We start from the raw sequence: 144,179 nt of genomic DNA, 5'->3' as shown, positions 1-144,179 counted from the left end.
TGCAGTCATGAACATGTTAGCTTACGCGTAATGTTTTTGTGGTGAAAATGAATAAATAAAGAGGTTACTCATTTGTAGTATTGTCGCTGTGCAGTTTTTGCACCAGATGTACAATGCACAACGTTTCTGCAATAACAAAGTTGTGGTTGTCTGATTTACTATGGCCACGCTAGATGGCGCCACCTATTCAGCTGGTTGGGGGGCTGGCATATGCTTTTTAGTTTCTATGTTCCAGGCTATTCTAGCTTTGGAAATCTGGCTGAAACCGTGTAATCGCTATAAATGCTCGCACTTTGGCTTATTTTAACTCGACGTCTAGAGTATCCGCAGTGCGGATACCGTGAGTTCTTGCGAAGGTGGACCGCGCGGACGCATGGCCCCATCGCCCCAGCGATCCTGCGACGCATCTGTTTGTGGTTTCGCGCATGCGCAATTCCGCCGCCCCAACGTCCTGCGTACGCAAGCCGCTTGGGTACCCAGCACTAAAACTCCCTAATAAAGTGTTGCGACTTTGAGCAGTATCGTGTTCTCGTCACGGCGACGGTTAACGCGTGCCCTGCGGCTCGCTAAGACCGGACCCACGCTGGTGGCCGTACTCCTTCGGGATAAGTGTACACCACAAGTAGTAAGCCAGTATTTTGGGAGAAGCTCATCTCATGGCAATACTGTCCTTGTAGTTTTGACAGCATGAGTAAGTCAGGTGCTTTCTCTCTATCTATTCTCGCGTAGACTGCATAGAAGCACATATGATGGGCGAGGGGTGATGTCACAGTACGTTTCTAACCAAGTGTGTGCTGCAAACCCTAGATACCTCTTTGTAATCCACGCAGTTTCACCTGACCGAATAAGTTACACGGAGTTATTTCTCACAGTGAAAACCAGAGATGTATTAATAGGTGGTAATTAACATATATTTACGTTATTGCTGCAATTTTTCGCTCATAACCAGCGCAAATAAACTCTATGATTCACACAAAAAACCGCTAGAAATTAATTTATGCGATCAGACATCACACACATGCACACAAACGAGAAGAAAAGTATAGACAAAAGCCACGCTGCTGAAATGACACTCTCGATAGTCGAAAAGAGCTCATCACGGCCTGTTTCGTGTGGGCGTCCATCTCAAGTTGCGTTAAGTTGCATCCAGAACAGAGAGCTTACGTAGGGCAAAGTCCTGTGACTAATCTGACCGTACGCGACCGTACCGTACGTGACTAGAGAACCACTAATCGAGGTGCCGTTGTCAGATAAAAAGGAGACGCGGCGCCGAAGCGCTTTGTCCCAGAGTTACACTTAACTCATCAACCCATCATCATCCTACGTCTGTCCCGGCACTGCTTCCCCCCCCCCCCCCAGGGTCGTGTGGGCGGGACGTTTTGTTTCGGGCAGACGGCCATGCCCTGGCAAGCAACGTTTCTAGACTAGGTAAGTTGAAAAACTCCCCGCGTAAGACTTCTCGTCACACGGTGCCGGGATAGCTTCCGGTTTGGTGGAACTGGCGGCGCAACAAGCTTCCGCTAGCAGACGAAAACGCGTAGTCGTCGTGGGGGCTGTTCTGAACTTTGCCAACAGTATATTATCGAGATTTTTTGTGCTGCCGCAGAAACCTTATACTGCGCAATATTTAGCGGTGTAAGGCAAATACAAAATAATTATGATTCTTTGAACTGCCCACAATAAACAATGCTTGATATATAGCATAACATGCGAGTCTGTCAGTTAGTTGCTAGTTGGTGTACGTTCCCAACAGATTTTTAGACGCGAAAACGCAATTACAATGTCTTCAATCCTTTTTTGTGGCTGTGTTTTTCGTGCTTGAAAATAAATTACAACTATGTGACGCAATCTCGTGGCTTTTGTCTGGTTATGTAGTCAGCCTTTTTTTTTCATGTCAGTCACATTCTTTAGCAACTTATACCGTCGAAAAGCTACGCGTGCGGCCATTTTCTTGAGCATGTCTTTCCTCTGCTTTTTCTGGAGTTCCTCTAATGAAACCTGTTAACACAGCTGCAACCAAAGCTACAAGCAGAGACCGCACTTTGGGGTATCGGTGAGCACTACGTAGTCATTTTCTCACGAGTCTGCCTGCTGACGCAATGGGACAACATGAACACACTTTCAGCTTTTCTATGTCCTCTAGAAGTTCCGCATATCGGTAGATGGTATCTGCCTTGCCGGGTTACTTGGCCAAGCGATGGTGACGGCTGCTAATGGTGAATGCCATGTCTTCTGCGACTACGACGCCTTTATCCACAAATGGCGCTTTTTTTTTGAGCCCTACAAACACCACCAGACGTCTTGTCTCGCCGTTCTCAACAACTTTCCGTCAGCATGCAAACAAACGTTTTCTATGTCTTGAAGCGAAATGACGCCGCTAGTTGACGGCATGTCGGGACTTATTTCACTGTCTTCGAGCTCAGTGCTCAGAGATAGTCTATTCTTTTTCGCCGATAATATTCTGGAAAGTACCCCACTCCTATAGGGCAGCTTTCGCTTATTTATCGAGGGCCCCGCGACAAAGGTAAGCGGGCAACTTCGGGAATATTCGTGGAACGCATCCATCGACGAGGTCCCACTTTTCTCTTGCGATTTGTACCTTCTTACCATAAGACGTGCGTGAAAGTCTTCAGGATGTACTTCTCACGAAAGTGCATATCACACACACGCGAGTTGTTGGACAGTTTCTTATCCGCACGAGGAATAGCGTGGTGCCATACCTCTCGCTGCTCAGGTACACGTGGGCACAAAAGAAATGCCATGGTTTCTCTCATTTCCTGTAGCTACTCTACAGCCGAGAACGCAACATATGGGCATGATGGAAACACGCAACGAATACAAAGCAGAACAGGGCACGCTGAAGCACAAAACTGTTCACGCAGAAAGAAGCCTCCACAGATATCGACGTACTGCAACATGCACAGGCGACGGATGTTACGGCAGTGACACGAGCGAGCATGCAGTGAGTGAATCCGGATGCGACAGCAACGCCCCATTTGTCGCTGGCAGCGGCAGCGCCGCGCCACATCGCTCAGTTTTGCAACTTACCTAGTTCTAGAAACGTTGCTGGCAAGGGGGCCACCGTTCGGCGCCAGGCGCCAAACAGACGCGGCCTACCTCCCGGCGTACAAACCAGGGAGGCCCGACAAAGGGACTATTCACCTTTTCTTAAACGCCTCCCTGGGCACCGCCATAGCCTTCCTTGGGCTGCGCAAATCGGCGCGTCCCCCCGAAAATGCACTGGCAACACTGCGCCCTTAGCCTTTGTGCTCCCGCGCACCGCCCGTCATGGCGGTGTTTCTTTCCTTCACGTGAAAAGGTGTATACTAATCGAGGTTAGACTCAATTCATTACATTCGTCACTAAAGCCGACACACTGACTCTGTTTGCTCATTTTCATTTTCAGTTTCTTTTTTTTTTGACCGCGTGCTTGCGCCATCTATTGGCTCACAACGTATGATCGCGTCTGAAAACCATGAAAGCGCAATATTGCTATGTTAAAATTAGATTTCTTGCACGCGTACACGTTTACTATAACATTATTTGTTAAAAGATATGATTTAAATGAATTGATAAAAGAAAAAACCTTAAGGTTTATGTATATACTTTGGCTTATTTGACAAAATATTGCTTTCATTGTAAAAGAGTACTGGTCCTCCTGGCACGGCCTTTGTAAGTGAGGTGTCTAACCGCGCTCATTGTCAGTCATTGCTCAGGCCTCACCTCAGGTTTTGCGAATTAATCTTTCGCCTTTTACTATAGATTTCCGTGGGTTGGGGCACTCCAATGAGCCTATAGGCCAATTTTTGGGAGGCCTTGCCCGTTTGGGCAGGGCCTAATGTGGAAATCGAAAATCAGATGCTGAAGCAGGCGGTTCTCGCATAGCTTATGTGTTGTTGCGGCTGGAAGTTCTTGTTTGATATGCCTGGCACTAGTGCTGGTGCCAACGTTTTCGTGTTCTGGGCTGTCACTTATCGATCAATGGAGAAATCAGCAAAAAAGCTCTATATTTGCACGTTCTTTGATAGATTGATATGTGGGGTTTAACGTCCCAACACCACTATATGATTATGAGAGACGCCGTAGTGGAGGGCTCCGGAAATTTCGACCACCTGGGGTTCTTTAACGTGCACCCAAATCTGAGCACACGGGCCTACAGCATTTCCGCCTCCATCGGAAATGCAGCCGGGATTCGAACCCGCGACCTGCAGGTCAGAAGCCGAGTACCTTAGCCACTAGACCACCGCGGCGTGGGCACGTTCATTTTAATTATAACCTTTAGTTAAGTATCCGGAGATGTAGAGCTCCTGCTGATTGTGACCAGGCCTCGTTGTGACACTTTTCTGTTCTCGGCCAGCATTGTTTCTTTTTTTTTTTCTTGAGCCTTGTGCTTCATGCTATGGTCTCTAGAATGTGTGGCAGCTTGGGCTAGTTGGTATGGCATGACGATAGTTATAGCGCGAGAACAAAACGACGACACAGAGACAAGAAGGACACGAAAGACACGAGCGCTCGTGTCTTTCGTGTCCTTCTTGTCTCTGTGTCGTCGTTTTGTTCTCGCGCTATAACTATCGTCATGCTCTAGAATGTATTCTAAGGACTATGTGATGCTTGTGCGTACATTTTTCTTCTTCCATGGTAAGCTTTCTCAAAATAACTGTGCTGCTTACTTGACTGCTAAAAACAGCCAAATTGAGTAACTTCCGTGTTGTCCGGCAGTTAACTCTTCGCTAGAAAATTTTCGCTTGTTACATAAAAGTTTCGCATCTAAATGCTCAATGTAATCGATATACGCGCGTAATATTTGATCTAATTGAGCAATCTTTGTATACCTTAGCCCATTTTGCGATAATGAAGTTCCTGCAGCCCTGTATATTTGTACATGGGAGGCGCAAATGTACGCCTACACGACTTTACTACGTCTCCCACTTTTGCATAAAAGTATTTGTGTAGTATTGCGTCGGTGGTTCAGTGGTAGAATACTCGCCTGCCACGCGGGTGGCCCGGGTTCGATTCCCGGCCGACGCAGTTTTTTTTCTTTTATATTTTGTTTTTATTTTATTGATTTGTTTTGTTTGCCAAGGTAATGCTATAACATTTTTTTTCTTCGCGATCACAATTGGATATTTAGGATTTCAGGACAGCTAGTCCGATGAATCGTACGTCCTGTTCATGACCATTAGACAGATACAAATTACCACTGCAGTGGCGCCTCCGGCGGTGTACAGAATGTTCTCGCTGGTTCTGCGAATGCTGGAGTGATACCCGCTCAAATTTCAAGCCTTTATCAATATTTGTGTGAGCGAAAAGCAATTTGATATAACAGGATTGTGTGAATTTGCGGACTGGGTGTCCTCAATGCGATGGCTTCACATATTCATATTAAAAAAGAGGAGAAACCTTACGCCATCTTCCACAAGTCCCATGCGCTTCCTAGCGGGTCGCTATCAGTGGGTACCGAGTTCAAAACGTTTCAACGGCATACTTACCTGGTGCCGGGGTAACCGTGATAAACTAGGCGGTGCCCCCAGGGAGAGGCGCGGGCATTGCACTGCGCTCGTGCTGACCCCTGCCACTACCCCAAACTGGGGCAGATGGGGCATGCAATTTTTGGTAGTGGGGGACTGCGTTCGCGCTATCCCCCTAATATTGTATCGAAAGAAAGATTCCGAGTACTTAATACCGCAGAAACCCTACCAGTTTAGAGAATGGAAACTGTGCCTGTGGTCTGTTGTATCACAATATCATGCAAATACGTAGCGGCGGCGTACGGAACTGCCATACCGCGAGGCTAGATGGCACGGGTAGTACTATCATAATCAATAAACGGACGCGTTTTGTTTTTTGCAGGTGGGGTGGTTCGCACTGCTCGCTTCCTCTGGTATTTTCTTTTTCGTTGCTAAATCGCGCTTCGCGTCTGTAATTATCGCCAGGTGACCTAGTTGGCTTCGACTGGCAAAAAACAACGTCAATCAAGTAAGCTTTGCATCGTTTATTGCGAGTGTCCAAGCCGGTACAACCAATGTAAACGGTCGGGTCCGAACAAAACAAGTCACTCATACATATTGAAAGCTTTCAATCCATGTGTAAAGACTCTTGGAAAGCTAACAAGCATATGCATATTACTGAACATCGAGATCGCTGAATGAGCGTCGGTTTCATCGTGTTGCGGCGTTCGAGTTTAATAGCGTGGCTTCAAGACAAGGGTCGGATTCTGCCGTCAGATGCGGCGCTTGCCCTGTAGTGTTGATCTTCAAGTGAAGTGAATGCATGATGCGGAACCGGAAAGGAAACTTGGACATTGCCGATAAATAGCTCGAAAATTGAGAGCAATGTAGTTTTGCTAAATTTGTTAAATAAGCGATTGCGGATGCGTGCATTTCTGAATCTTTCTCGCTCTGCAATGCTACATTGAGTACTTCACAATTCTGCAATGTCGTGTCGTGTCGAGAGCGTAGGCACTAGTTTAATACTCAGTCGTGAGCCCATATCATAGGTATTATATATTTAGGGGATGGGCCAAAAATATTTCAGGCTTGCTACATTTATTGTTAGAGTTAAGTTACAAAGTTACCACAGCTAGAATTTCTCGTCGCAGGTAATGACCAGTCTGCTAAGTATACAGCGAACATGTATGCTAAAGGGACATTTATGAGGTGTGTGCTTACAGATCGAAAAAGCCCAATTCTAAGAAAATAAGCTTCAGGTATGCATTGTACAACTTTGTTATCTGTACATCTTTGTTGGTACTCTTACAACACACTATCTGCTCAGCCTTGAGCACAATCTCTTTTTTTTTTTGCATAGACATATCCATAGAACTTCAGTACTCTCTTACAAGCAAGCACTCCTCAAATCAATTGGTGGTACATGATGTGTATCTGTCCGAATACTGGATCAATAAAGGTCACATTTATTACACACTTGTTATTGTATTTATTTTTCAGTATACTTGTGGTTGAAAATGAAGTTGTTTTCTCCCTGCTACTTTTAGAGGTTAGGACTTGAAATACGTACTATCTTGCAGTGTGGCTGTATAGACAAGCGAAGATCATGTATGTTTCAACTACCTGTCCAATTTCCTAGATTTTGTTTTTTGCATGACCGTAGTGCACAGAATTTCACTTCGTAGTGGTAGACACTATAGTTATGACAACTTAAATTAAACAGAAGCAGATGTGCACAAAGAAATCTGGAACGTTTTTCTGCAAAAAAAAAAAACCCAGTACCACATGCAATGAACACAATCTTGCTCCTCATGACAGCATTCATGTCTTTGAGGAAGCTGTGCTGCAACTGCTCATCACCTTTATGATTTATTATTTTAGGAGCCCATTGAACATATGTGCAAAGCTAAAGCAATTGAGTGCAGTCTTACGAGCTTTGGTGCATCATTTTGTAAACTTGTATGAGCTAAACACAGTTAATTAAAACAGAACAGTTCTGGGTGTTGTTGGTAAACTGTCACAAGGCACAACTAAATGTCGGAAAGCCCGTTAATGCCCATCACTGTGGGTGTGTTCGTTATGTAGTGCAAATAATAATTTCCGACGATTCACATGCCAACTATGAAGTGATCGTGAGTCGTACAGTAGTGGGCAAATTAGGTTGATTCTGACTTCCAGGGGTTCAAACAAATGGCAATGTAGGCTCACGGGAGACGAGACTGCTTGTCGAAACATTTGCTTTGACCTCTTATGTTAACACATTTTTCATATTTTCCAGCTTCCATCTTTTAAGGGTCAGTTTAGTTCACCTGCACCAATCCGAACTGGTTCACAGCTGTGCACGAGAAGTTCAGAACTTGTGCTGCAGAAGTTGTGCGGTGCGGCATCACAAGTGAATGACAAGGTGCCGACAAGGTGGAATCGTTATTTTTGTTCGCTTAATTTAATGAGGTGCAAACATCTTGGCAAAACACGCCGGATTTATAGGGGTGGGTACAGCACCTACGTCTAATGCTATGTTGTTTGTTTAGCTGTCCGAGCGGCTGCACCAAACCAGCGCCGTCAGAGCAGAAGGTACCGGAAAGTCATGAAATAGTTTTGGTGCTGTACCTCTCCTGCGCTTTTTGAAATGAATGGCAAGATTTCGAAGATGCCATTGCTGCGCCACTGAAACGAATGGCGAGGTGCAGCACTTTGTAAAATGGATCATGTGGTGCAGGCGAATCGAACAAACCCTTAAGCACACAAGCGTCTTAGCGTTTCACCCCCATCTAAATATGGCTACAGTGGCTGGGATCAAACAGTGTGTTGTTGAGCTCAGCAGCGCCACACAATCTACCTAATAGTGTTACAGTTTCAACATTATTGAAGTGTAGATTCCATACCACGGTAGGTAGGCAATGCTTGTAGCCAATCTAAAGCACCTCTCCACGATATACGCGGTAAAACATTCACAAATACAGCGTTACATGTGTGAGGTTAGAGATGACCTGTTGTAGTGGACATTCAGATGTTTCAACGTGCTTGCAGAGCGGACATTCGGGGGTAGTCATCCTGTCATTGCATGGCAGTCTGGAAAAACAAGTAACATCACCAGATATCAATGCATGAAATCAATGCATAATCAATGCATGAAATTTTCCAAAGTAAACAAATAAAGTCAGTTAATTAGTAAACAGCAGCATTTTATGCATATATGTAGTGGTACCTCATAACACGTACATCACTCAGGGCTGCTTCTTCTCAAGGCATGTCACGTAGCAGGTTCCTTGCCCATTGTACACATTTGCTTCCATGTCAGGTGGGCCAGGAGGCTGTGGCAGAAAAAGAAGTATTTCTCATTTATGTGACGCTTCCTTTGTCACACTATAGGAAAACCAGACCCATAATTATGTGATGTTTCTCAAACGCGACTGCAGTAAATTATTAACTAGTGTTAACGTCCTCTATTCCGCTTTTGGTAAAATTTAGGGTGTCGCCAGTATGGCCGTAAAAAGGAGAAAATTGATAGAAGACACAACACACGACTCACGCACTGTTAAGAAAATGTAAACAAAAGTAGGCTGTATTTAATTAAAAAAACTAGGTTACAATTATTACTCGCGCATCCGTTCAATTCCGCACATCGCACAACGCAAAACCGCTCAAGTCGCTCGCAATTCGCAAACTCTTGTTCGCTCGCCGTTCTCGCTGCGTCTCTCGCTCTTCCCGCGCTTTCTCGCTCTCCTCTGTCGACCACAGATCCGAGTACACATACGCGCACGCTGACACAAACGCGCACGCACCACACACACACACACGCACGTGCACGTGCACAAATTGTTCCACGAAGTCAGTGGGGAAAGTCTGTCGCTTAGCCATTCGGGGAAACAGTGTCGAACGTCCCACAGGCCACGGATGCACAAAGCGGAACGTTTCCCTCTTCTTGCACCCGAACTCGCAAGGTGCAGTAAAGCGGGCCGCCGCCTTTGTGCTGACCCGGCGCCCGCAGGTCTGGGAGGCTCGCCGATCACTGCTGCCCGTAAACAAGGAGGACGGCCCCCTCGAGTGACCAACGGACACTCGCACGGCACAACACACGCAAAAAGAAAGAAATAAAACAAAACTTGGAAGATTTGAGGCAGTCGCGTACACTCGGTCGTCCTGACAGTCATTAACGTCCTCGTTAATGGAAAAAAAATCATAAACAAACCCACACGCCAACACACAAACAGAATTGTTTCCTTCGTCGAAGAAGACAAGAAATAAAAAAAGGCAACTGTTTAAGTACGCACAGTTCACTCGGTAAATCCCGGCACGCACTGAAGTTCTCAACAGACGCCAACGCAACTATGGCGCACTCGCATAGGGATGGGTCTTGGCGCAGCTACGGGCCGAACGTCTCAGTCGCTGCACCTCACATTCGGGGGCGTCCGACTCCTCCGCAGACTCTCCGTCGTCATCAAGGTGTGAATGCGGATTGGTCGTTGTCCAGCACTTCAACTGCGACACGTGCGCAGTTGTCGCGAAGCGGCTCGCCCTTGTTTGGTCAAGGTCGGCAACTCGATACGTGTCAGCTGGCAACACTGCCGTGATTACAAGGGGGCCCCTATATTTTGGCTGGGCTTTGGCAGGCTTTCCCGTCTGTTCTGGAGCCCTCTTCATGAAGACCACGTCACCGACACCGTACATTTTAGCCGGGAAGTGGCGCTTGTCGTAAGCGACCTTCATCTTCTGCTCGCTCATGAGGCGCTGCTGTACACGTTCGCGCAGCCCGCCGGACTCCTCCCACTCTGACGCTTTCGATTCAACCAAGCGCTTCAGTGCCACGCTGTGAAACTCCAGTCGATAACCGTGTAACATCTCGAAGGGAGTCTTCCCGGTCGCCTTGTTTACAGCGTTGTTCACGCTGCACTCTTCCTCACTGAGCTTTTCGTCCCAATCTCGCTGCTCTGTATCGACCATCGATGTAGTAATGACTGGGCTCGCATACTCGGAATGTGTCTCAGTTCCGATTCCCTCTCTTTTCCGCTCTCCGACGATGTCATGTATAGCCTCTCGCTTTGCTGCATTCGTGCGGTAGGGCCGAACAGCCACGGGTGCGCTACCAGGTATCTCCTGTATGTCCATCGAAAGGGCAGGTGTGCAGCCAAGTTCGCTGAGATTGGCGGCGAAACAATCCCGGTACTCATTTAGGAGGCACGCGAGCTCACGACGCTGCTCCTCTGTTACGGAGGGGCCCATTTTAATTTCCTCGCACCCGATCGGCCGTCGCGCCTCCGTAACCAGAATTTGTTCTGGCTTCGCCGTGCTGCACTTCTCTCTGCACTCATTTATTTCCTTCATCTCGCAACCCGGGATGTCCACCTCTGTCGCGTGGCCAAGTCTTTGTCCTTTACGTAGAACTACGTCATCATTTCCGCTCGTAAACACCGGCACAGTAACCTCTCCGTCCTCCATGTATACAAGAATTTCGCACCCACAGTTGTTGAATAGCACTGCACCAGTGACGTTAGACTGCGATGACAGTCTCACCCAATTTATAACATTGGCCTGCAGTGGGGTCTCTTCAGCAGTTTTCAAACGTAATTTCGGACATGAAACGAAGGGTTCGAGATGTGAGAATGGGCACTCGTCTCTATGCCAGAATTGCAAGCTGTCGCCCAGCTTAGCGTAGGTCACATATGGCAGCTCGGTAAACGTGCGACCGACAAGCAAATCGACCGACAGGACCTCGTCGGGTACAACAAGTATCTGTATGTTCTTGCCAACGACGCCATCTATCAGCAAGTCGGCCCGGCACCTGCCAATCGCACGAGAAGCTGGAACTCCTTGACTGCCGAAACCATACAGAGCTGTCGCATCTTCCAGCACTTCCGCTCCGCACCGCACCGCCGCTGATTCGCGCAGTAAGCAACCGGAACTGCCTGTGTCTATCATGCCAATCAAAGTCTCATTGCCATTCCATTTAACGTGCTTCAAAAGCACGCCAGGGTCAATTTTCTCTCCAGACACAGCGTTCGTCTCATTTTTGGGGCCTTTTGCTTGGCAGTGTTTTTGGGTATGCCCAGTCCTCCCACATTTTAGACATTTTTCTATTCGTCTTTCCTCTGGGCAATCCCGCGAAATGTGTCCGAATTTAAGACAATTATAACATTTTCGCTCACCGTTCTGATTTGTGATAGGTGGTCGCTGGTCCCGCTTGTCGTACCCGGACGCACCCTGCAGCGGTGCCTTGGGTGCAGGTTGCATACGAGGTGCATCGCTTGTCGCTCTTCGCTCAGCCGCTGGCCCGAAGCGTTCCCGTCGCTCACGGTCGATCCTCTCAAATTCCTGAATGTCGTGCAACAGGTCATCCGCGTCTTCGTGCGACCTTCCAAGAAGCATTGTGCATAACTCCCGTGATCGCAGACCGGTCAGCACCTGCTCCCTCGTATCACAGAAATCTTAATGTGCCTCTCTGCAAAGGCGCACCTTCTCGTGGAAGTATGCAGCCGTGTTCTCATTTCGCTGCTGCATTCGCTCTTGCATACGCCTCCATCGCTCCGCCGCCCGTGTCTGGCTGTAGAAAGTCCGCCCGAACATCCGCTCGAAATCGTCCCACGATGAAATTTCGGCAGCTCTCGAACGGTACCAATCTTTTGCGGCGCCGACCAGGTGACACTTGGCAGTTTCGAGCAGGAATGGCGTTGGCCACCGGTGAAGCGTAGCCGTCTGGCGCAAACTTTCCATCCATTCCCGGGCTGCTGACGCGCAACCATCACCGGAAAAGTCTGCAATATTTCTGCTCAAATCGGGCATCACCTGAAACGTGTTGATGGCCGCCTGGTGTGGAGCCCCCGACGACTCCGGCTGAGGCAGCTGCCGCAGCAGGTCCGCCAACAAGCGGTCTTTCTCGCGCAAAGCGTCGAAAAGTTCCCGCTTGGTGAGCCCAGCACAGTCGTCGTCATCACGGTGACCACTCTCCTCCGGCGATGATCCGTCCAGCATGGCTGATGTTAGATCTCTGGAAGTGCCCGCTCACTGGAAGTCCACCATTGCTTTGTTCTCGCACTGACGCAATCGCACTCCTCGCTAAGGTTTTTCAAACTCGTTCCGAACGTTTTCTAAAATCGGTCAAATCCCACTTCTGATGTATGTTAGCGTCCTCTATTCCGCTTTGGTAAAATTTAGGGTGTCGCCAGTATGGCCATAAAAAGGAGAAAATTGATAGAAGACACAACACACGACTCACGCACTGTTAAGAAAATGTAAACAAAAGAAGGCTGTATTTAATTAAAAAAACTAGGTTACAATTATTACTCGCGCATCCGTTCAATTCCGCACATCGCACAACGCACAACCGCTCAAGTCGCTCGCAATTCGCAGACGCTTGTTCGCTCGCCGTTCTCGCTGCGTCTCTCGCTCTTCCCGCGCTTTCTCGCTCTCCTCTGTCGACCACAGATACGAGTACACATACGCGCACGCTGACACAAACGCGCACGCACCACACACACACACACACACACGTGCACGTGCACAAATTGTTCCACGAAGTCAGTGGGGAAAGTCCGTCGCTTAGCCATTCGGGGAAACAGTGTCGAACGTCCCACAGGCCACGGATGCACAAAGCGGAACGTTTCCCTCTTCTTGCACCCGAACTCGCAAGGTGCAGTAAAGCGGGCCGCCGCCTTTGTGCTGACCCGGCGCCCGCACGTCTGGGAGGCTCGCCGATCACTGCTGCCCGTAAACAAGGAGGACGGCCCCCTCGAGTGACCAACGGACACTCGCACGGCACAACACACGCAAAAAGAAAGAAATAAAACAAAACTTGGAAGATTTGAGGCAGTCGCGTACACTAGTAGGTTTTTAGCACTAATATATGGGCTAGCTAAGAAGACACATTCGGGGCGACAGTGATTTATTTGCCTTCTTTTATCGCAACGGCCTGGTTGGTGTTACCTGGTGATAGAATTTCAGAATTAACTATTGAGTTAGCGACTCGTTCCACAGCGAAGCCATGCACGCCGCATGTAACGCACGTTTTTCCGGTTGAGACGTTAAAACTTTTAAAATTTAATATTACAATGCGCTGCAACCGTGGGACGCGTACGTAGTCATAGGATAAAAAAATACATATGTTGAAATGAACCAACTAGCCCCGCAAGCAACCATCCTTAAAAAACTGAAGTGGTTTCTACTCACCGGCCCGGGCTTGCAACGGGTGTTCATCCGATGAAAGCTTCGACGGTCGCTTCGTTCCCCGAAAGTCACTTGAATTCCCTTCGCGAAAGCATTTGAACGAGTCAAATAAACAGAATGCGAAAGAATGTGCCGGTCGGCAGAGGCTCGAAATATTTACAGCGAAACGAAACAGTCCGAGACACATCCGAACGTACCGCCAGCCGTTACCTGCCATCGCAACCGTTGCAGGCCCCGGAAACTCTCAAGTTCAAGTGCTCACCTGTAGGGGGCAAAAAAATGAACCGCGGCGTGTTTCTGCTTTAAACACCCAGAGTGCATCTACTAACCTCTCCCGCCACTCGCGCTATTGCACTTTCTTGTAGAAGCGCCTTCGTCGAGGCCAAAATTTATTTTAAAATGAACAAACACTACATGTTTGCGTACCGCTACACTAAAAAAACAATTTTTTCTTTGAGCAAGTAGTTTTTCTTAAACATGTGCTGCGTCATCAACTTTTTTTAATAGTTTTTGCTCCAGCTGACTCCATGTCAGTAGCAGCCTATCGACATCATTATCCTCATTTCAAAGTTTGCGGCGGCCACGGAGGAAGGAAAAGGTAAGGAGAGGCCCTGACGTCACTCGTTGTGAAGCCGCGATGAAGCCGGAAGTCGGCCATATTGAGTAGGCAAAGTCTCCTCTCTTGTTTACATATGAATGCGAAGCAGAAGGCGCGACTCCCTCTCCGGCTCGGAAAGCACGTGGGCTGCGCAGCGCGTGTGTCGTGATGATCCGAAATTAATGGAACTGGGCTCATCACTCAGAGCCAGCGGGACATTCAGCGAAATCGCTTCGTCCGAGTAATAACAAAGAGTAACAGTTCGCCGACAACGAAGCAACTACGAAAGAACGCGCGCTAGATGCACTGACAACGGCGAGTGCTTTCACGTCATTAATTCAGCAACTGTACAGACAACACGATCGGTCGTGCGCCTTCTACGGTTGCATTCCGCCACGCGACTGACGCAGCGTCCTGCCACTGTGTCCGTGTTCCGCGTGAAACTCACCTGCGTCAGCATTCTGCGACCGTGGTGACTTTGAGCACGGTGCTAGTGACAGTTGAACGTGGGGACTGTTACGTTGAGATTACATGCAATGCTGGTGGAGAGTGTACCAAGCGGAACAGAAAATGAGTTTTAATACGCACATGCAAGTTGTTACTGTACACACACAACACGAAACTATGTATGTGCACATGGTCCTCACGGCGTCTTGCTGGGCTCAACAGCGTCGTCCGTTGTCACAAGCAGGAGCACTGCTCAACCGTCACTGACCTACAAGGCGTTCGTCGTCATTCAGCTTCGTCATGGTGCCCAACGCCATTTCGCTGAACACTAACTGCTTCATCCGCGTCATCCGCCGCACGACACATGGATATGCGCTTGTTCTACGTACTGTTGAAACCCCGTGATGGACAAAGAGATTTGTAAACGTTGCTAAGAGTAATGTAACAGCCAGACGAACACTGCGTAACCAATAACGCGGCGCAGAGCACAGATATTGTCCGCCACGGCTCAGCACGAGACCTGGAAGGCACACATTCCGCCGCCAGCCGCGGCCGCTCACTGCTAGACCAGCTTCACTGCGCAACACGTAACCATAACAACGCCGCCATTGTGCCTACTGAATATGGCCGCCATGATGTCATTTCCGCCACATTTTTTACGCCCTGCGCCGGCTGGGCATGCCCTCTCCTTACCTTTTTCCTTCCTCCGTGGCGGCAGCCAACGGTTGTGATGGCAGGTAACGGCTGGGGCATTGGGTAAATTGTGTCCCCCTGCCTTACAACCTTCTTGATTGGTATTCTGTTGCTTTCTTTATAAAGCAGTGTGGTAGCAGTTGATCCCCTGTAGATTTCTTCCAGGATGTTTATATATACTTCATCGACGCCCTGATTCCGCAGTGTCTGCAGGACGGCTGATATTTCTACTGAATCAAGCGCCTTCTCGTAATCGATGAAGGCTATGTATAGTGGTTCGTTATATTTTAAGCATTTCTCCATTACCTGATTGATAGTGTGAATGTGGTCGATTGTTGAGTAGCCTGTTCGAAATCCTGCTTGTTCCTTTCGTTGATAGAATTCTAATGTTTTCTTTACTCTGTTAGCAATTACCTTTGTAAATTGCTTGTATACTACAGAGAGCAAGCTGATCGGCCTGTAATTCTTCTAGTCCTTGTCATCTCATTTCATATGTATTGAGATGATGTTAGCGTTCTTCCGAGACTCTGGTACTCTTCCCGTCAAGAGACACCTCGTAAACAGGGTGGCTAGTTTTTTTAACACAATCTGTCCTCCATCTTTCAGCAGATCTGATGTTACTTGATCCTCACCAGCAGTATTGCCTCTTTGCATGCTCTCCAAAGCTTGTCTGACTTCTTCTATCATCTGGGTTACCGCTGGTTCTTATAGTATTAAATTCGTGGTTGTCCCGGCTACAGTACAGATCTCTCTAAAACTCCTCCGCTATTTTAACTATCCTATCCATATTGGTAGTTATTTTGCCTTCTTTTTCCCATAGTGCATACATCCGATTTTCGCCTATCCCAAGTTTCCTCTTCACTGCTCTGACGCTTCCTCCGTTTTGCAGAGCGTGTTCGATTCTCTCCATGTTATACCTCCTTACATCGGATACCTTACGCCTATTAATCAACTTCGAAAGCTCTGCCAGTTCTGTTTTGTCTGTTGTATTTGAGACTTTCATGATTTGACGCTTCTTAATGAGATTCTTCGATTCCTCGGAAAGCTTGCCATGTGTCCTGTCTAACTACCCTGCCTCCAACTTCTACTGCACACTACGTAACGATACTCGTCAGATTATCATTCATTGCACCTACGCTAAGGTTGGTTTCCTCATTAAGTGCCGAGGACCTGTTCTGAAGCGAGACTCTGAATCCCTGTAATTTCCCTGTCAGTGCTAGCTCATTGATTGGCTTCTTGCGTATCAGTTTCTGTCGTTCCTTCCTCAAGTCTTGGTGAATTCGAGACCGTACCATTCACTGCATCGTACCTTGCCAACCACTTCCACAACCTGCACGATGCCTGGGTGTGCACTCATTATAAATTATATTTCGTTCTTATTTTCGCCATTAGGGCTCCTCCATGTCCACTTGCGGTTTTCTCGTTTTCGGTAGAAGGTATTCAAAATCCGTAAATTATTGCGTTCTGCAAATTTTACTAGTAGCTCTCCTCTGGCGTTTCTAGTACCGATGCCATAATCTTTTACTGCCTGGTCTCCAGCCTGCTTATTCCCTACCTTTGCATTAAAGACTCTCATCAGTATAGTATACTCTGCATAGTATAGTACCATCAGCATAGTATAGTATACCTTACTCATTGCCGATTCCACGGCTTCATAGAAACTTTCAACTGAAGCGTCATCATGGCTGGATGTAGGCGCGTAAGCCGAGTACTGCTCTCATCTTGTATCTTTTATTCAGTTTAATTACGATTCCTACCACCCTTTCATTAATGCTATAGTATTCCTCTATGTTGCCAGCTGTGTTTCTTTGAATTAGGAACCCCACTCCCAGTTCTCTTCTGTCAGCCAAGCCCCTATAGCAAAGGACGTGACCATTCTGTAGCACCGTATAGGCCTCATCTGTTCTCCTAACCTCACTGAGCCCTATTATATCCCATTTAACACCCTCTAGCTCCTCGAGTAGTACAGCTAGACTTCCCTCACTAGATAAGGTTCTAGCGTTAAACGTTGCCAAGTTCAGGTTTCAATGGCGGCCCGTCCGGATCCAGAGATTCTTAGCACTCTCTGCTGCGTTGCAGATCTGACCGCCGCCGTGGTCAGTTGCTTCGCAGCTGCTGGGGACTGAGGGCCGTGAGTTATTTGACGTATGCATGTGGGAGGTAGTGGCGAGATACTGCACCAGGGTGGCCAATCTTTCTCTGGTGAGGGAGTGCGTTCCCGGCGGTGGTTGCCGGAGAGGCCGCACCGCAGGCCTCTTAATGCAGTTCCATCAACACGCGGATGTCTTTTTTATCTGGTTGGGAACTGCGTGGCACCGGGATTTGAACCATGGACCTTTGGCATGCGAGGCGGATGCTCTAACCACTACGCTTATCGCTGCATCGCGCATCGCGGTATTTGTGTGCGATGGCTGCACACAAATACGGCACAATGAAACAACATAACGGAAGGTTGGGCAAAAAACGGCTCAACTTTAGCATCACACTGAGGCACACGCGTGTGCACCAGGCAGCCGGAAGTAGTGTCATTTCCGCATTGCTTGCGTGCTGTGCGGATAGCAAATACATAGGCTGCGGGAGTACAGGGTTGCTCGGAGGTGTACGCCACACCGGCAAGCGTTTCTCGATCGCATTCTTCTGCAAAGCTCTCCGTAAGCTGCTTCAACAACCCATTGTAGAAAACACGTACTTTCGCTTTCATTACGCGCCGCAACACGGGTTATAAGCATTACCTAATACTTGAATGGTCATTTGATTTATTTGTGCTGAAAGGTTGCTTTGATCCGAGATGGTCTGGCGTAAGGCCCCTCCATTGCGTCTACAGCCGGCGGAAAAACGCATGGAGGGGTTTGGTCTGGCACAGATAAGCGGCGCAAGCACAGGCGTGAAAACAATTTCAGGGTGGGGGGTGGGGTGGAAACACGGGCCCGGTGTGGCACTCGCTGACTACGCCCTTCATCACAGCGTAAGTCGGCGATGTGTTCGGTAACGCGGTGGGGTGCCGATTGAGTGGACTTTTTACAGGTCTCTGATTTTCACCGCTAGTGTAATCGACGTTCCTGGTAAACCCACGATGCGTATGCCTACACCCATTACAATTAAACAAACACGTCGATCCACCTCGTGATTCTTGAAGAAAAAAAAAAGGGGGGGGGGAGGTCAGCATAGATAATTGCTCGTCGACTGCTTCGGATGAAAACGATTCCCAACAGGCGCGGTATATGTTGAATTTCTCTCACTAAATTCAACAACTTCCATATGCTGGCATAAAAGAAAGTATCGGAAACATCGCTTTTCTTTCTCTGTAACAGCGTTCATCGATCTCCTCTCTCTCCTCAAAAAAAAAAAAAACACAGCATATCCACGAGGTGAATGATGACGAGAGGGCGGACGGACGTACGGAAGAATGCACGAAAGCATGCACGTAAGCATGGACGGACTGATGAACGCTTCGCCCCACTCATCATCATTCACTCCATGGATATGCTGTAACACCGTTTTTATTGACATGCAATGCGATGCAACTGGCTACTACGACGACTACGGCGACACGGGACATACGACCCATGACGTAAGGAGCTTTGCCAGTAAAAAAAAGGAAAAAAAAGGAAATTTTTGATTATGGGTGCATTTCTATTTGTAACGATGCTTCTTCATGCTGAAGCTTGTGCTGCGTTGTATTGTCCAGAGGTCTTTCATTATATAAGCCTCTGTGTGAGATGTACCCGTAATATTCAATTTTTCCTGCTTTCTTTTGTAACGTTTGTTTCTATCGGCCCGAGTCAGTCCGTTCGTTCTTTTTATGCTCTTCTGTTTTATGTGCATGCAATTTTTGCCTTGGTACATGTTCATTTGTTTCTTCTCGTCCCTCTGTTTCTTTCTCGATCTATCTTTATTTTGCTATCTTGTCCGTTGTTTTCTCTCCTTGTATTTTTCGCTTTTTTTCTATCGTTCTGGCTCTCTTCTATTGTTTTTCTTTTTTTCTGTCTCTTGTTTGCTTTCTTTCTCTTTTTCTTTGTAAGCTATCTCAAATTCGTTACATTTTCTGTTAACATTCAGAAATTTCAATGGCCTGAAAGTAATTTAACGCAAAAACACCCATTGAAGTGATATCCATTCTTTGCCCAATATTACAAGAGAAAATATGAATTGAACACTTTCTCAAAATTTTCGGAAGCGTGAGTGGGAGATTTCAAACAAGCGATTGATGGATTTGTGGGGTTTAACGTCCCAAAACTACCATTTGATTATGAGAGCTAGACGCCGTAGTGGAGGGCTCCGGAAATTTTGACCACCTGAAGTTCTTTAACGTGCACCCAAATCTGAGTACACGGGCCTACAACATTTCCGCCTCCATAGGAAATGCAGCCGCCGCAGCTGGGAATCGAACCCGCGACCTGCGGGTCAGCAGCCGAGTACCTTAGCCACTAGACCACGGCGGCAGCGCAATTTCAAACAAGCGTATTCGCAAATTTCATATTGACGAACGATACTTTCAAAAGAAGTTTGACGACAAGCATATCAGACAACATTCTGGGAGACTCAGCAGGCTCCCACATGACCAACCTATTATGAAGACGATCGTTTTTCTTGTGGAGCTTCGACGTCAAAATTTTGGTCTGTCTGTCTGTCTGTCTGTCTGTCTGTCTGTTTGTCCACCCTAACGATACTTAAAACGGCACCAAACGGCCAACCACATCCGCACCGCCAACCAATATTGCTCAAGGTTTAGCGTTCATAGTTGTGCGATTGTCAATTAAAAAAGCAAATGTTGCGCATAGCTGAGGCGCCATAACAACATGTCTATGTTTTATAAGTCTGCCTTTATACTAGAAGAGGCACACACAAGTAATTCTAAGGACTGTAGCGTTTAACGCGCTGCGCTGACAGTGCAACGCGATGCTCAAGAAGGTGTTTCCAACGCTTTGCTAAGACGGCACGAAGGTGGAACCTGCCCGTCGCTTTGCATTCTACACCTTATCACCTCCGTGACTGACGCGCATCTTTTTCCGCGGTCGCGCACGCCTTCGTTTTCGAAGATAACTGCCAGATGGCGCTGGCGTCTAACGTGCCTAGATGCGCTTGTTTGCCTCCGTTACTAACGCAGTGCCTTCAAAATACCATTCACCGATTTTCTTGCACAGAACATCAAATAAACGTTTTGTTCACTCGCTCCGGACACAAGACGTTCGTCTTTCGACGACATTTACAGTGTACCATGTAGATTCAGGCCAATTTTTTCAATCCAAAAAGTCATAGTGTAGAGAAACCTCCGAACACTAAAAATGGTCGAACTATGATGTGCCTTCTAGTGGGTCTAACCAAAAAAGGACGCCGCTCGCGCTGAGAGTCCCTGCTTGGCTGTGACTGTCACCAATGTGTACGCTCGCTGGTTGCCGGATAATAAGCCTTAACAAATTGGTGGAGGTGCTGCGATCCCCTTCGATGCCCTTAGAGCTACGATCAAGTACCCTGCCATCAACCATGTCCCACGACGCCTCTCAGCAAACGCCTCCTTCCATGCCACCCCATTGTCCCGGTGTCCCGAGCATCCGCGATCCGCCCATCTTCACTGGCGCTGATGGCACTGACGTGGAGGACTGGCTCACCATTTACGAGCGCGTGAGCGTCCCCGACAAATCGGACGAGGACGGCAAGCTGACCAACTTGGTGGTCTACCTTACGGGTGTTGCCAGTTTGTGGTACAACAACCACGCGTCCGATTTTGCAACCTGGTCCGATTTTAAGACCGCTATCATCAACGTTTTCAGCCGCCCTGCTGTTCACAAGCTGCAAGCCGAGCAGAGCTTACGTGAACGCGCTCAGGAGGCTGGTGAGTCGTTCACCAGCTATATTGAAGATGTCCTGGACTTACGCAACAAATGTAATCACATCATGTCCGAGTCTGACAAGATTTGAAACATCATGAAAGGCATAGACGATGATGCCTTCACGATACTGCTCTCCAAAAACCCCGGCACAGTGACGGAGGTCATCACACTGTGCCAGAGCTACGAGGAGCTCCGCCGGCAGCGTTCGATGACCCGTCGCTCCCCACCACGAGCTGCAATGCTTGCTGGCTTGGAGGCCAGTTGTCACCAAGTGGCGTTGATGGCAGACCTAAAGTCCCTCATTCGTGAGGAAATCGCGCGTATATTCTATCTCCTGCCCTTTGCCCTCCAACCAGCTGTTCGCCAATCGAATGCTACCCTTCTCCCTCCTATCCGTCGAGCGATTGAGCAGGAAATAGCGGTGGTAATGCCTGCGTACCACCCCCAACAGCCTCCAGCTCCTGCGCCCCTGAGTTACGCACAAGTGGTTGCCAGGCCACCTCAAGTCGTTCCAGCACCCGCCCCTCTGACGTACGCCGAAGCTGCCGCTCGACCTCGGTCCTCTGCAGTGTTTATGCCCACTACGCATGTTGACGTAACCCTTCCGTCTCAGCTTGAGCCCACCCTCAGCCACCGTTCCGTCCATCGGCTCTTGCGACATGGGTGAGACCTACCCCGGTGAACAGATGTCGCACACCCGATAACCGGTCCATCTGCTTTGCCTGCGGTTACGCCGGTCACGTAGCCCGTTATTGCCATCGCGTACAGCCGGCTCCGATTTCTTCGCCTGTTTATGGTCAGCTCATCCGTCCCTATCTTGAAGAACCGCCGTCTCGCCGACGTCCATCTCCTCGAAGGTCACCGTCTCCACGACGTCGTTCCCTGTCCCCCATGCGGCCAAGTCCAGCTGCTCACGAGCGGAAAAACTAGTCGTCGCAGTCCCCGAGGCAAGGACGTCGACGCTATCGCATTGTGAAAGCCCTCAGAGCCGCCCATCTAATGTCAATGACGTGCTTGTTGACCGTGTTCATGCATCTGCTCTTATTGAAACTGGAGCTGCAGTATAAGTTATGGACGAAAACCTTTGCCGCTTGCTTCGACAAGTGACGACGCTGATTTCTGGGTTGTGCCTTCGTACTGCTTGTTCACATCGTATCCATCCTACGGCAGGGTGCACAGCTCGCGTTGTGGTTCAGGACGTTCTGTATGTCGCCTAATTTATCATCATTCCAGCATGCTCTCATGACGTCATCCTGTGATAGGATTTTCTCTCCCACAACGACACCGTCATCAATTGTGCCGCCGCCGAAATTTAACTCTCATTTTTCTCGCATTTGACGCCAGAAGACAGTCCCTCGAAAGTGAGCGAGATTCTCGTGAAAGACGATACCATAATTCCTCCAAGCTCGACAACGGGTGTATCGGTCTACTGCGCTGTCTCTCCGACACAATTGCACTCCTTTCGCCATCCGACCGTGCTTGCAGAAGGAAAGGGTTTTCTAGTACCTTTTGCGACCGTGCAAATCACCCAGGCCAACGCCACTATTTTCGTGACAAACCCATCCCCGTACACTGTTACCTTGGTTGGAGGGGAATGTCTCGGCAGAGTGCAACCAGTTGATGACTGTCACAAAACGAGCGCTCAAAAAAAGGGCGCGCCGCCAAATTCTTGCGACCAAGCGCCGAGAGGTCAATGATGAAAAAAAGAAAACAAGCATCCAAAGACTCCCAGATTGCGCGTCCCTCTCCCCTCTCGGAAGCGTAGGTTCGCCGACGAACCTCCTCACCCCACATCGGTGGAAGAGCAAGCCCTGGAAATTTCTCGATGGAAAAGGGCGTGGTGATGCAGGGTTGCGTCATCTGTCGCGGACGGCCCTCGTACCGTCTCGCCCTTTCCCCAGCCTTCGCTCCGTATTGCGCCGACGAAATGATGAGAACTTTCTGGAATCTCGCGCGGAAGGTATTTAATGGAGCAGCCGAGATGGGAGATCAGGAGAAGATGGAAGTTAGCGCTAGAGCGCGTAGGATATTCCACCGTCTAGTCGGTGAAAGTTTTGTCCGTAGTGACAAAGCAGGAGAAGAAGAAAGTATGCGCCAGAGTGCGTAGGGGTGTTCCGCCTTGCGGGCGAAGCCTTTTGTCTTCCGTGACAAAGGAGGAGAAGAAGAGGATTTCCACCTGAGGGGTGAAGACTCGAGCTACAGGCAAGAGTGTGTGTCTAGCGCTAGCGAGTGAAGACGCGTGGCAACAGCTGCGTGTGGGAAGCCGACGTGTTTCCGGCGAAGAAGGTTGAAGCTTGGAGAGTGGCCAATTGAAGACGCGAGGTTTCCTGGAAGAGAAAATTCGGGGGCAGTGGAACGACAACAACGTTGGACTTTGAGTGAGTGATTCTCAGGAGAATATCATCCAGACTTTTGTTCCAAGAACTTTGGACTGAATAAGTTTTCTAACTCTTTAGTCTTTAAGTGTCGTGGTTGTTCGATGCATGCGACTGCATTGTAGTACGCATTGTTGTCTGTGTCCGTTGTTTCGAGTGTGGCTGATTGTACTGTGTAGTACGTTGTTTGATTGGACACATATTGTATTCAACTATTGTGGAGTGTGCATATTTGTGTATTGTTTTTGATCTGCCATTATTGAGAATATCATTTTGTTTTGTTTATCAACTCTCGGCTCTGACTTGTTCTTTGGGCCACAGCTGGCGTCCGCTGGCGCGCCAAAAAGGACCACTTCTGAATTGTCCACGCTTTCGTGGTGCGGTTCGGGGCACCGATACTTCGGCCCTTGGAATTATTCCGGCGATCGCCTCGCGAATTAACGGGACCCGTGACAATTAATCTGGTGTCCGCGACAAGGACCTTCTGGTGCACAGTGTGTCCAAAGAAGTGAGAAAGAGCCTGGAGTTGTTGATACTGCTGTCGGAACGATTTTGTGTGTTGTTCAGTGTCCTCGTTAACGAGTGCAGGGGAGTGTTCCAATAGACTGATTTAGGCAGATACTTTTTACACGCGGCAAGACTTTATTTTCGAGAGACCATGGATCTCGAAAAGTTAGTTGCTCTTCGGGAGAAGATGGGTCTTTCTGGCGCCGAACTACAGAAGTGGGTAAGCCAGAAGGAGAAAGAGGCAGTGGAGAGAGAGAGGTTGGCAGCTGAGAGAGCCAAGGAAGAAAAAGCAACTGAGTTGGAACGAGAGAGGTTGGCAGCTCAGAGGGCCAAGGAAGAAAAAGCAGCTGAGTTGGAGAGAAAAAGGCTGGCCACTGAAATGGCGAAAAAAGAAAGAGAGGCAAAGGAGCGACAGCTGAAAGAAGAAAGAGAGCAGCAATTGAAGTTGGAGCTGGAGAGAGAAAAGTTGGCAGCCGAAAGGGCGAGAGAAGAAAGAGAAGCGGAGATGGCTGAAAGGGAACGGCAGCGGCAACACGAAATAGAACTCGAGTGGCTCCGTTTGCAACAGCGAAGTGAAACTCCCGTCCAAGCTAGAGTTGAAAGCAGCGAACGGGAAGATCATGGCTTCCGCTTGAACCCAAGCAAGCTGCTCGTAGCGTTTGATGAAAGGAAGGGCGACCTTGACGCGTACCTTCACAGATTTGAGACGATTGCAAGGAGCCAGAATTGGCCGGAACATCAATGGGCAACTGCTTTGAGTACTTGCTTGAGTGGTGAAGCGGTCAGTGTGTACGGTAGGCTGACGCCGACCGACGCAGCCAACTATGCAAAGGTGAAATCTGCTTTACTGAAGCGATTTAGATTTACTGTGAAAGGATTCCGGGACAGATTTCGGTTAGGAAAGCCAGCTGATGGTTAGACGGCTACGTAGTATGCCGCCCGACTTTGCCATTATTTCGACAGATGGATTTAACTTTCAAGGACAGCGCAGGAGTACGGTGAACTTAGAGAGCTCCTAATTAGAGAGCGATTTCTTACTAGTTGCCACCCAAGACTGTCGCTGTACTTGAAAGAGAGGACAGCTAAGTCACTTGAAGACATGCTTGAATTAGCGGATTAATTCTTGGAAGAGCAAGGTGGCACTAATTTGGCCAAGGTCAAGAAGGAGTGTCCTGAAGATTTGAAAAATTCGGCACCCGAACAAAATAAGCGTGCACCGGAGAGTGTTCCGCGATGTTTTCTGTGTAACCGAGAGGGTCATCGCGCGAACAACTGTCGTACTAACTTTACGAGCCCTACGGTGGTAAAATGTTTCAAGTGTGGTCAGAGTGGGCACAAAGCAGACACTTGTCGGAACGGAGTGAGTTAAACTCACCAGGTGTATTGTGTGCTAGCAGCACCGAAATCCGATAGTGATGCCGTCAATGACGGATTCGTAGAGTTGAAAAATGGGGAGAAACTTCCTATTGTGGGTGCTGTAATGACAAAACAGCCAACCGGTGTTACGAAGGGAATGCCAACGCTGCCTGGAAATGTTGCGGGCATGAAGGTTACGGTGTTAAGAGATACCGGCAGCTCCACTGTTATCGTGCGGAGAAATTTGGTACGAGAAAGGGAGTTAACATGCAAAACGAAACCAGTTTCCCTAATTGACAGTACGGTTCGGATGCTTCCCGAAGCAGAGATCGAGGTTGAAACCCCGTACTTCAGCGGGAAGGTTACCGCTCTATGTATGACGACCCCCCTGTACGACCTCGTCATCGGAAACATCGACGGGGCGCGAAAGCCGAACGAACCAGAACGTTTGGGGGAAGACCCGAAGATGGAGCACCGCCGACACCGGGGCCGCGAGATACAGCGGAGAAAAATCCCGTGACGGATCTCACTCGAGCCCAAGGTGAAGCCGCGGTGCAAGAGACAGTGAATGAGAAGATGATCGTGTTGAATGAGTTCACGTGCTGGGCAGCTGGACCTCCGTCGGCACGACCTCACCCGACTGACAGTGTAAAGGTGACGGAGTCGGCCAGCCAGGCCAAATGTCATGACATGAACAAGCGGGTGAATAACCGGGCATGATCAGTTGAGCGTCATGACCCGTTAACAATGTCGGAAGTGACAACGATGGCTGAGACGCCGCCTCAGATACCGTCGTGGGAAGGGGCTCGCCGGAACAAAACGAGGAAAAACAATAAGAAGAGATCCAGAGAGCACCGCAAGAAAGGGCGCAAGCGCCGCTCGAAATGCACAGGATAGGTGTCGAGGTCGATTCGGAATGTGTTTTACAGTGCTATATGTTAAGTTAATGTGGTTGTTATCCTGTGTCACAACTGTATGTCGAGTGAGTCAAAATGTTTGTTACGGTGATGTGATTGTACAATTATTGTTAAGACAGAACTTTGTACATTTGTATTCTTGGGAATATGGGAAGGAGTGTTGTACTCATGTACCTGTGGCTAAATTCATGTGTTGTGTGATTGAATTACAATGTACAACTGTATTGAGTGATCTATTGTGAATGTGAGGTGTCATGAGCAACGAACTATGTTACAGTCTTTGAGAGTGTGGGGACTGTTCGCGCTCGTTGGTGTGGTTTTGAATATTGTAGCGATGCTGACGCCGACAGGTTAAAAAAACAAGCGTCTTTATTAGGGCGAACTTGTGCCCACGATTCTAAAAACTATGGTCGTCAAGTTCGAGTAGCCGAGTGGCACAGATCTGACTAACTTCCTCTTCCTCGTTGTTGAACGTCCGAACGCGTGGCGCATGCCAGCCGAGCTGGGTCTTGCTGGTGCTGGTGACGATGATTGTGGCGGGCTACTTGAATGTGGCGAACCTGTCGCAGCATTGCCCCCCTCCTCAGACGCATCGTCCCGATGCTTAAGACAGTGAAAAGATACACGCGCACTCTCACTCGTTTTTCGACGATCTGTCATGATAGGGCTTCATGCAGACTACGTGGACCACTTCCGTGGGATTGCGGCGTCTTGAACTCACGTGTCCAGCGGACCTAACTTCATAAGTGACGTTGCTGATACGGTTGAGTACTTCATAAGGGCCGAAGTATCGGCAAAGAAGCTTTTCAGAGAGTCCGCGGCGGCGCACTGGTATCCATATCCACACTTTGTCACCGGGATGATAAAGTGTGTCACTGCGTCGCTTGTTGTAGCGACTAGAATCGACGTGCTGTTGGTGGCGTATTCGGTATCTTGCCATTTGCCGTGCTTCTTCGGCTCTTTGCAAGAAGTCATCTAAGTCAGGTGGATAGCTGCTTTCGTCCTGTAGTGGTAACATGGCATCCAGCGGGGTGGTCACTCTTCGGCCGAATACTAGTTCGAAAGGGGCAACGTGGGTTGTTTGTTGAACGGCTGTATTATATGCGAATGTTACGTAGGGTAATATTTCGTCCCACTGTTTATGTTCAACATCAACATACATTGATAGCATGTCGGTCAGAGTTCTGTTGAGGCGTTCGGTTAAGCCATTTGACTGAGGGTGATACGCCGTGGTTCTTCTGTGATCGGTATTTGTCATGCGCATCAGGCATTGCATTAGGTCTGCAGTAAATGCGGTGCCCCGATCCGTAATAACGACGATTGGCGCACCATGTCTGAGCACTATGTTGTTCACAAAGAACTTGGCGACTTCGGCAGCTGTCGCACTGTATAGAGAGTCAGTTTCAGCATAACGGGTGAGATAGTCTGTGGCTACGACTATCCATTTCTTGCCTGCACGCGATGTCGGCAAAGGTCCTAGGAAGTCCATGCCGACTTGTTGGAATGGGGCATCTGGAGGGTCTATTGGCTGGAGAAGGCCGGCTGGTTTTACGGGTGGAGTTTTGCGCCGTTGACATTGACGACAAGTTTTCACGTAGCGCTGCACTGATGCGAGCAACGTAGGCCAATAGTATTTCAGGCGAATCCTGGCGAATGTTCGGCTCACACCCATGTGTCCAGATGTTGGCTCGTCGTGGCATGCGTGCAGAATTTCCTCTCGCATGGCTGTGGGCACGACTAGTAAAAACGTTTCCCCATTAGGTTCGAAGTTCCTCCTGTAAAGGACACTTCCTCGAAGGCAGAACGCGGAGAGCCCTCTGGAGAATATGCGAGGGACTTGAACGTCGAGACCCTGCAGGTGTTGTATAAGTGCCAGCAAATCCGGGTCATTTCGTTGTAGTTGAGCGATTTTGGATGTGTCGACAACGCCTAGAAATGGGAAGTCGTCCTCTTCAGGTACACTTGGATCGACGGGAGAGCGTGACAGGCAGTCGGCATCGCCGTGTTTCCTTCCCGATTTGTACACGACCGTAATATCATACTCCTGCAGCCTAAGGCTCCATCTTGCTAGTCGACCTGACGGGTCCTTGAGATTTGCCAGCCAGCATAGAGCATGGTGGTCACTGACAGCTCTGAACGGTCTACCATAAAGGTAGGGTCGAAACTTGTTTATGGCCCAGATGACTGCGAGGCACTCTTTTTCAGTTGCAGAGTAGTTTGCCTCAGCTTTTGATAGTTTGCGGCTGGCATAGGCTAACACTTTCTCTTGACCATTTTGCCACTGGACAAGGATGGCGCCGAGGCCGACATTGCTGGCATCGGTATGGACTTCTGTGTCGGCTGTCTCATCAAAATGGGCAAGTATTGGTGAACTTTGTAGTCGTTTCCTTAATTCGTCAAAAGCTTTCTGTTGTTCGCTTTCCCACGTGAAGGGCACGTCGTCTTTTGTCAGTTTTGTAAGAGGTTCTTTGAGAAGTTTTCCACAAATCGTCTATAATAGGCACATAAACCCAAAACTCTACGCACTGACTTTTTGTCTCTGGGTGTAGGGAACCTCTGAACAGCGGCTGTCTTTTCGGGATCGGGACGAACACCCTCGGAACTAATGACATGTCCAAGGAATCGCAGCTCTTCGAAGCCGAAGTGGCATTTTTCGGGTTGATCGTCAATTTCGCTGACCGGATGGCTTCCAATACTGTGCGTAGTCGCTCTAGATGTTTGTCGAACGTTGAAGAGAATACCACCACGTCATCCAAATACACTAGGCATGGCTGCCATTTCAATCCGGCGAGGACAGCGTCCATCATTCGCTGGAACGTCGCTGGTGCGGAACAGAGGCCGAATGGAAGCGCTTTGAATTCGTAGAGGCCATCTGGTGTTACGAATGCCGTTTTTTCACGGTCCCGCTCGTCGACCTCTATTTGCCAATATCCGCTTTTCAGATCTAAGGAGGAGAAAAACTTTGCGGATCGCAACCGATCTAGTGTATCGTCGATACGTGGCAAGGGGTAGACATCTCGTTTAGTTACACTGTTCAGTTTTCTGTAGTCGACGCAGAATCTAAGTGTGTTGTCTTTCTTCTTAACGAGCACTACGGGAGACGCCCATGGACTATTCGAAGGCTGGATGACATCATCAGAAAGCATCTCCTCCACTTGCTTCTTGATAATTTCCCGTTCTTTCTGTGACACCCGATATGGATGCTGGCATATAGGCCTCGTGTCGTCTTGCGTTATAATTCTGTGTTTCGTGATTGACGTGCGCTGGACCTTCGAGGTACTTGAAAAGCAATCAGAGAATTCTTTTACCAAGGCGTAAATCTGTTTCTTCTGACTGTCCGGAAGGCTCTGATTGACGGTCACGGATGTGTCGATGTTGCAGGCCACTGGTCGAGTGGTTGATGTCGTTAAGCTGCATAGTTCGGTCGCCATACAGAAGTCGTGTAAATAGGCGATAGCCGTGCCTTGAGCGATGTGTTGAAGCTCATTGGAGAAATTTGTGAGTAGGACATCTGCACGGCCATTCGTCAAGTGAACAAGACCCCTAGCTACGCAGACACCTTTGTTCAAAAACAGTCCTACATTTGTATCCGCTATGCCTTCGCGGTTGTACAATGCATCATTTTCTACGAGCACCATTATACTGCAGCGTGGCGGCACAGTTACGTCATCATGAACAACGCTACGCTCTACAATGCATGCGACTGCATTGTAGAGCGTATCGTTGTCTGTGTCTGTTGTTTCGAGTGTGGCTGATTGTACTGTGTAGTACGTTGTTTGATTGGTGACATATTGTATTGAACTATTGTGGAGTGTGCATATTTGTGTATTGTTTTTGATCTGTCATTATTGAGAATATAATTTTGTTTTGTTTATCAACTCTCGGCTCTGACATGTTCTTTGGGCCACAGCCAGCATCCGCTGGCGCGCCAAAAAGGACCACTCCTAAATTGTCCACGCTTTCGGTGTGCGGTTCGGGGGGCCGATACTTCGGCCCTTGGAATTAGCCCGGCGATCGCCTCCCGAATTAACGGGACCCGTGACAATGACGCCGAAGTCTTGGACGTACCCGATGACTAACGTTGTCCTCATTCACGTACTATCGGTGCTATTTCCACTTCTGATTCATCATCTCCTGATGTATTTGGCCCCTACGTTGATGACAACGTCAGTACAGCATTCCCTGCTTCTGGACTTGTTACAAGAATACCCTTGTTCTTTCGATGTCGGGCGAGGTTCCCTCGGTCGCGCGCCCACTGATACACATCGTATCGACACTGGTGTCCATCCACCATTACGGCAACATTCTTACCGCGTGTCGCCTGCTGAACATCGGGAAATCAACGAGCAGGTTGACGATATTCTCCGACGCGACGTTATTCGGCCCCCGGACAGTCCATGGGCGTCTCCTGTTGTTCTTGTTGCGAAGAAAGACGGTTCTGTGCGGTTCTGTGTGGACTACAGACGACTCAATAAGATCACTCGCGAGGATGTTTATCCACTGCCACACATCGATGACGCAATTGACAGCCTTCACGGAGCCGAATTTTAGGGGTGAAGCTCCTTATGGCGTGGCTTGTGCGTCCCTCGTAGTACGGAACCACTAGTGGCACATACCCGAAATAGCGGTCCTTACGATTTTGACCTCCAAGGTGGTTGCATTGAGAGATTTCTTCTGTGCGATGTTGAACAATAAAAGATAGTGCTCAACGCACATGTTAACGGCTGCTAAGGGGGAATGAGAGACAGGAGCATTCGGCCTTTAGATAATGCGCACGCTGCGATCCCCATTAGCAGCTATTGGCATGTACATTGAGCACGATCTGACAAGAAAGGGTTGCTACGTTATACTCACTGGGTGTAACCTCCTTGGTTTTAGAAAGGTTTAGCGAGCGTTGGGCCGCATAGCCATGAATACAGTGAACTAGTATATACCATGAACTCGAGGTGGTTAAAGGTGGGAAGTAAACCCGAAGCTAAAGCCGTAAGAAAGTGTGCATGTGCTACCTCCCGTTTAGTCCTTGAAATGTCCACTGGATGGCGATGCTTATATATGGAGAATATATGATGAAAAGATGCGAGATGGTGGTACTTGGAGTGCTGAATAGATGGACGAACGGACACAAAGACAGATGCATGGATGGACGCATGAACGGACGCAGGCGCGGATGCATGGACGAACGCAGGGACGGACGCACGAACAGACGCACGCACGGACAGGTGGAAGGACGCATGGACGGTTACACAGACGTACGCAGGAACGAACGAAAGCAAGAACGAATGGACGCACGAATGCTTCACCCCACTCCACATCATTCACTCCGTGGATATGCTGCCATTTTTTTTCTTCTCTCCATCTGCGCTCGGGTTACTGGCAAGTAACCATGGCTGATGACGCTCGACCGGAGACTGCGTTCATCACACCCGACGGCTTGTGCGAATTCAACGTCATGCCATTTGGTCTATGTATGCACCTGCGACCTCTGATCACATGATGGCCACCGTTCTGCGCATTTCACGTGCTTGTGTTACCTCAATGACATTGCTGTCTTCGCTCCAGATTTCTCCACGCATCAACAACGTCTGAAAGAAGTTTTCGCACGGGTGAGCAATGCCAGCTCGCAAATAAATCTGATGAAGTGTCGCTTTGTAGCACAGAAATTCACCATCCTAGGGTACGTCGTGTCCAAGGATGGCATTCTTCCTGACCCAGCCAAGCTTCTCCGGGGCGGAATTCCCCAAACCTGCGTCCGTCAAAGAACTGCGTAAATTAGTGGGCCTGTGCTCATACTTCCGACGCTTCATACGAAACTTTGCCACGATCATATCACCGCTTACGAAGCTCCTTAGAAGTAACGGACCTCTCAAATCGTGGACGTCCGAGTGCGACGACGCCTTCGCGAAGCTCCGCCTTTTGTTGACGTCTCCTCCCATTCTACGCCACTGCGACCCCACGGCCCAACAGAGGTGCACACGAACGCCAGCGCTGTAGGCTTCGGCGCTGTCCTGGCTCAGCGCAAACCCGAATTTTCTGAATATGTCGTAGAATATGCAAGCCATACGCTCACGAGAGCCGAGACAAAGTACACCGTCACGGAGAAAGAGTGCCTGGTGATTGTCCGGGCCCTTAAAAGTTTCGACCTTATTTGTATGGTCACCCATTCGATGTCGTCACCGATCATCATGCACTATGCTGGCTTTCATTATTGAAGGATCCCCCAGGCCGTCTCACCCGTTGGGCTCTTCGCTTACAAGACTACGACCTCCGCGTGCTGTACCGCAACGGACGCCAGCATGCTGACGCCAACGCCCTCTCGCGCTCCCTTCTACCTGAACATGACGTGCTCTGCTCAGTATCCTCGGTTGCTGTTTCTGTCATTGATGTGTCCATCATCGCTACCGAACAGCGAAAGGAGAATTGGATCGCCCCACTGATCGAATTGCTCTCTGATCCGTCCGCAACGCCATCCACGCGTGCCTTGCGTCGTCCAGCTCACCATTTCGCCATTCGTGACGGCCACCAACACCGAAGCAATTACGACGCCGATGATCGGCAGTGGTTACTCATGATACATCGCATTCTGCGGTCGGAGATATCAGAATCTTTCCATTCTGATCCGCAATGCGCGCACTCTGGGGTATTCAAAACCTACCATCGCATTCGACAACGCTACATCTGGCGCGGGATGTACCACTACGTGCAACAGTTCGTTCACTCCTGCCTCACTTGCCAACGCCGCAAATTGTCAGCACACATGTCGCAGCCGGTCTGCAACCGTTACCTTGCCCTGAGCGTCCGTCTGGGCGCATAGGTATCGATTTGTATGGACCACTTCCTCTGACGTCAGCTGGTAACCGCTGGGCCATCGTCGCTGTAGGTGATTTAACGCGATACGCCGAAACCGCCGCTCTCCCTTCGGCTACACCGCGTGATGTTGCGTCCTTCCTACTGCATCGATTCATACTGCGCCACGGTTCACCCCAGGAGCTTCTCAGTGATCGAGGCCATGTATTCTTGTCAGAAGTCGTCGAAGCCATTCTCACGGAGTGCCGTTCTGTCCACCGCAAAACTACTGCTTACCACCCGCCGACGAATGGTCTCCCCGAACGCTTTAACCACATCCTCGGCGACATGCTTTCGATGTACGTCGCCGCCAACCACACGAATTCGGATATTGTACTGCCCTTCGTCACCTACGCCTACAACACCGCCCCTCAGAGCACAACCGGTTTTTCACCTTTCTTCTTGCTGTACGGAAGGCACCCGTCACACACCATCGACACGATACCGCCGTACACGCCGGATCCATCTGAGTGTGCACCTATTTCTGAGACAGCCAGCTTTGCTGAAGAGTATCGCGAGCTTGCCAAGACTTTTACGACGCATGACCAAGAGCGGCAGAAGAGTATCTGTGATGGCTCCGCCACTTCTGAGCCCACGTTCCTTCCTGGTTCTCTTGTATGGCTCTCATTCCCGACCTCTGTAGCTGGCCTTTCTTCCAAATTACTCCCGAAATACGAAGGCCCCTATACCGTGTTATCGAGCGCACATCTCCGGTCAACTATCTTATCGAACCAATTGAACAATCTTCGGACATGCGCTGTCGCGGGTGCGACATAGTCAACGTGGAGCGCCTGCAGGCTTACTATGACCCGCTCATAGTGACAAGCTGTTAGGTCACCAGGCGTTTCCCTCTTCGACCCCGGGGTAATTGTAGAGAAGGCTCCGAACACTGAAATCGGTCGAACTCTCAAGTGCTTTCAAAAAAGGACGCCGCTCGCGCTGAGAGTCCGTGCTTGGCCGTGGCTGTCGCCCTTGTGTATGCTCGCTGGTTTCCGGCTAGTAAACGCCTGATTGCATTTGAAATAGTCGCCGAAATGGCTGATATGTTTCGTATGAAACGACCAAATCAGAAGCCTTTATCGTAAGTCAAAAGAGAGTTCTGACGACGATTTTTCAGCATATATTCATTTTTGCGAAAAAACCACGATCACACAAACAAAGCAAACACAGTCAGGAGGACGCCTGCTGCACCCGCAGGTACTCTTGTCATCCACTCTCTCAGAGACCTCGGGTTTCTCCAGCAGGCTCAGCAACCTCAGGGAGGCCACCAGTCCATCGCTCTGCCGTCCCCAGTGTCCCGGAGGACGAGCCAGATGCCGAGGGGTCTTTCCAGCAGGTATGATCGGAGGCTGCACTCCGGCATGCCAAAAGACTGGCTGCTGCTGGCTGCCAGTCAGCCCTGCGGTCGTGTAGACGGCGCTCTACCGGTCCTCAGCTCTCGGGGGCTCCTCACGCGGCATCCCCCGCCTGAGCTTTGTTCAGGCACTGTCGTCGCACCGCGGAGTCGCTGAAATCAGGGTGAACCATCGCCAGAACATCGTGGCGGTGGACGCGACCACCAGGAAAGGCCTGGAAGAGCTCCTGGCCATCTCGGAGCTGCAAAGCATACCGGTCACTGCCAAGGAGCCGGCAGACCTTCGGACAAGCACCGGCTACCAGCATGGTGCTGACAGAGGCCCGGAGGTGGGGTCCCTGCTGCCTGGCCTCCTGTCCACGATGATTGTGCTGTCGGACACCAGGGAGGGGCACACAGTCACCCTGCTGTTCGGAGTTCCGTACCCACAGAGCAGGTGACGCTGTTTCACATGCGCTTCCCTGTACGACCGGCCAGGCCCCGACCACTCCAGTGCGGGCAGCGTGGCCAATTTGTCCACGTCAAGAAATGCTGCACCTGGCCTGAAGGCTGCATCTGCTGTGGTCTGATCGACCCTGGGGTGCAAGACTGCCCGCACACATGGCCGTGGTGTGTGTGTGCCTCTCCTGCCCCGCCTGCTGCAGGCGCTGCCTTATCCATGTCTTCCCTAGATACCTCACCGACCTCACTACTTTCGGCATTACATGGGGGCATCAAAAACACACGACACTTTTCCTTCTTCAAATACTTCTACACTTTCGAACTCCTTGTCCCAAAATTTAAGTCACCTGACGTCAATATTTTTAGTAAGCCAGTATTCTCTGTATTCTAGTATGTGGGAATTGAGGCTAGCCCGCTGCCTTTGCGCGGGCTTTGCCGCCTTTTCTGCCATTCTCATGTCCCGACATGTCTGCCCTCCTTTGCTGTCAGCCGTGGTGGGAGAGCAGAGTGACGTTTAACTCCCTCACCCGGAAGCGGATGTTGACAGTGGCGCCGCGCGTGGGGACTCCCGAGAGGTTTTCGCGCGCTGCGTCGGGAGCGGGCGGACAGTACTCTCCGGGACAGCAAACGGTGAGGCACGCTATCTTTTCCGTCCGTCGACTCCCGTCGCTCGGGGGCTCGTCGGACTTCGCTGACGGCGCCTCGCGCCTGAGGCGAACGCTCACCTTTTGTTGCCCCGCTGCGTACGCATGGCCGAGGGCGGTACGGTGTCCTAATGCGTGGCCTAGCTACGCCGACCCGTCTCCCTCCGAAGCCAACGCGAGCGCCTTTGCCTTCGCTCGAGCAACCGGGCCTTTGTCCCGGTGTCTCCGTGGATTACCTTTACCGCGGAGACGTGCTCGTGGCACCCTGTGTAGTACTTTGCGCCCGTGGCGTGGATACGCCTATTTGCTTTCCCGGAGCGCCTTTTTGCAACGGGCTGTACTGCGTTTGGTGTTGCCACAATAGGGAGTTTTAGTGCTGGGTACGCATTCTCTTGGGGCTTTGCGGGCTTGGGAGCGCGCGGCGTTGCGTGCCCAACCCATACCCAACCGGAATGCCTTTTATTTGGCGCCACGGTGGCACGCACGCAAACGCAAGCCGCACGAAGTTCACACGCGCTCGCAGAGCCATTGCGTGTTGTCTCGTAAGTATTATTTAAGTCTTTTTATGATTTAAACTGTTCAAATAAACATACATAGTGATCAGGACACTTTTTTTATTGTGTACAGTAATCTGGTATACGCAAAGAAGTGAAATACAAGGTTATTGTAACGACAGTGTCGACATCTTGTGACACTTCGTGCAACTGCAGTCATGAACATGTTAGCTTACGCGTAATGTTTTTGAAGTGAAAATGAATAAATAAAGAGGTTACTCATTTGTAGTATTGTCGCTGCGCAGTTTTTGCACCAGAAGTACAATGCACAATGTTTCTGCAATAACAAAGTTGTGGTTGTCTGATTCACTATGGCCACGCTAGATGGCGCCACCTATTCAGCTGGTCGGGGGGCTGGCATATGTTTTTTAGTTTCTATGTTCCAGGCTATTCTAGCTTTGGAAATCTGGCTGAAACCGTGTAATCGCTATAAGTGCTCGCACTTTGGCTTATTTTAACTCGACGGCTAGAGTATCCGCAGTGCGGATACCGTGAGTTCTTGCGAAGGTGGACCGCGCGGACGAATGGCCCCATCGCCCAAGCGATCCTGCGACGCATCTGTTTGGGGTGACGCGCATGCGCAATACCGCCGCCCCAACGTCCTGCGTACGCAAGCCGCTTGGGCACCCAGCACTAAAACTCCCTAATAAAGTGTTGCGACTTTGAGCAGTATCGTGTTCTCGTCACGGCGACGGTTAACGCGTGCCCTGCGGCTCGCTAAGACCGGACCCACGCTGGTGGCCGTACTCCTTCGGGATAAGTGTACACCACAAGTAGTAAGCCAGTATTTTGTGAGAAGCTCATCTCATGGCAATACTGTCTTTGTAGTTTTGACAGCATGAGTAAGTCGGGTGCTTTCTCTCTATCTATTCTCGCGTAGACTGCATAGAAGCACATATGATGGGCGAGGGGTGATGTCACAGTACGTTTCTAACCAAGTGTGTGCTGCAAACCCTAGATACCTCTTTGTAATCCACGCAGTTTCACCTGACCGAATAAGTTACATGGAGTTATTTCTCACAGTGAAAACCAGAGATGTATTAATGGGTGGTAATTAACATATATTTACGTTATTGCTGCAATTTTTCGCTCATAACCTGCGCAAATAAACTCTATGATTCACACAAAAAACCGCTAGAAATTAATTTATGCGATCAGACATCACACACATGCACACAAACGAGAAGAAAAGTATAGACAAAAGCCACGCTGCTGAAATGACACTCTCGATAGTCGAAAAGAGCTCATATGAAACGCCTGTTTCGTGTGGGCGTCCATCTCAAGTTGCGTTAAGTTGCATCCAGAACAGAGAGCTTACGTAGGGCAAAGTCCTGTGACTAATCTGAGCGTACGCGACCGTACCGTACGTGACTAGAGAACCACTAATCGAGGTGCCGTTGTCAGATAAAAAGGAGACGCGGCGCCGAAGCGCTTTGTCCCAGAGTTACACTTAACTCATCAACCCATCATCATCCTACGTCTGTCCCGGCACTGCTTCCCCCCCCCCCCCCCCAGGGTCGTGTGGGCGGGACGTTTTGTTTCGGGCAGACGGCCATGCCCTGGAAAGCAACGTTTCTAGACTAGGTAAGTTGAAAAACTCCCCGCGTAAGACTTCTCGTCACACGGTGCCGGGATGAATTCCGGTTTGGTGGAACTGGCGGCGCAACAAGCTTCCGCTAGCAGACGAAAACGCGTAGTCGTCGTGGCGGCCGTTCTGAACTTTGCCAACAGTATATTATCGATATTTGTTGTGATGCCGCAGAAACTTAATACTGCGCAATATTTAGCGGTGTAAGGCAAATACAAAATAATTATGATTCTTTGAACTGCCCATAATAAACAATGCTTGATATATAGCATAACATGCGAGTCTGTCAGTTAGTTGCTAGTTGGTGTACGTTCCCGATAGATTTTTAGACACGAAAACCCAATTACAATGTCTTCAATCCTTTTTTGTGGCTGTGTTTTTCGTGCTTGAAAATAAATTACAACTATGTGACGCACTCTTGTGGCTTTTGTCTGATTATGTAGTCAGCCTTTTTTTTTCATGTCAGTCACATTCTTTAGCAACTTATACCGTCGAAAAGCTACGCGTGCGGCCATTTTCTTGAGCATGTCTTCCCTCTGCTTCTTCTGGAGTTTCTCTAATGAAACCTGTTAACACAGCTGCAACCAAAGCTTCAAGCAGAGACCGCACTTTGGGGTATCGGTGAGCACTTCGTAGTCATTTTCTCATGAGTCTGCCTGCTGACGCACTGGGACAACATGAACACACTTTCAGCTTTTCTATGTCCTCCAGAAGTTCCGCCAATCGGAAGATGGTATCTGCCTTGCCGGGTTACTTGGCCGAGCGATGGTGATGGCTGCTAATGGTGACTGTCATGTCTTCTGCGACTACAACGCCTTTATTCTCAAATGGCGCTTTTTTTTTGAGCCCTAGAAACACCACAAGACGTCTTGTCTCGCCATTCTCAACAACTTTCCGTCAGCATGCAAACAAACGTTTTCTATGTCTTGAAGCGAAATGACGCCGCTAGTTGACGGCATGTCGGGACTTATTTCACTGTCTTCGAGCTCAGTGCTCAGAGATAGTCTATTCTTTTTCGCCGATAATATTCTGGAAAGTACCCCACTCCTATAGGGCAGCTTTCGCTTATTTATCGAGGGCCCCGCGACAAAGGTAAGCGGGCAAATTCGGGAATATTAGTGGAACGCATCCTTCGACGAGGTCCCACTTTCCTCTTGTGATTTGTACCTTCTTACCATATGACGTGCGTGAAAGGCTTCAGGATGTCCTTCTCACGAAAGTGCATATCACACACACGTGAGTTGCTGGGCAGTTTCTTATCCGCACGAGGAATAGCGTGGTCCCATACCTCTCGCTGCTCAAGTACACGTGGGCACAAAAGAAATGCCACGGTGTCTCTCATTTCCTGTAGCTACTCTACAGCCGAGAACGCAACATATGAACATGATGGAAACACGCAACCCATTCAAAGCAGAACCGCCATAGCCCTCCTTGGGCTGCGCAAATTGGCGCGTCCCCTCGAAAATGCCCTGGATACGCTGCGCTCTTAGCCTTTGTGCTCCCGCGCACAGCCCATCATGGCGGTGTTTTTTTCCTTCCTGTGAAAAGGTGTATACTAATCGAGGTTAGACTCAATTCATTACATTCGTCACTAACGCCGACACACTGGCTCTGTTTGCTCATTTTCAGTTTCTTTTTTTTTTTTGACTGCGTGCTTGCGCCATCTATTGGCTCACAACGTATGATCGCGTCTGAAAACGATGGTAGCGCAATATTGCTATCCTAAAATTAAATTCTTTGCACGCATACACGTTTACCATAACATTATTTGTTAAAAGATATGATTTAAATGAATTGATAAAAGAAAAAACCTTAAGGTTTATGTACATACTTTGGCTTATTTGACAAAATATTGCTTTCATTGTAAAAGAGTACTGGTCCTCCTGGCACGGCCTTTGTAAGTGAGGTGTCTAACCGCGCTCATTGTCAGTCATTGCTCAGGCCTCACCTCAGGGTACCTACATGTAGCGTTTGGACTTGTGTGTCTATTCTTACGGGACGGCTTTAAGCTCTCCCATAGTAGAGTACCCTGTACTCTAAATCGTTACCCCCTTTTTCTAATCCCCCCCCCCTAATCTTTCGCCTTTTACTAAAGATTACCGTGGGTTGGGGCACTCCAATGAGCCTATAGGCCAATTTTTGGGAGGCCTTGCCCGTTTGGGCAGGGCCTAATGTGGAAATCGAAAATCAGATGCTCAAGCAGGTGGTTCTCGCATAACTTATGTGTTGATGCGGTGGGAAGTTCTTGCTTGATATGCCTGGCACGAGTGCTGGTGCCAACGTTTTCGTGTTCTGGGTTATCACTTATCGATCAATGGAGAAATCAGCAAAAAAGCTCTATATATGCACGTTCTTTGATTGATATGTGGGGTTTAACAACACCAGTATATGATTATGAGAGACGCCGTAGTGGAGGGCTCCGGAAATTTCGACCACCTGGGGTTCGTTAACGTGCACCCAAATCTGAGCACACGGGCCTACAACATTTCCGCCTCCATCGGAAATGCAGCCGCCGCAGCCGGGATTCAAACCCGCGACCTGCAGGTCAGAAGCCGAGTACCTTAGCCACTAGACCACCGCGGCGGGGGCACGTTCATTTCAATTATAACCTTTAGTTAAGTATCCGGAGATGTACAGCTCCTGCTGATTGTGACCAGGCCCCGTTGTGACACTTTTCTGTTCTCGGCCAGCATTGTTTCTTTTTTTTTCTTGAGCCTTGTGCTTCATGCTATTGTCTCTATAATGTGTGGCAGCTTGGGCTAGTTGGTATGGCATGACGATAGTTATAGCGCGAGAACAAAACGACGACACAGAGACAAGAAGGACACGAAAGACACGAGCGCTCGTGTCTTTCGTGTCCTTCTTGTCTCTGTGTCGTCGTTTTGTTCTCGCGCTATAACTATCGTCATGCTCTAGAATGTATTCTAAGGACTATGTGATGCTTGTGCGTACATTTTTCTTCTTCCATGGTACGTTTTCTCAAAATAACTGTGCTGCTTACTTGACTGCTAAAAACAGCCAAATTGAGTAACTTCCGTGTTGTCCGGCAGTTAACTCTTCGCTAGAAAATTTTCGCTTGTTACATAAAAGTTTCGCATCTGAATGCTCAATGTAATCGATATACGCGCGTAATATTTAATCTAATTGAGCAATCTTTGTATACCTTATCTTATTTTGCAATAATGAAGTTCCTGCAGCCCTGTACATTTGTACATGTGAGGCGCAAATGTACGCCTACACGACTTTACTACGTCTCCCACTTTAGTGATTGTTGCGTAAAACGTAAGTGTATTGTTGCGTCGGCGGTTCAGTGGTGGAATACTCGCCCGCCACGCGGGTGGCCCGGGTTCGATTCCCGACCGACGCAGTTTTATTCTTTTTTTATATTTCGTTTACATTTTACTGATTTATTTTGTTTGCCAACGTAATGCCATACATTTTTTTTTCTTCGCGATCACAATTGGATATTTAGGATTTCAGGACAGCTAGTCCGATGAATCGTACGTCCTGTTCATGACCATTAGATACATATTACCACTGCAGTGGCGCCTCTGGCGGCGTACAGAACGTTCTCGCTGGTTCTGCGAATGCTGGAGTGATACCCGCTCAAATTTCAAGCCTTTATCAATATTTGTGCGAGCGAAAAGCAATTTGATATAACAGGACTATGTGAATTTGTGTATTGGGTGTCCTCAATGCGATGGCTTCACATATTCAAATTAAAAAAGAGGAGAAACCTTACGCCATCTTCCACAACTCTCATGCGCTTCCTAGGGGGTCGCTATCAGTGGGTACCGAGTTCAAAACGTTTCAACGGCATACTTACCTGGTGCCGGGGTAACCGTGATCAACTAGGCGGTGCCCCCAGGGAGAGGCTCGGGCATTGCACTGCGCTCGTGCTGACCCCTGCCACTACCCCAAACTGGGGCAGATGGGGCATGCAATTTTTGGTAGTGGGGGACTGCGTTCGCGCTATCGCCCTAATATTGTATCGAAAGAAAGATTCCGGATACTTAATACTGCAAAATACCTACCAGTTTTAGAGAATGGAAATTGTACCTGTGGTCTGTTCAATAACATGCAACTACGTTGCGGCGGCGTACTGAACTGCTATACCGCGAGGCCAGATGGCGTGGGTAGTACTATCATAATCAATAAACGGACGCGTTTTTTTTTTTTCGCAGGTGGGGTGGTTGGCGCTGCTCGCTTCCTCTGGTATTTTCTTTTTCGTTGCTAAATCGCGCTTCGCGTCTGTAATTATCGCTAGGTGACCTAGTTGGCCTCGACTGGCAAAAAAAAAAAACGTCAATCAAGTAAGGTTTGCATCGTTTATTGCGAGTGTCCAAGCCGGTACAACCAATGTATACGGTCGGGTCCGAACAAAACAAGTCACTCATACATATTGAAAGCTTTCAACCCATGTGTAAAGACTCTTGGAAAGCTAACAAGCATATGCATATAACTGAACATCGAGATCGCTGAATGAGCGCCGGTCTCATTGTGTTGCGGCGTTCGAGTTTAATAGCGTGGCTTCAAGACAAGGGTCGGATTCTGCCGTCAGATGCGGGCGGCGCTTGCCCTGTAGTGTTGATCTTCAAGTGAAGTGAATGCATGATGCGGAATCGGAAAGGAAACTTGGACATTGCCGATAAATAGCTCGAAAATTGAGAGCAATGTAGTTTTGCTAAATTTGTTAAATAAGCAATTGTGGATGCGTGCATTTCTGAATTTTTCTCGCTCTGCAATGCTACATTGAGTACTTCACAGAGAGAGAGAGAGAGAGAGAGAGAGAGAAATAACGTTTATTGCACCCGTCTAGAATGACGGGGTAGGAGGCTTCGGCCTCTGCCCCCTATCATCCCCCTAGCCATCGGCCGGAATCCCTTGGGACTCAGCGGCGGTCAGAGCGAGACCGACTACTTGACGCTGTTCTTCGGCGTCACGGCTGTGTAATAAGGCCTCCCAGGATTCTACGTTTCTACTTGGATCATTGTAGGATGGGCAGCTGCAGTCCATACCATATGCACAAAACCCGCAGTGCTGTTGCAGTGCGCACATCTGGAGTTGAACACTTCCGGGTGCCATTTACTGTACATGTGAGGGTTTGGAAACACCCCGGTTTGCGATTTTCGCCACATAATTTCCTCCTTTTTGCTCAGCTTTTTAGCTGCCTCTGGATAAATCTTACGGTGGAGTTTATAGTGTGCGGTGATTTCCTGAAACGTTCGTAGTTCGTCTCTTGTGGAGAGGGGCTGCTCGCGCGAAGGCGGCGGGTCCGCGTCGATCGACCGGAAAGTGAGCCCTCGGGCGATCGCGTGCGCCTTTTCATTCCCCTTCAGACCTTGATGGGCCGGGGACCATACTAGTAAGATTAGCTCTGCGGGTACTGGTCCTTGTCTTAGAATTTTGGCGGCTGTAGCAGAGATCCTGCCCATATCGTAGTTTTTAATGGCTGACTTACAATCACTCGTGTGCCTTTTTGAGCTATAGCCAAAGCAATTGCAAGTTCTTCTGCCTCTGTGGTGGTTGTGTTCTTAGAGGTGCAGCACGAGACCAGGTCCCCGTTCTCGCGAACCACTACCGCTGTGTGTGCTCCCTTTCTTTCGTATTCTGCAGCGTCCGTGTAAATTACGCCAGATCGACCTTCAAGTTTCGCCTGCAGGGCTACAGCTCTAGCTTTGCGTCTGCCTTCATGAAACGCCGGATGCGTGTTTTTCGGCAGCGGTATAATTTTCAGTCTTGCCCTAATTGATTTAGGTATGCTAGCGGTCTGCTTGGAACACTACGTGGGCTCGAACCCCAAGCGCTCCATGATTTTCCTCCCTGTTCTACTTCTCAGAAGTCTTTGGTGCTGTGACATCATGGCGGCTGCTATTAGTTCATCTAAAGTGTTGGAGACACCCAGCCCAAGAAGTTTAACCATAGAGGTGTTCGGGGGAAGCCCTAGCGCAGTCTTGATGCCTTTCCTTATAATGGCTTCAATTTTATCTTTTTCTGCCCTATTTAATTTAAGGTAAGGGGCAACGTATAGTACACGGCTTATCACGAAAGCTTGAACTAATCTTAAAAGATTGGCTTCCTTCATCCCCGCATTATTGTTAGAAATGCGCTTAAGCAGGCGGCACGTCTGGTTCGCACTAGCTTCGAGTCTCCGGATAGTTTCAGTGTTTTTTCCATTTGCTTGAATGCGCATCCCTAGAATTGTAATACTGTCTACGGTTGGAATAGCATTACTATTCACTCGTAAAGCGATGTCACAACCCCTTCCGAGGGGATTGTGTGTTTTTCTTTTTTGCGATGGTAGAAAAAGAGCCTGTGATTTTTCTGCCGAGCATTTTAACCCTAGTGGTTCGAGATATTGTTCGATGGTATCTATAGCCGCCTGAAGTTCGCTTTCAATATGTCCGTCACTACCCCTGTTTATCCACAGCGTCACACCGTCTGCGTATATTGTGATATGCAGATTTTCGATTCCTTCCAACTTCTCAGGAAGTCCAATCATCGCTATATTAAAAAGAGTCGGAGAGGGTACAGACCCTTGTGGCGTACCTTTGTTCCCATATATAATGTTTTTGAGCGACTGCCCTCCCATGCTGATAGTGGCTGTACGATTTGAGAGAAAGCCCCTCACGTAGTTGTATGTCTTGACGCCTACGTTTAGCGCACTAAGGTTCTTCAGTAAGGCTTCATGTTTGACATTGTCAAACGCCTTGGAGACGTCCAGACGCACAATTACTTTGGCGACAACAGCCTTTTTGTCTATTATCTCCTTCTTTAGCTATAGCATAATATCGCACGTCGATAGGTGGGATCTGAAGCCTATCATAGTATCAGGGTACAGGTTTTCATCTTCCATGAACCTAGTCAGTCTTGTTTGGATGACGTGCTCCATCAATTTTCCTACGCAAGATGTGATGGAAATGTGTCTTAGATGTTCAAGACTGAGCTTTTTCCCTGGCTTAGGAATGAAGACTACATTGGCCGTTTTCCAAGCTTGCGGTATTTCTCCCTTGTCCCAGCATTCTTGCATATAAGCAGCAAGTTGACGAATGGAGCCGTCGTCGAGATTCCTGAGCATTCTGTTTTTGATTTTGTCCGGACCGCAGCCGTTTTTGTTTTAAGTCGGTTAATTTCAGCCCTGAGTACTTCACAATTCTGCAATGTCGCATCGTGTCGAGAGCGTAGGCACTAGTTTAATACTCAGCCGTGAGCCCATATCATAGGTGTTATATATTTAGGGGATGGGCGTAAAATATTTCAGGCATGCTACATTTATTGTTAGACTTAAGTTACAAAGTTACCACAGCTAGAATTTCTCGTCGCAGGTAATGACCAGTCTGCTGAGTATGCAGCGAACATGTATGCTAAAGGGACATTTATGAGGTGTGTGCTTACACATCGAAAAGGCCCAATTCTAAGAAAATAAGCTTCAGGTATGCATTGTACAATTTTGTTGTCTGTACATCTTTGTTGTTACTCTTACATCACACTATCTGCTGAGCACAATCTCTTTTTTTTTGCATAGACATATCCATAGAACTTCAGTACTCTCTTACAAGCAAGCACTCCTCAAATCAATTGGTGGTACATGATGTGTATCTGTCCGAATACTGGATCAATAAAGGTCACATTTATTACACACTTGTTATTGTATTTATTTTTCAGTATACTTGTGGTTGAAAATGAAGTTGTTTTCTCCCTGCTACTTTTAGAGGTTAGGACTTGAAATACGTACTATCTTGCAGTGTGGCTGTATAGACAAGCGAAGATCATGTATGTTTCAACTACCTGTGCAATTTCCTAGATTTTTTTTTTGCATGACCGTAGTGCACAGAATTACACTTCGTAGTGGTAGACACTATAGTTATGACAACTTAATTTAAACAGAAGCAGATGTGCACAAAGAAATCTGGAACGTTTTTCTGCAAAAAAAAAAAAAACCCAGTACCACATGCAATGAACACAATCTTGCTCCTCATGACAGCATTCACGTCTTTGAGGAAGCTGTGCTGCAACTGCTCATCACCTTTATGATTTATTATTTTAGGAGCCCATTGAACATATGTGCAAAGCTAAAGCAATTGAGTGCAGTCTTACGAGCTTTGGTGCATCATTTTGTAAACTTGTATGAGCTAAACACAGTTAATTACAACAGAACAGTTCTGGGTGTTGTTGGTAAACTGTCACAAGGCACAACTAAATGTCGGAAAGCCCGTTAATGCCCATCACTGCTGGTGTGTTCGTTATGTAGTGCAATTAATAATTTCCGACGATTCACATGCCAACTATGAAGTGATCGTGAGTCGTACAGTAGTAGGCAAATTAGGTTGATTCTGACTTCCAGGGGTTCAAACAAATGGCAATGTAGGCTCACGGGAAACGAGACTGCTTGTCGAAGCATTTGCTTTGACCTCTTATGTTAACACATTTTTCATATTTTCCAGCTTCCATCTTTTAAGGGTCAGTTTAGTTCACCTGCACCAATCCGAACTGGGTCACAGCTGTACACGAGAAGTTCAGAACTTGTGCTGCAGAAGTTGTGCGGTGCGGCAGCACAAGTGAATGACAAGGTGCTGACAAGGTGGAATCGTTATTTTTGTTCGCTTAATTTAATGAGGTGCCAACATCTTGGCAAAACACGCCGGATTTATAGGGGTGGGTACATCACCTACGTCTAATGCTATGTTGTTTGTTTAGCTGTCCGAGCGGCTGCACCAAACCAGCGCCGTCAGAGCAGAAGGTACCGGAAAGTCATGAAATAGTTTTGGTGCTGTACCTCTCCTGCGCTTTTTGAAATGAATGGCAAGATTTCGAAGATGCCATTGCTGCGCCACTGAAACGAATGGCGAGGTGCAGCACTTTGTAAAATGGATCATGTGGTGCAGGCGAATCGAACAAACCCTTAAGCACACAAGTGTCTTAGCGTTTCACCCCCATCGAAATATGGCTACAGTGGCTGGGATCAAACAGTGTGTTGTTGAGCTCAGCAGCACCACACAATCTAACTAATAGTGTTACAGTTTCAACATTATTGTAGTGTAGATTCCATACCACGGTAGGTAGGAAATGCTTGTAGCCAATCTAAAGCACCTCTCCACGATATGCGCGGTAAAACATTCACAAATACAGCATTACATGTGTGAGGTTAGAGATGACCTGTTATAGTGGACATTCAGATGTTTCAACGTGCTTGCAGAGCGGACATTCGGGGGTAGTCATCCTGTCATTGCATGGCAGTCTGGAAAAACAAGTAACATCACCAGGTATCAATGCATGAAATCAATGCATATTCATTGCATGAAATTTTCCAAAGTAAACAAATAAAGTCAGTTAATTAGTAAACAGCAGCATTTTATGCATATATGTAGTGGTACCTCATAACACGTATATCACTCAGGGCTGCTTCTTCTCAAGGCATGTCACGTAGCAGGTTCCTTGCCCATTGTACACATTTGCTTCCACGTCAGGTGGGCCAGGAGGCTGTGGCAGAAAAAGAAGTATTTCTCATTTATGTGACGCTTCCTTTGTCACACTATAGGAAAACCAGACCCATAATTATGTGATGTTTCTCAAACGCGACTGCAGTAAATTATTAACTAGTAGGTTTTTTTCACTAATATATGGGCTAGCTAAGAAGACACATTCGAGGCGACAGTGATTTATTTGCCTTCTTTTATCGCAACGGCCTGGTTGGTGTTACCTGGTGATAGAATTTCAGAATGAACTATTGAGTTAGCGACTCGTTCCACCGCGAAGCCATGCACGCCGCATGTAACGCACGTTTTTCCGGTTGAGACGTTAAAACTTTTAAAATTTAATATTGCAATGCGCTGCCACCGTGGGACGGCTACGTAGTCATAGGATAAAAAAATACATATGTTGAAATGAACCAACTAGCCCCGCAAGCAACCATCCTTAAAAAACCGAAGTGGTTTCTACTCACCGGCCCGGGCTTGCAACGGGTGTTCATCCGATGAAAGCTTCGACGGTGGCTTCGTTCCCCGAAAGTCACTTGAATTCCCTTCGCGAAAGCATTTGAACGAGTCAAATAAACAGAATGCGAAAGAATGTGCCGGTCGGCAGAGGCTCGAAATATTTACAGCGAAACGAAACAGTCCGAGACACATCCGAACGTACCGCCAGCCGTTACCTGCCATCGCAACCGTTGCAGGCCCCGGAAACTCTCAAGTTCAAGTGCTCACCTGTAGGGGGCAAAGAAATGAACCGCGGCGTGTTTCTGCTTTAAACACCCAGAGTGCATCTACTAACCTCTCCCGCCACTCGCGCTATTGCACTTTCTTGTAGAAGCGCCTTCGTCGAGGCCAAAATTTATTTTAAAATGAACAAACACGACATGTTTGCGTACCGCTACACATAAAAAACATTTTTTTGTTTGAGCAAGTAGTTTTTCTTAAACATGTGCTGCGTCATCAACTTTTTTTAATAGTTTTTACTCCAGCTGACTCAATGTCAGTAGCAGCCTATCGACACCATTATCCTCATTTCAAAGTTTGCGGCGGCGGCGGCAGCCAACGGTTGTGATGGCAGGTAACGGCTGGGGCATTGGGTAAATTGTGTCCCCCTGCCTTACAACCTTCTTGATTGGTATTCTGTTGCTTTCTTTATAAAGCAGTGTGGTAGCAGTTGATCCCCTGTAGATTTCTTCCAGGATGTTTATATATACTTCATCGACGCCCTGATTCCGCAGTGTCTGCATGACGGCTGATATTTCTACTGAATCAAACGCCTTCTCGTAATCGATGAAGGCTATGTATAGTGGTTCGTTATATTTTGAGCATTTCTCCATTACCTGATTGATAGTATGAATGTGGTCGATTGTTGAGTAGCCTGTTCGAAATCCTGCTTGTTCCTTTGGTTGACAGAATTCTAATGTTTTCTTTACTCTGTTAGCAATTACCTTTGTAAATTGCTTGTATACTACAGAGAGCAAGCTGATCGGCCTGTAATTCTTCTAGTCCTTGTCATCTCATTTCTTATGTATTGAGATGATGTTGGCGTTCTTCCGAGACTCTGGTACTCTTCCCGTCAAGAGACACCTCGTAAACAGGGTGGCTAGTTTTTTTAACACAATCTGTCCTCCATCTTTCAGCAGATCTGATGTTACTTGATCCTCACCAGCAGTATTGCCTCTTCGCATGCTCTCCAAAGCTTGTCTGACTTCTTCTATCATCTGGGTTACCGCTGGTTCTTATAGTATTAAATTCGTGGTTGTCCCGGCTACTGTACAGATCTCTGTAAAACTCCTCCGCTATTTTAACTATCCTATCCATATTGGTAGTTATTTCGCCTTCTTTTTCCCATAGTGCATACATCCGATTTTTGCCTATCCCAAGTTTCCTCTTCACTGCTTTGACGCTTCCTCCGTTTTGCAGAGCGTGTTCGATTCTCTCCATTTTATACCTCCTTACATCGGATACCTTACGCCTATTAATCAACTTCGAAAGCTCTGCCAGTTCTGTTTTGTCTGTTGTATTTGAGACTTTCATGATTTGACGCTTCTTAATGAGATTCTTCGTTTCCTCGGAAAGCTTGCCATGTGTCCTGTCTAACTACCCTGCCTCCAACTTCTACTGCACACTACGTAATGATACTCGTCAGATTATCATTCATTGTACCTACGCTAAGGTTGGTTTCCTCATTAAGTGCCGAGGACCTGTTCTGAAGCGAGACTGAATTCCTGTAATTTCCCTGTCAGTGCTAGCTCATTGATTGGCTTCTTGCGTATCAGTTTCTGTCGTTCCTTCCTCAAGTCTTGGTGAATTCGAGACCGTACCATTCACTGCATCGTGCCTTGCCAACCACTTCCACAACCTGCACGATGCCTGGGTGTGCACTCATTATAAATTATATTTCGTTCTTATTTTCGCCATTAGGGCTCCTCCATGTCCACTTGCGGTTTTCTCGTTTTCGGTAAAGGTATTCAAAATCCGTAAATTATTGCGTTCTGCAAATTCTACTAGTAGCTCTCCTCTGGCGTTTCTAGTACCGATGCCATAATCTTTTACTGCCTGGTCTCCAGCCTGCTTATTCCCTACCTTTGCATTAAAGACTCTCATCAGCATAGTATACTCTGCATAGTATAGTACCATCAGCATAGTATAGTATACCTTACTCATTGCCGATTCCACGGCTTCATAGAAGCTTTCAACTGAAGCGTCATCATGGCTGGATGTAGGCGCGTAAGCCGAGTACTGCTCTCATCTTGTATCTTTTATTCAGTTTAATTACGATTCCTACCACCATTTCATTAATGCTATAGTATTCCTCTATGTTGCCAGCTATGTTTCTTTGAATTAGGAACCCCACTCCCAGTTCTCTTCTCTCAGCCAAGCCCCTATAGCAAAGGACGTGACCATTCTGTAGCACCGTATAGGCCTCATCTGTTCTCCTAACCTCACTGAGCCCTATTATATCCCATTTAACACCCTCTAGCTCCTCGAGTAGTACAGCTAGACTTCCCTCACTAGATAAGGTTCTAGCGTTAAACGTTGCCAAGTTCAGGTTCCAATAGGGGCCTGTCCGGAACCAGAGATTCTTAGCACCCTCTGCTGCGTTGCAGATCTGACCGCCGCCGTGGTCAGTTGCTTCGCAGCTGCTGGGGACTGAGGGCCGTGAGTTATTTGACGTATGCATGTGGGAGGTAGTGGCGAGATACTGCACCAGGGTGGCCAATCTTTCTCTGGTGAGGGAGTGCGTTCCCGGCGGTGGTTGCCGGAGAGGCCGCACCCCAGGCCTCTTAATGCAGTTCCATCACCACGCGGATGTCTTTTTTATCCGGTTGGGAACTGCGTGGCACCGGGATTTGAACCATGGACCTTTGGCATGCGAGGCGGATGCTCTAACCACTACGCTTATCGCTGCATCGCGCATCGCGGTATTTGTGTGCGATGGCTGCACACAAATACGGCACAATGAAACAACATAACGGAAGGTTGGACAAAAAACGGCTCAACTTTAGCATCACACTGAGGCACACGCGTGTGCACCAGGCAGCCGGAAGTAGTGTCATTTCCGCATTGCTTGCGTGCTGTGCGGATAGCCAATACATAGGCTGCGGGAGTACAGGTTTGCTCGGAGGTGTACGCCACACCGGCAAGTGTTTCTCGATCGCATTCTTTTGCAAAGCTCTCCGTAAGCTGCTTACAAAACCCACTGTAGAAAACACGTATTTTCACTTTCATTACGCGCCACAACACGGGTTATCGGCATTACCTAATACTTGAATGGTCATTTGATTTATTTGTGCTGAAAGGTTGCTTTGATCCGAGATGGTCTGGCGTAAGGTTCCTTCATTGCGTCTACAGCCAGCGGAAAAACGCATGGAGGGGTTTGGTCTGGCGCAGATATGCGGCGCAAGCACAGGCGTGAAAACAATTTCAGGGTGGGGGGTGGAGTGGAAACACGGGCCCGGTGTGGCACTCGCTGACTACGCGCTTCAGCACAGCGTAAGTCGGCGATGCGTTCGGTAACGCGGTGGGGCGCCGATTGAGTGGACTTTTGACAGGTCTCTGATTTTCACCGCTAGTGTAATCGACGTTCCTGGTAAATCCACGATGCGTATGCCCACACCCAATACAATTAAACAAACACGTCGATCCACCTCGTGATTCTTGAAGAAAAAAAAAAGGGGGGGGGCAGCATAGATAATTGCTCGTCGACTGCTTCGGATAAAAACGATTCCCAAAAGGCGCGGTATATGTCGAATTTCTCTCACTAAATTCAACAACTTCCATATGCTGGCATAAAAGATAGTATCGGAAGCATCGCTTTTCTTTCTCTGTAACAGCGTTCATCGATCTCCTCTCCCTCCTCAAAAAAAACAGCATATCCACGAGGTGAATGATGACGAGAGGGCGGACGGACGTACGGAAGGATGCACGAAAGCATGCACGTAGGCATGGACGGACAGATGAACGCTTCGCCCCACTCATCATCATTCACTCCATGAATATGCTGTGACATCGTTTTCATTGACATGCAATGCGATGCAACTGGCTACTACGAGGACTACGGCGACACGGGACATACGACCCATGACGAAGGAGCTTCGCCACTAAAAAAAAAAAAAAACGAAATTTTTGATTATGGGTGCATTTCTATTTGTAACGATGCTACTTCATGCTGAAGCTTGTGCTGCCTTGTATTTTCCAGAGGTCTTTCATTATATAAGCCTCTGTGTGAGATGTACCCGTAATATTCAATTTTTCCTGCTTTCTTTTGTAATGTTTGTTTCTATCGGCCCGAGTCAGTCCGTTCATTCTTTTTTGCTCTTCTGTTTTATATGCATGCATTTTTTGCCTCGGTACGTACATGTTCATTTGTTTCTTCTCGTCACTCTGTTTCTTTCTCGATCTATCTTTATTTTGCTATCTTGTCCGTTGTTTTCTCTCCTTGTATTTCTCGCTTTTTTTCTATCGTTCTGGCTCTCTTCTATTGTTCTTTTTTTTCTGTCTCTCGTTTGCTTTCTTTCTCCTTTTCTTTGTAAGCTATCTCAAATTCGTTACATTTTCTGTTAACATTCAGAAATTTCAATGGCCTGAAAGTATTTTAACGCAAAAACACCCATCGAAGTGATATACGTTTATTGCCCAATGATAAAAGAGAAAATATGAATTGAACACTTTCTCAAAATTTTCGGAGGCGTGAGTGGGAGATTTCAAACAAGCGATTGATGGATTTATGGGGTTTAACGTCCCAAAAGTATCATTTGATTATGAGAGACGCCGTAGCGGAGGGCTCCGGAAATTTTGACCACCTGGGGTTCTTTAACGTGCACCCAAATCTGAGTACACGGGCCTACAACATTTCCGCCTCCATCGGAAATGCAGCCGCCGCAGCCGGGAATCGAACCCGCTGCCTGCGGGTCAGCAGCCGAGTACATTAGCCACTAGACCTCGGCGGCGGGGCATTTTCAAACAAGCGTATTCGCAAATTTCATATTGTCGAACGATACTTTGAAAAGAAGTTTGACGACAAGCATATCAGACGACATTCTGGGAGACTCAGCAGGCTCCCACATGACCAACCTATCTTCAAGACGATCGTCTTTCTTGGGGACCATCGACGTTAAAATTTCGGTCTGTCTGTCTGTCTGCTTGTCCGCCCTAACGATACTTCAAACGACACCAAACGGCCAACCCCATCCGCACCGCCAACAGATATTGCTCAAGGTTTAGCGTTCATAGTTGTGCGATTGTCAATTAAAAAAACAAATATTGCGCATAGCTGAGGCGCCATAACAACATGTCTATGTTTTGTAAGTCTGCCTTTATACTAGAAGAGGCACACACAAGTAATTCTAAGGACTGTAGCGTTTAACGCACTGCGCTGACAGTGCAACGCGATGCTCAAGAAGGTGTTTCCAACGCTTTGCTAAGACGGCACGAAGGTGGAACCTGCCCGTCGCTTTGCATTCTACACTTTATCACCTCCGTGACTGACGCGCATCTTTTTCCGCGGTCGCGCACGCCTTCGTTTTCGAAGATAACTGCCAGATGGCCCTGGCGTCTAAAGTGCCTAGATGCGCTTGTTCGCCTCCGTTACTAACGCAGTGCCTTCAAAATACCATTCACCGATTTTCTTGCGCAGAACATCAAATAAACGTTTTGTTCACTCGCTCCAGACGCAAGATTATCGTCTTTCGACGACATTGTCAGTGTACCATGTAGATTCAGGCCAATTTTTTTATCCAAAAAGTGATAGTGTAGAGAAACCTCCGAACACTGAAATTGGTCAAACTATCAAGTGCCTTGTAGTGGGTCTACCCAAAACAGTATGCCGCTCGCGCTGAGAGTCCGTGCTTGGTTGTGACTGTCGCCAGTGTGTACGCTCGCTGGTTGCCGGATAATAAGCTTTAACAAATTGGTGGAGGTGCTGTGATCCCCTTCGATGCCCTTAGAGCTACGATCACGTACCCTGCCATCAACCATGTCCCACGACGCCTCTCAGCAAACGCCTCCTTCCATGCCACCCCATTGTCCCGGTGTCCCGAGCATCCGCGATCCGCCCATCTTCACTGGCGCTGATGGCACTGACGTGGAGTACTGGCTCACCATTTACGAGTGCGTGAGCGTCCCCTACAAATGAGACGAGGACGGCAAGCTGACCAACTTGGTGTTCTGCCTTGCGGGTGTTGCCAGTTTGTGGTACAACAACCACGCGTCCGCTTTTGCAACCTGGTCCGATTTTAAGACCGCTATCATCAACGTTTTCAGCCGCCCTGCTGTTCACAAGTTGCAAGCTGAGCAGCGCTTACGTGAACGCGCTCAGGAGGCTGGTGAGTCATTCACCAGCTATATTGAAGATGTTCTGGAATTACGCAACAAATGTAATCACATCATGTCCGAGTCTGACAAGATTTGAAACATCATGAAAGGCATAGACGATGATGCCTTCACGATGCTGCTCGCAAAAACCCCGGCACAGTGGCGGAGGTCATTACACTGTGCCAGAGCTACGAGGAGTTCCGCCGGCAGCGTTCGATGACCCGTCGCCACCCACCCCGAGCTGCAATGCTTGCTGGCTTGGAGGCCAGTTGTCACCAAGTGGCGTTGATGGCAGACCTAAAGTCCTTCATCCGTGAGGAAATCGCGCGTCAATTCTATCTCCTGCCCTTTGCCCACCAACCAGCTGTTCACCAATCCGATGCTACCCTTCTCCCTCCTATCCGTCGAGCGATTGAGCAGGAAATAGCGGTAATAATGCCTGCGTACCACCCCCAAAAGCTTCCAGCTCCTGCGCCCCTGAGTTACGCGCAAGTGGTTGCCAGGCCGCCTCAAGTCGTTCCAGCACCCGCCCCTCTGACGTACGCTGAAGCTGCCGCTCGACCTCCGTCCTCTGCAGTGGGTATGTCCACTACGCATGTTGACGTAACCCTTCCGCCTCAGCTTGAGCCCACCATGCAGCCACCGTTCCGTCCATCGGCTCTTGCGACATGGGTGAGACCTGCCCCGGTGAACAGATGTCGCACACCCGATAACCGGTCCATCTGCTTTGCCTGCGGTTACGCCGGTCACGTAGCCCGTTATTGCCATCGCGTACAGCCGGCTGCGATTTCTTCGCCTGTTTATGGTCAGCTCATCCGTCCCTATCTTGAAGAACCGCCGTCTATGCCACCGCCGTCTCACCAACGTCCATCTCCTCGGTCATCGTCTCCACGACGTCGTTTCCTGTCCCCCATGCGGCCAAGTTCAGCTGCTCACGAGCGGAAGAAATAGTCGTCGGAGGCTTCGAGGCAAGGACTGCGACGCTATGGCATTGTGAAAGCCCTCAGAGCCGCCCATGTAATGTCATTGACGTGCTTGTTGACGGTGTTCATGCATCTGCTCTTATTGACACTGGAGCTGCAGTATCAGTTATGGACGAAAACCTTTGCCGCTTGCTTCGACAAGTGACGACGCCGATTTCTGTGTTGTCCCTTCGTACTGCTAGTTCACATCGTATCCATCCTACAGCAGGGTGCAAGGCTCGCGTAGTCGTTCAGGACGTTCTGTATGTCGCCCAATTTCATTCCAGCATGCTCTCATGACGTCATCCTGTGATGGGATTTTCTCTCCCGCAACGACACCGTCATCCATTGGTCTGCCACCGAAATCGAACTCTCATTTTTCTCGCATTTGACGCCAGAAGACAGTCCCTCGAAAGTGAGCAAGATTCTCGTGAAAGACGATACCATAGTGCCTCCAAGCTTGACGACGGGTGTATCGATCTACTACGCTGTCTCTCCGACACAATTGCACCCCTTTCGCCATCCGACCGTGCTTGCAGAAGGAAAGTGTTGCTAGTACCTTTTGCGACCGTGCAAATCACCCAGGCCAACGCCACTATTTTCGTGACAAACCCATCCCTGTACACTGTTACCTTGGTTGGAGGGGAATGTCTCGGCAGAGTGCAACCAGTTGATGACTGTCACAAAACGAGCGCTCAAAAATAAGGGCGCGCCGCCAAATTCTTGCGACGAAGCGCCGAGAGGTCAATGATAAAAAAAAGAAAACAAGCATCCAAAGACTCCCTGGGCGCGCGTCCCTCTCCCCTCTCGGTAGCCTAGGTTCGCCGACGAACCTCCTCACCCCACATCGGCGGCCGAGCAAGCCCTGGAAATTTCTCGATGGAAAGGGGCGTGGTGATGCAGGGTTGCGTCATCCGTCGTGGACGGCCCTCGTACCGTCTCGCCCTTTACCCAGCCTTCGCTGCGTATCGCACCGACGAAATGATGAGAACTTTCTGGAATCTCGCGCGGAAGGTATTTAATGGAGCAGCCGAGATGGGAAATCAGGAGAAGACGGAAGTTAGCGCTAGAGCGCGTAGGGTATTCCGCCGTGTAGTCGGCGAAGGTTTTGTCCGTAGTGACAAAGCAGTAGAAGAGGAAAGTATGGGCCAGAGTGCGTAGGGTGTTCCGCCTTGTGGGCGAAGCCTTTTGTCTTCCGTGACAAAGGAGGAGAAGAAGAGGATTTCCACCTGAGGGGTGAAGACTCGAGCTACAGGCAAGAGTGTTAGTCTAGCGCTAGCGAGTGAAGACGCGTGGCAAACGCTGCGTGTGGGAAGCCGACGTGTTTCCGGCGAAGAAGGTTGAAGCTTGTAGAGTGGCCAATTGAAGACGTGAGGTTTCCTGGAAGAGAAACTTCGTGGGCAGCGGAACGACAACGTTGGACTTTGAGTGAGTGATGCTCACGAGAGTATCATCCAGACTTTTGTTCCAAGAACTTTGGACTGACTAAGTTTTCTAACTCTTTAGTCTTTAAGTGTCTTGGTTGTTCGATGCATGCGACTGCATTGTAGTACGTATTGTTGTCTGTGTCCATTGTTTCGAGTGTGGCTGATTGTACTGTGTTGTACGTTGTTTTATTGGTGACATATTGTATTCAACTATTCTGGAGTGTGCATATTTGTGTATTGTTTTTGATCTGCCATTATTGAGAATATAATTTTGTTTTGTTTATCAACTCTCGGCTCTATCTTGTTCTTTGGGCCACAGCTGGCATCCGCTGGCGCGCCAAAAAGGACCACTTCTAAATTGTCCACGCTTTGGTGGTGGGGTTCGGGGGGCCAATTCTTCGGCCCCTGGAATCAGCCCGGCGATCGCCTCCCGAATTAACGGGACCCGTGACAATGACGCACAAGTCCTGGGTGTACCCGATGACTCACGTTGTCCCCATTCACGTACCATCGGTGCTGCTTCCACTTCTGATCCATCATCTCCTGATGTATTTTGCCCCTACATTGATTTGGCCCCTACGCTTATGGCGTGGCTTGTGCATCCCTCGTAGTACGTAACCACCATGGGAAAATACCCGAAATAGCGGTCTTTACGATTTTGACCTCCAAGGTGGTTCCGGTGAGAGATTTCTTTTGTGCGTTGCTGAACAATAAAAGATAGTGCTCAATGCACATGTTAATGGCTGTTAAGGGGGAATGAGAGACAGGAGCATTCGGCCTTTAGGTAACGCGCACGCTGCGATGATACCCATTAGCAGCTATTGGCTTGTACATTGAGCACAATCTGACAAGAAAGGGTTGCTACGTTAGACTTGCAGGGTGCAACCTCCTTGGTTTTAGAAAGGTTTAGCGAGAGTTGGGCCGCATAGGCATGAATACAGTGAACTAGTATATACCATGAACTCGAGGTGGTTAAAGGTGGGAAGTAAACCCGAAGCTAAAGCCGTAAGAAAGTGTGCATGTGCCACCTCCCGTTTAGTCCTTGAAATGTCCGCTGGATGGCGGTGCTTCTATATTGAGAATATATGATGAAAAAATGCAAAATGGTGGTACTTGAAGTGCTGAATAGATGGACGAACGGACACACAGACAGATGCATGGATGGACGCATGAACGGACGCAGGCGTGGATGCATGGACGAACGCAGGGACGGACGCACGAACAGACGCACGCACGGACAGGTGGAAGGACGCATGGACGGTTACACAGACGTACGCAGGAACGGACGGAAGCAAGAACGAATGGACGGACGAATGCTTCGCCCCACTCCCCATCATTCACTCCGTGGATATGCTGCCATTTTTTTTCTTCTCTCCATCTGTGCTCGAGTTACTGGCAAGTTGCCATGGCTGATGACGCTCGACCGAAAACTGCGTTCATCTCACCCGACGGCCTGTGCGAATTCAACGTCATGCCATTTGGTCTATGTATGCACCTGCGACCTTTGAGCACATGATGGCCAGAGTTCTGCGCATTTCACGTGTTTGTGTTACCTCAATGACGTTGTCGTCTTCGCTCCAGATTTCTCCACGCATCTCCAACGTCTGAAAGGAGTTTTCGCACGGGTGAGCAATGCTGGCTCGCAAATAAATCTGATGAAGTGCCGCTTTGTAGCACAGAAACTCACCATCCTAGGGTACGTCGTGTCCAAGGATGGTATTCTTCCTGACCCAGCCAAGCTTCTCCGGGGCCGAATTCCCCAAACCTGGGTCCGTCAAAGAACTGCGCAAATTCGTGGGCCTATGCTCATACTTCTGACGCTTCATACGAAACTTTGCCACGATCATATCGCCGCTTACGAAGCTCCTTAGAAGTAACGGACCTCTCAAATCGTGGTCGTCCGAGTGCGACGACGCCTTCGTGAAGCTCCGCCTTTTGTTGACGTCTCCTCCCATTCTACGCCACTGCGACCCTACGGCCCAACAGAGGTGCACACGGACGTCAGCGCTGTAGGCTTCGGCGCTGTCCTGGCGCAGCGCAAACCCGGATTTTCTCAATATGTCGTAGCATATCCAAGCCATACACTCACGAGAGCCAAGACAAAGTACACCGTCACGGAGAAAGATTGCCTGGTCATCGTCCGGGCCCTTAAAAGTTTCGACCTTATTTGTATGGTCGCCCATTAGATGTCGTTACCGATCATCATGCACTTCTGGCTTTCATTATTGAAGGATCCCTCAGGCCGCCTCACCCGTTGGGCTCTTCGCTTACAAGACTACGACCTCCACGTGCTGTACCGCAACAGACGCCAGCATGCTGACGCCAACGCCCTCTCGCGCTCCCTTCTACCTGAACATGACGTGCTCTGCTCATTATCTTCGGTTGCTGTTTCTGTCATTGATGTGTACATCATCGCTACCGAACAGCGAAATGAGAATTGTATCGCCCCACTGATCGAATTGCTCTCTGATCCGTCCGCAACGCCATCCACGCGTGCCTTGCGTCGTCTAGCTCACCATTTCGCCATTCGTGACGGCCACCAACGCCGAAGCAATTACGACGCCGATGACCGGCAGTGGTTACTCATGATACATCGCATTCTGCGGTCGGAGATATCAGAATCTTTCCATTCTGATCCGCAATGCGCGCACTCTGGGGTATTCAAAACCTACCATCGCATTCGACAACGCTACATCTGGCGCGGGATGTACCACTACGTGCAACAGTTCGTTCGCTCCTGCCTCGCTTGCCAACGCCGCAAATTGTCAGCACACATCTCGCCAGCCGGTCTGCAACCGTTACCTTGCCCTGAGCGTCCGTTTGGGCGCATAGGTATCGATTTGTATGGACCACTTCCTCTGACGTCGGCTGGTAACCACTGGGCCATCGTCGCTGTAGGTGATTTAACGCGATACGCCGAAACCGCTGCTCTCCCTTCGGCTACAGCGCGTGATGTTGCGTCCTTCCTACTGCATCGATTCATACTGCGCCACGGTTCACCCCAGGAGCTTCTCAGTGATCGAGGCCATGTATTCTTGTCAGAAGTCGTCAAAGCCATTCTCACGGAGTGCCGTTCTGTCCACCGCAAAACTACTGCTTACCACCCGCCGACGAATGGTCTCCCCGAACGCTTTAACCACACCCTCGGCGACATGCTTTCGATGTACGTCGCCGCCAACCACACGAATTGGGATACTATACTGCCCTTCGTCACCTACACCTACAACACCGCCCCTCAGAGCACAACCGGTTTTTCACCTTTCTTCTTGCTGTACGGAAGGCACCCGTCACACACCATCGACACGATACCGCCGTACACGCCGGATCCATCTGAGTGTGCACCTATTTCTGAGACAGCCAGCTTTGCTGAAGAGTATCGCGAGCTTGCCAAGACTTTTACGACGCATGAGCAAGAGCGGCAGAAGAGTATCCGTGATGGCTCCGCCACTTCTGAGCCCACGCTCCTTCCTGGTTCTCTTGTATGGCTCTCATTCCCGACCTCTGTAGCTGGCCTTTCTTCCAAACTACTCCCAAAATACGAAAGCCCCTATACCGTGTCATCGACCGCACATCTCCGGTCAACTATCTTATCGAACCAATTGAACAATCTTCGGACATGCGCTGTCGCGGGTGCGACATAGTCAACGTGGAGCTCCTGAAGGCATACTATGACCCGCTCATAATGACAAGCTGTTAGGTCACTAGGCGTCTCCCTCTTCGACCCCGGGGTAATTGTAGAGAAGCCTCCGAACAGTGAAATTGGTCGAACTCTCAAGTGCCTTCTAGTGGGTCTACCCAAAAAAGGACGCCGCTCGCGCTGAGAGTCCGTGCATGGCCGTGACTGTCGCCCTTGTGTATGCTCGCTGGTTTCCGGCTAGTAAACGCCTGATTGCTTTTGAAATAGTCGCCGAAATGGCGGATGTGTTTCGTATGAAATGACCAAATTAGAAGCTTTTATCGTAAGTCAAAAGAGAGTTCTGACGACGATCTTTCAGCATATAGTCATTTTTGCGAAAAAACCACGATCACACAAACAAAGCAAACACAGTCAGGAGGACGCCTGCTGCACCCGCGGGTACTCCTGTCATCCACTCTCTCAGGGACATCGGGCTTCTCCAGCAGGCTCAGCAACCTCAGGGAGGCCACCAGTCCATCGCTCTGCCGTCCCCAGTGTCCCGGAGGACGAGCCAGATGCCGACGGGTCTTTCCAGCAGGTATGATCGGAGGCTGCACTCCGGCATGCCAAAAGACTGGCTGCTGCTGGCTGCCAGTCAGCCTTGCGGTCGTGTAGACGGCGCTCTACCGGCCCTCAGCTCTCGGGGGCTCCTCACGCGGCATCCCCCGCCTGAGCTTTGTTCAGGCACTGTCGTCGCACTGCGGAGTCGCTGAAGTCAGGGTGAACCATCGCCAGAACATCGTGGCGGTGGACGCGACCACCAGGAAAGGCCTGGAAGAGCTCCTGGCCATCTCGGAGCTGGAAAGCATACCGGTCACTGCCAAGGAGCCGGCAGACCTTCGGACAAGCACCGGCTACCTGCATGGTGCTGACAGAGGCCCGGAGGTGGGGTCCCTGCTGCCTGGCCTCCTGTCCACGATGATTGTGCTGTCGGACACCAGAGAGGGGCACACAGTCACCCTGCTGTTCGGAGTTCCGTTCCCACAGAGCAGGTGACGCTGTATCACATGCGCTTCCCTGTACGACCGGCCAGGCCCCGACCACTCCAGTGCGGGCAGCGTGGCCAATGTGTCCATGTCAAGAAATGCTGCACCTGGCCTGAAGGCTGCATCTGCTGTGGTCGGATCCACACTGGGGTGCAAGACTGCCCACACACATGGCCGTGGTGTGTCTGCTCCTCTCCTGCCCCGCCTGCTGCAGACGCTGCCTTATCCATGTCTTCCCTAGATACCTCACCGACCTCACTACTTTCGGCATTACATGGGAGCATCAAAAACAAACGACACTTTTCCTTCTTCAAATACTTCTACACTTTCGAACTCCTTGTCCCAAACTTTAAGTCACCTGATATCAATATTTTTAGTAAGCCAGTATTCTCTGTATTCTAGTATGTGGGAATTGAGGGTAGCCCGCTGCCTTTGCGCGGGCTTTGCCGCCTTTTCTGCCATTCTCATGTCCCGACACGTCTGCCCTTCTTTGCTGTCAGCCGTGGTGAGAGAGCAGAGTGACGTTTAACTCCCTCACCCGGAAGCGGATGTTGACTGTGGCGCCGCGCGTGGGGACTCCCGAGAGGTTTTCGCGCGCTGCGTCGGGAGCGGGCGGACAGTACTCTCCGGGACAGCAAACGGTGAGCCACGCTATCTTTTCCGTCCGTCGACTCCCGTCGCTCGGGGGCTCGTCGGACTTCGCTGACGGCGCCTCGCGCCTGAGGCGAACGCTCACCTTTTGTTTCCCCGCTGCGTACGCATGGCCGAGGGCGGTACGGTGTCCTAGTGCGTGGCCTAGCTAAGCCGACCCGTCTCCCTCCGAAGCCAACGCGAGCGCCTTTGCCCTCGCTCGAGCAACCGGGCCTTTGTCCCGGTGTCTCCGTGGATTACCTTTACCGCGGAGACGTGCTCATGGCACCCTGTGTAGTACTTTGCGCCCGTGGCGTGGATAAGCCTATTTGCTTTCCCGCAGCGACTTTTTGCAACGGGCTGTACTGCGTTTGGTGTTGCCACAATAGGGAGTTTTAGTGCTGGGTACGCATTCTCTTGGGGCTTTGCTGGCTTGGGAGGGCGCGGCGTTGCGTGCCCAACCCATACCCAACCGGAATGCCTTTTAGTTGGCGCCACGGTGGCACGCACGCAAACGCAAGCCGCACGAACTTCACACGCGCTCGCAGAGCCATAGCGTCTTGTCTCGTAAGTATTATTTAAATCTTTTTATGATTTAAACTGTTCAATTAAACATACATAGTGACCAGGACACTTTTTTTTATTGTGTACAGTAATCTGGTATACGCAAAGAAGTGAAATACAAGGTTATTGTAACGACAGTGTCGACATCTTGTGACACTTCGTGCAACTGCAGTCATGAACATGTTAGCTTACGCGTAATGTTTTTGTGGTGAAAATGAATAAATAAAGAGGTTACTCATTTGTAGTATTGTCAATGTGCAGTTTTTGCACCAGATGTACAATGCACAACGTTTCTGCAATAACAAAGTTGTGGTTGTCTGATTCACTATGGCCACGCTAGATGGCGCCACCTATTCAGCTGGTTGGGGGGCTGGCATATGCTTTTTAGCTTCTATGTTCCAGGCTATTCTAGCTTTGGAAATCTGGCTGAAACCGTGTAATCGCTATAAATGCTCGCACTTTGGATTATTTTAACTCGACGGCTAGAGTATCCGCAGTGCGGATACCGTGAGTTCTTGCGAAGGTGGACCGCGCGGACGCATGGCCCCATCGCCCCAGCGATCCTGCGACGCATCTGTTTGTGGTTTCGCGCATGCGCAATACCGCCGCCCCGACGTCCTGCGTACGCAAGCCGCTTGGGTACCCAGCACTAAAACTCCCTAATAAAGTGTTGCGACTTTGAGCAGTATCGTGTTCTCGTCACGGCGACGGTTAACGCGTGCCCTGCGGCTCGCTAAGACCGGACCCACGCTGGTGGCCGTACTCCTTCGGGATAAGTGTACACCACAAGTAGTAAGCCAGTATTTTGGGAGAAGCTCATCTCATGGCAATACTGTCCTTGTAGTTTTGACAGCATGAGTAAGTCAGGTGCTTTCTCTCTATCTATTCTCGCGTAGACTGCATAGAAGCACATATGATGGGCGAGGGGTGATGTCACAGTACGTTTCTAACCAAGTGTGTGCTGCAAACCCTAGATACCTCTTTGTAATCCACGCAGTTTCACCTGACCGAATAAGTTACACGGAGTTATTTCTCACAGTGAAAACCAGAGATGTATTAATGGGTGGTAATTAACATATATTTACGTTATTGCTGCAATTTTTCGCTCATAACCAGCGCAAATAAACTCTATGATTCACACAAAAAACCGCTAGAAATTAATTTATGCGATCAGACATCACACACATACACACAAACGGAAGAAAAGTATAGACAAAAGCCACGCTGCTGAAATGACACTCTCGATAGTCGAAAAGAGCTCATCAGGGCCTGTTTCGTGTGGGCGTCCATCTCAAGTTGCGTTAAGTTGCATCCAGAACAGAGAGGTTACGTAGGGCAAAGTCCTGTGACTAATCTGACCGTACGCGACCGTACCGTACGTGACTAGAGAACCACTAATCGAGGTGCCGTTGTCAGATAAAAAGGAGACGCGGCGCCGAAGCGCTTTGTCCCAGAGTTACACTTAACTCATCAACCCATCATCATCCTACGTCTGTCCCGGCACTGCTTCCCCCCCCCGCCCCCCCCCCCAGGGTCGTGTGGGCGGGACGTTTTGTTTCGGGCAGACGGCCATGCCCTGGCAAGCAACGTTTCTAGACTAGGTAAGTTGAAAAACTCCCCGCGTAAGACTTCTCGTCACACGGTGCCGGGATAGCTTCCGGTTTGGTGGAACTGGCGGCGCAACAAGCTTCCGCTAGCAGACGAAAACGCGTAGTCGTCGTGGCGGCCGTTCTGAACTTTGCAAACAGTATATTATCGATATTTGTTGTGCTGCCGCAGAAACCTAATACTGCGCAATAATTAGCAGTGTAAGGCAAATACAAAATAATTATGCTTCTCTGAACAGTCCACAATAAACAATGCTTGATATATAGCATAACATGCGAGTCTGTCAGTTAGTTGCTAGTTGGTGTACGTTCCCAATAGATTTTTAGACGCGAAAACGCAATTACAATGTCTTCAATCCTTTTTTGTGGCTGTGTTTTTCGTGCTTGAAAATAAATTACAACTATGTGACGCAATCTCGTGGCTTTTGTCTGGTTATGTAGTAAACCTTTTTTTTTTTCCATGTCAGTCACATTCTTTAGCAACTTATACCGTCGAAAAGCTACGCGTGCGGCCATTTTCTTGAGCATGTCTTTCCTCTGCTTTTTCTGGAGTTCCTCTAATGAAACCTGTTAACACAGCTGCAACCAAAGCTACAAGCAGAGACCGCACTTTGGGGTATCGGTGAGCACTACGTAGTCATTTTCTCACGAGTCTGCCTGCTGACGCAATGGGACAACATGAACACACTTTCAGCTTTTCTATGTCCTCTAGAAGTTCCGCATATCGGTAGATGGTATCTGCCTTGCCGGGTTACTTGGCCAAGCGATGGTGACGGCTGCTAATGGTGAATGCCATGTCTTCTGCGACTACGACGCCTTTATCCACAAATGGCGCTTTTTTTTAGCCCTACAAACACCACAAGACGTCTTGTCTCGCCGTTCTCAACAACTTTCCGTCAGCATGCAAACAAACGTTTTCTATGTCTTGAAACGAAATGACGCCGCTAGTTGACGGCATGTCGGGACTTATTTCACTGTCTTCGAGCTCAGTGCTCAAAGATAGTCTATTCTTTTTCGCCGATAATATTCTGGAAAATACCCCACTCCTAAGCGCAGCTTTCGCTTATTTATCGAGAGCCCCGCGACAAAGGTAAGCGGGCAACTTCGGGAATATTCGTGGAACGCATCCATCGACGAGGTCCCACTTTTCTCTTGCGATTTGTACCTTCTTACCATATGACGTGCGTGAAAGTCTTCAGGATGTCCTTCTCACGAAAGTGCATATCACACACACGCGAGTTGTTGGACAGTTTCTTATCCGCACGAGGAATAGCGTGGTGCCATACCTCTCGCTGCTCAGGTACACGTGGGCACAAAAGAAATGCCATGGTTTCTCTCATTTCCTGTAGCTACTCTACAGCCGAGAACGCAACATATTGTTGCGAATGTATTTACTACTTTAGAGTAGAAAAGTACTCCAGCAGTCAAGATGGCAGCCGTTGTGTATTTCGAACAGCCCAAAAACGTCGTCGTCTTCTTCTTCGCACCGCCCGCATAGCTGCATAGCCGCGAACCCGCAACATCGACCTCCGGCGGCGAAAAGCGCCGACCCGGCGCTTGTTAGCAGGTGTTGGACGAGATGTACGGCTTGAGGCGAGCGACGTGGACGATGTCGGAAGATGTGGAAGGTATCGAAGGGTTTAGAGGTGCTATTTGATAGGTAACATCAGTTACCTGCCGTAGCACACGATAAGGTCCGGAATACTTGGGTAGAAGCTTTTCAGCCAGACCAACATGTCGCGACGGAGTCCACAGAAGAACGAGGTCACCTGGACTAAAGTGGACGTCCCGATGGTGGCTGTCATAGCTACGTTTCTGACGGAGCTGCGAGTCCGAAAGGCGCTGGTGGGCAATCTGGCGGGCTTTCTCCGCGGTGCTAATAGCGCGGCGAGCATATGCTGTGGACAGGTCGGTAGGGTTGGGTACAAGCGTGTCGAACGGCAATGTCGGGTCTCTTCCATACAAAAGGTAAAAGGTAAAAGGGAGAATATCCAGCAGTGTCGTGGCGTGAGCTATTGTAAGCGAAAGTGACAAAGGGTAGCGCAATGTCCCAGTCACGATGATCCGTCGACACGTACATGGCGAGCATGTCAGTGAGTGTGCGATTCAGACGTTCTGTGAGGCCGTTTGTTTGAGGATGGTAGGCCGTCGTAAGCTTGTGCTTGGTTGCACAAGAACGAAGTAGATCGTCAATTACCTTAGATAAAAAGTAGCGACCGCGATCGGTGACCAGTTGACGAGGAGCACCATGATGTAAGATGACGTCTTGAATCAAAAAGTCGGCGACATCTGTAGCGCAGCTGCTTGGAAGAGGTCTCGTAATTGCGAAACGGGTCGAGTAATCTATGGCGACGGCGACCCACCTGTTACCGTCGGTAGAAAGAGGGAAAGGGCCCAGCAGGTCGAGGCCGACACGATAGAAAGGCTCGGCAGGTACGTCGATCGGTTGAAGGAGCCCGGCGGGGTGTACCGCTGGCCTTTTGCGGCGTTGGCACGACTCACAAGACCTAACATAACGTTGTACAGAACGGTAGAGGCCGGGCCAGAAAAAGCGTCGGCGGACACGGTCGTACGTTCTGGCAACACCAAGGTGGCCAGCCGTTGGTACATCATGTAGTTGCTGAAGTACGGTCGAGTGCAAATGAGTGGGTATTACGAGTAGTAGTTCGTTTCCCACATGGTGCATGTTGCGGCGGTATAAAATGCCGTCTATGACAACGAACATGCGAAGCGAACTGTCTGTACAGCCTGTGTTCAGGCGGTCGATTAGCTCGCGTAGGGACGCGTCACGCCGTTGCTCACATCCTATGTTGCCGAAAGCAGAGAGCGAGGAAATACAGATGGACGCGTCGTCGGTTACTAGATCTGGAGCGTCAACGGGGTACCGAGAGAGGCAGTCGGCGTCTTGGTGTAAACGGCCAGACTTGTAAACCACTGTGTATGTGAATTCCTGGAGGCGCAGAGCCCAACGAGCAAGGCGCCCCGTTGGATCTTTGAGGGCTGAAAGCCAGCATAGAGCGTGATGGTCAGTGGTAACTGTGAAAGGCCGGCCATATAAATAGGGGCGGAATTTACCAACTGCCCATACAAGCGCCAGGCACTCGCGTTCCGTAATAGAGTAATTGCGTTCGGCAGGAGAAAGGAGCCGGCTGGCATACGCAAGAACTCGATCGTGACCGGATTGACGCTGGGCTAAAACCGCGCCAATACCGTAGCCACTAGCATCAGTGCGGACCTCGGTTGGAGCAGACGGGTCGAAGTGGGCGAGAATCGGTGGCGTGGTCAGAAGTGTTATGAGCTGGGAAAAGGCCGTGCCTTGATCAGGACCCCACTCAAATGGTACATCTTTCTTCAAAAGATCAGTGAGGGGGCGTGCGACCTCTGCGAAGTTTCTGACAAATCGTCGGAAATATGAGCATAGGCCCACAAAACTTCGAACGTCCTTGACACAAGTCGGTACAGGAAAATCCAGGACAGCTCGGACTTTGTCGGGATCGGGGCGGATGCCGGAGGAGTCAACGAGATGCCCTAGAATAGTAACTTGGCGATGCCCAAAATGGCATTTCGAGGAATTAAGTTGGAGCCCAGCCTCTCGAAATACTGAAAGAATTGAGGAAAGGCGCTCGAGGTGAGACTTAAAGGTTGGGGCAAACACAATCACGTCGTCCAGATAACACAGGCAGATAGACCATTTAAAGCTGCGCAAAAGCGTGTCCATCATCCGCTCGAACGTTGCCGGCGCATTGCACAAGCCAAACGGCATTACCTTGAATTGGTAGAGACCGTCAGGCGTTACAAAGGCGGTCTTCTCCCGGTCGAGGTCGTCCACGGCGATCTGCCAGTAACCGGAGCGTAAGTCTATCGAAGAAAAATAGGTTGCACCATGAAGGCAGTCCAGGGCATCATCAATACGAGGAAGCGGGTAGACATCCCTTTTGGTGACCTTGTTTAAATGCCGATAGTCCACGCAGAAACGCCAGGTATTGTCCTTCTTTTTAACTAAGACTACAGGGGACGCCCACGGACTCGATGAGGGCTCTATGATGCCTTTTGTGAGCATCTTATTCACCTCCTGTTGGATAACTTGGCGTTCTGATGGTGACACTCGATAGGGACGCCTGTGAATTGGGGCTGCATCACCGGTATTAATGCGATGTTTGACTTGCGATGTTTGACTTATGGGCCTACCGTCAAAGTCAAATATGTCCGAATAGCTCGTGAGAAGATCAGTGAGGTCTTTGACCTGAGACGGCAAGAGGTCTGAGGCAATCATCTTAGTTACATTGTTGAGCCGTGTAGATTTGGCTGCGTCGGTGCTATGCGGGTTCGGCGAGGCGACTGTGGCCAGTTCACGTGACACTGATGAGATCTGGCACTCGTGTGACGGTGAAAGAGTGGCGAGAACAATGCCTTGTGGTAGGATTTGAGGGCTGAGTCCGAAGTTCAGAAGAGGAAGGCACGTCTTGTTCGCTGTGACAGTTAATATGGTGTACGGGGAGGAAACGTTGCGGGCCAATAAAACACCGGGAGAGGGAAAGACCACGTAATCCCCATCCGGAACACTGGGATATGGTTCAACTGTGACACAAGTTAGGGCTTGGGGTGGGAGGCGAACAAACTCAGCGCACGAAAGCTTGTTCTGTACCATCTTCGACTCTTCGGTGGCCGCAGGCAAGTCAAGTTGCACGACGCCGGCTGAGCAGTCAATTACAGCGGAGTGGTCGGACAAAAAATCGAGTCCAAGGATGACGTCATGTGGACAGTGAGCGAGAACATGGAATAGAACGGACGTCTGGCGGTCGGCGAATCTCACACGCGCGGTGCACATTCCGAGCACAGCCGGGGTCGCTCCACTAGCGACACGTACAAATAGGGACTCTGGCGGCGTAAGGACCTTGTTTAATCGTGCACGGAGGTCAGAGCTCAGAATTGAAATATGTGCGCCGGTGTCAATAAGGGCAGTAACAGGAAGGCCATCCACTTCTACATCAAGCAGGTTCTTGTCCGTAGTCAAGGTCAGCAGAGGGTTTTCAGGTCGGGAGTCCAATGCAGCGTCACCTCCGGGAGCTGCATTGCTCAGTTTTCCGAAGAAGGGCGTCCACTAGGGTGGGGCGACGAATAGCGGCGGTGCTGAGGTGACCTGGAGCGACGGTCATGCGGGGACGGCGAACGGCTGGACCGGCGGACTGGTGTCGCAGGAGTGCCATTGTACGGTCCATCGTCACGAGCGCTGTACTGCAGGGGCCGGTGGTTGTCGTCACGTCGATAGCCAGGAAACGACCGAGGTGGATACGTGCGGAAACGACAGTAGCGGGAGATGTGTCCTACACCATGACAATGAAAACATATAGGCTTGTCGTCCTGTGTCCTCCACTGAGCAGGATCACGATAGCGGCGGAATCTTTCTGGTGCAGGAGAAGGCGCTATGGTACTGACCCGAGGTTCCGTCAACGAACACACAGGCTGCAGCCCAACGTTTGCCAGCTCCTCTCTCACGACCTGTTGGATCAACGAGATCGTTGGTCGATCATCAGATGGGCGGGTCAGAAAGGACGGAGACGCGGCCTCGATTTCTCTACGAACGATGCGAACCACACTTTCGTTGTTATGTGGTTGACTGCATGGCGGCTGAAGGTCCTCGCAAGATGACGTAGCGGCCGTGTTCGGAAGTCGCAAGAAATTCTTGGCGACCCGGCGACTCTTCAGCTCTTCGAATCGGCGGCACTCTTTGATGATGTCATCAATGGTGGAACAGTCTTTGGAAACCAGTATGTTAAAAGCATCATCTGCAATGCCTTTAAGTAAATGGCTTACTTTGTCTTCCTCGGACATGTTGGGGTCGGCACGATGGCAAAGGGCGAGAACGTCAAGGATGTAGGTGACATATGATTCGGTCGTAGTTTGTGCCCGACCAGAGAGTTCTTTAGAAGCGGCCCGCTGGCGTCCGACGGCCTTACCAAACAGGTCACGAAGCTTCTGTTTGCAAGTATCCCAGCTGGTTATGTCCGCTTCATGAGCCTCGAACCACGCGCCAGCTGTTCCGCAGAGATAGAAGCCAACGTTGGCGAGCATCATCGTAGGGTCCCACCGGTACACTGCTGCAAACCGCTCGAACTTCGGAATCCAGTCGTCAACGTCAACATGGTCGGTGCCGCAGAAGTTGCCAGGGTCGCGCGGTTGCGTCAATACGACCGGCTGTACAGGCTGCGCCGGAGTCGCGGCTGAAACAGGAGCGGCAGAATTGGTTTCTGTTGCCATGGTCGGGCAGTCGAGAACACGTCCGCTTCGAAGTTCCGTCTTGCGTCGTACCCAGCGCCACCACCAAAATGTTGCGAATGTATTTACTACTTTAGAGTAGAAAAGTACTCCAGCAGTCAAGATGGCAGCCGTTGTGTATTTCGAACAGCCCAAAAACGTCGTCGTCTTCTTCTTCGCACCGCCCGCATAGCTGCATAGCCGCGAACCCGCAACAATATGGGCATGATGGAAACACGCAACGCATACAAAGCAGAACAGGGCACGCTGAAGCACAAAACTGTTCACGCAGAAAGAAGCCTCCACAGATATCGACGTACTGCAACATGCACAGGCGACGGATGTTACGGCAGTGACACGAGCGAGCATGCAGTGAGTGAATCCGGATGCGACAGCAACGCCCCATTTGTCGCTGGCAGCGGCAGCGCCGCGCCACATCGCTCAGTTTTGCAACTTACCTAGTTCTAGAAACGTTGCTGGCAAGGGGGCCACCGTTCGGCGCCAGGCGCCAAACAGACGCGGCCTACCTCCCGGCGTACAAACCAGGGAGGCCCGACAAAGGGACTATTCACCTTTTCTTAAACGCCTCCCTGGGCACCGCCATAGCCCTCCTTGGGCTGCGCAAATCGGCGCGTCCCCTCGAAAATGCACTGGCAACACTGCGCCCCTAGCCTTTGTGCTCCCGCGCACCGCCCATCATGGCGGTGTTTTTTTCCTTCACGGGAAAAGGTGTATACTAATCGAGGTTAGACTCAATTCATTACATTCGTCACTAACGCCGACACACTGACTCTGTTTGCTGATTTTCATTTTCAGTTTCTTTTTTTTTTTTGACCGCGTGCTTGCGCCATCTATTGGCTCACAACGTATGATCGCATCTGAAAACAAGGGAAGCGCAATATTGCTATGTTAAAATTAGATTCCTTGCACGCATACACGTTTAATATATTATTATTAGTTAAAAGATGTGATCCAGATGAATTGGTAAAAGAAAAAAACATTAAGTTTTATGTACATATTTTGGCTTATTTCAAAAAATATTGCTTTCAACGTAGAAGAGAACTGGTTCTTCTGGCACGGCCTTTGTAAGTGAGGTGTCTAACCGCGCTGCTTGTCAGTCATTGCTCAGGCCTCACCTCAGGTTTTACGAATTAATCTTTCGCCTTTTACTAAAGATTACCGTGGGGTGGGGCACTCCAATGAGCCTATAGGCCAATTTTTGGGAGGCCTTGCCCGTTTGGGCAGGGCCTAATGTTGAAATCGAAAGTCAGATACTCAAGCTGGTGGTTCACGCATAACTTATGTGGTGATCCGGCGGGAAGTTCTTGCTTGATATGCCCGGAATGAGTGCTGGTGCCAACGTTGTTGTGTTCTGGGTTATCACTTATCGATCAATGGAGAAATCAGCAAGAAAGCTCTATTAATTTCGTTAATTACGTTAATTTCGATTATAACATTTAGTTAAGTATCCGGAGATGTACAGCTTCTGCTGATTGTGATCAGGCCCCTTTGTGACACTTTTCTGTTCTCGGCCAGCATTTGTTTTTTTTTTCTTGAGCCTTGTGCTTCATGCTATGGTCTCTAGAATGTATTCTAAGGACTATGTGATGCTTGTGCGTACATTTTTCTTCTTCCATGGTAAGCTTTCTCAAAATAACTGTGCTGCTTACTTGGCTGCTAAAAACAGCCAAATTGAGTAACTTCCGTGTTGTCCGGCAGTTAACTCTTCGCTAGAAAATTTTCGCTTGTTACATAAAAGTTTCGCATCTAAATGCTCAATGTAATCGATATACGCGCGTAATACTTGATCTAATTGAGCAATCTTTGTATACCTTAGCCCATTTTGCGATAATGAAGTTCCTGCAGCCCTGTACATTTGTACATGTGAGGCGCAAATGTACGCCTACACGACTTTACTACGTCTCCCACTTTTGCATAAAAGCATTCGTGTACTATTGCGTCGGTGGTTCAGTGGTAGAATACTCGCCTGCCACGCGGTTGGCCCGGGTTCGATTCCCGGCCGACGCAGTTTTTTTTTTCTTTTATATTTTGTTTTTATTTTATTGATTTGTTTTGTTTGCCAAGGTAATGCCATAACATTTTTTTTCTTCGCGATCACAATTGGATATTTAGGATTTCAGGACAGCTAGTCCGATGAATCGTACGTCCTGTTCATGACCATTAGACAGATACAAATTACCACTGCAGTGGCGCCTCTGGCGGTGTACAGAATGTTCTCGCTGCTTCTGCGAATGCTGGAGTGATACCCGCTCAAATTTCAAGCCTTTATCAATATTTGTGTGAGCGAAAAGCAATTTGATATAACAGGACTGTGTGAACTTGTGGACTGGGTGTCCTCAATGCGATGGCTTCACATATTCAAATTAAAAAAGAGGAGAAACCTTACGCCATCTTCCACAAGTCCCATGCGCTTCCTAGCGGGTCGCTATCAGTGGGTACCGAGTTCAAAACGATCCAACAGCATACTTACCTGGTTCCGGGGCTACCGTGATCAACTAGGCGGTGCCCCCAGGGAGAGGCGCGGGCATTGCACTGCGCTCGTGCTGACCCCTGCCACTACCCAAAACTGGGGCAGATGCGGCATGCAATTTTTGGTAGTGGGGGACTGCGTTCGCGCTATCCCCCTAATAGTGTATCGAAAGAAAGATTCCGAGTACTTAATACCGCAGAAACCCTACCAGTTTAGAGAATGGAAACTGTGCCTGTGGTCTGTTGTATCACAATATCATGCAAATACGTAGCGGTGGCGTACTGAACTGCCATACCGCGAGGCTAGATGGCACGGGTAGTACTATCATAATCAATAAACGGACGCGTTTTTTTTTTTTTTGCAGGTGGGGTGGTTCGCACTGCTCGCTTCCTCTGGTATTTTCTTTTTCGTTGCTAAATCGCGCTTCGCGTCTGTAATTATCGCCAGGTGACCTAGTTGGCTTCGACTGGCAAAAAACAACGTCAATCAAGTAAGGTTTCCATCGTTTATTGCGAGTGTCCAAGCCGGTACAACCAATGTATACGGTCGGGTCCGAACAAAACAAGTCACTCATACATATTGAAAGCTTTCAATCCATGTGTAAAGACTCTTGGAAAGCTAACAAGCATATGCATATTACTGAACATCGAGATCGCTGAATGAGCGTCGGTCTCATCGTGTTGCGGCGTTCGAGTTTAATAGCGTGCCTTCAAGACAAGGGTCGGATTCTGCCGTCAGATGCGGCGCTTGCCCTGTAGTGTTGATCTTCAAGTGAAGTGAATGCATGATGCGGAACCGGAAAGGAAACTTGGACATTGCCGATAAATAGCTCGAAAATTGAGAGCAATGTAGTTTTGCTAAATTTGAAAAATAAGCGATTGCGGATGCGTGCATTTCTGAATCTTTCTCGCTCTGCAATGCTACATTGAGTACTTCACAATTCTGCAATGTCGCGTCGTGTCGAGAGCGTAGGCACTAGTTTAATACTCAGTCGTGAGCCAATATCATAGGTATTATATATTTAGGGGATGGGCCTAAAATATTTCAGGCTTGCTACATTTATTGTTAGAGTTAAGTTACAAAGTTACCACAGCTAGAATTTCTCGTCGCAGGTAATGACCAGTCTGCTAAGTATGCAGCGAACATGTATGCTAAAGGGACACTTATGAGGTGTGTGCTTACAGATCGAAAAAGCCCAATTCTAAGAAAATAAGCTTCAGGTATGCATTGTACAACTTTGTTATCTGTACATCTTTGTTGGTACTCTTACAACACACTATCTGCTCAGCCTTGAGCACAATCTCTTTTTTTTTTTTTTGCATAGACATATCCATAGAACTTCAGTACTCTCTTACAAGCAAGCACTCCTCAAATCAATTGGTGGTACATGATGTGTATCTGTCCGAATACTGGATCAATAAAGGTCACATTTATTACACACTTGTTATTGTATTTATTTTTCAGTATACTTGTGGTTGAAAATGAAGTTGTTTTCTTCCTGCTACTTTTAGAGGTTAGGACTTGAAATACGTACTATCTTGCAGTGTGGCTGTATAGACAAGCGAAGATCATGTATGTTTCAACTACCTGTGCAATTTCCTAGATTTTTTTTTTTGCATGACCGTAGTGCACAGAATTACACTTCGTAGTGGTAGACACTATAGTTATGACAACTTAATTTAAACAGAAGCAGATGTGCACAAAGAAATCTGGAACGTTTTTCTGCAAAAAAAAAAAAAAAACCAGTACCACATGCAATGAACACAATCTTGCTCCTCATGACAGCATTCACGTCTTTGAGGAAGCTGTGCTGCAACTGCTCATCACCTTTATGATTTATTATTTTAGGAGCCCATTGAACATATGTGCAAAGCTAAAGCAATTGAGTGCAGTCTTACGAGCTTTGGTGCATCATTTTGTAAACTTGTATGAGCTAAACACAGTTAATTAAAACAGAACAGTTCTGGGTGTTGTTGGTAAACTGTCACAAGGCACAACTAAATGTCGGAAAGCCCGTTAATGCCCATCACTGTGGGTGTGTTCGTTATGTAGTGCAATTAATAATTTCCGACGATTCACATGCCAACTATGAAGTGATCGTGAGTCGTACAGTAGTAGGCAAATTAGGTTGATTCTGACTTCCAGGGGTTCAAACAAATGGCAATGTAGGCTCACGGGAAACGAGACTGCTTGTCGAAGCATTTGCTTTGACCTCTTATGTTAATACATTTTTCATATTTTCCAGCTTCCATCTTTTAAGGGTCAGTTTAGTTCACCTGCACCAATCCGAACTGGTTCACAGCTGTGCACGAGAAGTTCAGAACTTGTGCTGCAGAAGTTGTGCGGTGCGGCAGCACAAGTGAATGACAAGGTGCCGACAAGGTGGAATCGTTATTTTTGTTCGCTTAATTTAATGAGGTGCAAACATCTTGGCAAAACACGCCGGATTTATAGGGGTGGGTACAGCACCTACGTCTAATGCTATGTTGTTTGTTTAGCTGTCCGAGCGGCTGCACCAAACCAGCGCCGTCAGAGCAGAAGGTACCGGAAAGTCATGAAATAGTTTTGGTGCTGTACCTCTCCTGCGCTTTTTGAAATGAATGGCAAGATTTCGAAGATGCCATTGCTGCGCCACTGAAACGAATGGCGAGGTGCAGCACTTTGTAAAATGGATCATGTGGTGCAGGCGAATCGAACAAACCCTTAAGCACACAAGTGTCTTAGCGTTTCACCCCCATCGAAATATGGCTACAGTGGCTGGGATCAAACAGTGTGTTGTTGAGCTCAGCAGCGCCACACAATCTAACTAATAGTGTTACAGTTTCAACATTATTGAAGTGTAGATTCCATACCACGGTAGGTAGGCAATGCTTGTAGCCAATCTAAAGCACCTCTCCACGATATGCGCGGTAAAACATTCACAAATACAGCATTACATGTGTGAGGTTAGAGATGACCTGTTATAGTGGACATTCAGATGTTTCAACGTGCTTGCAGAACGGACATTCGGGGGTAGTCATCCTGTCATTGCATGGCAGTCTGGAAAAACAAGTAACATCACCAGATATCAATGCATGAAATCAATGCATAATCAATGCATGAAATTTTCCAAAGTAAACAAATAAAGACAGTTAATTAGTAATCAGCAGCATTTTATGCATATATGTAGTGGTACCTCATAACACGTATATCACTCAGGGCTGCTTCTTCTCAAGGCATGTCACGTAGCAGGTTCCTTGCCCATTGTACACATTTGCTTCCACGTCAGGTGGGCCAGGAGGCTGTGGCAGAAAAAGAAGTATTTCTCATTTATGTGACGCTTCCTTTGTCACACTATAGGAAAACCAGACCCATAATTATGTGATGTTTCTCAAACGCGACTGCAGTAAATTATTAACTAGTAGGTTTTTTGCACTAATATATGGGCTAGCTAAGAAGACACATTCAAGGCGACAGTGATTTATTTGCCTTCTTTTATCGCAACGGCCTGGTTGGTGTTACCTGGTGATAGAATTTCAGAATGAACTATTGAGTTAGCGACTCGTTCCACCGCGAAGCCATGCACGCCGCATGTAACGCACGTTTTTCCGGTTGAGACGTTAAAACTTTTAAAATTTAATATTGCAATGCGCTGCCACCGTGGGACGCCTACGTAGTCATTGGCAAAACAACTACTTATGTTGAAACGAACCAACTAGCCCCGCAAGCAACCATCCTTAAAAAACTGAAGTGGTTTCTACTCACCGGCCCGGGCTTGCAACGTGTGTTCATCCGATCAAAGCTTCGACGGTCGCTTCGTTCCCCGAAAGTCACTTGAATTCCCTTCGCGAAAGCATTTGAACGAGTCAAATAAACAGAATGCGAAAGAATGTGCCGGTCGGCAGAGGCTCGAAATATTTACAGCGAAACGAAACAGTCCGAGACACATCCGAACGTACCGCCAGCCGTTACCTGCCATCGCAACCGTTGCAGGCCCCGGAAACTCTCAAGTTCAAGTGCTCACCTGTAGGGGGCAAAGAAATGAACCGCGGCGTGTTTCTGCTTTAAACACCCAGAGTGCATCTACTAACCTCTCCCGCCACTCGCGCTATTGCACTTTCTTGTAGAAGCGCCTTCGTCGAGGCCAAAATTTATTTTAAAATGAACAAACACTACATGTTTGCGTACCGCTACACATAAAAAACATTTTTTTGTTTAAGCAAGTAGTTTTTCTTAAACATGTGCTGCGTCATCAACTTTTTTTAATAGTTTTTACTCCAGCTGACTCAATGTCAGTAGCAGCCTATCGACACCATTATCCTCATTTCAAAGTTTGCGGCGGCGGCGGCAGCCAACGGTTGTGATGGCAGGTAACGGCTGGGGCATTGGGTAAATTGTGTCCCCCTGCCTTACAACCTTCTTGATTGGTATTCTGTTGCTTTCTTTATAAAGCAGTGTGGTAGCAGTTGTTCCCCTGTAGATTTCTTCCAGGATGTTTATATATACTTCATCGACGCCCTGATTCCGCAGTGTCTGCATGACGGCTGATATTTCTACTGAATCAAACGCCTTCTCGTAATCGATGAAGGCTATGTATAGTGGTTCGTTATATTTTGAGCATTTCTCCATTACCTGATTGATAGTATGAATGTGGTCGATTGTTGAGTAGCCTGTTCAAAATCCTGCTTGTTCCTTTGGTTGACAGAATTCTAATGTTTTCTTTACTCTGTTAGCAATTACCTTTGTAAATTGCTTGTATACTACAGAGAGCAAGCTGATCGGCCTGTAATTCTTCTAGTCCTTGTCATCTCATTTCTTATGTATTGAGATGATGTTAGCGTTCTTCCGAGACTCTGGTACTCTTCCCGTCAAGAGACACCTCGTAAACAGGGTGGCTAGTTTTTTTAACACAATCTGTCCTCCATCTTTCAGCAGATCTGATGTTACTTGATCCTCACCAGCAGTATTGCCTCTTTGCATGCTCTCCAAAGCTTGTCTGACTTCTTCTATCATCTGGGTTACCGCTGGTTCTTATAGTATTAAATTCGTGGTTGTCCCGGCTACTGTACAGATCTCTGTAAAACTCCTCCGCTATTTTAACTATCCTAACCATATTGGTAGTTATTTTGCCTTCTTTTTCCCATAGTGCATACATCCGATTTTTGCCTATCCCAAGTTTCCTCTTCACTGCTTTGACGCTTCCTCCGTTTTGCAGAGCGTGTTCGATTCTCTCCATGTTATACCTCCTTACATCGGATACCTTACGCCTATTAATCAACTTCGAAAGCTCTGCCAGTTCTGTTTTGTCTGTTGTATTTGAGACTTTCATGATTTGACGCTTCTTAATGAGATTCTTCGTTTCCTCGGAAAGCTTGCCATGTGTCCTGTCTAACTACCCTGCCTCCAACTTCTACTGCACACTACGTAATGATACTCGTCAGATTATCATTCATTGTACCTACGCTAAGGTTGGTTTCCTCATTAAGTGCCGAGGACCTGTTCTGAAGCGAGACTGAATTCCTGTAGTTTCCCTGTCAGTGCTAGCTCATTGATTGGCTTCTTGCGTATCAGTTTCTGTCGTTCATTCCTCAAGTCTTGGTGAATTCGAGACCGTACCATTCACTGCATCGTGCCTTGCCAACCACTTCCACAACCTGCACGATGCCTGGGTGTGCACTCATTATAAATTATATTTCGTTCTTATTTTCGCCATTAGGGCTCCTCCATGTCCACTTGCGGTTTTCTCGGTTTCGGTAAAGGTATTCAAAATCCGTAAAATATTGCGTTCTGCAAATTCTACTAGTAGCTCTCCTCTGGCGTTTCTAGTACCGATGCCATAATCTTTTACTGCCTGGTCTCCAGCCTGCTTCTTCCCTTCCTTTGCATTAAAGACTCTCATCAGTATAGTATACTATGCATAGTATAGTACCATCAGCATAGTATAGTATACCTTACTCATTGCCGATTCCACGGCTTCATAGAAGCTTTCAACTGAAGCGTCATCATGGCTGGATGTAGGCGCGTAAGCCGAGTACTGCTCTCATCTTGTATCTTTTATTCAGTTTAATTACGATTCCTACCACCCTTTCATTAATGCCATAGTATTCCTGTATGTTGCCAGCTATGTTTCTTTGAATTAGGAACCCCACTCCAAGTTCTCTTCTGTCAGCCAAGCCCCTATAGCAAAGGACGTGACCATTCTGTAGCACCGCATAGGCCTCATCTGTTCTCCTAACCTCACTGAGCCCTATTATATCCCATTTAACACCCTCTAGCTCCTCGAGTAGTACAGCTAGACTTCCCTCACTAGATAAGGTTCTAGCGTTAAACGTTGCCAAGTTCAGGTTCCGATAGGGGCCTGTCCGGAACCAGAGATTCTTAGCACCCTCTGCTGCGTTGCAGATCTGACCGCCGCCGTGGTCAGTTGCTTCGCAGCTGCTGGGTACTGAGGACCGTGAGTTATTTGACGTATGCATGTGGGAGGTAGTTGCGAGATACTGCACCAGGGTGGCCAATCTTTCTCTGGTGAGGGAGTGCGTTCCTGGCGGTGGTTGCCGGAGAGGCCGCACCCCAGGCCTCTTAATGCAGTTTCATCACCACGCGGATGTCTTTTAGATGCGGAAGCATCTTATACTCGCGCCTTGTAGTGCGCCGTCCGCGCCGTCCGCACCTCTTCTCGAACATTCGACAGCTGACGCGCGCGCATGCGCCGTCGCGCCGTCGCCCACCATCTGTGCCGCGCGCGCTTCTCCTTCGAGAACATTCGACAGCTGACCGTGCATGCGCCGTCGCCATCTGTGCCGCGCGCGCGCTTCTCCTTCGAGAACATTCGACAGCTGACAGCGCATGCGCCGTCGCGCTGTATATATACTCAAGGTCGGCGCTCGCTCGCTCAGTTGGCGCTCGTCGGTTGGTTTGTACGGCGCGTCGACGTCCAAGGTCGCGGTGAAATGAATTCCAACGAATCCACAAACACAATGATCGACGTCCCTTCGACCAGCGCCGCCCTTTCGCATACGTGTGTACGTGTTCACTCATTTAACACCCCCTCCTACAACCACGTTAACCAATTTAGCCATCGACCCAACTAAGTCGCAATTTAACACCCCATTTCACAACCACGTTAACCAATGTAGCCATCGACCCAAGTAAGTCGCACTTTAACACCCCGTTAACCAATTATATGCTCCGCATCCTCCTCAGTGTTCCCCCGAGGGAAGCTGCGGGCAATTTTTTTTTATCCGGTTGGGAACTGCGTGGCACCGGGATTTGAACCATGGACCTTTGGCATGCGAGGCGGATGCTCTAACCACTACGCTTATCGCTGCATCGCGCATCGCGGTATTTGTGTGCGATGGCTGCACACAAATACGGCACAAGCAAACAACATAACGGAAGGTTGGACAAAAAACGGCTCAACTTTAGCATCACGCTGAGGCACACGCGTGTGCACCAGGCAGCCGGAAGTAGTGTCATTTCCGCATTGCTTGCGTGCTGTGCGGATAGCAAATACATAGGCTGCGGGAGAACAGGGTTGCTCGGAGGTTTACGCCACACCGGCTAGCGTTTCTCGATCACATTCTTCTGCAAAGCTCTCCGTAAGCTGCTTCAACAACCCGCTGTAGGAAACACGTACTTTCGCTTTCATTACGCGTCACAACACGGGTTATCGGCATTACCTAACACTTGAATGGTCATTTGATTTATTTGTGCCGAAAGGTTGCTTTGATCCGAGATGGTCTGGCGTAAGGCCCCTCCATTGCGTCCATAGCCGACGGAAAAACGCACGGAGGGGTTTGGTCTGGCGCAGATATGCGGCGCAAGCACAGGCGTGAAAACAATTTCGGGGGGGGGGGGGTGGAAACACGGGCCCGGTGTGGCACTCGCTGACTACGCGCTTCAGCACAGCGTAAGTCGGCGATGCGTTCGGTAACGCGGTGGGGCGCCGATTGAGTGGACTTTTGACAGGTCTCTGATTTTCACCGCTAGTGTAATCGACGTTCCATGTAAATCCACGATGCGTATGCCCACACCCAATACAATTAAACAAACACGTCGATCCACCTCGTGATTCTTGAAGAAAAAAAAAAGGGTGGGGGGGGCAGCATAGATAATTGCTCGTCGACTGCTTCGGATGAAAACGATTCCCAAAAGGCGCGGTATATGTCGAATTTCTCTCACTAAATTCAACAACTTCCATATGCTGGCATAAAAGAAAGTATCGGAAGCATCGCTTTTCTTTCTCTGTAACAGCGTTCATCGACCTCCTCTCTCTCCTCAAAAAAAAAAAAAACACAGCATATCCACGAGGTGAATGATGACGAGAGGGCGGACGGACGTACGGAAGAATGCACGAAAGCATGCACGTAAGCATGGACGGACTGATGAACGCTTCGCCCCACTCATCATCATTCACTCCATGGATATGCTGTAACACCGTTTTTATTGACATGCAATGCGATGCAACTGGCTACTACGACGACTACGGCGACACGGGACATACGACGCATGACGTAAGGAGCTTCACCACTAAAAAAAAACAGAAAAAAATTTGTGATTATGGGTGCATTTCTATTTGTAACGATGCTACTTCATGATAAAGCTTGTGCTGCTTTGTATTGTCCAGAGGTCTTTCATTGTGTAAGCCTCTGTGTGAGATGTACCCGTAATATTCAATTTTTCTGCTGTCTTTTGTAACGTTTGTTTCTAGCGCCCCGAGTCAGTCCGGTAGTACTTTTTTGCTCTTCTGTTTTATGTGCATGCATTTTTTTGCCTCGGTACATGTTCATTTGTTTCTTCTCGTCCCTCTGTTTCTTTCTCGATCTATCTTTATTTTGCTATCTTGTACGTTGTTTTCTCTCCTTGTATTTCTCGCTTTTTTTCTATCGTTCTGGCTCTCTTCTATAGTTTTTCTTTTTTTTCTGTCTTTTTTTTGCTTTCTTTCTCCTTTTCTTTGTAAGCTATCTCCAATTCGTTACATTTTCTGTTAACATTCAGAGATTTCAATGGCCTGAAAGTATTTTAACGCAAAAAACATCCATAGAAGTGATATACATTCATTGCCCAATATTACAAGAGAAAATATGAATTGAACACTTTCTCAAAACTTTCGGAGGCGTGAGTGGGAGATTTCAAACAAGCGTATTCGCAAATTTCATATTGACCAACGATACTTTCAAAAGAAGTTTGACGACAAGCATATCAGACGACATTCTGGGAGACTCAGCAGGCTCCCACATGACCAACCTATCTTGAAGACGATCATCTTTCTTGGGGACCTTCGACGTAGAAATTTTGGTCTGTCTGTCTGTCTGTCTCTCTGCTTGTCCGCCCTAACGATACTTCAAACGACACCAAACGGCCAACCCCATCCGCACCGCCAACCAATATTGCTCAAGGTTTAGCGTTCATAGTTGTGCGATTGTCAATTAAAAAAGCAAATATTGCGCATAGCTGAGGCACCATAACAACATGTCTATGTTTTGTAAGTCTGCCTTTATACTAGAAGAGGCACACACAAGTAATTCTAAGGACTGTAGCGTTTAACGCGCTGCGCTGACAGTGCAACGCGATGCTCAAGAAGGTGTTTCCAACGCTTTGCTAAGACGGCACGAACGTGGAACCTGCCCGTCGCTTTGCATTCTACACCTTATCACCTCCGCGACTGACACGCATCTTTTTCCGCGGTCGCGCACGCCTTCGTTTTCGAAGATAACTGCCAGATGGCGCTGGCGTCTAACGTGCCTAGATGCGCTTGTTCGCCCCCGTTACTAACGCAGTGCCTTGAAAATACCATTCACCGATTTTCTTGCGCAGAACATCAAATAAACGTTTTGTTCACTCGCTCCGGACGCAAGACTATCGTCTTTCGACGACATTTACAGTGTACCATGTAGATTCAGGCCAATTTTTTTTATCCAAAGAGTCATAGTGTAGAGAAACCTCCGAACACTGAAATTGGTCGAACTATCAAGTGCCTTCTAGTGGGTCTACCCAAAAAAGGACGTCTGCTTGGCTGTGACTGTCGCCAATGTGTATGCTCGCTAGTTGCCGGATAATAAGCCTTAACAAATTGGCGGAGGTGCTGCGATCCCCTTCGATGCCCTTAGAGCTACGATAACGTACCCTGCCATTAACCATGTCCCACGATGCCTCTCAGCAAACGCCTCCTTCCATGCCACCCCATTGTCCCGGTGTCCCGAGAATCCGCGATCCGCCCATCTTCACTGGCGCTGATGGTACTGACGTGAAGGACTGGCTCACCATTTACGAGCGCGTGAGCGTCCCCGACAAATGGGACGAGGACGGCAAGCTGACCAACTTGGTGTTCTACCTTGCGGGTGTTGCCAGTTGGTGGTACAACAGCCACGCGTCCGATTTTGCAACCTGGTCCGATTTTAAGACCGCTATCATCAACGTTTTCAGCCACCCTGCTGTTCACAAGCTGCAAGCCGAGCAGTGCTTACGTGAACGCGCTCAGAAGGCTGGTGAGTTATTCACCAGCTATATTGAAGATGTCCTGGACTTACGCAACAAATGTAATCACATCATGTCCGAGTCTGACAAGATTCGAAACATCATGAAAGGCATAGACGATGATGCCTTCATGATGCTGCTCGCCAAAAACCCCGGCACAGTGGCGGAGGTCATCACACTGTGCCAGAGCTACGAGGAGCTCCGCCGGCAGCGTTCGATGACCCGTCGCTCCCCACCACGAGCTGCAATGCTTGCTGGCTTGGAGGCCAGTTGTCACCAAGTGGCGTTGATGGCAGACCTAAAGTCCTTCATCCGTGAAGAAATCGCGCGTCGATTCTATCTCCTGCCCTTTGCCCACCAACCGGCTGTTCACCAATCGGATACTACCCTTTTCCCTCCTATCCGTCGAGCGATTGAGCAGAAAATAGCGGAGGTAATGCCTGCGCACCACCCCCAACTGCCTCCAGCTCCTGCGCCCTTGAGTTACGCACAAGTGGTTGCCAGGCCGCCTCAAGTCGTTCCAGCACCCGCCCGTTTGACGTACGCCGAAGCTGCCGCTCGACCTCCATCCTCTGCAGTGGGTATGCCCACTTCGCATGTTGACGTAACCCTTCCGCCTCAGCTTCAGCCCACCATGCAGCCACCGTTCCGTCTATCGGCTCTTGCGACATGGGTGAGACCTAACCCGGTGAACATATGTCGCACACCCGATAACCGGTCCATCTGCTTTGCCTGCGGTTACGCCGGTCACGTAGCCCGTTATTGCCATCGCGTACAGCCGGCTCCAATTTCTTCGCATGTTTATGGCCAGCTCATCCGTCCCTATCTTGAAGAACCGCCATCTATGCCACCGCCGTCTCGCCCACGTCCATCTCCTCGAAGGTCGCCGTCTCCACGACGTCGTTCCCTGTCCCCCATGCGGCCAAGTTCAGCTGCTCACGAGCGGGAAAACTAGTCGTCGGAGGCTTCGAGGCAAGGACTGCGACGCTATCGCATTGTGAAAGCCCTCAGAGCCGCCCATCTAATGTCATTGACGTGCTTGTGGACGGTGTTCATGCATCTGCTCTTATTGACACTGGAGCTGCAGTATCAGTTATGGACGAAAACCTTTGCCGCTTGCTTCGACAAGTGACGACGCCGATTTCTGGGTTGTCCCTTCGTACTGCTAGTTCACATCGTATCCATACTACAACAGGGTGCACAGCTCGCTTTGTCGTTCAGGACGTTCTGTATGTCGCCCAATTTATCATCATTCCTGCATGCTCTCATGACGCCATCCTGGGATGGGATTTTCTCTCCCGCAAGGACACCGTCATCCATTGTGCCGCCGCCGATATTGAACGCTCACCCTTCTTGCATTTGACGCCAGAAGACAGTCCCTCGAAAGTGAGCAAAATTCTCGTGAAAGACGATACCATAGTGCCTCCAAGCTCGACGACGGGTGTATCGGTCTACTGCGCTGTCTCTCCGACACAATTGCATCGTTTCGCCATTTGACCGTGCTTGAAGAAGGAAAGGGTTGCTAGTACCTTTTGCGACCGTGCAAATCACCCAGGCCAACGCCACTATTTTCGTGACAAATCCATCTCCGTACACTGTTACCTTGTTCGGAGGGGAATGTCTCGGCAGGGTGCAACCAGTTGATGACGCACAAGTCCTGGACGTACCCGATGACTCACGTTGTCCCCATTCACGTACCATCGGTGCTGTTTCCACTTCTGATCCATCATCACCTGATGTATTTGGCCCCTAAGTTGATGACAACGTCAGTACAGTATTCCCAGCTTCTGGACCTGTTACAAGAATATCATTCTTCTTTCGATGTCGGGCGAGGTTTTCTCGGTCGCGCGCCCACTGATACACATCGTATCGACACTGGTGCCCATCCACCATTACGGCAACGTTCTTACCACGTGTCGCCTGCTGAAAGTCGGGAAATCAACGAGCAGGTTGACGATATGCTCCGACGCGACGTTATTCGGCCCTCGGACAGTCCATGGGCGTGTCCTGTTGTTCTTAATGCGAAGAAAGACGGTTCTGTGCGGTTCTGTGTCGACTACAGACGGCTCTATAAGATCACGCGCAAAGATTTTTATCCACTGCCACGCATCGATGACGCAATTGACAGCCTTCACGGAGCCGAATTTTAGGGGCGAAGCTCCTGTTTAGAAAAAGTTTATTCTCTCATGGGATGCAACAAACCTAAGGGACAAGCGTCTCTATAACAGGCACAAAAACAAAACAAACAAAAGACAAAGCACAAGGTACATTACACATTTAAACAAAGGTGTCCAAGTCCGTAGGATGTCCATAGTCAATTGTACTAATAACTGTACATACACTACATAAATGCACTAATCACAATATGGACAATGTACATGATGATATATGTACAGAATTTACAAGACTTGGTGAAGATGTTAAAAAATATGTACAACAGGTATCAATATTCATAAAAGTTACATAACTTACAGCGTTAGAATGAAGTGCATATATAGGAGAGCTCACACCCATATGGGACATACACAAACACATAAAAATAGTAAACACATACTGATTACATGCACCAATTAGACATTGACAGGTGACCTGGCTATAGGAACCAGGCCAGGTGGAAGACTAATCGAACGCGTCTGTCAACTACGGACAGAAAGCGGCACGACCATTGTCGCAGAAATTCTTCCTCCCCAAGGAAGAACAATTCCTCCGACAGAAACGATAAGAGTTCAGAGTAGAGGCGTTCCAGAATTGGAAAAAGAGCACGACGACGATGACCTGCCGCAACAGCTTCGCACCTATTACGCCATAAACAAAAAGCTCCCGCAGCTATTAGAAGGCGTGCAAAGCGACTACGCGAGCAGCGACCAGAAGTTACAAAGGGATTAACACCTAGGCCACGAAAACTAGTGTTAACTGACTTCCAAAACACCTTTGCAATGACACATTGCTGCAGCATATGCTGGTTAGACTCCTGTAACGGGCAGTTAGGACGAGTGGAAGATGGGACCATGCCCCACCTCTCCAGTCTGTCCCGTGTTGGGAGTACTCTCCATCCAAGACGCCACATAAAGTCACGGAGGTGACCAGGCAAAAACGATGCCGTTATCGTGCTCCACGAGACATGTCTCGATCGCGCTAGACGGGCTGGAGGAACCAGAGGAAGCAGAAGAGCCGCCGTTGTATCTACAATGCGGCGTTTCAAGAATGTCCACATCGGGACAAACCTGCTGCGTGTGTCGATAAAATGCTACTGCCGTTGAGTAAAATGCAGGCACGTGAAGTGTTTGCGGTGCAGAATTAAGCCGTGCATCTGGTAGTGAATAGCGTAACTTGGTGCCTAAGAAATAACAGGCAAGATCACGCGCGGGGCACTGATCACCATGCAACAACCGAAGTAAGAATCGTAGGGCAAGCAGCCGGCAGCGAACAGAGACGGATGGGAATGCGAATCCACCGCAGTTTCTCGGTTGCCCAAGAGCTGCTCGGCAAACTAGCTCTGTTCCACCCGACCAGAAAAAAGAGCCAATGAGGGATTGCAACGACCTGGTGATTCGTAATGGGGGCTGTAAGACATGAGATATATACCATGCACGGCCGCAAAAACCTGTGCTAAATACCTTCTTTCGAGCATCGGTAAATCATACTCTTGTGCTTCCCGGAGCTGTCGTTTTACATCTTCGACTACTGAATTCCACAAGCGGGCTGATATGCCGTAGCAAGTATAATCATGCCCCAGAATGCGAATAGAGTCACTTTTTTGAAGACCGAAAAAGGAACTTAGACATGCGTCTGGGGAACCAATGAATAAATATCGACATTTGGAAAAATTTAACGCAGCACCTGAAATCGTGCCATACGTAGTAAAAAGTCGTAGGCTACGGGATAAACTGTCCTCATTCTTCAAATACAACGTGATGTCATCAGCAAATGCTGTCACTGTCACGATACCACTACCTGGAAGAGGAAGGCCTCTAACGTAAGGATCAGCGATTAGCGATTGAAGGAATGGTTCGAGGCTGAGTACAAAAAGTGCAGGGGATAAAGGACACCCCTGGCGAACACCGCGGGTTACCGGAAATGGCACACTCTCTAAACCATCAAGAAACAACGTGCTGCGTATATTCCGGTATGCGTTTCTGAGAAGCTCAAAGAAGTTTTGTGAGAAGCCAAATGCTGCCATTACGCTAAATATAAAGCTATGTTCGAGGCGATCGAATGCCTTTTCCTGGTCAAGTGAAACCAAAAGTCCCCGAGCTGATCTTGTTAACGTGTACGCAACTATATCGCGCGTAACAAAGGAGAGACTGTGGATTTCTCTTCCAGGAATAGAGCACGCCTGACGACGACCAATTAAGGAGGGCATCAGGCTTCTCAAACGCCGAGTGATAACTGCCGCGAAAGTTTTATAATCAACGTTGAGGAGCGTTATTGGTCGCCACTCGTCTGGGCGAACTGATGATGGGTCATGTTTAGGTATTAAAACAATTCGACCATCGCGAAAGCTATCAGGAAAATCAAAGTTCTCGAAACAGCGGCAAATAACAAAGGTGAAAAGAGCACCAATGTCGTCCCAAAACGTTAAATAAAACTCAACAGGCAACCCATCCGGCCAGGGGGCCGAGCCACGCTTCATGGAAGACAGTACCTCTTTCCCTTCGTCAGCTGACGGAGTTGTGCACAGTTGTTCAGCTACTTCAGATGAAATTTGAGGGAGCCTACTCAACATTGTGGCTGTCTCGGTGGTACCGCGATGTGATGACATTGTCGTACGAGCCATGTTGGCAAAGTGAGCTAGGAAAACTGATTGATCACGTGTCGGCGGCAACGCAGTGTGTAAGAATCTGGCAGCCGGAGTTCCTAGTCGACTCGACGGGTTGAGAAGCGAGCTTTTCGCAAAGCGTAGAACCTCAGGGTGTGCACAAGGATTACGTCTGCAACACCAAGCAGCCGCCGTCAATGACGAAGATGTAATGAGGCGTTGAAAACGACCCCTTAACTCTCGCTGCCATGCGCGCATCAAGGAAGTTAGTCGATCAACCCGAAGAGCAATACGCAGCTTTGCGGCAGTGTCCGCTAGTTCTTCGGACGTACGGCGTCTAAGGGCCCGCCCTGCTACTGAGCAGTGTAAACGCCACTGCGTCTTGAGCACGTCCCACACCTCCGGACCGCACCCCAAAAGAGAGGCACGCAAGCTTCTAGATAAACTGGAGCATGTACGTGCGCCGTGCAGAATGCGGATGTCAAGACGCCAAGGTTTCACTGATGATGAAAAGGGAAAGTGAGCCTCGAGCGTCACTGGTCGGTGGTCTGATATATAAACAGGCGATGATGGTAATGTTACAACATCAGAGTGCGATACGTAAGAAGCTAGCGCGCTCGGCACATAGAAACGATTCAAACGACTAGACGACGTGCTACGCCGCCAAGTTCAGGCATACTGTGGTCCATGCACTAGTCTGTACGTATCTATCAAAGAGAAATGTTGCACTAGGCGACGCAGCTCTCGCGCGTTCCAATCAGAGCGACCCCATCCTGGTTCTTGCACGTCAGCTCGCGTGTCTAATACACAATTAAAGTCTCCAGTGAGTATTACATGACGACCGTCTAGAAAATACACGTCCAGGTCACGGAAAAAATTGTTAGACATCGCTGCTTGAGCTGGCCCATAAATACACAAAACACGCAGCTTGAAGGATGATAGGACGCAGTCAAAAGCCAATACCCGTCCAAACCCGTCCTAGAAAACATGATGATTGCGCAGAAGAGCGCGGTTAAAAATAATAATTTCAACTCCAGAGAAGCGAGATGTCGCGAAAAAAAAATAACAGTCTAAATTAAATGCGCGTTTGAATGCACGAACGTGGCCAATGGTGAAAAAAATTTGTTTCTTGTAAACACAGAATATCACAATGTTCTGCGCGGGCTATGCTGATAACCTCGGCTTGCTTTACTGGGTTACGGAACCCTTGAACATTAAAAGAAAGGATTTTCAGGGTGTCAGCCATATTGAAAAAAGGTGGGTGACTGACCTGGTCGTGTTTTTCGATTCGGTATACCCCGGGGATCTCTCCGGGGAACTGGAGTACGTACACTACACAGCACAATTTGACCCTCTAGAAGAGGGTCGAGGTTTCTTCGGTTGCTGGAACTCGGAGCGGCTATCTTGGGTGCCGTCCGAGCTGGTGCCAGACTTGTGAGCACGCTTGACCTCTCGCGGGGCTTGCATTTCCACGTCACATCCGTCTGGGCTAGAAGGGAGTCCGATACTACTGTCGACTTCGAGGCTGAAGCTGCTGTCTGACGAATCAGATGGTGGTAGGGCTGCAGCGTTAACGTTGTCGCCGCCTCCAACGACCTTGTTCACGGATTGCTTGTCGAGACGCGTCAGTAAAGAACTCCCATGGCGTCTTGCTACTTGTTCAAGGAAGTCACGAGCCTGGATTTCGGAATGATCCAATGGGCTTTGCTCATTCGGTTTCAATTCTGCTCCTGGCGAGACACCAGTGCCCGCAACGTCAGCTTCTTCTGGGCACTCAGCTGCTAGGTTTAACGATGATTCCGGTGCCTCGGTGCCTACCAGCGCTTCTTTCTCGGCTTGCGCCGACGTCGAATATGGCATGACATGTTTGACTGGGACAGACGCGAGGTCAATCGCGGTGGCTGTTTCTATCGCTGAGTTTGGCAGACGTGGCACGCTCGGGTTGGCCAAGCTGCACAATTCTTCATCGTTTATTGGAGCTCTCAGAATCGGATTCTGGCGTTCTTCTAGTACAGCTCCTGGTTCTCCTTCATCTGTTGCCGTTGGTGACACAGATGGTAGGGCAGGAAAGGTCCCCGCTGTAGCATCAGAATATGAACGGCGCACAGAGCAGACGGTGGTAGGGTGGTTATCTCCACAACGTCGGCAGGGCGGTCGCAACCTTCGCTTTCGTGTCCGTGCACACCACAGCGACCACAGAATGGTGCTGTGCATTGTGCTCGATAATGACCACTAGAGCCACACCGACGACAAACACGTTGCAGACCACGGTAGTCGAAGGTGACTCGATGACCAGAAACGCGAAGATAGTTGGGGACGCGATTTGTGGGACTCATTTCCATCCGGACATAGCGTGTGCCTGTGAGAACTCCGCGTCTTGGGCTCATGACGCCAGCGGTCACAGTCAATACCTTGCCGTATGGGGACAAAGCCTCGACGAGTACCTCGTTGGAGACAAAGGCTGGTAAAAACAGGCAGGCGACGTTAGTTACTGCGGGCCGACGGGAACGACAGGGATACGCTCGCCACCGATGGTCAGGTGGCCAGCGTCGACGATGAGAGTCATAGAAGCCATGCTCTTGACAGTTACTTGGAAGTTCATGCCTCCCATGTGCTGAACGCTGTGTACCTCTGAGAGGCCAACTATTGAGGCCGTCGCGTCGACGACGGTCTCCGGACTAGTCCCCGCAGGGCGACAGCGTCGAAGGCCTGCGCCTTTGAAGGCGTCCACGACGTCGATGACGCCATGGCTAGATGAGGAGGACCATAGAAAAAGGAAAAGACAAGAGAGGACACTCCGCGAAACCTGGCCTCAGGAAGTGCGTCACGACTACGTAACGAACTAGTGCTCTCACCAAACGTCAGAGGGCGCAAGCGCAAAAAAACAGTTATAATCAATGCAACAGAATCGTTTTTACAAAATAATAGTTATACGCCAAAATCTGGTATGTTCTTTATACATAAAAATAATTTATTCAACACACCTTACGCGATTATTTTTCTTCAGCCGTACTGTCATAAACACCATCCACCCAGCGACAAGCCCATGCATAACTGACAGCGGGAAGCTTTCGTCGCTTTCGTCAACGTCGGCTGCGTCGGCGTTTCCGTGCGTAAGATAACAGGTGAGGCACGTTTTCAAGCGAAGCTTGTTGAATGACATGTTGTTGGGCTTGTTGGGTCATTTTTTAGGAAACGGTTACACCTGCGCGAATAAGACACCATGCAACAAACATAGAAAGATGCACACACACATGTTACGCTTCGTGTGTGCGAGTTTGTTTCTTACGTGGCGTCTCATTCACGCAGTTGTAACCTTTTTCTGAAGCTTGTAAGGACGGAGAGGTTCGCTAAAAAAAGTGCCGCCACATCCACGAAGTGAATGATGATGAGTGGGCGAAGCTCCGGAGGTCAACCTGGTAAACCATGAATCCTCCGTACATTTTGCCCGCTCGATTTTATTGCAACGCTCCCCCTAGCGTACGTCACCGCACTATATCGAACGATGACACGCGCCATATGTGGCATCATTCCTATTTTATAACACCTCGCATCTTTCAAAATCAACTACACGTACCGCCGTCTAGTTTATAACATCTTGCATCTTTTGGATGGACGGACGGACGGACGGACGGATGGATGGACGGACGGACGGACGGACGGATGGATGGATGGATGGATGGATGGATGGACGGACGGACGGACGGATGGACAGATGGATATGGCTGTACCCTTTAGATCGGGTGGTGGCTAGCGTAATACTTAATGCCGTCAGCTACAAGTACCACCATCTAGTGAACACTGCAAGAACTGAACGAGGGGGGGGGGCACATACAGGGGACGCACAGCCCACGCCTTAAGGAGCTTCGCTCCTAAAAGAAAGTTTGCGGCTCTATGCGGCGGCTAGACGGGAACATTGAGCAAGGTATGCAGTATAGCAAAGGCGGCACGGCGTCAAGCCGAGGCGACGCGTGCTGCGTCTGCCACGGACGCGAGCGTCTGTGCGCTGAGCATAGCTGGGCAGCTAGGTCATAGGCTCGGTGGCTCGGTGCAAAATATTGAGAAGCGTTCGCTGGGCCTCGCATGCTTCACGACGCGTTTCCCGAAGGCTCGGAACACGAATAATTCTTGGTGTGCCGAAGGCAAATCTGGACTAGCCAAGTGGCCATCATCTTCGTTTCTTCGCTAGCCTTGTGCCACTAGTGCAAGCTGCCCACAAATTTTTTTGACGTTTCCAATATACTTTTACCGCACAAATTTCAACTACGATTTTTCTTCCCAATGTACTGCTGATATTGCGTACGCACGAAGGTGTTCTAAAGTTCCTAGGCCGCGATACCATTGCATTACAAGGAATAGCGGCCTGGAAACTTCTGAAGATCTTTGTACGTGGTCTTGACGTCTATATTTGTAAGTCAGAGTTTTATGGGTCAGAGATATATCACTGGTTTTGTATTGCGCATCGATTAGCCAATCATTCAAAGGGGTTTGCTGGTACACTTATGACGTGCACATATCTTTTTCGTAATTTGACAGCGAAGCATCCACTTACGAATATTTTCAGACCGCGCTGATGCCATGCCGTCCGGCGGTCCAAGCTACGGAAGCTACTGCTGTGTATCGTGGGGCTTCAACAATGGCAGAACCCACAAGAAGCCCGGGACGAGTTTCTTCCGCGTACCACGGGACGGCAGGTGTGTTAAAGCTTTTGTATGGTTTGCATGTCTTTAGGCTTACTGTTCGTACTTGCTCAGTGAGGGTAACAATAAAAAATCACTATTCAAGCACTTCCCCTTTCAGCTGATAGTTCAATGCCAATGCAGGATGAAAGCATGGATGCAGTATGCTGGACGCGATGATCTCCTTAGTAAGCCGGCCAGCCTATTGTACGCAACGTACAGGGTTTGTAGCGACCATTTTACTGCTCAAAGTTTCATGGACCCTGGGCACACAAGGGTTACAAGAATGGCTGTTCCTAGTGTGCAACCAGCTGCACCATGTAAGTGATTGACTGAAACTGAAATATGTGCAATAGCAGCCACTTGTATTGAATCAGTGGCGACAGTTAACCGCGAAGATCTTTGTAGACGATGGAGAAACCTCACTATAGAAGTAACACTTGGCAAGTCTTAAATTTTGTGAATTGTGGGCTATTACCTTCCTAACAGCAGCTTTACATTTCTGTCAATTTTTGATGCTCTTGACCTGCGCAACTTGTTTTGAAAGACTTTAAAGGGCTATTTCACGTTATCTTGAAGCCTGAGTGCGCATGTACGTATACCTTTCATCAGTGAAAGCTGGCACTGTTGATAATTCCAAAAATCACAAATTACTTGTTTCCTGGTTGGTGCCTTCTCTTTTCTTCCACGTTCGACCAATTTATGCGTTTAACCGAGCTGTTTAAGTTTCCCCATGCTACAAGCTTTGTGACTTGTACCAACTGCACATATATGCAGGTTCTCTGAGCGTCGCTTCAAGTAGTGACTGTGACATGGCTGCACTGCAAGGTGCGGATGAGCTTCAGTTTGTGTTATTTTAAGCCTCTTACTGACACATCGTCGTAATTTCATTTCTTCAGGACCTGCGGTAGAGGCTTCAAAAAGCGGCTCCTACACATTGAGGTGCCCCGATGAGCAGGGTGCGTTCAGTGTTGCGATTTCTTTTTTTTTTACCCAAATTGACTGTTGACCAAACCTCTGCAGGTGGCAGCTCCCTTGTAGCTGGTGAAAGAATTTCTGCTGGCTTCGTCTTGCCGGAGAAAACCTTAACCAGTCGTTCAGCTGTCACAAAAGGAACTTGTGTGACCGGTAAGTTGTATGTTCCCTTCAACACCAGAGTGGATTGATATAGAGACTTCCGCAGGCCGCTCGCAAGATTGTTCCGACAGCCCTGTCCGAGGCACTGAACAAGCTTCACAAGACCCTCCAGAAGACGTCTCCGCCAACAGCTCCACGCCTGAGTGCCCTAGAGAAAATGGTGACTAATCTTTTATTGCAGCTGTTTTTAATGTGCTATTTTATGTTTAAGGCATTCTGAGGTAACTATCCTCAAAAGGACACTACGTGTGCACTTACAAAATGTAAGGGTGGGCTCTCAGTGATTTTCATTTTTTTGTGCATTGTCAACATTGTGAATGGTTTGTTTTTGGGTAGTGGAATCGAAAACTTTGCACCGCAGAAAGTTGTGCACCTTGGGTCTGAAAGAGCGCGGAAAGTGCTCGTATGGGATTAGTTGTTCTTCGCTTTTACATCCATTTTCGTTTATTGCAGTGCGTTCCTGTGTGCCAGCGACAATTTCTCCATCAATAAGTACAAGCAAACCATTAAACATCTGCAAGCCAAAGTAGCAGCACAGCGGAAAACTATCAAAAGACTGCGGAGACAGCCTCACCAAGCACCGTCAACTTCAAAGGCCCTTGGAGTTATCCGACCGCACGTCACCGAGGAAGTTTTTAAACTTCTTTCTGCACATGTTCGCTTGAGGCCCAAACGCAAGGGCAAGCGGTTTCCCGTGTGGTTCAAGAATTCTATTCGCTCTTCACTTAAACTTCCGAGGTCCGCGAGCATACCGATTTCTGGCTCCATATTTTTCTTTGCCCTCCCGGCGTTCATTAAGGAGATGGCTAGCTAATGTAAAGATGACTCCAGGCATAATTCCAGGATTCCTTTCTTCCATTGCAACAAATACTCAAGCTTGGAATTAACGGGACCGAGTGTGCGCTTTAGTTTTTGACGAAATAGCACTCAAAAAGAATTTGTACTATGATGCTGCAAGAGACGTTGTCCAGGGTTTTACAGATGATGGCACTCATCGCACTTCAACCATCGCTGATCGAGCACTGGTTTTTCTTCCTGTTGGTGTTTCGAGAAAGTGGGTTCAACCGGTTGCTTTTACTATAGGGCACACATCAACACCATCATCTGTTATGCATAACTTGCTGGTGTCACTCATTTTGGAGCTTAGAAGCATTAATATTGCAGTGAAAGCAGTCATTTGTGACCAGGGCAGTTCAAATGTAAGTCTCGCTAACCAACTAAGAGTGACTGTAGCAAAGCCTTTTTTTATGAAGTTAATGGTGAGCGGGTGTATTACATTTTTGATGTTCCGCATTTAATTAGAACAACGTGCAATAATGTCCAAGCACAGAAGTTATACGTTGGGGATGACATCGTTAACTGGTCGCACATTGTAAGCCTTTACCAATCCTCACATGAGTTGCGGTTGCGATCGGCTCCAAAGTTGACTGAACGGCACGTTCATCACAAACCTTTTTCTAATATGAAGGTCAGCAGAGCAACTCAGGTCCTCAGTGCATCAGTTTCGATTGGTATCACGGCAATGGTGTATGCGAAGATGCTGCCTGCCTCGGCCATCACTACAGCTCAATTTTGTGATTGTATGGACAGGATTTTCGATGCCTTGAACAGCTCGAGTAAAAAAAGAACTTCGCAAAAGCTGCGGCATGCATGCATGAAAAATGATTCAGAGCTGATTGACTTCCTCCGAGGCCAGCTTCCCTGGATTGCATCATGGCAGTTTGTTGGCAGACGTCAACCACAAACCATCGTAGGTTGGCAAATTACAATTCAGGCAATTTGTCAACTATGGGACGACCTCTCCAAAAATTACAACTTTGAATACCTCTTAACACGCAGGCTTCAACACGATTCTCTGGAGAACATATTTGGCCACATTAGGCAAAAACAGGGTTGAAACACCAACCCATAGCACAATTTATTTGTGGCCTGAAGCACATCTGCATAAGAAAACTCTTCAAGCTGTCAGAATACGGAAATGTCGGGGATGATGAATGTGACCTCCTCCAGGAGCAGCTCTCGCCATTCTCCCTCACCAGTGCGTCTCTTGTGGATAATGAGGAGTGTGCACAGCCACGGCCTGACGACTTTCCCGCTCTAGACGATCTCTCTGAACTTGCGACCAACATTCACTCCCATATTATCGATGACTCCGCTGCATATTATGTAGCTGGTTTTCTCATCAAACACTTCCTTCGGAATGCATGTGACGGTTGCAGTTGCCCACAGTTACTGAAAGACGACAGTGAGACGCTTAAGGGTACCCACCAGTATTTCACAATGCTCAAAGCATACCACGTCCCCAGCAAACTTTTTGGGAATCTCACTGCGCCATCAGAAGCAGCTTTTGCATACGTACAACAACTTGAATATCACTTTCTTGCCATAATTGAGGCCACTGCACATCACCTGAAAGTGTGCGATGTTTTGTATCACCATCTGTCAAGTGTTGGCGATTTTCATTTCTGCTCTGCTGGGTGTCGCGCGAAGTTTCTGAAAATGTTTTGCCGGGTTCGTTTATGTTGACATGTGCGTTTTGTGAACCGAAACTTATATAGGGTTAGGTTCCAGTCTTCAATCTCGGGCATACAGCTTGACAAGTTCAAAGGTTAGCAATTAGCGGCGTGTTTATACTAAAGTATTCGAGTTGAGCCGAATCCTGCAATAGCTTCATTATGTTATTATTTCGTTACAGCAGACTTCATTATGGTCTTATATGCTTATATTCAGTTCAACTGGACTAACCACTCCTTCGTTGCATACATTGTTTAGGTTACCCGCTATGCGGAGCAGGGACACTGTGTATTCGCTCGAAGTGATTTGCGTAACCTTAAAAAGAATGTTGGGTATCCTGTCTGTATTTTTGTAGCAAATGCGGGCGAACTGTGGGTCTTTACTGTGGGTCGCTTGGTCACTGTGTATGCTTTATCTCTCCAGCTCAAGTAATATATCGATAACAAAACCGCTTGTTGAAATGTCTTTGAGCGGGTAAGGAACACAGTATGAAGTGGGCACGGTTCACGTTATCACGCTTTTCGTATTTTAGCTTCTCATCAACCTCCTCATCTCGCCCATCAAAATTTTCAAAAGAATACCCTACCTTTTAGCATTTGATGAGGCTGCAAACGCTGCCATTTTATTTTTATATAGCTTGTGAGTGATAACGTACGGTGTAGAGCCTTTGTGAAAAATAATGAGCCAAAGTGGTTTCCTTATGCTATTTATTAGCCCTGTAATACCGCTCTCGTAGCACCAATTAAGGTCCACAATTCTGGATAAGTGATGACTACAATCTATTTTAGCTCGCAAGCGTCACAGCAACACCCAGACGCAAATCACTTGGGATCTTAAGTTTTTGATGAAGGCGATGCATAAGAAGAGCCACAAGACCTGCCAGTGTTGTAGCATAAAGTTTGTCTTTCACGTAGTAAGCAAGCTGCAAAGCCCTACCTTTCTGAGGACAAGCAGGCATCAAGTCTGCTTTTTTAAATTTTGGGCTAGCTGTTCTTAAGCACAGCCAGCACACTGCACCTTTGCCTTTCTGCTCTATTGTGTCGTGTGGTTTCTGTGCGCTCTTTTTTTCTATCCATTATTTCGGCTAACCCAAGGCGTGATTCGTGACTTCATTGCTGTGTATATGTCACTTCTTCTTCTTCATCAGCATTGTGCACTGTGTTTTTGCCATAGATCCTTACTTACCCACTGGCCCGGTGTGTCATACTTCACCAGCTTCTCGGCTTCTGCCAACTCTAGCGATGTGTGCGTTGCCTGTGTTCTCTCTGTATTTGTTACAATATTTGTTACAATTTATTTGTAAGGCGAGATGCATTTGTTGTCTACCTCTGTCATATTGTGCTTTTTATATTCTCAGACTCTACCTTGCCTTTGAATAAAACATTGCGGATACTCTGTCTCTTTGACTGATATATACATTGATCACTTGTTCAAAAAGAAAAACACAAGCGCGATGAATAAAACCGTAGTGAATTATCATTACCTGCATCTCTTTTGATTATAACCTAATCAAAATAAAAATTACGTCACGACCACTTTGCACGAACCACTGAACAAAACAAAACAGGGAATGGCTAAATCAAAACGATCTACAAAAACTATCCATTTGGGCGATGAAAAGTGGTCTAAAATCATGAACTTTCGTCATTGCCAAACGTCGGTTACGCAAAGTAATTCAAAATTGGCGCCAGTGAAACCGAAACAGGAAGCGCACGCCACTTGCTCTCACCAACCACCAGGTGTGCTAGGGTCGATTGGGCCGCTGGGGTCTACGGGAGTGTCCACTCTTAACCTTTTTATTATTTCTCTGTGGGAGGACGTCCCTGACGTAGAACACGCAGGGACGTCAACAGGATCACTTCCTCTTCGTCTTCGTCTTCCTCTCAAGGGCGTGGCTTGTGCGTCTCTCGTAGGACGTAAGCACCAATGGCACATACCCGAAATAGCGGTCCTTACGGTTTTGACCTCCAAGGTGGTTCTGGTGAGAGATTTCTTCTGTGCGTTCTTGAACAATAAAAGATAGTGCTCAATGCACATGTTAATGGCTGCTAAGGGGGAATGAGAGACAGGAGCATTCGGCCTTTAGGTAACGCGCACGCTGCGATCCCCATTAGCAGCTATTGGCATGTACATTGAGCACGATCTGACAAGAAAGGGTTGCTACGTTATACTCGCTGGGTGTAACCTCCTTGGTTTTAGAAAGGTTTAGCGAGCGTTGGGCCGCATAGCCATGGTGGTGGTGGTAAAAAACATTTATTTCAGAAAAAGTCTACTAGAGAGTGCCGACGGCATAGCCATGAATACAGTGTACTAGTATATACCATGAACTCGAGGTAGTTAAAGGTGGGAAGTAAACCCGAAGCGCAAGCCGTAAGAAAGTGTGCATATGCCACCTCCCGTTTAGTCCTTGAAATGTCCGCTGGATGGCGGTGCTTCTATATGGAGAATATATGATGAAAAGATGCGAGATGGTGGTACTTGGAGTGCTGAATAGATGGACGAACGGACACACAGACAGATGCATGGATGGACGCATGAACGGACGCAGGCGCGGATGCATGGACGAACGCAGGGACGGACGCACGAACAGACGCACGCATGGACGGGTGGATGGACGCATGGATGGTTACACATACGTACGCAGGAACGGACGGAAGCAAGAACGAATGGACGGACGAATGCTTCGCCCCACTCCCCATCATTCACTCCGTGAATATGCTGCCATTTTTTTCTTCTCTCCATCTGCGCTCGGGTTACTGGCAAGTACCCATGGCTGATGACGCTCGACAGAAGACTGCGTTCATCACATCCGATGGCTTGTGCGAATTCAACGTCATGCCGTTTGGTCTATGTATGCACCTGCGACCTTTGAGCACATGATGGCCACCGTTCTGCGCATTTTAAAATGGCACACGTGCTTGTGTTACCTCAATGACGTTGTTGTCTTCGCTCCAGATTTCTCCACGCATCTCCAACGTCTGAAAGAAGTTTTCGCACGGGTGAGCAATGCCGGCTCGTAAATAAATCTGATGAAGTGCCACTTTATAGCACAGAAACTCACCATCCTAGGGTACGTCGTGTCCAAGGATGGCATTCTTCCTGACCCAGCCAAGCTTCTCTGGGGCCGAATTCCCCAAACCTGCGTCCGTCAAAGAACTGCGTAAATTCATGGGCCATCATATCACCGCTGACGAAGCTCCTATGAAGTAACAGACCTCTCAAATCGTGGTCGTCCGAGTGCGACGACGCCTTCGCGAAGCTCCGCCTTTTCTTGACGTCTCCTCCCATTCTATGCCACTGCGACCCTACGGCTCAACAGAGGTGCACACGGACGCCAGCGCTGTAGGCTTCGGCGCTGTCCTGGCGCAGCGCAAACCCGGATTTTCTAAATATGTCGTAGCATATGCAAGCTCACGAGAGCCGAGACAAAGTACACCGTCACAGAGAAAGAGTGCCTGGTGATCGTCTGGGCCCTTAAAAGTTTCGACCTTATTTGTATGGTCACCCATTCGATGTCGTCACCGATCATCATGCACTATGCTGGCTTTCATTATTGAAGGATCCCTCAGGCCGTCTCACCCGTTGGGCTCTTCGCTTACAAGACTACGACCTCCGCGTGCTGTACCGCAACGGACGCCAGCATGCTGACGCCAACGCCCTCACGCGCTCCCTTCTACCTGAAGATGACGTGCTCTGCTCAGTATCCTCGGTTGTTGTTTCTGCCATTGATGTTGACATCATCGCTACCTAACAGCGAAAGGAGAATTGGATCGCATCGCTGATCGAATTGCTCTCTGATCCGTCCGCAACGCCATCCACGCGTGCCTTGCGTCATCCAGCTCACCTTTTCACCATTCGTGACGGCCTCCAACACCGACGCAATTGCGACGCCGATGGCCGGCAGTGGTTACTCATGATACACCACATTCTGCGGTCGGAGATATGTGAATCCTTCCATTTTGATCCGCAATGCGTGCACTCTGGGGTATTCAAAACCTACCATCGCAATCGACAACGCTACTTCTGGCGCGGGATGTACCACTACGTGCAGCAGTTCGTTCGCTCCTGCCTCGCTTGCCAACGCCGCAAATTGTCACCACACATGTCGCCAGCCAATCTGCAACCGTTACCTTGCCCTGAGCGTCCGTTTGGGTGCATAGGTATCGATTTGTGTGGACCACTTCCTCTGACGTCGGCTGGTAACCGCTGGGCCATCGTCGCCGTAGATCATTTAACGCGATACGCCGAAACCGCCGCTCTCCCTTCGGCTACTGCGCGTGATGTTGCGTCCTTCCTACTGCATCGATTCATACTGCGCCACGGTTCACCCCAGGAGCTTCTCAGTGATCGAGGCCATGTCTTATTGTCAGAAGTCGTCGAAGCCATTCTCACGGAGTGCCATTCTGTCCACCGCAAAACTACTGCTTACCACCCGCCGACTAATGGTCTCCCCGAACGCTTTAACCGCACCCTCGGCGACATGCTTTCGATGTACGTCACCGCCAACCACACGAATTGGGATACTATACTGCCCTTCATCACCTACGCCTACAACACCGCCCCTCAGAGCACAACCGTTTTTTCATCTTTCTTCTTGCTGTACAGAAGGCACCCGTCACACACCATCGACACGATACCGCCGTACACGCCGGATTCATCTGAGTGTGCACCTATCTCTGAGACAGCCAGGCTTGCTGAAGAGTATCGCGAGCTTGCCAAGACTTTTACGACGCATGAGCAAGAGCGGCAGAAGAGTATCCGTGATGGCTCCGCCACTTCTGAGCCCACGTTCCTTCCTGGTTTTCTTGTATGGCTCTCAATCCCGACCTCTGTAGCTGGCCTTTCTTCCAAACTACTCTCGAAATACGAAGGCCCCTACCGTGTCATCGAGCGCACATCTCCGGTCAACTATCTAATCGAACCAATTGAACAATCTTCGGACATGCGCCGTCGCGGGCGCGACATAGTCAACGTGGAGCGCCTGAAGGATTACTATGACCCGATCATAGTGACAAGCTGCTAGGTCACCAGGCGTCTCCCTCTTCGACACCGGGGTAATTGTAGAGAAGCCTCCGAACACTGAAATTGGTCGAACTCTCAAGTGCCTTCTAGTGGGTCTACCCAAAAAAGGACGCCGCTCGCGCTGAGAGTCCGTGCTTGGACGTGACTGTCGCCCTTGTGTATGCTCGCTGGTTTCCGGCTAGTAAACGCCTTATTGCATTTGAAATAGTCGCCGAAATGGCTGGTAGGTTTCGCATGGAATGACCAAATGAGAAGCCTTTATCGTTAGTCAAAAGAGAATTCTGACGACGATCTTTCAGCATATAGTCATTTTTGCGAAAAAGCCACGATCACACAAACAAAGCAAACACAGTCAGGAGGACGCCTGCTGCACCCGCGGGTAATCATGTCATCCACTCTCTCAGGGACCTCGGGTTTCTCCAGCAGGCTAAGCCACCTCAGGGAGGCCTCCAGTCCAGCGCTCTGCCGTCCCCAGTGTCCCGGAGGACGAGCCAGATGCCGAGGGGCCTTTCCAGCAGGTATGATCGGAGGCTGCACTCCGGCATGCCAAAAGACTGGCTGCTGATGGCTGCCAGTCAGCCTTGCGGTCGTTTAGACGGCGCTCTACCGGCCCTCAGCTCTCGCGGGCTCCTCCCGCGGCATCCCCCGCCTGAGCTTTGTTCAGGCACTGTCGTCGCACCCTGGAGTCGCTGAAATCAGGGTGAACCATCGCCAGAACATCGTGGCGGTAAACGCGACCACCAGGAAAGGCCTGGAAAAGCTCCTGGCCATCTCGGAGCTGCAAAGCATACCGGTCACTGCCAAGGAGCCGGCAGACATTCGGACAAGCACCGGCTACCTGCATGGTGCTGACAGAGGCCCGAAGGTGGGGACCCTGCTGCCTGGCCTCCTGTCCACGATGATTGTGCTGTCGGACACCAGGGAGGGGCACACAGTCACCCTGCTGTTCGGAGTTCCGTTCCCACAGAGCAGGTGACGCTGTTTCACATGCGCTTCCCTGTACGACCGGCCAGGCCCCGACCACTCCAGTGCGGGCAGCGTGGCCAATTTGTCCATGTCAAGAAATGCTACACCTGGCCTGAACACTGCATCTGCTGTGGTCGGATCCACCCTGGGGTGCAAGACTGCCCACATACATGGCCGTAGTGTGTGTGTGCCTCTCCGGCCCACCTGCTGCAGACGCTGCCTTATCCATGTCTTCCCTAGATACCTCACTGACCTCACTACTTTCGGCATTACATTGGAGCATCAAAAACAAACGACACTTTTCCTTCTTCAAATTCTTCTACACTTTCGAACTCCTTGTCCCAAAATTTAAGTCACCTGACGTCAATATTTTTAGTAAGCCAGTATTCTCTGTATTCTAGTAGTAAGCCAGTATTCTGTGAGAAGCTCATCTCATGGCAATACTGTCCTTGTAGTTTTGACAGCATGAGTAAGTCAGGTGCTTTCTCTCTATCTATTCTCGCGTAGACTGCATAGAAGCACATATGATGGGCGAGGGGTGATGTCACAGTACGTTTCTAACCAAGTGTGTGCTGCAAACCCTAGATATCTCTTTGGAATCCACGCAGTTCCACATGACCGAATAAGTTACACGGAGTTATTTCTCACAGTGAAAAGAAGAGATGTATTAATGGATGGTAATTAACATATATTTACGTTATTGCTGCAATTTTTCGCTCATAACCTGCGCAAATAAACTCTTTGATTCACACAAAAAACCGCTAGAAATTAATTTATGCGATCACACATGACACACACACACACACACACACACGCGCGCGCGCACACACACACACACACGCACACACACACACACAAACGAGAAGAAAAGTATAGACAAAATCCACGCTGCTGAAATGACACTCTCGATAGTCGAAAAGAGCTCATCACGGCGTCTTTCGTGTGGGCATCCATCTCAAGTTGCGTTAATTTGCATCCAGAACAGAGAGGTTACGTAGGACAAAGTCCTGTGACTAATCTGACCGTACGCAACCGTACCGTACATGACTAGAGAACCACTAATCGAGGTGCCGTTGCCAGATAAAAAGGAGACGCGGTGCCGAAGCGCTTTGTCCCAGAGGCACACTTAACTCATAATCCCATCATCATCCTACGTCTTTCCCGGCACTGCCTCCCCCCCCCCCCCCAGGGTCGTGTGGGGGGGACGTTTTGTTTCAGGGCAGACGGCCATGCCCTGGCAAGCAACGTTTCTAGACTAGGTAAGTTGCAAAACTCCCCGCGTAAGACTTCTCGTCACACGGTGCCGGGATAGCTTCCGGTTTGGTGGCACTGGCGGCGCAACAAGCTTCCGCTAGAAGACGAAAACGCGTAGTCGTCGTGGCGGCCGTTCTGAACTTTGCCAACAGTAGTATTATCGATATTTGTTGTGCTGCCGCAGAAACTTAATACTGTGCAATAATTAGCAGTGTAAGGCAAATACAAAATAATTATGGTTCTCTGAACAGTCCACAATAAACAATGCTTGATATATAGCATAACATGCGAGTCTTTCAGTTAGTTGCTAGTTGGTGTACGTTCCCAAAAGATTTTTAGACGCGAAAACCCAATTACAATGTCTTCAATCCTTTTTTGTGGCTGTGTTTTTCGTGCTTGAAAATAAATTACAACTATGTGACGCAATCTCGTGGCTTTTGTCTGGTTATGTAGTCAGCCTTTTTTTTCCATGTCAGTCACATTCTTTAGCAACCTATACCGTCGAAAAGCTACGCGTGCGGCCATTTTCTTGAGCATGTCTTCGCTCTGCTTTTTCTGGAGTTCCTCTAATGAAACCTGTTAACACAGCTGCAACCAAAGCTTCAAGCAGAGACCGCACTTTGGGGTATCGGTGAGCACTTCGTAGTCATTTTCTCATGAGTCCGCCTGCTGACGCAATGGGACAACATGAACACACTTTCAGCTTTTTTATGTCCTCTAGAAGTTCCGAATATCGGTAGATGGTATCTGCCTTGCCGGGTTACTTGGCCAAGCGATGGTGACGGCTGCTAATGGTGAATGCCATGTCTTCTGCGACTACGACGCCTTTATCCACAAATGGCGCTTTTTTTTAGCCCTACAAACACCACAAGACGTCTTGTCTCGCCATTCTCAACAACTTTCCGTCAGCATGCAAACAAACGTTTTCTATGTCTTGAAGCGAAATGACGCCGCTAGTTGACGGCATGTCGGGACTTATTTCACTGTCTTCGAGCTCAGTGCTCAAAGATAGTCTATTCTTTTTCGCCGATAATATTCTGGAAAATACCCCACTCCTAAGGGCAGCTTTCGCTTATTTATCGAGAGTTCCGCGACAAAGGTAAGCGGGCAACTTCGGGAATATTCGTGGAACGCATCCATCGACGAGGTCCCACTTTTCTCTTGCGATTTGTACCTTCTTACCATATGACGTGCGTGAAAGTCTTCAGGATGTCCTTCTCACGAAAGTGCATATCACACACACGCGAGTTGCTGGACAGTTTCTTATCCGCACGAGGAATAGCGTGGTCCCATACCTCTCGCTGCTTAGGTACACGTGGGCACAAAAGAAATGCCATGGTGTCTCTCATTTCCTGTAGCTACTCTACAGCCGAGAACGCAACATATGGGCATGATGAAAACACGCAACGCATACAAAGCAGAACAGGGCACGCTGAAGCACAAAACTGTTCACGACGAAAGAAGCCTCCACAGATATCGACGTACTGCAACATGCACAGGCGACGGATGTTACGGGAGTGACACAAGCGAGCATGCAGTGAGAGAATCCGGATGCGACAGCAGCGCCACATTTGTCGCTGGCAGCGGCTGCGCCGCGCAACATCGCTCAGTTTTGCAACTTACCTAGTTCTAGAAACGTTGCTGGCAAGGGGGCCACCGTTCGGCACCAGGCGCCAAACAGACGCGGCCTGCCTCCCGGCGTACAAACCAGGGAGGCCCGACAAAGGGACTATTCACCTTTTCTTAAACGCCTCCCTGGGCACCGCCATAGCCCTCCTTGGGCTGCGCAAATAGGCGCGTCCCCTCGGAAATGCACTGGTAACGCTGCGCCCTTAGCTTTTGTGCACCCGCGCACAGCCCATCATGGCGGTGTTTTTTTCCTTCACGTGAAAAGGTGTATACTAATCGAGGTTAGACTCAATTCATTACATTCGTCACTAACGCCGACACACTGACTCTGTTTGCTCATTTTCATTTTCAGTTTCTTTTTTTTTTGACCGCGTGCTTGCGCCATCTATTGGCTCACAACGTATGATCGCGTCTGAAAACAATGGAAGCGCAATATTGCTATGTTAAAATTAGATTCCTTGCACGCATACACGTTTATTATATTATTATTAGTTAAAATATTTGATCCAAATGAATTGGTAAAAGAAAAAAAACATTAAGTTTTATGTACATATTTTGGCTTATTTTAAAAAATATTGCTTTCATTGTAAAAGAGTACTGGTCCTCCTGGCACGGCCTTTGTAAGTGAGGCGTCTAACCGCGCTGGTTGTCAGTCATTGCTCAGGCCTCACCTCATGTTTTTCGGATTAATCTTTCGCCTTTTACTAAAGATTACCGTGGGGTGGGGCACTCCAATGAGCCTATAGGCCAATTTTTGGGAGGCCTTGCCCGTTTGGGCAGGGCCTAATGTTGAAATCGAAAGTCAGATGCTCAGTCACGTGGTTCTCGCATAACTATGTGTTGATCCGGCGGGAAGTTCTTGCTTGATATGCCCGGCACGAGTGCTGGCGCCTCGAGCCTTGTGCTTCATGCTATGGTCTCTAGAATGTATTCTAAGGACTATGTGATGCTTGTGCGTACATTTTTCTTCTTCCATGGTACGCTTCCTCAAAGTAACTGCGCTCCTTACTTGACTATTAAAACAGCCCAATTGAGTAACTTCCGTGTTGTCCAGCAGTTAACTCTTCGCTAGAAAAATTTCGCTTGGTACATAAAAGTTTCGCATCTAAATGCTCAATGTAATCGATATACGCGCGTAATATTTGATCTAATTGAGAAATCGTTGTATACCTTTGCCCATTTTGTGATAATGAAGTTCCTGCAGCCCTGTACATTTGTACATGTAAAGCACCAATGTACGCCTACACGACTTTACTACGTCTCACATTTCAGTAGTTTGTGCGTTAAAGTAACCGTTCATTGAGCGTCGGTGGTTCAGTGGTAGAATACTCGCCTGCCACGCGGGTGGCCCGGGTTCGATTCCCGGCCGACGCAGTTTTTTTTGTTTGCTTCTATATTTCGTTTTTATTTTATTGGTTTGTTTTGTTTGCCAAGGTAATGCCATAACATTTTTTTTTTCTTCGCGATCACAATTGGATATTTAGGATTTCAGGACAGCTAGTCTGATGAATCGTACGTCTTGTTAATGACCATTAGATACAAATTACCACTGCAGTGGCGCCTCTGGCGGCGTACAGAACGTTCTCGCTGGTTCTGCGAATGCTGGAGTGATACCCGCTCAAATTTCAAGCCTTTATCAATATTTGTGCGAGCGAAAAGCAATTCGATATAACAGGAGTGTGTGAATTTGTGTACTGGATGTCCTCAATGCGATGGCTTCACATATTCAAATTAAAAAAGAGGAGAAACCTTACGCCATCTTCCACAAGTCCCATGCGCTTCCTAGCGGGTCGCTATCAGTGGGTACCGAGTTCAAAACGTTCCAACGGCATACTTACCTGGTGCTGGGGTAACCGTGATCAACTAGGCGGTGCCCCCAGGGAGAGGCGCGGGCATTGCACTGCGCTCGTGCTGACCCCTGCCACTATCCCGAACTGGGGCAGATGGGGCATGCAATTTTTGGTAGTGGGGGACTGCGTTCGCGCTATCCCCCTAATATTGTATCGAAAGAAAGATTCCGGGTACTCAATACCACAGAACACCTACCAGTTTAGAGATTGGAAACTGTGCCTGTGGTTTGTTGTATCACAATAACATGCAAATACGTAGCGGCGGTGTACTGAACTGCAATTCCGCGAGGCCAGATAGCGCGGGTAGTACTATCATTATTATCATAGTCAATAAACAGACGCGTTTTTTTTTTTTTGCAGGTGGGGTGGTTCGCGCTGCTCTCTTCCTCTGGTAATTTCTTTTTCGTTGCTAAATCGCGCTTCGCGTCTGTAATTAACGCCAGGTGACCTAGTTGGCCTCGACTGGCAAAAAACAACGTCAATTAAGTAAGGTTTGCATCGTTTATTGCGAGTGTCCAAGCCGGTACAACCAATGTATACGGTCGGGTCCGAACAAAACAAGTCACTCATACATATTGAAAGCTTTCAACCCATGTGTAAAGACTCTTGGAAAGCTAACAAGCATATGCATATAACTGAACATCGAGATCGCTGAATGAGCGCCGGTCTCATTGTGTTGCGGCGTTCGAGTTTAATAGCGTGGCTTCAAGACAAGGGTCGGATTCTGCCGTCAGATGCGGCGCTTGCCCTGTAGTGTTGATCTTCAAGTGAAGTGAATGCATGATGCGGAATCGGAAAGGAAAGTTGGACATTGCCGATAAATAGCTCAAAAATTCAGAGCAATGTAGTTTTGCTAAATTTGTTAAATAAGCGATTGCGGATGCGTGCAGTTCTGATTTTTTCTCACTATGCAATGCTACATTGAGTACTTCACAATTGTGCAATGTCGCGTCGTGTCGACAGGGTCGGCACTAGTTTTGATTCTCAGCCGTGAGCCCATATCATAGGTAATATGTATTTAGGTGATGGGCCTAAAAAATATTTCAGGCTTGGTACATTTGTTGTTAGAGTTAAGTTACACAGTTACTACAGCTATAATTTCTCGTCGCAGGTAATGATTGGTCTGCCGAGTATGCAGCGAACATGTATGCTTAAGGAACAGTTCTGAAGTCTGTGGTTACAGATCAAAAAGGCCCGATTCTAAGAAAATAATCTTTAGGTACGCATTGTACGATTTTCTTGTTTGTACATTTTTGTTGGTGATCTTACTGTACACTATCTGCTCAGCTCTGAGCTCAATCTCTTTTTTTTGCATAAAAATATCGATAGAACTTGAGCAGTCTCTTGCAAGCAAGCACTCCTGAAATCAATCGGGGGTACATGGTGTGAATCTGTCTAAATACTGGATCAATAAAGGTGCACACTTGCTATTGTGTTTACTTTTTCAGTATACTTGTGCTTGAAAGCTGAAGTTATTTTCTCCCTGCTACATTTAGAGGTTAGGACTTGAAATACGTACTATCTTGCAGTGTGGCGGTGGATAAGTCAAGATCGTGTATGTTTCAACTACCTGTGCAATTTCCTAGATTTTTTAAATGACTGTAGTGCACAGAATTTCACTTGGTAGTGGTAGACACTATAGCTATCACAACTTAATTTAAACAAAAGCAGACGTGCTCGAAGAAATCTGGGACGTTTCTCTGCTATATGAAAAAAATAACAGTACCACATCCAATGAACACAATCTTGCTCTTCACGACAGCATTCCAACTTTGATGAAGCGGTGCTGCAGGTGCTCATCACCTTTATGATTTATTATTTTAGGAGCCTATTGAGCATATGTGCAAAGCTAAAGCAATTGATTGCAGCCTTATTGTATATTTTTTGTAAACTTGTATGAGCTAAACACAGTTAATTAGGACAAAACAATTATGAGTATAGATTGTAAATTGTCTCACAAGGCACAACTAAATGTTGGTAATCCCCGCGTTGAGGGGGTGTTCATATTGTAATGCAATTAATAATTTCTGACGATTCACATGCCAACTATGAAGTGATCGTGAGTCGTACAGTAGTGGGCAAATTTAGATTGATTCTGGCTTCCAGGGGTTAAAACAAATGACATTGTAGCCTCGCAGGAGAAAAGACTGCCTTCGAAACATTTGCTTTGACATCTCATGTTGACAGATTTTTCATATTTTCAAGCTTCCATCGTTTAAGGGTTAGTTTAGTTCACCTGCACCGACGGGAACTGGTTCACAGCTGTGCGCAAGGAGTTCAGAACTTGTGCAGCCCGAGTTCAGCAGTGCGGCATCACGAGTGACTGATAAGGTGGAATCTTTATTCTCGTTCGCTTAGTTTAAAGAGGTGCAATCTTGGCAAAACACGCCGCGTCTTTACAGGCGGGTACGGCACCTACGTCTAATGCTATGTTGTTTGTTAAGCTGTGCGTGCAGCTGCACCAAACCGGCACAGTCAGAGTAGCAGGTACTGGAAAACCATACCATAGGTTTAGTGCTGTACCTCTCCTGCGCTATTTTGAAATGAATGGCATGGTTTAGAGTATACTATTGCTGCACCACGGAAACGAATGGCGAGGTGCAGCCCTTTGTAAAACGGATCATGTTGTGCGGGCGAATTGAACAAACCCTTAAGCACACGAGCGTCTCAGCATTTCACCCCCATCAGAATATGGCCACTGTGGCTGAGATCAAACCTGTGTTGTTCCGCTCAGCAGTGCCACACAATCTAACTAATAGTGTTACAGTTTCAAGGTTATTGAAGTGTAGATTCCATGCTTGTGGCCAATCTAAAGCAGCCCTCCACGATATGCGTGACAAAACATTCACAAATACAGCATTGCATGTGTGAGGTTCGGGATGACCTGTTGGAGTGGACGTTCAGATGTTTCAACGTGCTTGCAGAGTGGACATTCGGGGTAGTCATCCTGTCGTTGCATGGCGGTCTGGAAAAGCAAGTAACATCACCAGATATCAATGCATGAAATCAATGCGTAATCAATGCATGAAATTTTCTAAAGTAAACAAATAAAATCAGTTAACTAGTAAACAGCAGTATTTTATACATATATGTAATGGTACCTCATAACACGTGTATCACTCAGGGCTGCTTCTTCACAAGGAATGTCATGTAGCAGGTTCCTTGCCCATTGTACACAGCTGCTTCCATGTCAGGTGGGCCAAAAGGCTGTGGCAGAGAAAGAAGTATTTGTGATTTATGTGACGCTTTCTTTGTCACACTATAGCAAAACCACACCCATAATTATGTGATGTTTCTCAAACGCGACTGCGGTAATTTATCAACTCGTAGGTTTTTAGCACTAATATATGGGCTAGCTACGAAGACACATGCCAGGCGACAGTGATTTATTTGCCTTCTTTCATCGCAACGGCCTCGTTAGTGTTACTTGGCGATGGAATTTCAGAATTAACTATTGAGTTAGCGACTCGTTCCCACTCGAAGCCAAGCCGCAAGCAACGCACCATTTTTCCGTTTGCAGATTGAGACGTCAAACAATTTTAAAATTTAATATTGAAGTTTGCTGCCACCGTGTGACGCTTACGCATTGACAAAAAAAAACTACATATGTTGAAATAAATTAACTAGCCCCGCAAGCAACCGTCCTTAAAAAACTGAATTGGTTTCTACTCACCGGCCCGGGCTTGCAACGGGTGTTCATCCGATGAAAGCTTCAACGGTCGCTTCGTTCCCCGTAAGTCACTTGAATTCCCTTCGCGAAAGCATTTGAACGAGTCAAAATTAACAGAACGAGAAACAGCGTGTTTGTCGGCAGAAGCTCGAAACATTTACAGCGAAACAAAACAGTCCGAGACACATCCGAACGTACCGCCAGCCGTTACATGCCGTCGCAACTGTTGGCCGCCGTAAACTTTGAAACGAAGATAATGATGGCAATCGGCTGCTGCTCACCTAGCTAGAGTCGGCTGGAGCAAAAACTATCATAAAAAACTGATGACGCAACACTTGTTTGAGAAAAACTAAACCTTAGAAGGACAGGTTGTTTTTTGTGTGTAGCGGTACGAAAAGATGTAGCATTTGATCATTTTAAAATTGAAACTTGGCCCCGATGAGGGCGCCCCTATAAGAAAGTGCAATAGCGCCATTGTCGAGAAAGGTAGGTCCACTCTGGGTGTTGGAAGCAGAAACGCGCCGCGGTTGATTTTTTCGCCCTCTACAGGTGATCACTTGAACTTGAGAGTTTCCGGGGCCTGCTTATACCCTCATTCGCCAAGGGGGCCTCTTTAGTTTCAGTTTCAGTTTCAGTTTCAGTTTCAGTTGTAGTTTTATTGAGCATTTTCTTCACAGAGTTGCGAAAAAGAAAACGCCAGGATAGGAGCAAAAAGCTGCTATATTAGCAGCTTGACGAGGCTCCTACCCCTTTTCACTTGGCATTACAAAATCAGCAGAGCACAAAACATGAAAAAACAATTTGACGTCGATTTTCAAAACTTCAATAAATTAGGAAATAAAAAGAAAATGCATCAAAATTACATCAGTTTCAGGTTTACATAAAATAAGCAAACCACATAGAGAGAAAAACAACAAAAAACAAAAGAAAACAGCGTGTGGTCAATCATGAAACAATGCACATGTTGCTAAACGGCTACCAAAGTATTACAAAATGATTATACAACGTTTACAACACTGGGTATGCGAAAAGCACGAGTTTTAATGCACAAGGAAAACACTGACGAGTGAAATGTTGTATGTTTTACTCGTAAAAAAAAGCAACGAAAAAAAATGTCAAAGAAAGCAAACATTATAGGATGCCATGTTGCACAAGCACTATTATAGGGTGTTTCTTTTACATATAGTACTGTAGCCGGACAACTAGAAGATGCTAAACTACACGCCGCCATTTTGGATGAGAAGGTTCTTAAGTTGTTTTTTATGTATATTAAAGATGTCGATGTTTTTATTTTCAAACATGTTAAAACAAGCTGGAATACAGTGTTCAAGTCTTCTCAAACCGTGATTAGTTCGCGAATAAGGAACAAACCAGGAAGGCCTTTTCCGAATGTCATAATAGGATTGTGTATTTTTTCTGAGGTTACACAGTTTAAGAAAACAAGCGTTGTTTGATAGCAAGCTTTGTTTGTATTTCATAATAAGGTTGAAACTGTGTATGTGATCCATCGGTAAAATCTTATATTCTCTGAATAAATGACTTGTATGTGCATCGTATGCTACGTTTGCAATATGACGAATCGCTTTTTTCTGCAGTAAAAATATTTTGTTCCGATTTGCTTTAGATGTATCTGCCCACACTAAACTGCAATAGTTTATGTGAGATGAAAACAACGTATTATAGAGTAAAAGTTTAATGTTTGCTGGAAGTATCTGTCGAAGTTTAGAGAGAGCACCACACGTCCTAGCTATATTTCTAGTTACTTTATTAACGTGTTCATCCCAATTAAGATTTTCATTAAAAATTACTCCTAAGGATGAAACTTCTTTGACAACCTCAATTTTTTCGGGCCCGAGATATATATCCAAACCACGGCAGACAGCCTTCTGAACCGGTGCGAATACCACAGCTTTGGATTTTTTTGTGTTGATCGTTAAATAATTTGCAGTACTCCAAATGAAGATGTCGTTAAGAATGTTGTTGGCTGAGTCTGCAAGCTTACCTAAATCATTACCATGAAAAAATATACTAGTGTCATCTGCATAAATTATAAAGTCCACATATTTGCTGACACTTGTTATGTCGTTTATATAAATATTAAACAGTAGGGGCCCTAATATGCTGCCCTGAGGTACACCTGACGTTATGGTTAGTAGGGAGGATTGGCTGTCATTTATAACTACAGATTGCTTTCTTTGTGATAAATAAGATTTCAGAAAGTCAAGTGGGGTTCCCCGAAAACCATAATGACGCAATTTTGCATAGAGTACTTCGTGGTTGATTCTATCGAACGCTTTGGAATAGTCAATAAAAACACCCAATGTTAACAGTTTCTTTTCAAATGAGTTAAGTATGAGTTCTTTTTGTGTGAGGAGAGCCAGTTCCGTGGACATGCCCCGTCGGAAGCCAAATTGATGCGGTGATAATATAGAGTACTTTTCACAAAAAGACATGACACGTTGATATATTATTTTCTCTAGCCCTTTAGATATAACAGGAAGTATCGAGATCGGACGATAATTAGAAAAAATATTTCGGTCACCAGATTTGTATAAGACACTAACTCTCGCATGCTTCATTTTTTCTGGGAAAACTCCCGTGGATAAGCAGATATTAAACAGATGGGTAAGAACAGGTAACAAAAGATCAAGTGCTGCTTTAATAGGTCTAATTTGTAGGTCATCTATGGCCCGAGCAGTAGTGTTCTTTAGTGACATAAATACAGACAGTACTTCTTCAGGAGTTGTGTTTAAAAAATATGCAGTGCTCATGTTTGGCACACCTAGAAAGTCCCTGTAATCACTATTACAGGCACGAGAAGGGTTTGATAAATCAGAAGACACCAGCGTTGTGAAGTACACGTTAAATTTATTAGCAAGTTCTTGACCCTTTACTATCTTGTTATCTATGTTTAACTCAAGTGCGTTGTCTCGAGAGCAACTTCTATTTAGAAGCTTATTTATTTCTCGCCAAAGCACGTCGCCACGAGTGCTAACCCTCTTGAAGAGAGCTTCATAGTACGCATTCTTAGTTTTTCTCAGTTGCTTCGTTACAAAATTTCTATACCGCTTGAATTCCGAAAGATCGTTGTGGTGTCTTGTTTTCACGAATTTCGCGTACAGTAGATTTTTCTTCTTAATCATTTCCAGATATTCTCGCGTCATCCATTGTTTCCGACCTTTCTTCAGGGTTTCGACAGTTTTATATTTAAAACACTTATGGTAAGTTTTTCTTAACAGGCACATGAATATTTCATACGCCTCGTTAGCGTTAACTGATTTATAGACAGGATCCCAACAAATCTGCGCAATTTCACGCCTAAAAGTGTCTAATGTTTTGTTACTAATTTCCTGTATTTTGTATGATTCTGGAGTTGATACTTTTGCACGATTAAGATACTCGTTGCGATTTTGAAACATGTATATAGGGTAGTGATCACTAATATCGGCAATAACAGTTCCAGATACGGTTGAATCACTTATGTCATTTGTAATAAGTAAGTCGATAAGGCTTTCAGTATCTAAAGTGACACGTGTAGGTTCAGTAATAATATTAGCACACGCAAAGGAATCAAGTAGTAGTTGGAAGTTACGAGTGGTTTCAGTTTGCTGTAAAAGGTTTATATTGCAGTCGCCCCCTATGATAATGTGCAACTTGTTAGTGCACGCATACGTAAGCAGATTTTCAAGAAATTGAAAAAACGCTTCTGTTTTTCTGTCAGGTGGACGATAAACTACCACATATACATACTTGTGACATGCTAGTGATAATGTCTCATAGTCTGGTGTAATCGCTGAAAATTCTGAGAGAAGGCTGCAAACTAAGTGGTCAGCAATTAGTTGCAACACACCTCCCCCTCGACGAGAGGGCCTGTATTAGAAAGAACGATTTATACGTTGGCAAGCATAGTACCTCATCATTGCACGTGTACCATGTTTCAGAAATCATGATGATGTCGAATTTAAACGAGAATTCGTCGAGAAACGTAGTTATATCATCGTGCTTGTTGCGAGCTGAGCGAGCATTTAAGTGCATGATACTGCAATATCCACTAGTGTAAGGTATATTGACATCACGTGGTAATATCGCCATTTTAACAAAAGGAAAAAAAGAAAAAAAAAAGGTCGCGCCGAAAAAACGAAAAGCGCTAATCAGATAAGCCTACGGCATGCTAGATGCCCCGCGGCTGCTTGAAGTGGCCGCGTGCATTTCGTGCAAGTCAGCTTCACATGTGATTTGAACTGCACGAGATGTTTCCGTTTCACGCGCAAATATTTTGCCACCACTTGCCCACGCGAAGCGCCAGTTCATTTCCCGTTTCCGAGCAATCGTCATACCCAGCAATTTTTTCAGTTGGGGACAAAGGTGCTCATTTACGAAAACAGACTGTTTAGTTGTGAAACCCAGTTCCTCAGCTGTGAATCGAGTTCTCCTTGCTTTCTTAACGATGGCATCCCTCTTAGCTCGGCGATTGAAAACACATGCGCTTCGCTAATATAGTACGACAATTTCATTATTCAGTTTGTAGAGCTGCGTAGACCGAACGTAATTACCCATCTTGAACAAATGGTACTTCTATGTCCCTCACAAACACCCAATCGAGCAGTCGTGTCTGCGCGTGACTCGAAAGCTGGGGAAAACTAGAATTGTTCCAGGTGGTGCGGGCTATGCAAGCGGTGAATAGCAGATCGTGGCGTCCGATTGCCCCCCCCCCCCCCCCATCTCAGAGGCCATAAGTAGACCGCCTGATGGTGCCGTGTGCACTAGAATCACGGAGCTGTCAGAACACGAATACGAGAGCTACGATTCGACTAGCTCTGCTGATGGTTCAAGCCTTGTGTAGGCTGCCCACTTTTTAAGTGCCAAGCTCCAGAAGCCGTGGTTCGTGCGTTCGCGATGTATGTAGTAGCACGGCTGCTGCTCTTTCATCCAGTGGCCATGGTAGTAGTAGTAGTAGTAGTCGTAGGAGTAGTATGTAGTCACCTCCACAGCCGGACTAAAAGAGCGGCACGCGTGCACTCATTTGAATTGAAGAGGAAACCCGCGCACATTAATCATAAATAGAAAGATAGTTGTTTCAGATGATATAATCTGCAGAGACGAGTACCGGTGACTTAATCTCCGATAAAATTTGCCTTGAGTTCGATGCTTACAAGAAAAAAAAACTAGTATCAGAAGGACGCACATTAAGACCTATGTAACCCGACAAATTCCCACGTTAAACTCACTGGGCGTAACCTTGAGCACGAGCACTTTGTTTCCTCGTTGTCTTCGATAGCGTCTCAGGGCGTCCCTGGGCTGATGGACGCCCGTAATGGCAAGTCAGCCCCCGCAAAAGGCGCTAGCCTTCGACGTAGTCGTCCCCGAGGGGACTAGTCACGAAGACATCGTTGACGCGAAGTCTTCAATAGTAGGAATGGAAGAGGTCTACTGTGTACAGCACTTTGGAGGCCGGAATTACCAAGTCACCGTTAACAGTGGAGCCCTCTGGCTCAAATCATCGACGCGTCCCACCTCATCATCAGAGGAGAGCGCATTGCTGTCGTACTTTTCGGACCCCAAGTCACTCAAGTCACCGTTCTGTTCCTGCCGTGCCGCGTCCCCAGCGAGGTCCTCGCGCAAGCTTCGTCTCCCTACGGGAAGGCACTGCACATCAGCAGAGGACTCATGGGGTCTCACCCAACCGTGACCACTGGGACGTGATACGTCCGGATGAAAATGAAGACATCGTTGCCGGTGCCCAAGTACCTCAAGGTCACAGCCCATCGAGTGACCTGTGACTATAAAGGGATCCAGCGAGTGTGCCGTCAATGTGGAGACAGTGGGCCCTTCCCCATGAGCTGCACAGCTCTGTTTTGTGAAGGGTGCGGCGTTTATGGCCACGACGGGAAAGGCTGCTCGCTGCCGTGTCGCCGTTGTGGTGACCCGCATGCCGCCGTCGCCTGCACAATCAGGCCGTTGTATTTCGAGGCGGTCTCCAAGAATTACCCGCCACTTCAACCAGAAACGCAATCCAAGAACAAGGACGTCTTATCATCGACGCCAGGCTTAGATACTTGCCAGAACGAAGTTGGGTGGATTGCAACGCCACACCAAACGCCCGCAGTATCTCCAGCCAGCCCGGACCAGGCAGCCCCTCATGATGCGGATGATCCATCCAGCGGCCCGCGACCAGTGGTGATTTCCACAGAACCACAGGTCGAGCCCTCGCCAGAGGAGGCGTCTCTCGGCGAACGCGTCGCAGATGATGACGGGATACCTGATGCTCACCCCATGGCTGCCCAGTCTTCTCTTAGTCCTTCTATTATTGAAGGGACTTTGTCCCAAGGTGACGAGGTTTCCATCAACGAGGACTCGAACAGCACTAGGAGTGACACAGCCTTGCAGATAGACACCGACAGCACTCCAAGCGAGATCAGCCGGGACAGTTTAGACGACTTTATGCCATCTTCGCTCAAGAGCCTCGGCACCAAGCACCACCGGCTATTCAGAAGCGACTCGGAAACCCACAGCAGACACAGAAGTCCCCTGCGGACTTCGATGCGGCCCCAGAAGCCCCATGCGTCCGGTGAGTCGCCTGGTCGTGAGAAGTGATTGAGCTGCTTGCGGGGCACCCGCTCCCGCGTCTGTTGGAAGAACTGCGAGTTTAGTATCCAAATTTGTCTTTATTGTTTACGATGGCTACCGCATTGACTATTATTTCCTTCAACGTAAAAGCAGGCCGAGGTGATTAGTGTAGCCCGTGCTTCAAATTGTGATGTTTTGTGCCTGCAGGAAACTAATTTCTTTTCACTATCCGATGTAAGGGCTTTTAAACAAACGTTTAACTTAGATTGCTATTTCTCTTTCGCTACAACTCGTTTTACTGGAGTAGGTATCATTATATTTAATCGTGCTTTATTGAGAGGCCACCACGTTGTTTATGACAGCATCGGTATAATTATGGCTCTGAATTGTACCTATTTTACTTTTCGAATGAGGATACTCTGTGTGTATGCGCCTGCACAAGCCGGGCAGTCTAATATTTTTTTTCGAAATTTGGATGTCTCTTTTTTAGACGGTCGTCACGTAATTCTAATTGGAGACTTTAACTGTGTGCTAAATACGTCATGCGATGTACAAGGTCCTGGCTGCGGTCTGTCTGCTTGGAATTCACTTGAACTGTGACGCCTTGTCCAGCATTTTTTATTGCTGGATGCACATATTGTCATGCCCAGGAATACTTTTGTTTGGACATGTTGCCGCGGACCATCCTCCAGCAGACTCGACCGGGCTTGTATTCCACATGCTTTAGAGACGTTTGTCTCCGATTTACGTGTTCCGCCCATCCCACCTTCGCCTGTGTGCATCTCTGACAGTCGTCTGATTCGCTTACAACTCAAAATTCCATTTTCTTTTTCGGAGAAACCATGGCGTCTTGATGTTCGCGTCCTCCAGGACGCATACTCTCGGTCAAATTTGTCCCGTGTAATACGGGTGTCACTTGCTGCGTCTGATTCATTTGATTGGGATGCGCTTAAAACGGAGTGGCGCCTGCACTGCTCAGTTGAAGGGCGTTCAATTCGTCGTCGCGTTTCTGAGGAGCTAGCCGATACTGCAGCGAAGTCACGCATCGCCTTGCGCGCCGAAACGCCGTCGCCCCTGATGCGAGCTCGGCAAACATGAATTACGTTAACGCTTCCAGCGTTTGATTGCCGCCTCTTCTCTGGCGGCGGCTGCGTGGCGGTATAGGCACAACCCTTGTGTCCACCCTGAGGTGCTACGCTAAGAGAGGCAATCGTGTTTTGGCCAGTCACAAGCACCTGTTTTTACGACCACGCAGACACCACCTACACAGCCGCTTCCTACACCCGTGATCGATCTCTTTTTCTGGTGGATTTTGAAGAGATGTCATGTTCGGCCATGCGGACAAACTGTGATATAATACCGCCTATGCTTAAATGTTTGCCTCGCGTTCCTCAACAAGCTGCTGATTCTCTGCACGTCCCAAAATAAAGTTGTTTGTCTCTCTCTCTCTGCACGTCCCATCAGTCGAAGAGGTAAAAGCAGCATTACAGTATATGAAACAGGGGACAGCTCCTCCGGCAGATGGTTTTCCAGTTGAACTTTACTTGTAATTTTGGAATGAGCTTGGTACTGCCATAACCGTGGTTATCCGGCGATGTTTCGAGGATGGTGTCTTTCCATCAAGTTTTAGAGATTGACGCATTGTGCTTATTCAAAAAGGTGATGCTTCCTCTGTTAATCCTGAAGATTGGATACCTATCACGCTTCTTAACGTTGGCTATAAGATATTCTCGACGGTGATCGTTCAACGTTTGAGGGCTCTGTTGAATACCCTGGGGGGTCATCACCAGGCTTCATCTATGCCTGGACGAGAAATACACAGATTGTACTTTACCACCCGGGATATCATAGCCTATACTCTGTCGCTATCTGCGCGTGGTATCCTTGGGACCAAGAGAAAGCATTTGACCGACTAGAGCACACGTATATCTTTAAAGTGCTGCACTTGGTTTTCCTGGTACTTTTGTTGATATAATTAGACACACCTACTCTGATATATAAAGCACACTAGTTCTAGATGGTTGGAGTGCTGCCTTTTCTATTACACGCGGGGTCCATCAGGTACGCACATTATCTCCTGTTCTATTTGTCCTCAGCCTTGAGCCATTTTTTTGTGCTCTATAGAAGCGGATTCGCATGTCCGAGGTCTTGCGCTTCCGGGCTGCAGTGCCGTGAAAGTCACAGCGTTTGCTGACGACGTAACTCTGTACCTTTCAGATGAAAATAGTCTTTCACGTAGGCTGCGTTTATTCTTTAGTATGGTGACATTTCAGGGGCCACGGGAAACCTCTCTAAATCAAGGTATTTGTTCAAAGGCTGTCAAAACTCCAGACATAGCTCCACATCTCTTCTTCAGCCGGCTGCGTTTCTTCGCATTTTAGGAAATTTATACAACCACTACGGCGTTTGTAACTCCGTTTGGTCAAACGCCCTCGATGAAGTAAAACAAAAAATTGAGAACGCCCGGGATTCAGACTTGCTTCTTGAGCAGAGGTACCTTGCACAGACTGTGTTCTGCGGTCGCATTTGGTACCTTTATTACGTGGAGCAGCCGCCTTTACGCTTCGTGAGGTCATTGCAGTCTGCCTTGTGTTCCTTCTTTTGGTCTGGTGGCACTGAGTTGGTTTCTCATGCGGCGTTGGGACAGCAGCGTTCCCAGGGAGTTTTTGCTTTCCCTGCGGTATCAATACGCTGCCGGCTATTGGCCCTGCGCTTCCTGTTGCGCCTCGTACGAGGAAAGGAATCACCACGCCAACTTTGGCACATTATTTTCTATGTACTCACCTTCGGCATTTAATGCCTAATGTACACCTTAATTGGGGCCCACAATAAGTAATAATCCTTCGTTTTATGCAACAGCTGTAGCGTTTTTTTCGTCATATCCAGTCGACTTGCCCTGAGGTAGATGTGTTAGGACTGGTGCAGACCGGCGACTAGCAGCGGTCGCGCGAGCATTTGCGACCGGTCGCAAACAGTGGTTGCAAACAGTCGCAAAGCGACTAGTCGCCTTGCGACCGTTCGCTAGTCGCTTTGGCTAGTCTTTTCCTGAGCGATTTTTCAGTCACGCGACTGCAATCGCAAAGCTCCTGGAACCAATCAGCGATGCTCAATTTTCGTTTTTCTTGTTTTTTAATTGCGCTGGCCTCCTGCCGCCAGATACAAACGAGTACGTTCCTCTAAGTCTGTGGCACCATGGCCACCACGATTACTTGGCTTGGAGATGGCGAGCGCAGCAGCTCAAGCAGTGTCGAATTTACATGGTGGCATTCGTACGAAGCCGTCAAAGTAAAGAGAAAATAAATTGTGCACTATCTTTCCCTTGTATTCATAATTGTTTTTGTCTTGCACTTGACTTGTCACCGCCTTCAATGCAGCGCGTTTGGAACGCGTTGGTGCTTCATGCCTTGGCAACAACTTAAAATACCGCGTTCGAGACGCGTTTGAGCTGCATTGGAGGCTGTGGCAAGTCAAGATAAATTTAGGAGCATTTCTAAATACGTACGATTCTTGGAAATACTCCTCATCGTCTCAGTGCAGCTCGAGAGGTAGGCGACTTTCTTGGCCGGCCAACTCTCGCGATCGAAGGGACGGTCACACCCGCAACCAGCTTTTTTTTTCTTTGGAGGCATCTGTGCTTCCAGCGCTGGCACCATGGCACAGCGCACCAGCACCGTGACAATCTCGTGTACTTCGCTTGAATTGAACTCTTTGACGCTCTTGGAAACGCTGTGTGAGAAAGAACGAAAACAATTATTGTGGCGTGCTCGGTTTGCTCCGCTCACTCAGCTGGTGGCAATCAGCTGATCGGCGCCAGTCTCCAAAGTTCTCGCTGATAACGAGATCCGGAGGTGACTCTCTGGTTTTGCGACTTCCGGTCGCTCGCATACAGCCTCTGCCAACGTTACTAGATACTTTTTTCAGTTTGCAAACTGCGGCGCCGCGAGTGTCATCCTTCCCTTTACCGGTCAAAAAATTACGGCATATTCACGGGGTGAATGATGATGAATGGGCGAAGCTCCGGAGGGATTCATCGGTAAACTGTGAATCTTCCGTGTAATTCGCCCAGTCGATCATCATGTAAAGACGTGAGAAACGCTGTGTGTGTATATACACAAATCAACTTTTATTTGTTCTTAGACGATGGATGGCTTGCGATGTCCCTTGCCTCGCGCGCTCGCACATTGGGATTCTGTCTGCGAGCGCGCGCTGCTGCCGCCTTGCGCTCTCTCCGCTGTGCAGCCTTATCCATCCGGCGACTCCGAGCGCGCGCCAACAGCGAACGGATTTTATTACAACGCTTCCCCTAGCGTACGTCGCCGCACTAAATCGAACGATTGCCTTCAACCAATGACACGCGCCATATGTGACATCATTCCTATTTTATAAGATCTCGCGTCTTTCATCAACTACATGTACCGCTTTCTAGTTTATAACATCTTGCATCTTTTCATCATCAGCTACAAGTACCACCATCTAGTAAACACTACAAGAACTAAACTAGAGGTGGCTACATACAGGGGACGGTACCGCCATCTAGTGAACACTGCAAGAACTAAACTAGAGGTGGCTACATACAGGCTACAGGGGACGCACAGCCCACGCCCTAAGGAGCTTCGCCCCTAAAAGCCGCAAGCGCGCCCCCTCTCGGCGGTGCCGTCTGACAACGGCACCGACGCTGTCAGCGTTGGCGTGATCTGCATGGTGCCGGGTGTTTTTTAATGTCTTCAACTCAGTCATGGCTTTCCCTGTGAGCTACACAGCTCACATGTGTCATGTGACGGTTCTTGAATGTGAGAAAACATGCCTCGCTGCTTTGTGACTGGTTGACGAAGTGGGTACGATTCGACGAAATCCGCGGCCGAAAAGAGACATTTTTTCAAGCCTCCCGCTGACGAGGTGCGCCTTCAGAGATTTCAACCATAAATTAGAAAGCAAGGAAAAGGTGGCTGTAGCAAACAAAAAAGCACGTCTCCTGTAACTCTGGCTCTTGCCTTTGAAGAAAAGTGGCTTCCAGTTTGTTTGTTTCAGTGTTCAGTAAATTGTGTTTAATTTGACTTTGTGTTCTCGTCATCTCGCGCATTTTATAGCCTTAAAAAGGCCAAATTTTTATTGAAGTAGTTCGGTATCTTTCTATGCTATGCACTTCGATTCAGGTGCACGTTAGAGAAACCCCAGGTGGTTAAAATTTCCAAAGCCCTTCGCTACGACGTGCCTCATAATCATATCGTGGATTTGGCCCGTAGAACCTTCGATATTATTGTACGATGGGCCACGCACTACAGCCATCTAATGACGCCGGATATGTTAAAGTGTAAAGCCCAGAACGACTTGTTCGTTCCAGATAACTGAATCGTATGATTCGCATTATTTTAGAAGAAATATACCGAACTGTACAAATGAATACTATTTGTTTTGTCAGAAGAACTCTTTTTTTCTGGGTGAGGAGAAATTCCTTTGACACGGGTCCTGCCGTTTTGTGTTCGTCTGCGAGAGACGTGTAAAGGTTGTTTTCGGGCCTGCCTGGTTTTGGTAGGTTATTCTTTGTTTAGTACTCGCACAAATACCTTGTAAATACTACGTAAATACCTTTCATATACATCTTTACATTTCATTTGTGTGTTCTTCGTTTACCATGTATTTTGCATCTGTAGACATATATTTTGTAACAATTCTTGTGTATTTGTGTATGTTGTGTACTGTGTACATATGTAAAAATATTTTTTTTTGTAACAACTTTTGATGTGTCTGCAGATATTTCGTTCTGTCGCGATGTTCTGTTGGAGTTTAATTGATGTTCAGTGTTCGTGAGACTAAATTCACTGTTCGTGAGACTAAGTTTAACAAGGGTCGGGCCGCAGTGCGATAAACTAGCGGCGGTGAAAGGTGGGAACTAGACACGAAGCGCAGGCATCGCAGGCGTCGCCTCTCTAGTCCGGCCTTGCCACCTCTGCCCACTGGATGGTGGTACTTCTATGATGAATATATGATGAAAAATGCGGGATGGCGGTACTTGGAGGAGTGTTAATTCACTAGGTGGTTGGATGGATGGACAGACGCACGGACGGTGAGACAGACAGATGCGCGGACAGACGGATGAACGGGCGCATGGATGAACGGATGGACGGATGGACGCATAGACAATAGACGGACGGAAGCAAGAACGAACGGACGGACGGAAGCGCGGACGGACTGATGAATGCTACGCCCTACTCATCATCATGCACTCCGTGCATATGCTGTGATTTTTTTTGTCGTCTTTGTGTTGCTTATGGTATGTGTGTAAAATTCTTGCCAACTGAGTTGAGGTCACTTATGAGCACAGTAAGGAAATAAGATAAGCTAAGGCAATTTCAACCGCAAATAAACACAAGTACAGCCGCAAAACATAGGTTTGTAGCAGCCAAAAGCAAGTTCAATTTAACAGCTGGTATATTGTGGATAGGCAAATTCAACGAGTTCATAAAGCTGTCCGTGTGACAGTCGTTTCGTGGTTCTAAAAATGCCCATGTTTCTAATTTCATCCTGCTTGCAAAAGCTTACAGTAAGTGCACTTTTGACTGGTCCCGAAATTGATGCAAGTTCGCGGCTATAGGTTGTATTCACGTGACGTCAGCTTGGCGGGCGCGGCAGCGAAAAGTATGCCAGCTGTGCTGGCAACCACGTGGCCACCATTTTGAAGGCCACCATAGCGGCGGCCAGCGGAATACTGACAGTTGAGTCCGGTGGTTCCAACAGGCGCACACTAGATATTGCGGGCACGTTGCCCTTGTTTTAATTTATTTCGTTTCAGAAGGTACGCGATTTATCATCTGTGAAGCTGCTGCAGCAATGTGCGATGTGTGCTAGGCTCGCTTGAGCTTGTACGCCGAGCAATTGGACGCCGATGCTAAACAGCCATACACGGAATAAGTGGCTCCCTGCAGGGTGCATTGACTTACCCATTCTGACGAGCGAGGAGGCCGCATTTGACACCAGACATGTTTCGAAGGTGGAACTCTGAGACATAAAGGACTGTTTGGTGCATATACGACAAGTTTTGTGACGCACGAATGACTCAAATCCAAGAAATCATTGGATGCTTTACTTGTGGGTTTGTCCACGAACCTTCGCTGAAAAGTGACGGTGACTGCGTCGCTGTGGGCGCAAAGGTAAGACAATCTGAAGTTATATTCTATCTGTAAGCGCTGAAGTTGAGTTTACCCAAGAATTCGATACTAGTGCGATATTTTAGGAATCTAGTTGAAGGAGTGAGCTCACCAGCGCTTACGAACATGCACGGGAAAACACCATTGCATGGGACAGATTAGATTGTGGTAATGTCCACACGAGACCGAAATTTCGACGCGGTTGGCTCACCCACAGCTTTGATCAATAGAATGAAAAGTATCAGGGGCATTAAATTATTCATTAGACCAAGGTTACAAGTCACCTTAGCCTTGACACATAAGTGTTCTGAGCCAGGTGACTTGGTGAGAAAAACGACAAGGTAAGCCTCCTCTTTAAGCTCGCACAGTACCGTGCATGTATTAATATGAATAATCTAACGTTGAGTAATCCGCTGTGTTGTGCTTCTCGCAGACGTCTTTGCCAGAGCATTGAAACTGACTGTATTTACTGGGTTATCGTGATTTCTTTATTTTCGAGTTTCGTTGGCATCTGAATTACTCAAAACTGTCAGAATTCGAACTCAACTGTGTTTACATTCGCATGTTAAAATCAGCCTGGTGAACACGGCTGAATCACTCGCCACGACGCTTCGCCGCTCCCTGCAGTATACGGCTACAAGGCCGCGACTAACGTTCGGCAAGAAGTAAAATTTAACTGGATTTAAGTTTTCAGGCTCGTCACCCTCTCATTTTGTGCGATCATCATCATCATCATCATAAGCCTGACTACGTCCTTGCAGCACAAAGGCCTCTCCCATGTTCCGCCAGTTAACCCGGTCCTGTGCTTGCTGCTGCCAAATTATACCACCAAACTTAATCTCATCTGCCCACCTAACCTTCTGTCTCCTTCTAACCTACTTGCCTTCTCTGGGAATCCAGTTAGTTACCCTTAATGACCAGCGGTTACCCTGTCTACGCACTACATGCCTGGTCTATGTCCATTTCGTCTTGATTTCAGCTATGATATCCTTAACCCCCATCTGTTCCCTAATCCACTCTGCTCTCTTTTTGTCTCTTAAGGTTACACCTACCATTTTCCTTTCCATTGCTCGCTGCGTCATCCTCAATTTAGGCTGAGCCCTCTTTGTAAGTCTCCAGGTTTCTGCTCCGTAGCTAAGTACCGGCAAGATAGAGCTGTTATATACCTTCCTATTGAGGGATAGTGGCAATCTACCTGTCATAATTTGAGAGTGCTTGCCAAATGTGCTCCACACCATTCTTATTCTTCTAGTTACTTCAATCTCGTGGTTCGGCTCCGCGGTTATTACCTGCCCTTAGTAGACATAGCCTTTTACAACTTGAAGTGCACTATTACCTATCTCTAAGCGCTGCTCTTTTCCGAGGTTGTTGTACATTAGTTTTGTTTTCTGCAGATTAATTTTAAGACCCACCTTTCTGCTCTCCTTGTCTAACTCCGTAATCCTGAGTTGCAATTCGTCCCCTGAGTTACTCAGCAATGGAATGTCATCGGCGAAGCGCAGGTTACTAAAGTACCCTCCGTTAACTCTTATCCCTAACTGTTCTCATTCTAGGCTTCTGAAAACCTCCTGTCAGCACGTGGTAAATAACATTGGAAGATTGTGTCCCCCTGCCTTACACCCTTCTTGATTGGTATACCCTTGCTTTCTTTATGAAGCACTATGGTAGCAGTTGATCCACTGTAGACTTCTTCCAGGATGTTTATATACACTTCATCAACGCCCTTATTCCACAGTGTCTGCATGACGGCTGATATTTCTACTGAATCAAACGCCTTCTCGTAATCTATGAAGGCTATGTATAGTGGTTGGTTATATTCTGAGCATTTCTCTATTACTTGATTGATAGCATAAATGGGGTCGATTGTTGAGTAGCATGTTCGAAATCCTGCTTGTTTCTTTGGTTGATTGAATTATATTGTTTTCTTTACTCTGTTAGCAATTACCTTTGTATATAGCTTGTATACTACAGAGAGCAAGCTGATCGGCCTGTAATTCTTCTAGTCCTTGTCATCTCATTTCTTATGTATTAAGATGATATTAGCGTTCTTCCAAGACTGTGGTACTCTTTCCGTCAAGAGACACCTCGTAAACAGGGTGGCTAGTTTTTCTAACACAATCTGTCCTCCATCTTTCAGCAGACCTGATGTTACCTGATCCTCACCAGCAGTTTTGCCTCTTCGCATGCTCTCCAAAGCTTTTCTGACTTCTTCTATCATCTGGGGTGTCATCTGGGTTACTGCTTGTTCTTATAGTATTAAAGTCGTGGTTGTCCCGGCTACTGTACAGATCTCTGTCAAACTCCTCCGCTATTTTAACTATCCTATCCATATTGGTAGTTATTTTGCCTTCTTTGTTCCTTAGTGCATACATCCGATTTTTGCCTATCCCAAGTTTCCTCTTCACTGCTTTGACGCTTCCTCCGTTTTACAGAGCCTGTTCGATTCTCTCCATGTTATACCTCCTTACATCGGATACCTTACGCCTATTAATCAACTTCGAAAGCTCTGCCAGTTCTATTTTGTCTGTTGTACTTGAGACTTTCATGATTTGACGCTTCTTAATGAGATTTCTCGTTTCCTCGGAAAGCTTGCCAGTGTCGTGTATAACTACCCTGCCTCCACCTTCCACTGCACACTCCGTAATGATACTCGTCAGATTATCATTCATTGTATATACGCTAAGGTTGGTTTCCTCACTAAGAGCCGAGTACCTATTCTGAAGCGAGACTAAATTCCTGTACTTTCCCTCTCAGTGCTAGCTCATTGATTGGCTTCTTGCGTATCAGTTTCTGTCATTCCTTCCTCAAGTCTAGGCGAATTCAAGACCGTACCATTCACCGCATCGTACCTTGCCAACCACTTCCACATCCTGCACGATGCCTACGTGTGCACTCATTATAAAGTATATTTCGTTCTTATTTTCGCCATTAGGGCTCCTCCATGTCCACTTGCGGTTTCCTCGTTTTTGGTAGAAGGTATTCAAAATCCGTAAATATTGCGTTCTGCGAATTCTACTAGTATCTATCCTCTGGCGTTTCTAGAACCGATGCCATAATCTCCTACTGTCTGGTCTCAGCCTGCTTCTTCCCTATCTTTGCATTAAAGTCTCCCAACAGTATACCACGTTAATCAGAATTACTGACAGTGCGGCGTGCGATGTTTGCGGCACCGACGAAAATATCGAACACCTGCTGTGTCATTGTCCTCGATTTGCCTCAGAGAGACAAGTACTTGCCAACGCAATGCGGCGACTGGATGATCGGCCTCTTTCTGTGCAGGTGCTATTACAGCAACGTACACATGCCTCGACAGCCCACAAGACAGTGAAAGCCCTGCTGCGTTTCCTGAGAAAGACAGGCTTGTGTGAACGCCTCTGACATGTGGTAGAGTTCTACACGCTGCAGTGAAATTACTGTCAGTCTCTCCCCCACCCCCTTTTTTCCCTCTCTTCCCTCTTTCTCGTCTTTCTTGTCCCCTTCCTTTATCCCCCAGTGTAGGGTAGCCAACCGGATGTCTTTCTGGTTAACCTCCCTGCCTTCTCCCTTTTTGTTGCTTCCTCCTCCTCCTCCCAACAGTATAGTATACCGTGCATAGTATAGTACCATCAGCATAGTATAGTATACCTTACTCATTGCCGATTCCACGGCTTTATAGAAGCTTTCAACTAAAGCGTCATCATGGCTGGATGTAGGCGCGTAAGCCGAGTACCGCCTTCAACTTGTATCTTTTATTCAGTTTAATTACGATACCTACCACCCTTTCATTAATGCGATGGTTTTCCTCTATGTTGCCAGCTATGTTTCTGTGAATTTGGAACCCCACTCCCAGTTCTCTTCTGTCAGCCAAGCCCCTATAGCAAAGGACGTGGCCATTCTGTAGCACAGTATAGGCCTCATCTGTCCTCCTAACCTCACTGAGCCCTATTATATCCCATTTACCACCCTCTAGTTCCTCGAGTAGTACAGCTAGACTTCCCTCACTAGATAAGGTTCTAGCGTTAAACGTTGCCAAGTTCAGGTTCCAATGGCGGCCTGTCTGGATCCAGAGACTCTTAGCACCCTCTGCTGCATTGCAGGTCTGACCGCCGCCGTGGTCAGTTGCTTCGCAGCTGCTGGGGACTGAGGGCCGGGAGTTATATGACGTATGCATGTGGGAGGTAGTGGCCAGATACTGCACCAGGATGGCCATTCCTTCTCTGGTTAGGAAGTGCGTTCCCGGCGGTAGTTGCCGGTGAGGCAACTACCGCCGGGAACGCACTTCCTAACTATTTGTTTCTTCCCCAGGCCTCTTAATGCAGTTCCATCACCACGCGGATTTTTTTATCCGGTTGGGAACTGCGTGGCACCGGGATTTGAGCTACGGACCTTTGGCATATGCGAGGCGGATGCTCTAATCACTACGCTATCGCTGCATCGCGCATCGCTGTATTTGTGTGCGATGGCTGCACACAAATACGGCACAATCAAACGTCATAACAGATGGTTGGCACAAAGAAACGGCTCAACTTTAGCATCACTCATGACTTCTTTGCGCAAACACGTACACGGACACAAGGAAAAGAGGCAAACAGCACGGGCGCAAACTCAAAACTGGTTTATTTTGAACAACGAACTGTACTTATATCTTCACGTACCCACACGCCCCCCCCCCCCATCGTAGATCCAGGAACAAACGAGATAACCTAAAGAAAGCTTATTCAGCGCTACGTCAGGATAAGAACCACAAAACGACAAAAAATTGAAGAGTTCTAGCATCTGCAGACGGATTGTTGCACGTGCCTTTCAAAAAGTCAAATTCTTTATCGGACAAGGTGACGGAAGCCTGGCTAACACATTTTTCTCCCATGTTTCTAATATGGAATGCTTTAATCAACTCCCTGTTAATTTTTCTCTAGTGAGTTGACAGAATATTTGTGTCTGTAAAAATTGGTACGCACCCACAAGACTTGCAGTGATCCACAAGATGTGTTCGTCCTGAACTACGTAATGCCGAGTCATGCTCCCTCAACCGTGTGTTTATACACCTTCCAGATTGCCCGACATAAGATCTGCCACAGCTGAACGGAACCTGGTATACTACTACTGTTCTGCAAGACCGATATTGTTGGCTGTGTTTCATCTGGCAGCTGTTCTTACTCTGCGTAGTGCCGGACTCCACCATGTTCCGAAGTCGTGGACACAACTTAGACAGCTTGTTGGGTGCTGTGAAAACCGAGGTTACTCCGTATCTCGCTGCTACGTTTTTCAAGCCATGGGACAACCTATGAACATATGGGAGAACTGCAAGCTTTCTTTTTTCACTTTGTACTCTTCTGAGACTTCTTTCCGTACCTTTTATCACTGGGATGAGTTTTCTGCAAATAGTGTTCAGCAAATGGCTGGGATACCCAGCTGCCCTGAGCCTGCTTAGCTGGTCCTGAAAGCTGGAAGCAATCTCGTGCACACATGACCGAAGCAACGAAGATCTAAAGCATGAGGACACTATCGCATTTTTTTTATTAATTTTGAGTGACTAGATGCAAAATTTAGCAGTGATCTTTTTGGCTCGTGGACTATACCGCCAACACACGTCTGCCTTGAAGAGCAACTTGATGTCCAGAAACTGTAGAGATTTGTCTTGTACAAACTCTATTGTGAACTTCAGCCCACAGGAATTCTCTGTAAACACCTTGAGAACATTGATGACGTTCTGGTTATAGTTACCTTTAGGTACGAGTATAAGATAGTCGTCCACGTACCGGAAAATGTGTTCGGCAGTCCCTGCTAGACTATCTGACACTTCACACGTGTCACACGTCTTTCATTATAAAAGTCTCTGTGTTAGATGTACCCGTAATATTCAATTTTTCCTGCTTTCTTTTGTAACGTTTGTTTCTAGCAGCCCGAGTCAGTCCTTTTGTTCTTTTTTGCTCTTCTGTTTTATGTGCATGCATTTTTTGCCTCGGTACATGTTTATTTGTTTCTTCTCGTCCCTCTGTTTCTTTCTCGATCTATCTTTATTTTGCTATCTTCTCTGTTGTTTTCTCTCCTTGTATTTCTCGCTTTTTTCTATCGTTTTGGCTCTCTTCTAGTGTTTTTCTTTTTTTCTGTCTCTTGTTTCCTTTCTTTCTCCTTTTCTTTCTAAGCTATCTCAAATTCGTTACATTTTCTGTTAACATTCAGAGATTTCAATGGCCTGAAAGTATTTTAACGCAAAAAACACCCATCGAAGTGATATACATTCATTGCGCAATATTACAAGACAAAATATGAATCGAACACTTTCACAATATTTACGGGGGCAGGAGTGGAAGATTTCAAACAAGCGTATTCGCAAATTTCATATTGACGAACGATACTTTCAAAAGACGTTTGATGACAAGCATATCAGACGACATTCTGGGAGACTCAGCAGGCTCCCGCATGACCAAACTTATTTTAAAGAGGATAGTCTTTCTTGGGGACCTTCGGCGTAAAAAATTTGGTCTGTCTGTCTGTACGTTTGTCTGTTTGTCTGCCCTTACGCTACTTCAAACGGCACCAAATGGCCAACCCTATCTGCACCGCCAACCAATATTGCTCAAGGTTTAGCGTTCATAGTTGCGCGATTGTCAATTAAAAAGCAAATATTGCCCATATCTGACGCGCCATAACAACATGTCTATGTTTTGTATGTCTGTCTTTATACTAGAAGAGGCACACACAAGTAACTCTAAAGACTGTAGCGTTTAACGCGCTGCGCTGACAGTGCAACGCGATGCTCAAGAAGGTGTTTCCAACGCATTGCTACGACGGCACGGAGGTGGAACCTGCCCGTCGCTTTGCATTCTACACCTTATCACCTCCGTGACTGACGCGCATCTTTTTCCGTGGTCGCGCACGCCTTCGTTTTCGAAGATAACTACCTGATGGCGCTCACGTCTAACGTGCCTAGATGCGCTTGTTCGCCTCCGCTACACACTCGAGGCGCTCTAACGCAGTGCCTTCAAAATACCATTCACCGATTTTCTTGCGCAGAGCATCAAATAAACGTTTTGTTCACTCGCTCCGGACGCAAGACGTTCGTCTTTCGACGACATTTACAGTGTACCATGTAGATTCAGGCCAATTTTTTTAATCCAAAAAGTCATAGTGTAGAGAAACCTCCGAACACTAAAAATGGTCGAACTATCAAGTGCCTTCTAGTGGGTCTAACCAAAAAAGGACGCCGCTCGCGCTGAGAGTCCCTGCTTGGCTGTGACTGTCACCAATGTGTACGCTCGCTGGTTGCCGGATAATAAGCCTTAACAAATTGGTGGAGGTGCTGCGATCCCCTTCGATGCCCTTAGAGCTACGATCAAGTACCCTGCCATCAACCATGTCCCACGACGCCTCTCAGCAAACGCCTCCTTCCATGCCACCCCACGTCCCGGTGTCCCGAGAATCCGCGATCCGCCCATCTTCACTGGCGCTGATGGCACTGACGTGGAGGACTGGTTCACCATTTACGAGCACGTGAGCGTCCCCGACAAATGGGACGAGGACGGCAAGCTGACCAACTTGGTGTTCTACCTTGCGGGTGTTGCCAGTTTGTGGTACAACAACCACGCGTCCGATTTTGCAACCTGGTCCGATTTTAAGACCGCTATCATCAACGTTTTCAGCCGCCCTGCTGTTCACAAGCTGCAAGCCGAGCAGAGCTTAGGTGAACGCGCTCAGGGGGCTGGTGAGTCGTTCACCAGCTATATTGAAGATGTCCTGGACTTACGCAACAAATGTAATCACATCATGTCCGAGTCTGACAAGATTTGAAACATCATGAAAGGCATAGACGATGATTCCTTCACGATACTGCTCGCCAAAAACCCCGGCACAGTGGCGGAGGTCATCACACTGTGCCAGAGCTACGAGGAGCTCCGCCGGCAGCGTTCGATGACCCGTCGCTCCCCACCACGAGCTGCAATGCTTGCTTTCTTGGAGGCCAGTTGTCACCAAGTGGCGTTGATGGCAGACCTAAAGTCCCTCATCCGTGAGGAAATCGCGCGTCAATTCTATCTCCTGCCCTTTGCCCTCCAACCAGCTGTTCGCCAATCGAATGCTACCCTTCTCCCTCCTATCCGTCGAGCGATTGAGCAGGAAATAGCGGTGGTAATGCCTGCGTACCACCCCCAACAGCCTCCAGCTCCTGCGCCCCTGAGTTACGCACAAGTGGTTGCCAGGCCACCTCAAGTCGTTCCAGCACCCGCCCCTCTGATGTACGCCGAAGCTGCCGCTCGACCTCGGTCCTCTGCAGTGGGTATGCCCACTACACATGTTGACATAACCCTTCCGTCTCAGCTTGAGCCCACCATGCAGCCACCGTTCCGTCCATCGGCTCTTGCGACATGGGTGAGACCTACCCCGGTGAACAGATGTCGCACACCCGATAACCGGTCCATCTGCTTTGCCTGCGGTTACGCCGGTCACGTAGCCCGTTATTGCCATCGCGTACATCCGGCTCCGATTTCTTCGCCTGTTTATGGTCAGCTCATCCGTCCCTATCTTGAAGAACCGCCGTCTATGCCACCGCCGTCTCGCCGACGTCCATCTCCTCGAAGGTCACCGTCTCCACGACGTCATTCCCTGTCCCCCATGCGGCCAAGTTCAGCTGCTCACGAGCGGAAAAACTAGTCGTCGCAGTCCCCGAGGCAAGGACTGCGACGCTATCGCATTGTGAAAGCCCTCAGAGCCGCCCATCTAATGTCATTGACGTGCTTGTTGACGGTGTTCATGCATCTGCTCTTATTGACACTGGAGCTGCAGTATCAGTTATGGACCAAAACCTTTGCCGCTTGCTTCGACAAGTGACGACGCCGATTTCTGGGTTATGCCTTCGTACTGCTTGTTCACATCGTACCCATCCTACAGCAGGGTGCTCATCTCGCGTTGTCGTTCAGGACGTTCTGTATGCCACCCAATTCATCATCATTCCTGCATGCTCTCATGACGTCATCCTGGGATGGGATTTTCTCTCCCGCAAGGACACCGTCATCCATTGTGCCGCCGCCGATATTGAACGCTCACCCTTCTTGCATTTGACGCCAGAAGACAGTCCCTCGAAAGCGAGCAAGATTCCCATGAAAGATGATACCATAGTGCCTCCAAGCTCGACGACGGGTGTATCGGTCTACTGCGCTGTCTCTCCGACACAATTGCACTCGTTTCGCCATCCGAGCGTGCTTGCAGAAGGAAAGGGTTGCTAGTACCTTTTGCGATCGTGAAAATCACCCAGGCCAACGCCACTATTTTCGTGACCAACCCATACCCGTACACTGTTACCTTGGTTCGAGGGGAATGTCTCGGCAAAGTGGAACCAGTTGATGATGCACAAGTCCTAGACGTACCCGATGACTCACGTTGTCCCCATTCACGTACCATCGGTGCTGTTTCCACTTCTTATCCATCATCTCCTGATGTATTTGGCCCCTACATTGATGACAACGTCGGCACAGCGTTCCCAGCTTCTGGACCTCTTAAAAGAATATCATTCTTCTTTCGATGTCGGGCGAAGTTCTCTCGGTCGCGCACCCACTGGTACACATCGTATCGACACTGGTGAACATCAACCATTACGGCAACGTTCTTACCGCGTGTCGCCTGCTGAACGTCGGGAAATTAACGAGCAGGTTGTTGATATGCTCCGACGTGACGTTATTCGGCCCTCGGACAGTCCATGGGCGTCTCCTGTTGTTCTTGTTGCGAAGAAAGACGGTTGTGTGCGGCTCTGTGTGGACTACAGACGGCTCAATAAGATCACTCGCAAGGATGTTTATCCATGGCACGCATCGATGATGCAATGGACAACCTTCGCGGAGCCGAATTTTATTCTTCTCTTGATCTGCGCTTGGGTTAGTGGCAAGTACCCATGGCTGATGACGCTCGGCCGAAGACTGCGTTCATCACACCCGACGGCTTGTGCGAATTCAACGTCATGCCGTTTGGTCTATGTATGCACCTGCGACCTTTGAGCGCATGATGGCCACCATTCTGCACAACATAAAATTGCACACGTGCTCGTGTTACTTCAATGTCGTTGTTGTCTTCACTAGAGATTTCTCCACGTATCTCCAACGTCTGAAAAAAGTTTTCGCACGTGTGAGCAATGCAAATAAATCAGATGAAGTGCCGCTTTGTAGCATGGCCACTCACCATCCTAGGGTACGTCGTGTCCAATGATGGCATTCTTCCTGACCCAGCCAAGCTTCTCCGTCGCCGAATTCCCCAAACCTGCGTCCATCAAAGAACTACATAGTTTCGTGGGCCTTGCTCACACTTCGGACGCTTCATACGAAACTTTGCCACGATCATATCACCGCTGACGAAGCTTCTTAGTAGTAACGGACCTCTCAATTCGGGGTCGTGCGAGAGCGACGACGCGTTCGTGAAGCTCCGCCATTTGTTGACGTCTCCTCCCATTCAATGCCACTACAACCCTACGGCCCAACAGAGGTGCAGACGGACGCCAGCGCTTTAGGCTTCGGCGCTGTCCTGGCGCAGCGCATACCCGGAGTCCCTGACTATGTCGTAGCATATGCAAGCCGTACGCTCACGAGAGCCGAGACAAACTACACCGTCATGGAGGAAGAGTGTCTGGCGAATGTCTGGGCCCTTACAAAGTTTCGACCTTATTTCTGTGGTCACCCTTTCGATGTCGTCACCAAGCATCATGCACTATGCTGGCTTTCATCATTGAAGGATCCTTCAAGGCCATTCGATGTCGTCACCGACTATCATGCACTATGCTGGCCTTCATCATTGAAAGATCCCTCAGGCCATCTCGTCCGTTGGGCTCTTCGCTTACAAGACTACATCCCCGTGCTGTACCGCAACGGACGCCAGCATGCTGACGCCGACGGCCTCTCGCGCTCCCCTCTGCCTGAAGGTGATGTGCTCTGCTCAGTATCCTCGGTTGCTGTTTCTGCCATTCATGTTGACATCATCGCTACCGAACAGCGAAAAGATAATTGGATCACCGCGCTGATCGAATTGCTCTCTGATCCATCCGCAACGCCATCCACGCGTGCCTTGCATCGTCCAGCTCACCGTTCCGCCATTCGTGGCGGCCTCCTACACTGACGCAATTACGACGCCGATGGCTGGCAGTGGTTACTCGTGATACACCGCAGTCTGCGGTCGGAGATATGTGAATCCTTTCATGCTGATCCGCAATGCGCGCACTCTGGGTTATTCAAAACCTACCATCGCAATCGGCCACGCACCTTCTTGCGCGGGATGTACCACTACGTGCAGCAGTTCGTTCGCTCCTGCCTCGCTTGCCAATTGCGCGAACCATCAGCACACATGTCGCCAGCCGGTCTGCAACCGTTACCTTGCCCTGAGCCCGTTTGGGCTCATAGATATCGATTTGTATGGACCACTTCCTCTGACGTCAGCTGGTAACTGCTGCGCCATCGTCGCCGTAGATAATTTAACGTGATATGCCGAAACCACCGCTCTCCCTTCGGCTACTGCGCGTGATGTTGCGTCCTTCCTACTGCATCGATTCGTACTGCGCCACGGTTCACCCCAGGAGCTTCTCAGTGATCGAGGCCATGTATTCTTGTCAGAAGTCGTCGAAGCCACTTTCACGGAGTGCCATTCTGTCCACCGCAAAACTTCTGCTTACCACCCGCCGACGAATGGTCTCACGAACGCTTTAACGCACCCTTGGCAACATGCTTTCGATGTACGTCGCGGCCAACCACACGAAATGGGATACTATATACTGCCCTTCGTCACCTACGCCTACAACACCGCCCCTCAAAGCACAACCGGTTTTTCACCTTTCTTCTTGCTGTACGGAAGGCACTTGTCACACACCATCGACACTATACCCCCGTACACGCCGGATTCATGTGAGTGTGCACCTATTTCTGAGACAGCCAGGCTTGCTGAAGAGTATCGTGAGCTTACCAAGAATTTTACGACCCATGAGAAAGAGTGGCAGAAGAGTATTTGTGATGGCTCTGCCACTTCTGAGCCCACGTTCCCTCCTGGTTCTCTTGTATGGCTCTCAATCCCGACCTCTGTAGCTGGTCTTTCTTCCAAACTACTCCCGAAATACGAAGGCCCCTACCCTGTCATCAAGCGCACATCTCCGGTCAACTATCTTATCGAACCAACTGAACAATCTTCGGACATGCGCCGACGCGGGTGCGACCTAGTCAACGTGGAGCGCCTGAAGGCTTACTATGACCCACTCATACTGACAAGCTGTTAGGTCACCAGGCGGCTCCCTCTTCGATCGTGGGGTAATTGTAGAGAAGCCTCCGAACACTGAAATTTTTCGCACGCTCAAGTGCCTTCTAGTGGGTCTACCAAAAAAAAGACGCCGCTCGCACTGAGACTCCGTGCTTGGCCGTGACTGTTGCCCTTGTTTATGCTCGCTGGTTTCCGGCTAGTGAACGCCTTGACAATAGTAATTTCCTGTTTGCACTTAAGATAGTCGCCGAAATGACTGGTAGGTTTCACATGGAATGACCAAATGAGAAGCCTTTATCCTTAAATAGTGAAAAAAAAGAGTGCTAACGACAATCTTTCAGCATGTAGTCATTTTTGCGGAAAAACCACGATCACACAAACGATGAAAACACAAAGTCACGAGCACGCCTGCTGCACTCGCAGGCACTCCTGTCGTCCACTCTCTGAGGGACCTCGGGTTGCTCCTGCAGGCTCAGCCACCTCAGCGAGGCCACCAGTCCAGCACCCTGCCGTCCCCAGTGTCGCGGAGGACCAGCCAGATGCCGAGGGGCCTTTCCAGGAGGTATGATCGAAGGCTGCACTCCGGCATGCCAAAAGACTGGCTGCTGCTGCCCTGCCATTCAGCCCTGCGGTCGTGTAGACGGCGCTCAACTGGCCCTCAGCTCTCGGGGGCTCCTGCCGCGGCATTCCCACCTGAGCTTTGTTCAGGCACTCTAGTCGCACCCTGGAGTCGCTAAAATCAAAGTGAACCATCGCCAGAACATCATGGTGGTGAACGAGACCACCAGGCAATGCCTGGAAGAGCTCCTGGCCATCTCGGAGCTGCAAAGCATCCCGGTCACTGCCAAGAAGCCGGCAGACCATCGGACAAGCACCGGCTACCTGCATGGTGTTGACGGAGGCCCGAAGGTTGAAACCCTGCTGCCTGGCCTCCTGTCCACTATGCTTGGGCTGTCAGTCACCAGGGAGGGCCACACAGTCACCCTGCAGTTCGGAGTTCCGTTCCCACAGTGCAGGTGACGCTGTTCCGCATGCGCTTACCTGTACGACCGGCCAGGCCCCGACCACTCCAGTGCGGGCAGCGTGGCCGGTTAGGCCATGCCAAGAAATGCTGCAGCTGACGTGAAGGCTGCATCTGCTGCGGTTGGACCCACCTTCGGGTTCAAGACTGCCTACATACACGACCGTGGTATGTGTGTGCCTCTCCAGCCCCGCCTGCTTCAGACGCTGCCTTTTCAGCACCTTTTGTCACGCCTGCTGCCCCGGTGGGCAAGCGTGCTGCCACGGAAGCCCTTTCTGCTGCTACTGCCTTCCCCACCCTGGCCAGAATGGACTAGCTGACGGCTCACCTCCTGCTGCCCATGCAGCTGGCCGTCGCCCTGCTGCCAGCCGAACACCCTTTACACGCCACAGGCAGTGGCTTTGCAGCAGCCCCCTAACCAACATGGCTAGTCCTCCTGCCAGGGCCCGTCTCCCCCACCGTCCAAGCATTCAGCGGTGGAATGTCAACTCGCTGTAGAGACGGCGGGACGTCCGCTACAAGCATCTCGGGTGGTCGATCTCGAGGTGCTGGCCTTGCAGGAGGCCTATATGCCTGGGCTGATGAGGTGTGCCCGCCGTGGTACATAGGCTATAGCAGCAGGACCGAGTATATACCTGGAAGCCTGTCATGCTACCCTCTGCCCAGACGACTGCCACCCACAAAAGGGAGCCCAGTGTGCCGTCTACGTGAAGTGCGAACTTCCCCAGGCCGAGGTGTCCGTGGCCGACTTGTTCGGTGGACCCTTTCAATTCTGTGCCGTTCGTGTACACCTTGAGGAGAGTGACACCACCGTGACCAGTATGTACGTTCGGCCAAACCAGCCTTGGGACCCTAGGTGCCAACGACACTTGGCACACAGGCTGGGGAGGGAGTTCGTGCTTTGCGCTGGCGTCAACACAGACCTCGCAGCAGGGAGCAGCCGCAAGACCAACCCATGGGGCAGGGCTCCAGAGGACGTCCTGCAGGAGCTGGGCCTGGTGATACTGAACACCAGCGTTCCCACTTTGATTCGAAGCGGGAGCCGGACAGCCCGCATGGCCACCGACATCAGCGCCACCACGAAGGGGTGCCAGTACGCATGGTCACCGGCTCAGGGCACATGGGGCTCCCACAAACTGCCCCTCCTGCTGTCGCCCTACCGCGGCAGGACCCCCAGGGACTGTGAATACCGTATAGAGGACTGGTGCGTCGATCGGCGGCTGTTCAAGGAAGACACAAGTGGCAGGGACCTGATGCGGCTGGTGGCTGACAGTGTGAGGGCAGCAACGGTCGTCGTCATGGTCCAGCAGCGGCAGCCCGGCGAGCAGAGCGACAGGCCCACACGACGGCCCTACCGAAGCTTTGGACTGTATTGTGAAGGGTCGATGCAGTGTTCAGACGCCATGCTCGCAGGCGCAAGAACCAGGGCTGACTGACAGAGCATCTTCCACTCGATCAACGACTTCAAGGGTGATGCTCGTGCTTGGCGCATGCTGAGGTGCCTACTCATGGTACCTCAAGCTTTCGACTAGGTGCTGTCCTTGGTGGTCTACCTGACCATCCCCGCCTCCGAGCTGGCTGAGCTCCTGGCCGACCACTTTGCTACCAGGAACGTCACCCAGCTGGCCCACTACCCTAGCCAGCTGCCCTCCCTTGTCCAGCCTCCTGCCATCATGCAAGATGGGTGTTCACACAGATTCATGAATTGTGCAACGAACCCATCCGGATGCACGAGCTCGTGACAGTCCTCAAGAGCTGCAAGCGATGCAGTGCCCCAGGAGCCGATGAAGTCACCTTGCAGATGCTCCGTAATCTGGAGGAAGGAGGCCGTCAATGTCTCCTGATGTACTACAATCACGTCTCGGACACCTGAGTGCTGCCGGATTTCTGGCGCACCGTGATCGTGGCACCCATCCTGAAGCCTCGGAAGAAAGCCACTTGACTCTCCTCGTATAGGCCAGTATCTCTGACATCTGCACCCTGCAAGGTGCTGGACAAGGTGGCCTTGGAGAGACTGTAGTGGATTTCTGACAATTCGGCTTCTTCCCAGAGCTACAGACGGGCTTCAGGCGACACCGGTGCGCCGCTGACTCCATCGCAGACGTCGTCGCTACCTTGGAGGACGCGAAGAGCTGCGGGGATGTATCCATGCTGTTGCTGCTGGATGTTGAGAGTGCCTTTGATGCCTTGCCACATGTGGTCGTCGAGGCGGCCCTGGACCGGCTTGGCATCAGCGGGTTCCTCCGACGCTTTGTGAACGCCTTCCTGCCCGGGAGGACATTCCGCTTTCATGTTGGAGGGAGAACCAGCCAGCCCAGGAACATCACAGCTGGTTTCCCACAAGGCTCGGTACTGAGCCATTTTCTCTTCAACATGAAACTAGCCGGACTTCCAGCTTCCCTTCCGACAGGCACCAGGTTCCCGGTCCACTGCTCCGCCTACGCTGATGACATGGCACTATAGGCAAGGGGACCAAGGCGGTCCATCCCTGCTATAAGGAGGTCGCTGAAATTAGCCCTGGATGCAGTAATCTTCTTCCTCGGAGGCATTGGCCTCAAGGTCCCGGCAACCAAGACAGAGGCTCTGCTGATCTACCCACTTGCTGCAGCACGGGTCTATATGAAGCAGCTGAGGGTCGACAACCGCGGTTTTTCCATGGTGGACAGAAGTGAGGTACCTGGGCCTCACCGTCGACCACCGGCTCACCTGGATTCCCGCTGCCAAAGCCACAGCCTTCAAGGTCCGACTAGAGCAGGGAGCCCCTAGCAAGCTGCAGTAGCATGGCTGTGGATGCTCTACGAAGTGGGCGCCGTGGCTCAACCAGGCCACAGCGTCATCTGTCCTTCTGGAGGCCCTCCCGCTGGTGAACCTGACGCCGGTCAGGAAAAGCGTGCTGGAGGGACTGCACGGGGGAGCCATGAGGGCCATCTTGGGCTTTCCTAAAAGCTCCCCTGTTGCGGCAATGCTTGCGGAGGCAGGAGAGTGGCCCGTGTCACCACCCATGCTTCCACGTTTATTGGGGCACGTCAACCCCCTTCACGGTGCAGCAGATGGTGCAGCTCTCTTGGCGCGCCTGTGCAATCTGCCAAGGTCTTGGATGGGTGGCCTCATCCCGCTCTACCACGAGATGGTCCTGAATCCGCCCGCCTCTAGCCTTACCACCACCACACCACCGGCCACCGGAGGTGCACATCCACCAGGATGGGGCATCAAAGCGAAGAACACCTGCAGCGGCTTTACAGCAGGCAGCAAACTGCAAACTCCAGGAGCAACTGGAGGGCCGCCTGCAGGTGCACACGGACAAATCTATGATGCCAGATGGAACTGCGTCGGCAGCTTACGTCATCCCTGCACGGAAGAGCAGCAGACAGTGTACACTGCCCTTCCCAGCGAGTTCCACAGTGTCCGAGCTCCACCTGACGGCCTACTTTCTGGTGTAAGACGTCCCGACACAGCCTGTTGTCGTCCTTTGTGACAGCATGACAGCACTGCAGATCCTGGCCAACACCCGACATGCCGGACTGACAGGGAGTCTTCTGGCGGCCAAGTACTAGGCTCTTGCTTCTTCTGGGACATCCGTCTCCTTCCACTGGCTGCCATTCCACGTGAGCATAGCCGGTAACGAGGAGGCGGACACGCTGGCCAAAGCCGCACACCAGCCTGGCACCTACGTCTGTCGAGCCGTCACGGCCAGAGACTACACGCAGTCACGCATCAAGTGGATCCTCGTCACGGTCCACCCAAGCTCCCGAATGGCCAATGGACGAGGACTCAAGCCGTTGCCCGAGACAGGCCTCACCAGACGGGACCGTGCCGCCCTGTTGCGCTGCGGACCGACTGCGTATGGACTGTTGCACGCCGCCACGACAAGGGTCACTGTGCCTTGCCTGCCTGCAGTCGTTGCGGGGACCCTGAGACCCTCGAGCACCACCTCTGTGACTGCCCACGCTTGGAACAAGAACGCCCGAGGGTCACCACGACCTAGCGTAGAAAGGGCCTGCCTGCCTCAAGTCTGAAGCATCTGATATTCCCGCCCCGTCCTCACGCGCCAACACTCTAGAGTCTGGTCGAGCTCCTGGACGAGACAGAAATTGCTGCCTACCGTTGCGCTTGGAGATCCTGCCCTTGCCTCTGCTGCCCTCTGTTTGCCGCTCCGGCCATGATGAACACGCCTCAACTTTCTACACATATACACACCTTTATCATCCATATCTTCTTTCATTCCCCTTCCACCGTCCCTTAAAACGCACCGTATAGCCCAAGAGGCAGACAGAAATTATAGGTGCCTTCTTCCCTCCTTCCTAGAATCACTCAATAAAATTACGGTCGCGGAAGGGCATTCAAAGCATCCAGACCTCCGTTGCTCCATCGAATCACTGGTACGCCAATTTGCGGCAGTCTGCTTGAGGCGAGGAACTCCGACACCAAGATTTATTTATTGGTTTATTGATTGATTGATATGTGGGGTTTAACGTCCTAACACCACCACCATTTGATTGTGAGAGACGTCGTAGTGGAGGGCTGCGGAAATTTTTACCACCTAGGGTTCTTTAACCTGCACCCAAATCTGAGCACATGGACCTACAGCATTTTTGGCTCCATCGAAAATGCAGCCGCCACAGCCGAGATTCGATCCCGCGACCTGCGGGTCACTGGACCACCGCGGCGGGGTAACTTCGACACTGAGCCAGTACAAAATATTTTTAAAGCGTTTCAGAAACCTTTTCAAACGGCGTGCCGTGCCGGAGCTTGGTCGTCTCCTAATCACACCTGCAGATGCTGGCATGACCGTTGTACAGTCATGAGCACGCTCCGCGTAAACGCAGGAATGCGTGCCTCATGGCACTATCAGCGACGCATGTACACCAACAAGAGGCTCGGCACATGCTCTCAGCGTGTCATCGGCGTGGTTATTTGGCTATTGCGGACATTACTTCATCATTAGTGAGCGCCTTCGAAAAAGGTGTGCTCGCATGAAGTATGAGCTTACGCACTGCAGATGCGCCGAACCTCAGCTTAGGCGGGTAGGTGTCATTGATACGTGTTCCCGATTCCGAGTAGAGAACGTCGACTGCCCGCGCTCCCATTTAGCGTGTTGAAGGATCGACGTCCGCCATGTTTCAGCCCACGCCGTGTTGTGTATATACGCGACGCCTGCCACCTTGTCACCAGTGTGATCCGTCGCAAGTCCCGCAAAATGACTGGATGTAGCGTGCCACAGTGCACGAATTATTCTAGGAATGAATGAACGGTACTTTCTTTCCAAGATTATCCTAAAAGAAGGCTTTTATGGACAGTGAGAATCGGGCGTGATAAGCGGCAGCCGGCGAAAGCCTTTCGTGTATGCAGGGTGAGTTTTTCAAGCTTTATTGATGTTTCCCATCGCTTTAACGGTGCCTGGTCTTTTTGGGACCATTCTTGAAACGATGTACATATTACTGGTAGCGCAGTTGCGGATTGAACTATTATTGCAAGTTATGCGCATAGTTTTGACAGCATGTTGATGACTCTCTAGCGCATAGATGTCGCAGCTGAACAAGTGCATTGGGCGAATGGGTATTTCCAAATGGTTTCGTCGTCGCGTTTGAACTGTTCGCGGGAACGAGTTCTTTTCAGGATGAGTTTGGAAGATGTATTTTCACTGTCTCCAGCATCTCATTGTTGTTGTTGTTTTTCGATGCACGAGGGTATGATTATAAATATTGTCGCGTTTCTAACAAAAGGCAAGTACTCGCTCCAAATTTTATTTTCTGGCTGAGAAAGAACTGCAGGTATACGAAATCTGAATTTTCGCCATCCGGAGGAAAAGTTTCCCAGAACACTTTACATAAACGAAGGTTTTCTTGGTGTGAATAGCTTTTCGAAACCTCATTTGCATACGCATATTTATGTGAATGCAGACTAATCATGGGCTTCAATGTGATTGGTGCATGCGCATCAGTTAGCTAATAGCGGAGTTAGCAGGCATAGAACCAGGACCTGCTGGAACGAACCAGTAATCAGGTACTTGACGAAAATGTCATGCTTGCATCTATTTGAATTAAATTTATTTTCACTCCATATCTCTAGCGTAATCGTCGAACCTGCGAGCGCTGCATTTACTCTTCTATTTTTCGCTAATTACTTTGTTTCACTGCTAGTAATTAGCAAAAAATAAAAGAGTAAATGCACCACTTAAACTAGACGGGCACATTTGTGCTGCGCGTCTCAATAGTGCGTGTCGCACTTCGGGAATTCTAGCTGGAATAATTGCAGACATAAAAGCATCTATTCTGCGCTTGAATGTTAGGTGCACTAAGTGTTGCACCGCTTTTCTTTCTGACGGTTCCGGGAAACATACCTTTCGTTGTTGCTTTCTAATAGACAGTATTTTGCTTTTATAATTTTCCTGAATATCGCCAACCTGTTGTGCCCAAAGAAAAAAAATCACCGGGTGGTTGTATCGATTGGCAGACAAACAGAAATACTGACAGACTGACCAAAATTTTTGCGTTGAAGTATCCCACGAAAGACTATCGTCTCTAAAATACACACCTCCCTGGCAGGTCCCACATACCAGGGAATCGATGTTATGCGAAGCATGCGAAGCGGAGGTGACCATGATACTATTTTTTTATTGAGCGACACGCCACGAAACGACACTAAATATATGTACAAATGTTGCACGCACAGAC

At 48.6% G+C, this 144,179-nt stretch overlaps 1 long non-coding RNA gene, 11 other non-coding genes and 1 pseudogene across 12 annotated transcripts; 12 read left to right on the top strand and 1 right to left on the bottom strand.

Annotated features, from left to right (window-relative positions):
• The first annotated feature begins 3,708 nt into the window (after nt 1–3,708).
• LOC142771551 (U5 spliceosomal RNA) lies at nt 3,709–3,835 on the top strand. The gene has a single exon (XR_012885987.1). It is a non-coding gene; the product is annotated as a U5 spliceosomal RNA (small nuclear RNA).
• Nucleotides 3,836–4,957: 1,122 nt separating this feature from the next.
• TRNAG-GCC (transfer RNA glycine (anticodon GCC)) lies at nt 4,958–5,028 on the top strand. Its single transcript has one exon. It is a non-coding gene; the product is annotated as a tRNA-Gly (tRNA).
• Nucleotides 5,029–5,481: 453 nt separating this feature from the next.
• Nucleotides 5,482–5,645, top strand: LOC119160192 (U1 spliceosomal RNA). The gene has a single exon (XR_005108275.2). It is a non-coding gene; the product is annotated as a U1 spliceosomal RNA (small nuclear RNA).
• Nucleotides 5,646–11,104: 5,459 nt separating this feature from the next.
• LOC142766820 (uncharacterized) lies at nt 11,105–12,567 on the bottom strand (annotated as a pseudogene).
• Nucleotides 12,568–39,800: 27,233 nt separating this feature from the next.
• On the top strand, nt 39,801–39,923 carry LOC119160215 (U5 spliceosomal RNA). The gene has a single exon (XR_005108288.2). It is a non-coding gene; the product is annotated as a U5 spliceosomal RNA (small nuclear RNA).
• A 1,650-nt stretch (nt 39,924–41,573) lies between these two features.
• On the top strand, nt 41,574–41,737 carry LOC142771641 (U1 spliceosomal RNA). Its single transcript, XR_012886039.1, has one exon. It is a non-coding gene; the product is annotated as a U1 spliceosomal RNA (small nuclear RNA).
• Nucleotides 41,738–71,269: 29,532 nt separating this feature from the next.
• LOC119160213 (U5 spliceosomal RNA) lies at nt 71,270–71,396 on the top strand. The gene has a single exon (XR_005108287.2). It is a non-coding gene; the product is annotated as a U5 spliceosomal RNA (small nuclear RNA).
• A 709-nt stretch (nt 71,397–72,105) lies between these two features.
• Nucleotides 72,106–72,176, top strand: TRNAG-GCC (transfer RNA glycine (anticodon GCC)). The gene has a single exon. It is a non-coding gene; the product is annotated as a tRNA-Gly (tRNA).
• Nucleotides 72,177–72,631: 455 nt separating this feature from the next.
• LOC119160194 (U1 spliceosomal RNA) lies at nt 72,632–72,795 on the top strand. Its single transcript, XR_005108277.2, has one exon. It is a non-coding gene; the product is annotated as a U1 spliceosomal RNA (small nuclear RNA).
• Nucleotides 72,796–93,475: 20,680 nt separating this feature from the next.
• LOC142769201 (uncharacterized) lies at nt 93,476–94,273 on the top strand. Its single transcript, XR_012885708.1, has 3 exons — nt 93,476–93,660; nt 93,716–93,829; nt 94,123–94,273. It is a non-coding gene; the product is annotated as an uncharacterized LOC142769201 (long non-coding RNA).
• Nucleotides 94,274–105,710: 11,437 nt separating this feature from the next.
• LOC119182212 (U5 spliceosomal RNA) lies at nt 105,711–105,837 on the top strand. The gene has a single exon (XR_005111264.2). It is a non-coding gene; the product is annotated as a U5 spliceosomal RNA (small nuclear RNA).
• A 520-nt stretch (nt 105,838–106,357) lies between these two features.
• On the top strand, nt 106,358–106,428 carry TRNAG-GCC (transfer RNA glycine (anticodon GCC)). Its single transcript has one exon. It is a non-coding gene; the product is annotated as a tRNA-Gly (tRNA).
• Nucleotides 106,429–106,884: 456 nt separating this feature from the next.
• On the top strand, nt 106,885–107,048 carry LOC119182211 (U1 spliceosomal RNA). The gene has a single exon (XR_005111263.2). It is a non-coding gene; the product is annotated as a U1 spliceosomal RNA (small nuclear RNA).
• The last annotated feature ends 37,131 nt before the right edge of the window (nt 107,049–144,179 follow it).

The sequence above is a fragment of the Rhipicephalus microplus genome, chromosome 1 (assembly GCF_043290135.1).
Source record: "Rhipicephalus microplus isolate Deutch F79 chromosome 1, USDA_Rmic, whole genome shotgun sequence".
Taxonomy (NCBI): Eukaryota; Metazoa; Arthropoda; class Arachnida; order Ixodida; family Ixodidae; genus Rhipicephalus; species Rhipicephalus microplus.
Note: the sequence above shows the minus strand (reverse complement) of the source record. Positions and strands in the feature narration are given on the sequence as shown.